This window comes from Aulonocara stuartgranti, assembly GCF_965226115.1.
Source record: "Aulonocara stuartgranti genome assembly, chromosome: 15".
Taxonomy (NCBI): domain Eukaryota; kingdom Metazoa; phylum Chordata; class Actinopteri; order Cichliformes; family Cichlidae; genus Aulonocara; species Aulonocara stuartgranti.
This window is the reverse complement of record NC_138951.1, coordinates 38,365,921-38,510,099: the sequence shown is the minus strand read 5'-3', so window position 1 is coordinate 38,510,099 and position 144,179 is coordinate 38,365,921. Positions and strand designations below refer to the sequence as shown.

The 144,179-nt window shown below is 40.5% G+C and overlaps 2 protein-coding genes and 2 long non-coding RNA genes across 7 annotated transcripts; 3 read left to right on the top strand and 1 right to left on the bottom strand.

Moving 5' to 3' along the window:
- Nucleotides 1-16,582: 16,582 nt before the first annotated feature.
- Nucleotides 16,583-26,293, bottom strand: nmur1a (neuromedin U receptor 1a). Of its 2 annotated transcripts, XM_082505088.1 has the most exons (4): nucleotides 26,085-26,293; nucleotides 24,177-25,012; nucleotides 18,986-19,924; nucleotides 16,583-17,231 (listed from the first exon to the last, which is right to left on the bottom strand). In XM_082505088.1, the coding sequence occupies exons 3-4, from the start codon at nucleotides 19,896-19,898 to the stop codon at nucleotides 16,852-16,854; spliced, it is 1,293 nt and encodes a 430-aa protein (XP_082361214.1). In that variant the 5' UTR covers nucleotides 19,899-19,924; nucleotides 24,177-25,012; nucleotides 26,085-26,293; the 3' UTR covers nucleotides 16,583-16,851. The 2 variants fall into 2 exon arrangements, with proteins under 2 accessions (XP_082361214.1, XP_082361215.1); XM_082505089.1 differs by lacking the exon at nucleotides 26,085-26,293 and having other exon boundaries at nucleotides 24,875-24,890.
- Nucleotides 26,294-34,352: 8,059 nt separating this feature from the next.
- On the top strand, nucleotides 34,353-61,928 carry hykk.2 (hydroxylysine kinase, tandem duplicate 2). 2 transcript variants are annotated; one of them, XM_082506878.1, is made up of 6 exons: nucleotides 34,353-34,428; nucleotides 56,499-56,898; nucleotides 58,238-58,546; nucleotides 59,406-59,548; nucleotides 59,711-59,891; nucleotides 60,130-61,928. In XM_082506878.1, exons 3-6 carry the CDS (start codon nucleotides 58,243-58,245, stop codon nucleotides 60,594-60,596), a joined length of 1,095 nt encoding a protein of 364 aa, XP_082363004.1. In that variant the 5' UTR covers nucleotides 34,353-34,428; nucleotides 56,499-56,898; nucleotides 58,238-58,242; the 3' UTR covers nucleotides 60,597-61,928. The 2 variants fall into 2 exon arrangements, with proteins under 2 accessions (XP_082363004.1, XP_082363003.1); XM_082506877.1 differs by lacking the exon at nucleotides 56,499-56,898 and having other exon boundaries at nucleotides 34,356-34,428.
- An 8,662-nt stretch (nucleotides 61,929-70,590) lies between these two features.
- Nucleotides 70,591-73,535, top strand: LOC309688647. Its single transcript, XR_014271138.1, has 4 exons — nucleotides 70,591-70,905; nucleotides 72,235-72,905; nucleotides 73,054-73,128; nucleotides 73,349-73,535. It is a non-coding gene; the product is annotated as an uncharacterized lncRNA (long non-coding RNA).
- A 13,121-nt stretch (nucleotides 73,536-86,656) lies between these two features.
- Nucleotides 86,657-137,546, top strand: LOC309689630. 2 transcript variants are annotated; one of them, XR_014271474.1, is made up of 4 exons: nucleotides 86,657-86,749; nucleotides 135,824-135,895; nucleotides 135,992-136,279; nucleotides 136,476-137,546. It is a non-coding gene; the product is annotated as an uncharacterized lncRNA (long non-coding RNA). The 2 variants fall into 2 exon arrangements; XR_014271473.1 differs by lacking the exon at nucleotides 135,992-136,279.
- Nucleotides 137,547-144,179: the final 6,633 nt, after the last annotated feature.

The following is a 144,179-nucleotide window of genomic DNA, read 5'->3' as shown; positions in this document are numbered from 1 at the left end:
CATTTTTCCAATTTTCGATACATACAGGACATCAGTGATGGCCTTTGAATTGAAAGATTAGATGCCAATTTACAAAACATTACATTCCCAGAGGGCAACGTAAGGAGGAAGCATTACCACAGAGAGCAATTTACTCTTTTTTGTTATAGATGGCTGTTTGTAGGGCACAGGGAACAGGTGCATTTTTCCTTCACCTTAGAGTTTATTGAAATATTGTCTGGTTTCTACAGCAACCATGATCTCTACCATTATCTGTTAGCCAGAGACAAGGCTGTGTAAATTGGTAATCTTTGAGTGTGTTAAAGAGAGGTAAATATTGTCTGGTTTCTACAGCAACCATGATCTCTACCATTATCTGTTAGCCAGAGACAAGGCTGTGTAAATTGGTAATCTTTGAGTGTGTTAAAGAGAGGTATCTAGGGAAACACTTATGAGGATTAGGAGCTTCTTTACAGAGATGCTTTTGGCACGACTCATAATCATATCAGTCAAGACAAATCCATACACAGTATGAGTATTGTGTAAGTCTTGAGCCATCCCGTCAGCTCTTTAATACTTTAATACACATCCTGAACTTTCTCAGACAAGTTTCCTTTAGGTAGTGTTCAGGAATAGTTCTCCAGTGTTATTGAAGGACATTCAAAGCTCTTCTTGTTTTTCTTTTTTGCGCCTCTCTGCATTCAGTTATTTACATTCTCTTCCACACCATGTTTTTTGTCCTGTCTTCATCCCCTAACCCCAACCGGTCGCAGTAGATGGCCGCCCCTCCCTTAGCATGGATCTGCTGGAGGTTTCTTCCTGTTAAACGGGAGTTTTTCTTTCCCACTGTCGCCACAGCTTTGCTCATATGGGGCCATGTTTTCTTTGCAATATTGTAGAATCTTTACCTTACAATGTAAAGCACCTCAAGGCAACTGTTGTTGTGATTTGGCACTGTATAAATAAAACTGAATTGAATTAAAATATAATTCTTTGGATGTCGACTGCTTTTTGTTCTGTTCTCTCAAGATGATCCCACACTGCTTCAATAATGTTGTAGGCTCTGGGGGAGGATAGTGTTCCAGGTATGATTTTACTGCATTGGCAGTGTGTTTGGGATCATTTTCATACTAAAAAAATAAAGCTGTTGTCAAACAGATGTTGTACTAAAGGTTGGATGAAAATCTGACATTAGTTTTCTGCTTTCATAAATCCATCAATTTTGACAAGATCCCAACACAAAGTGTAACGAAGTGTCTAAAAGTTCAATTTAAAACTTCTTTGCCAAGTTGTCTGTTGTGAACAACACACCAGATGTAACAGCGGTTCATGCCTTGTGTTAGATGTCTTGTGTGGCTTAACAAAGAAACAAAGAAATGAACAAAACTTTATGGTGAAAAGCCGACAAGAAAACTCACCACTGCACTAGTGCCTTGTTTTACTGGTAACCTTGGTAACGAGACATTTAACCTCTTAAGCCCCAAGCCTACCTGATCTCCTGCTTTTAGCCCCCATATTTGTACCATGGTTTGATTTTTATAGCAGCAAGAGTGTTTTTTATGCAATCCTGTTTTGTAGTCTATCTTTATGCGCGTCTGCAGAGTCAGTAAAGTGCATCATTGTAATTATGTATAATGTAACTTAATTTTACATGACCAAAATGCAAAATAGTCACTCAAAAACACAGTTGTTAAAAGATAGCAAAGAAGAAACCATGCTTTCTCTTGCTTCGCTGGTTTTAGCAAGACTAATTAGTCTATAGTTTAGCATAAAGGTATTGTAAATGTTTATGTTTCTATTTATTTATTTTTAGCCAGTGTCTGGGTCTGTGTCTGAGCAGGGCTGGTTTCCCTGTCCCTCATGTGGACATTTTGACATCAGTCACAGCCTATAACGAAGGACCCAGCTTGTCTCTTTGATGCCGAAATGTTGAAAGTAGGACAGGAAAATAAGCCCCTTTCATGATTAACCAAATAATCTCCTTTTTTGGTCCAAGATGCACCAGATGTTATTACGGCTTCTTAGTTCTCAGTGTGTTCTTCTCATATCTCTGCCTTTTGTTCCTAACTCTTGTCTTAGATCATAATGACATCTTTAGAGTACACAAGGGGGATGAAATGAGCCCATAATGCACTCTGTGCACCTTGTTTTCTTTTTTGAAATCAAACAAGATCTAAGCTTATGTCAGCTGTGTGAGATTAATGTTGTTCCTATTTGACAGGGCAATTTCAGCCGAGGGTTCATCTTTTGTTTCCACGCTCCCAGATGGGTTTAAGTGGTTGCGTTTAAGGTCGTGCGTTTGCATTTTACATTGTACTGACAGACTCTGTGTTGAGAGTTGTGGCGATGAATTCATCAGGCTTTGTTTTCCTTGTCTTCCCCTCTCCCCCTGGGGATGGCTGTCTATAGCCGTTTTCACACATGCACGGGAGCCATGAGCCTTTCTAGGCATTAGCTGGCAGAGCTGCGTGTGTCGATGAATATCTTTGAGCAGTCTTTGCAGCACTTGCTCCCCTGAACAAAGTCTGTTTAATGTCTGACTGAGCCAATATGGGAGAATAGCAGATAATATATTCAGAAAATTCAAAGCTAGCGGGTGTGATGTCCTGCCTCCTGCATGCTCTATCCAGGTGTCACACCTTGGCTAAATCAAACAGAGGATTTCAAGTGGTGAGAACGTGCCCTATGTCAGTCTACTCCTGTGTGTGATAAGTACTAGAGCCCCCATCTGCCCCAGCATCAAGTCTTCAGCCATTTTTATATGTCAAATGACACGATTTCTGAGTTTTACACCAAGTAAAAAGGCCTAATTAAGCAATCATGACATAAGATATTATTTGAGTTTGTGCACATTTCAGTTACTATGTTGTTAGATATACATTACATTTGCTACACAAATTCACAGATTACTTCATAAGAACATCTGTTTAGCTGCTTTATAATATGTCATTTAGCCAATCACATGGCAGCAGTTCAGCGCACTCAAGCATGTAGACATGGTGAAGGCAAACTGCTGATAGACTCAGCAGGTTAAAATGAGAATCAGGATGGGGAAGAAAATGTTATTAGAGCCAGACAAACTGTTCTGAGTGTTTCTGAAACTAGTGATCCACTGCGACCTCCACACACAACAATCACTATGGTTTGTTGTGTGTGGTGTATGGTTTATATAGACTGCAAAGAAGAAAATGTCCAGTAAATTGCATTTCTGTGATTGAAAATGACTCGTTGGTGTCAGAGGTCAGAGGGGAGTGGACTAATTGCTTTGAGCTGATTGAAAGGCAACGACAACTCAACTAGCCACTTGTTACCGGAGAACATGCCGAAGCTTGGAGCGGATAAGCTACAGCTCATACTCCTTCAGGAGGCGGCACAGTGGTTAGAAATGTCACCTCACAGCAGGAAAGTTCTGGGTTCAAACCCTTAGCTGGAGCCTGACTAGGTGCAGTTTCCATTTTTCCCTGTGCAGGACCTTTCTGGGTACTTAGACGCCCTCCCAAAGACATCTGTATGTGTTAGGTTAACCAGTAGTTCTAGTTTGGTCGTAGGTGTGTAAATATGAGCATGAATGGGGCATTAATCCTCGTATCCACTGGCACTCTGTACACGGTTCGTCCTGCCTCTCAGCCTTTATGCCATATGGCATCTTAAAGTAGGCTCCAGCCTAGTTTAAAGACATTTTCAATCCCCAGTATGCAAATTTAGAGTCAATGAAAAATGAGCATTAAAGAAAAATGAGCAGCAGGCTTCTTTGGCAGACAGGTAGTGCTTTAATATTGCAAGGGCAATAGAATAATAGAATACAAGTGTTTCCTTTGATCTTCAAGTGGCTCATTCAAGTTGACCTCGTGTCCTGCTGAGATTTCATTTTCAGTGATTTTCAGACATTTTTATTGAGGGGGAAGGTGAAATTCTGACATTGCTAAAATGCACAGTTGGAGGCCTTTACAAGCTTTAAGGGATTTAAGCTACATCCTTCAGAGAAGTGCCATCATTACTCACCTCGCCGGGGGGCAAAAAGATAAAACAGGCAGCATCCAAGATGGAAATTTGTGTCATGGAAATGTCCTGCGTCTATCCAACATTTCTTTTCAGGAGGCACGTGCAATAGTATCAGAATTAAGTATTTAGTAGAAAAATACATGTGCACTACTTAAGACTGAGGGTTTAGCCATGCACTGGGTCTCATGAGCTTCTTGCAAAGACAGATAAATCTTCAGATGTTCATTAGTCAGTAAGTTTATTAGCATCATTGCTCATTCTGCAAATGAGAGAATTTAAACTGATGATATGATTTACGTTTTAATTTCCATTGTAAATCGCGACAGCTTTAATAGTAAACATAAAACTGATAGTATTTTGGTGAATGGCATTGCTTGTTTTTCTATCAACCCTCCAAAGACGTGTAAACACATTCAAGTGAGCAACAAAAAGTGATTACTTCGGTGTGAAGGAGGTCATAGCTGCATGTCCATTATGAAATAATTTCAGGTTCTTCGCTTTGTCATACAATTTAAATGTAAAACCATTACAAAGTGTTTTACAGGTGAGGCAGAATGAAACAAAATGACTAAAAAAAGTCAAAATCATGGAAAGCTTTTTTATAAAAGAATCCTTTCAAACATGACCTAAATAAAGCAACTGACTCTGCCATCCTAATTTCTTAATTTGTAGGTTGATACAGCGCTTCTGAGGTCTGATTGCAAACTCTGTCCCCTTCTTTTCCCCCGGGCCATGGAAAAAGACAAACCATTGCTCGAGGATCTCCAGGTATGACCTGGTGCGGTCAGTAGATCTTCTTATGCTTCTGCAGAACCAGAAAGTGTATTTAGTTAGAAATAAAGGATGTGACTGTGAGACATGAATCATTTTAGCTCTGTTGCTATGAAACAGATGTAACAGATGTAACAGATGTAAGAGCAAAGCCTCCCTCGTGTAGTTATCTTGTCATCCACTGCACCAGCCTCCTAATAATTTTTGCATGACTGCGTGGACATAACCATTTCTCTCTGCAATTGTTCGTAACTTAAAGTAACTTTATAAAGAAATTACAGTTAGAGGAAGGTAGCACATTCAGAATACTGACGGGGAACAGAAAGACAGAACATGCTCTCATATCTCATATTTCCAAGGATGTAAGACCTCATAATATCTTACAGACTTGTATAATGTCCAGTTATCTCAGTAGGGCAGGATTACATGTGTTTTGGACACTCAACTCCCTGTCTGGCTTCTGGAGACAGGCACTCCCTGTACTTTTAAGATTAGGCTTGAAGGTGTACTTTTGATAAAGTTTATAGTCAGGGCTGGATCTTTTTTCCAAATCAATTCAATTTTATTTATATAATGCCAAACTGCTTGACTGCAAATTATGCTGTGGCTATGCTGCTACAGTCTCGTGGCGGTTTTCACAAAGCCATACTTAAGGAAAGGAGAACAGGGGGAAAGGCTGAAGAATGTCAAATTACACAAGAACTGCACTGAAAATCCATGGCAACAGGTCTTACTGGTGCATCTAGAGGCTAGCGCTGAACATTATTGAAGCATTGTGGGATCGTCTTGACCGAAAATAGAACAAAAGGCAGAAACATCCAAAGAAGAGCTTCGAAGAAAGCTTGCCAAAGAAGGTTCAAGCAATATAAAAGACTGAAGGGAGGTCACACTAAATACTGACTTTCTCTCTATATGGTATTTTCATATATATTTGACGAGTAAAATGTAAAGAGAAAAGATGTGGATCAAGACTTTTGCATATATTACAACATAGAGAGCGAGAGAAAGAGTGTATATTAAGAGCTCCAGTGAAAGGCAAGTTTTCCTTTGATATGAAGGGTCCTTATGGTCACATGTCCAGGCTTCCTGAATAATTACCTTTCGGCAGGCTCATTTCTGGGATTAAAATCCACTGCAATGTTAAGAAATATTCAACAGTTAGGAGTTCTGTGTATTTTGCCTTTGTGGTGCCATTAAACATGGCAGGACTGCAGCTTTACCGCTGCTGTGGTTAAATTATTACCACTTCAAGTGGGTGGTACAACGATTTGCCCACATCACCCCATCAAGGTAAAATTCATCTTATCTGTGAAATTTAATAGTCTTGCTGCTAAGCCTTGGGATGATGCAGTTAGGCTAAGAACTTCAAACGTTTTGCACCTTTATGTTATCGTATTGCAATTTTATTACTATGTTAGCGCAATGACCACTATTAGACAGAATACTTTAGCTCCTTTATTTTGATCTTGGCAGAAGGTTTGTTCTAAGGCATTTGTTAAGTGTAAAAGATCATATTGAAGCTATAGCTTTTTTATGTATATGTTAGTACTGAAGATTTACCTTTAGAGGTAACCATTCCCTCAATCTCCCACAAGCTACATTAGTTACAATAGTAACTAACGTTACATTAGTTACAATAGTAACTAATGTAGCTGAACCCCTCCAGGAAGAAGGTGCACTTGAAAATTGAAATTGTTCCAGGGTATTTTGCAGCCAACACAGGTAATGATGATGGTGATAATACCTGTGGTCAAACAGAGCATTAGGAAGAGAGGTAATGTGGCTGACTGCTGGTCAGTAGAAATGAAAAGCCAATAAGCTGCAGGAGACAAAACAGCAGAAACATCACATTAACACCAACAGAATCAACTGGACATTGTCCACTTCTCTCATTTATGTTTTTTTCTAAATCATCATGCTGCACTTCCAGTTCCTTTTCATGTGGTATTTGCAAGTCCTATCGCAAAAGATGAAAATGGACACAAATAAAAATGTCTTATTCAAAAAACAGGCTGCAGTTATTAAAAATATATACTTTTAATTTCTGAGCTGGCTTTCTCTCCCATGATGCTCATCAAGTAAAGTGACCAAGTGAATGCACCAACTAACCACAAAGAGTGACACACTTATCAACCAAGTGCAGTTTGTGCTCATACAAACCAGCACATCAATCATGAAACATGTTTGTTTTTCTGTTACATTCTGCCTGAAGACCAGACCAACTCTTTACAGAATTAAATATGACTGTTTTTTTAACAATGTTCAGATAGATAAAATGAAGAAATGTGAGGACAGAGCCAAACCGCCCATCTATCCATTTTCTGAAGCCTATCTTAGCTGTCAAAGGACAAGAGGTGAGGTACAACCAGGACCAACAATCACACACTCACATTCACATCCATAGTCTGTTTAGACCAGTTAAATTCATAAGCACCTCTTTGGACCGTGGGAGGAATGACAGGGAGGGAGAACATGCAAATGAAAGCACCTAGGTGCTGAAACTCCTAAATGGGAAATTCCTTTTCCCATAGTGTCAGTATTAATGTTTAATAAATGCTTCCTCATTGCATGCCTCACAGCTGATCCACACAGTTTTATTCATTTAGCCATCCATCTGTTTTCTTCTGCTTCTACAAGCCAGGGTTGCAGTGGGGCTGGAGTCTATCCCAGCTGTCACAGAGCAAGAGGAAGCATACATGCTGGACAGGCCAGCGTACACACAGCGAGAGCCAGACAGTTATTCACAGGCACAGGAAGAGCACAAAATCTCCACTTAGCAAAGTGCCAGCCAGCCAGTGGATTTGAACCCAGGACCTTTGAACTGAATTGAATTGACTAACACAGCTGATTATTTTTAGCATCATCTGAGTTGCTGATGTAGGACCTCACTCAGTTTCCCAAAACTCTCCCTTTTCACACCTCCAACTGATGTTCACCCTGGGGTCCCATATACAGCAAGGACAGGTTACAAGGCTACATGATGTCACTTGATCAGACTCCTGATTACTCTTTGCTTTGCTTCACACTGGCCCAAAGAGAAACCCCAACCAGCAAGTGAGAACAAAGGGACCAAGTTTTTCTTGCCTCATCATAGTCTTTGGTTAGAGCAGGATAAGTTCGTTCAAGTATGTAGATATTTCACTACAGCTGTTAAATTACTGCAGGTCCCAAAGCTAATTAAGAGGAATAAAAGGCAATCAAGTCCCTTTTATTTAACCGTGTCGAGGACTCACTGTCCTGCAGCACACATGGATCTGGACAGAGACCGGCGTGATAAGTCAGAACAAATGGGCTCCATTCACCACTACGTTGTTGGATTACTCTTACATGGCTGGATAAGCACAGTGGGAGCATTGTTTCATGCTGCTGTCTGGATGGGGCAGTCAATTAGACTTAGTCATCAGCTTAAATTAGATCAGAAGACCTCCTCAGGTCCTGCACTGATTTAAATATAAACTAATTTTATATATAGTTATTACAATTCAAATATGAAAGGATTGAAAAACCTTGAATTATGAATTGCCATCACTAGTAAATATTTGTTTTGTATGCACTGTATAACTTCTGGCGGGGCATCACGTTGCTGTCGGTACCCGGGAAAGTGTTTTGCCTCGCTCTTTTGAATCGGCTACGACACGCTGTGAACGAACGATTGCGAGAAGAGCAGGCTGGGTTTCGGAGTGGCCGGTCATGCGTCGAGCAAATCTTCACCCTCCGCATGATCATTGAACAAACATTGGAATACCAAAAGAAGATTTCTATTAATTTCATTGACTTCGAGAAGGCTTTTGACAGCGTCCACCGGCCGACTCTATGGGCTATCCTACGCCACTATGGAGTCCCTCAGCAGTTTGTAGATGCCTTTCGTTGTCTCTACTCCAACTCCCGTTGCTGCGTCCGGACGGATGACGGCTGCACAGCCTTCTTCAAGATCAATACTGGCGTCCGACAAGGATGCGTGCTATCCCCTTTCCTCTTCCTGTTGGTAATTGACTTCATCATGCGACGATCAGTTGACCAAGCTGACATCGGTGTGCCCTGGCACGAAGCGCGTAATCTCACTGACTTGGACTTCGCAGATGACATCGCCCTGCTGGGCTCGACTCAGGAAGACCTCCAAAAGTTGACCGCAGCCTGCAGAGGAAGGCAACGAAAGTTGGATTAAGAATCAGCGCCAAAAAAACCAAGGTACTCCGAGTTGGCTATGCACGTGCCCGCATTCCTGTCATGATCAACCAACAACGTGCTGAAGAGGTGGAGAATTTTACATATCTTGGCAGCATCATCTCGAATGACGGGGTCTCTGATCGGGATGTCGACGCCAGAGTAGGGAAGGCAGTTGGTGTCCTGCGACGTCTCCAACCTATTTGGAACTCGACCTCCCTGAATGTAAGGGTCAAGATCAGACTACTGAACTCTATAGTCTTCCCTACTGCACTTTACGCTAGTGAAACCTGGCGCTCAACAAGTGCAATTATTCAACACCTGAACGTGCTTCAACAACGTGGTTTGCGGCGAATCCTGAGAATTTCCTACCGGGACCGAATAACAAATGAGGAGGTCCTACAAAGAGCAGGCACCCGCCCATTAGCCGATGTTGTTGCAGAAAGGCGCTTTCGCTTTGCGGGACATATTTTACGCCTACCCCCTCATCGCCCAGCTAAGATTGCCACGACATGGCGTCCACGCACTGGCAAGCGAAAGCAAGGCCGACCAAAGACCACATGGCGTCGAACATTTATGGACGATCTGAGAACTGTCGACATTGCCTGGGACGAAGCTGAAGCAGTCGCTGCTGACCGACATCGATGGAGATCACTAGCTGCCCGATGCGCCGCTCGGCGTAGGAGGAACTGAGTCTAAGTAAGTAAGTATAACTTCTATGTCTCATGATATGATTTATCCATGAATGTGGAAACGTTCATAAATGTTCTCATATTAAATTTGATCAAACATTATATGTAGGGAAACTGTGCATACTGTATATCTACAATACTTACACGTCTCAGTAATGAATATGCTGCTGTAACATAACATGTTTATCTATGGAGCGAGTTACAGAGTTGTGGGTTAGATATAATATGAAATCTAGTAAGTGGATGAAAGTCTGAGGATAAAACAGTCTGCATTTCTGACATTTGTAAATTTTCCCCTCAAAAAGTCAGATTCAAGTAGCATTATGAGAAGTATCTCACAAAACTACAAGGAAAAAATGCTTCCCACTCTCACCCGTTCTCTCTTTTGCTCTCACTCCTATCGCACAACTTTACTCCAAAAAGTAGCCTGACCTCGCACACAGTGTTACATTTGCAAAAAAGCCGCCTCCACAAATTACATGTGTATTATAAAAGAATTTACCTTTTTCAATTTGTTCAGATATGTCAAGTAGGTACATATGAAAACTGCAGATGTTCCAGAGAATCATGTGGCTGATGGTACCTGTTGGTAATGATTACGCTGATCCAGCAGATTCCTCAGGAGAAACGTTCTGCCTGAAAACCAGATATTGTTTTAACAACAGCTAAAACTACGCTGCCTCCAGCCCTGAGAGATTTGATTATCTTGAAAGGCCTTGAAAATCTATTAGCAATGCCTTTTCAATTTTAAGGAAGAGGCACACATGGTTAATACCTGTAAATACACATGACTTGTGTGAATTTCCTTCAGTGGACTTCTGGCCCTGAGCACAAATAGCTTGCTAAACAAAGCCAGATAGAGATGTTTAAAATTGTTTTGTGGTGTCATACAGTTATTTTAGCGAAATAACAGGCCGGCAGGAATTAAAATGCCAATGTTTTGAGATGTCACAAAAAATCCAGGTTTAAACAGAAGACCATTTGAGAGGTGATGACACATAGTGTGAACAAATCTGCATCCCTTGAGTTTTTAGTGAACAGATTTGAAGTTATTAGATGCTCTCGTTCTGATACACAGTCCTCATTCAATTAAATTCAATTGTATTTACACAGCGCCAAATCACAACAACAGTTGCCTCAAGGCGCTTTATATTGTAAGGTAGACCCTGCAATAATAAATACAGAGAAAAACCCAACAATCATATGACCCCTATGAGCAAGCACTTTGGCTACAGTGTGAAGGAAAAACTCCCTTTTAACAGGAAGAAACCTCCGGCAGAACCAGGCTCAGGGAGGGGCGGGGCAATCAGCTGCGAGAGAGAAGTAAGACAGGAGGACACTCATGTGCAGTGTGTGGTAAAAAGTTTAACTGAAACTTGTATTTTCCATTTTTCTAAATGGTCCTTTTTGAGATAAGAAAGCGCACCCCTTTTTATTTCAGGAGACGGACTGTGAAATTTGTTTCCTGCTGTTGTTCGCCCCCACTGGTTTAGTGTTGTCATGAAAAATGTCGAATCCGTTTATTGTAATTTTACCCTTTTGATTTAAAAAACAAAACAACTTTCATTACTTTCCCTGTTGTGCCACAGCAGGTTGTAAACTGGTAAGAAAGACAAACCGCTGTATTGCTCACACCATCTGTGACCATCAGCTGCATTTCTCACTCCTGCTGAGCTTTTGACTTGTCCGAGGTTTCATTCTAAAAATTTGCCTCAATTTAAACTTGTAAAAGCAAAAGCACACGCTGCCAAAATGCCAAAGCACTTACCCTATTATTTTCTACTTGCTACCCCACACTGCCTTCAGCTAGACATGTGGTGTTTTGCAAAGCAGCGCAACACTCAGCATCCCAGGAGCCTGCAGCACTTGCTAAAAGGGTCCTCTGTGGAAAAACAGTGACGTTAACATGCTGAAATCTGCAGCTTTTCTGAGTTATCTTCTAATGTAGACCTTTAGGTGCTTTGTTATGTGATATGTTGTTCTGGCACAGAAATAAAGTACTCAAAACTGTTTTTGGGGGGAGAATAAAATGGTAAGTGGCTGATTAATCGACATGAGGCCAATTTTCACTGAGAGTACCATGAGTACCATGTGACACGTGCCAGGACACGCTGACTTGAAAATCATTCAGAATGTTGACCCCATCATCTGCATGTCTGCAGATAAGATTGTTTTAGCTGTTGTCTTCGTAATGATGAGAATATGGATCCTATAACTTGTTATGTGTTTCTTGACCACAACACATAGTCTCTTCTTTTCCTTGTTTCTGTTACACACAGGTGGCTGTTAAAGTTAAAGTGAGGCGATTTGTTTTTTGTTTTTTTTGTCTTTTTCAGGTGTGGTGAGGCTGAAATAAGGACAATAACGTGAACTGTTGTGACGCATCATCACTCACCTAGTCGCTATTGTTATGAAGTCCCTTTGCTAATAACAGGAACGACAGGAGTGTGTGGAAGTGGGACCTTAGCCGGCTGGTGAGAAAGTTTAGGTGAATTTTCACTACATGCTTGACCAATTAAAATATAAAGTCAAGCTTTGCCATTCCTACATTTCACAGTGGGGCTAATCACTGTGAAAGTAACATTTTATTCCTGATACAAAACTAAACAAACAAATTCTAGACTCAATTTAAAAATGGGTTTGAATGTGTATTTTTAACACATTTACAGCCAAGATTGAATATGTTTTGTTTTCAACACAATACTCCGAAAAAATCCACTCAAAAGGTTTGAGTGTATATGTTACATCTTTGAGACTTTGAACGGCAACAGTGAGTAAAGAACATTTATATTACAACTCTAAGAAGTACACAAAGCATTAAAACACCAGTATAAGCAGTACACATACACATTTTTCAAATGCACATCAAGGTAGTTTGTGATGATAGAAATAACCAATATTTTGATATACATATTGTGTAGTTTACCTCTTACATCAAAAGACATTAATATTTTACATTCAAAATTATATTCATAGTATTTTAACAAATAACAAATAAGTTCAACACAACTGGTCATTTTATTATTTTGTCTGCAACCTGTATGTCTAGATTACTCCTCAATGATATCATCATTTAAAGCATTTTCTACTGTACACACAAATATGGCTTCTTTCTGACTTTCACATTTATTGGTTCACATAGAAACAAGTCTGACCACTTGGCAGCCATCTTGGTCATGTCTATTGGCAGAAATTTTGGAGTTATGTTTAAGGCCCTGCTTAAATAAACTGTTTTTTCAGTGGCCTCCTGCCGTTATTATATAAAGAAACCTGTAGATTTCAGGACTAGTTGAGTTCCACGCTTCTCTTTTGTAGTGCAAGTTGAGAATGCAGGTTCTCAGAATACACCGATGTCATCATTTAAAAGTATGCTATAACCAGCTATCCTTCATTCTAAAATGCTGCTGTGAGAGTACTAGACAGGGACTAGAATGAGCACATATATATACTTTTTATTTGCTCCCTGTTAAATCCAGAATCTAATTTACAATCCTCCCCCTGACATGCAAGATCTTAAATAGTCAGGCTGATCTTAAAGACCTCACAGGATCATATCATCCAAATCGAGCACTTCACTGACAGACTGCAGGCTTACTTGTGGTTCCTGGGATAAATAGATTGGGAGGTTTATATTGTTAACTGGTAATTATGTAACAATGTGCTTTTTGGAGTAACAACAAAGTAATGTAACCACATGTACTGCAGTGCTTTTTTTTTGCAATGTATAGTAGTGACCTGTATTGAGAACTTTATAAACCGATGGGTGTGTACATTCATGGAACATATTTTATAGCTTGATCAGCATAAATCAAATCAAATCACTTTTTATTGTCACATCACATGTGCAGGCACACTGGCACAGCACATGCGAGAGGAATTCTAGTGTGCGAGCCCCACAAGCAACAGAGATGTGCAAACACAACAACACAAACGAGCAAAATACAAGAATGGCCAACCTGAAACTAATAAATATATGTACAATATATAATAGTGTATGCATTTCTGGATGTGTATACTAAATATTTTCCTACGTGTGTGTGTGTGTGTGTGTGTGTGTGTGTGTGTATACACATTTTTACAAATTAAATAGTAAAAAAAATAAAATAAATAATAATAATAATAATAATAATAATAATAATAATAATAATAATAATAATAATAATAATAAAATATATAAAATATACAGAGTTGAATATGTGCAAAACAAGTGGCATTTATATACAGTGTGGAGTGCATAATGTTGAAGTTCCAGTAGTGAAGCTGAGGTGTCTATGACGTGTTCAGCAGTCTGATGGCCTGATGGAAAAAGCTGTCTCTCAGTCTGCTGGTACGGGACCGGATGCTGCAGAACCTCCTTCCTGATGGAAGCAGTCTGAACAGTTTATGGCTGGGGTGACTGGAGTCCTTGATGATCCTCCCCGCTTTCCTCAGGCACCGCTTCCTGTAGATGTCTTGGAGGGAGGGAAGCTCACCTCCAATTATCCGTTCAGAGCGCCGCACTACTCGCTGGAGAGCTTTGCAGTTGTAGGCGGTGCTGTTGCCATACCAGGTGGTGATGCATCCAGTGAGGATGCTCTCAATGGCACAGTGATAGAAGGTCCTGAGGATGCGGGGGCTCATGCCGAATCTTTTCAGTCTCCTGAGAAAGAAGAGGCGCTGCTGCGCCTTCTTCACTGTTTTGTTTGTGTGTACTGACCACGTAAGATCCTCAGCCAGGTGTACGCCAAGGAACCGGAAGCTGCTCACTCTCTCCACAGCAGCGCCGCTGATGGTGATGGGGGTGTGTACTTCTCTGCACCTCCGGAAGTCCACTATCAACTCCTTTGTCTTTGCGACGTTGAGGGTGAGATGGTTGTCTTGACACCAGTGGGTCAGGGCGCTGACCTCCTTCCTGTAAGCCGTCTCATCACCGTTGGTGATAAGACCCACCACTGTAGTGTCGTCCGCAAACTTCACAATGATGTTGGAGTTGTTAGTGGCTGTGCAGTCGTAGGTGTAGAGTGAGTACAGGAGAGGGCTCAGTACACACCCCTGTGGAGCACCAGTGTTCAGTGTGATGGGGGATGAGGTGATGCTGCCCAGTCTGACCACCTGGCGTCTGTCAGACAGGAAGCTAAGGATCCAGCTGCAGAGGGAGCTGCTCAGTCCTAGATCCTGCAGTTTCCTGTCCAGCTTCGAGGGAACGATGGTATTGAATGCTGAGCTGTAATCTACAAACAGCATCCTCACATACGTGTCTCTCTTCTCCAGGTGTGACAGGGCAGTGTGTAGTGTCAGGGCTATGGCATCATCAGTGGACCTGTTGTGGCGGTATGCAAACTGTAGAGGGTCCAGTGAGTCGGGTAGTGCAGAGCAGATGAAGTCCCTGACCAGCTTCTCGAAGCATTTGCTCACGATGGGGGTCAGGGCTACAGGTCGCCAGTCGTTCAATGAGGAGATGGTGGAGGATTTGGGTACAGGGACGATGGTGGCCATTTTGAAGCAGGCTGGGACTACAGACAGAGAGAGGGAAAGGTTGAAGATGTGCGTGAACACTCCAGCCAGCTGAGCCGCGCATGACCTGAGGACGCGGCCGGGAATCCCGTCCGGACCAGTAGCTTTGCGTGCGTTCACCTTCCTGAAGCACTTCCGCACATCCTCCTCAGACACAGTGTGCGCACTGACGTCATCCGCGGTGCGCACACTGTCCGGTCTCATGGTGTTCGCTGTGTCGAATCTAGCGTAGAATACGTTTAGATCCTCACACAGAGAGGCCGTGGTCTGCGGTGTGCTGGTTTTCCCTCTAAAGTCTGAGATCGTGTTTAGTCCCTGCCACATACTCCGAGGGTTGTCAAACTGTTGTTCCACCCTGTCCCTGTACTCACATTTGGCTGCTTTGATCGTCTTCCGGAGTTGGTAATGTGCGTGTTTGTAGTCCGATGTGTTCGCGGAGGCAAAGGCGGTGTTCCGTGCCGCCAGTGCCGCGCGAACATCTCCGTTAATCCAGGGTTTTTGATTTGGGAAGGATTTGACTGTTCTGGATGGGACGACATCTTCCACGCATTTCCTGATAAATCCACAGACTGAGTCTGTGTATTCATCAATGTCTCTGGCGGCCACGTGAAACATTTCCCAGTCCGCGTGATCAAAACAGTCCCGCAGCGCAGACTCCGATTGGTCCGTCCAACAGTGCACCGCCCTCCGGGTTGGAGCTTCCTGTTTCAGCTTCTGCCTGTAGGCGGGCAGGAGCAGGATGGAGCAGTGATCTGATTGGCCGAATGGGGCGCGGGGGAGGGCTTTGTACGCATCCCGGAAAGAGGTGTAACAGTGGTCGAGTTGCCGGTTTCCACGTGTGTTGAAAAGGATGTGTTGGTGGAGTTTGGGTGAGACTTTCTTCAGGTTTCCCTTATTAAAGTCTCCGGCTGTGATAAACGCTGCCTCTGGGTGTGCGGTTTCCTCGCTGCTGATCGCGCTGTACAGTTCCCTGAGTGCACGGTCAGTGTCGGCTTGTGGGGGAATGTAAACAGCCGTAATAATCACTGCTGTAAATTCCCTCGGTAGCCAGAATGGCCGGCACTTAATCATCAGGTACTCCAGGTCCAGTGAGCAGAAGGATTTGACCGGGTGCACGTTCGCATAATCACACCAGCTGTTGTTGATCATGAAACACACACCACCGCCTCTGCTTTTCCCAGTAAGATCCTGTGACCTGTCCGCGCGGTGCACAGAGAACCCCGGCAGTTGTATTGCGGAGTCCGGTACTTTGTCCGATAGCCAGGTTTCTGTGAGGCAGATCACGCAGCAGTCCCGCATCTCTCGCTGGAATGAGATCCGTGCCCGAAGCTCGCACAGCTTGTTCTCCAGAGACTGCATATTAGCCAGTAATAAACTGGGTAACGGTGGTCTGTAAGTGCGCCGTCTCAGTCGAACCAGAACGCCAGATCTTCTCCCTCTGCGTCGGCGTTTGCGGCCTCCAGGGCCAGAGAACAAAGCCTCCCCTCTTAAAAAAGTTTAGTGTTCATGTGGGGTGTGTGGTTTGCTGAGTTATGGGTTAAGTTTTCAAAACAGACAGCGGTCTGACAGCTTCAGCAGAGGAGTGCACTTTTTTTCTGCAACTCTTCCACTTAAGACTATTTTAGATATTTTGCTGATGCATCTGTGCAGACTGGATGTTGATGACAGCTGATGGATGCACTGGCTCAGAACAAGCAAGTCTCTCTTAATGTGTCCCCCATAACATGACATAAAATGTGTTTGTTTGTTTTTAACAAGAAAAACTGGTCTCATATTTCATTCTCACTTCTTCGTCTTCTGCCTCAACAACAGCAGCTCCGTTGCTGAGCGCCGCGTCACTCAGGGTACTGCGGAGCGTCACCCGGGTGACACTGAGCGAATGTTTTCTGGGAGTGATGGGATGTGGCCGATGGCACATGACCTCCTTGAACATTTCTCTAAAGCGTGTTGACATGAGGTTGTACAAGATCGGGTTGACTGCTGAGCTGAGATAGAAAAACACTCCGGAGGTGATGTGCACATACTGGAAGATTTCCAAGTGGGTGTCAGTCCAGTCACTGATGAAACTCCACATTAGCCGGTCAGTGTGAAATGGAGCCCAGCAGATTCCAAAAACCACAACCAAGACAACTGAAAAACAGCACGAGAGAGACAAGAACACAATGAGAGGGGATGTTTCAACATTAGTGTTTTCCTCATGCTTAACCGATGCAATATATGAGTATTTAAACCTTGATTTAGGTACCTGTGTTCATTTTTAGCCCTTTCCCAGCCAAATAACAGTCATCACTTCAAAGAACATCTCATACAAAAGACAACAAGACAACAAGAATTTTTCAAAATGCCAGACCACATTTTCCTCATCTCTAATTGTTGTTTGAACTTTAATTGTGCATTCTAATTAGTTGAGACATTATTCTGTCTGGCAGACTTGTCGACTGGATTATTGTGGCTGAAAATTACAACTAATAAAAAATGAAATGAAAAAAAAGATTTTTTTGTGTTACTTTGAAGCTAATTTCAGTTTTCTTGTGTCTTAATAGACTAACCGGCAGAGTACACGTTTTTTGAGGCATTTACATTTCCAAGGAAATTTATTCACCAAACTTGAGGATTGATTTTTATTTTAACAGAACCTGTCACATCGTTGAATAAAAAGATGTTTAAAAAAAGTGGCAATATTATAGATGCTGAAGAAAAATATGAGACACACTAATGAAAGAGGACGTAAGTTGAAAAGAGAACAGTTACCAGAAAAAAAATCTTCTGCTTTGTTTTGGCCCAACTTTTCAAAGGTCGGTTAAACTGTATCCAGAACATTCCCAGGGATTTATATCATCTCCTCAAGTGAATTCAGTGAAAATACTTCTTTTAGTGCTGCCATGTTCAGAAAAACACTCTGTTATTCCAAAGGTGTCTTGTACAGTGTGCACATCTCACCTTTGCACAGACAATGAATGAACATGAACACTTCCTGAATTTGGTTCAGTCTGTGTGACTGTACTCTAAGAGGTAAAACGGTAACTTCACATAGTTATGATCTGTTCTGAATTTTACAAAGCATATAAGATGTACATTGAGAAGAAGCTGTTAATTACAAATAAACTGACAGAACTAGCTTGTTGTATTTGGCTTGAACTATCTAGAATATTGTTTGCTTGAAAAAACAAGAAGCACACTGATGTTCATAATCACACAGTTCGACAGGTTTTTTTGCAGGCTCTGACTGCAAGTCCCCTGCTGGGTATCAAAAGCTGGAGCTGTTTCTGTTGCTTTCATCAAAAGCATTCAGTGACTTTTCTTGACAGTTGGGCACGAACTGCCTACCTTTCTTTGAGCTCCTTTGATCTCTTCCTTTCAGGCATATTGATGAAAATCTTCCAAGAATACTATGACCTGTTCAAAGTCACAACGCTTCGATATTTTGCACTTTGTTGAAGGAATATGACCTGAGAGGAGGATGACAATGACCCTAGAGGTCTTACTATCATGCAACCAAACGCTGCTTTGAAATAGAGGTCAATAAATTATGTCACATCTGAGAAAGATTGGCAATTTAACTTCACCTTCACCACTGAGTGATGCAAAAGCACACGTGAGCCATGACAAACCCTTTCGAAGCTATGTTTCTGATAGAATATAACAAAGTGACACTTGAGTTAACCCTTTCTTCTTGTTTTCCTTATTAAAAATTTTTTTTAATTGATTTATATCAGACTACAGACTTACTATCCATATGGGATGGGATTATGTGATCACACCAGCAGTGTCCCTAAAGGTAAAGTTAACTAACTCTAACTAAGCACTCAATTCTGCACAAACTACATAACAAGACTGTGAACTAGAAGGTAAAAGTTGGCACATTAGCAGATCCATATACTTACACAACATTTTAGTGACTTGCCGGCGACGTGCCTTCTGCTGCTGTGTGCGGATGTTACAGCAGCTATCTTGTCCGAAACCAGATTTTGGCTCCAGTTCCTGGTGCATCTTTTCACGCTTTAGCTGCAGCCCAATGAGCATGTAAAGAACACTGATTGTGAGCATGGGCAGAATAAAAAACAGCAAGGTGGTCATCTGGATTGTCAGGTTGTACATCCAGCGTGGTTTCACTAATGTGCACATGGCTGAGTCGGGAATCTCCACATTTATGGTTCCAGCAGGGTCTGTGGAACAACTGTGCAAGAAGACAATCCCATGCAGGCTTGTATTGGGCACAGCACACAAAACTGATACACCCCACACAGTGAGAATGACTCTCTTAGCATGAGTACGTGTCACATAATACTTTGCTCGCAGAGGGTGGACCACGGCGATGTAACGCTCTATGCTCAGTGCCGTCACGTTTAGGATGGATGCCAAGCAGACCGTCTCAAATAAGAAGGTCTTAAAGTAGCAACCTGCCGTTCCCAGAAGAAAGGGGTAGTTCTGCCACAGCTCATACAGCTCTAATGGCATGCCAAGTAGTAGCACTAACAGGTCTGACACGGCCAAGCTGAACAAGTAGTAGTTTGTTGGTGTCCACATGACTTTGTTGCGTGCAATGACGGTGCACGTCAGCACATTCCCCACAACGCCTACCAGGAAGATGATCAGATACATCAGGCAGATGGGGAGGAACACAGGTGATCGACGAGGACCCAGATATTTTTCCAGGTACCCCTCCTCTGTCAGATGTGTGAGATTATGAAAGGTCCCATTCACGGCATGAGTAATATTGGTGCACGCTTCTCCTTTAGGACAAAGCCACTCTTCGTTTTCAGTTATTAAATCAAATGAACAGTTGAAAGCTGACATCCTGCCAACTTAGCCGAGCTCACTGGCTGGAAAAAAGTAGAGGAAACCGTTATTAGCATCAATCCAGTTGAACACACAGTAGACAACACTGAATAGTGAGGATAAATAATGAGTTTCAAAATAAGTAAGGAAAGAATGAAGAACTGCGTGATAATTATTAAACTAAGAGTATTTCCTACCTCAACCCTGAACGCAGGACTATATAGCAGATAAAGAAAGTGTTACTTCTGGCACTTACCATATCACTTAATTGTCAGGTAATGTTCATCTATATGTATATGAGAATCATTACAGCACTGTGCAAAAGCTTTGAGCCACCTCCATTTCTTTATATCTAACCACCAAGGAGTTTTCCTTTTCATGTTTGCACCTGTTTCAGGAAGTAACCTCATGTTGCAAAAAAGAAAGAAAGAAAAGAAAATAAGAAAATATAAAGAAATCAGAGGTTGTGCAACAGATTATGAATTGATTACTGGATTCCTCATGTATTTGTATAGCAAGTATTATTTTTGCAAACGATTCCCTTATCAATTCCAGTCGCCCCGAATGATCTCACCACGCTCAAAAGTTTGGTTATACTTTACGAGAACGGATGACAACAGGGCAACTTGCAATACTTGAAAAGTAGATATTTCATTTAAGGGAGGAAACACTACGAATATGCAAAAGCATTTGCTCACAAAACACGTGATAACCTTAAATGAATGTCGTGTTTTTAATTCCGCTCCTTATTACAAAACCTGCCATTACTGTGCATTTAGGTGACCATGATGAGAGAGACAGAGTCTGGCTGGCTCAGATGCTGGCAGTTCTCACTGCAGTCTACCATTAGCGTCTCCTTTCAGACGAATGTCACCGAGCAGTGACTGAGTTTGTGGTCAAAGGCTTGCACCCATTTGCCACAGCAGATGCTCCGATTTTCGGTAAGTGAATGTGTTTAATTGTAGGCAGGGACATTACTGAATATTCTTGTGTAATTGCTACAGAATAATTTATGTTATACTTTGTTATTGCTACTGAAGAATATTTATTTTATTATTTTACATTTACAATTTTTTTCCTGGGGACCCCGTGACACCCCATTGAAGAGCCGTAAGCTGTGGATCTCTTAATATCTCACTGCTGGGTTTGTAAGGCCATGTTACTCCTAAATTTCTATCTTGTTCAAAGAGAAGATATAAAACAAAGTTCTAAGCTAATCGACCTTAGTGTTCTCCTTTTTTAAAAATAAGAATCAATAAGAGAATCGATAAAGAATCGAATCGTTAAACAGAATCGAAAATGGAATCGGAATCATGAAAATCTTATCCCATCTCCAACAACGATGAGGCGGCCTACATGGATGAAGTGAAGAATCTGGCATCGTGGTGCCAGGACAACCACCTCCAGCTGAACGTCAGCAAGACCAAGGAGCTGGTGGTGGACTTCAGAAGGGGTCAGCACAGAGACTACAAGCCCATTATCATCAATGGAGCTCCAGTGGAGAGGGTGCAGTCCTTCAAGTATCTTGGTGTCCACATCTCCTCAGACCTGACATGGGCTGCCCACATTCAGGTCCAGACCAAAAAGGCTAGGCAGCGCCTGTATCACCTACGACAACTGAGGAAGTTCAGGGTCTCTCCAAAGATCCTCAGGATTTTCTATACAGGCGCTGTGGAGAGCATCCTCACACAGAACATGACATCGTGGTTCGGGAACAGCTGTGTGAAGGACCAAAAAGCTCTCCAGAGAGTGATCCGTACAGCAGAACGCTGCTGCAGGATTGCTCTCCCCCCGCTTCAGGACACCTACACCAGGAGATGCCGGACTAGAGCAGCGCAGATACTGAAGGACCCGTCCCATCCTGGCAACAAACTGTTCCAACTTCTGCAATCTGGTAGAAGGTTCCGCATAACTATGGCTACCACAAGATGCTCTGCACCACGTAAAATCGTCCATTATTAAAATATAGCCATTTTAAACTTGCACTAATTTTAAAATTATTCATTATTAAACTCTGGCTGTCTTCCACAGTCTGCCCCACCTGGGCACGGCCAATGGCCTGAGCCTGGTTCTCTTACTCTTACTTGCTTATAGGGGTCATTTGATTATTTGGGTTTTCTCTGTATTACCGTAGGGTCTTTACCTTACATCATAAAGCACCTTGAGGCAACAATTGAGCCAATCAATAAAAAAATATTTATAATTTCAGACACATTTGTTTTGTCTCTAAGTCTCTATAGACAATTTCTTTTTATTACATTTTTTTTTACACCTTAAAGGTCTACATTTAAAACAACCTACCACTTCAGATAAAAAGGAAATATTTTTACCTTTACTACTCGTCAATAGGTACAGTAGCTTTGCTGGATATAAGAACAGTGATTGTGAGTTTACTGACATCTAAAAGTAAGAATTCATAGACAAGGATGAAAAGGAACAACGTTTGTGGTTTGACTGCAGATGTAGGACCTTGGAGTAACATTAGTTTCTGTCTCTTTGACTGAATATCTGCCTGGCAGCTGCAAAACATGAACCCACTTGACATTGCTATGTATAAAACTTGCAAATGGACTGATTTATTTAGTTTGGTGCCAGAACAGAATACCATATCGTTCTGGCTGACATAACACCTGCGTGTACACTGCCGTGAACAGTAGTTTTTTTTTTTTAACCTGTCCTGTCGGGCAGCTTTAGCAGGCACAATCATGATCTGAATGCCCCGTTGTGCCAGACACATTTGTTTTGTCTCTAAGTCTCTATAGACAATTTCTTTTTATTACATTTTTTAAAATTATTCAGACAAATGTATCTACTGCGTGACAATGCCAGACCTCAAGGCGGGTAGAAGAAACTTTTTAATTCAGTTTAATGGAATTAAGTTTCAATTCAATCTATCACAGCCCTGAAATGTATCAAATTAAACTGATGTGCATTAAACTGAATTAAACAATAGATAATACAATATAGTTAATACAAGCCTGAACTGTTTTAAACAGAGTTGCATTAAAGGAATTCAACTTTACAGAAGATGCTAAATAGGTGTAGAAAGCAATGATGAACTATGGAAGTAACATGTATTGCCCTAAAATGAGTAAGAATCGCTTTCTGAAAGATTGTATATTTGATCACATGTTGGCCACTTATAGAAATCACTGAGGAAAATGGAAAAGCATCCTTTTTTTGAATGTTAATTGATCATTGTTTGAGGCCAGTGAGCAATGCAATCAATTATCTAGTCTGCAGCTGTTAACACAACACCACAATCCATATGTTACCCAGAAGCTTTTTCCAGTTGTCAGAGCTTTTGTCCCTGAAGTAGAGACCATACTTTTCACTTTTCTGCTATGATTTAATAAATAATCAAAATCGTGAGTCCGAATCATGTCAGTGGACAAAAATAACCTGTTTCAGCAAAGTCTCCATGACACCGTCTCTTATGAAAGTCAAAAATGTCATATCTTGATGGGTTGGAGTGTTTTTTCACAAGCTTTAAAACTGCATGAAGTCAGTACAGGATTGCAGGAATTATACAAATGCCAAACAGGGAACTTTAATGTCTGACTGTAAGTCAGACTTTAATAACAGTGCACACTTTTCAATTTATTTGGGGGCACGGAGAACACAGACAAAAAAAGAGAACACAGAACATATCTCCTTTTTCTGTATTTTTTTCTGTATCTTGCAATATTCATGATTTATTTTTATACCTCACTGCTTTTATCATTTTTGACACATCACATTTTCATTCATTCAACACGTTCTTTGTTCTAAACAAGTCAAATCATGTAATAGTCTGTAATGGAGTTAATGCCACAAGAAAAAGACCTGCGAGTGTTTGAACCTCATTCATCTACTTTACAATATGTAAAGACGTAATAACTGATTGATTGGTAAATTAACAGCTGATGCACCAAGATATAAAAAAGCCAGAAATGCATTGTTTTGGATTCAATAAAAACTTGTATGTGACACTTGTAAAAGAACCTATGAGCTGAAAGAAATCGAATCTCTTCCTTTTCAAGTAAATATTGACTTGATCACATGTAGCGTATAATAATTTGGGAGAATTAAGAGAGAGATCTGCAATCCTCAGTAAAGCGCTGTTACTGTGTAAACAAAGGTAATTAAAAAGTAGTAGTTTAATGAACTGGTTGATTACACAATGACACCCGAGATTTATTTTAGTCTGAACGATGAAGTGCCTCCTATATCAGATAGTGAATAAAAATTACAGTGATTTACTGCAGCTCTGCACTGGAGCATCTCTAGCTTTTTACTGGATATAAATGCTCTTACCTCCAGTGTGTCCCTGTGTTGTTATTCCTTTGCGTAAACTCAGGTTGAAGCCTTAAGTCTGAACAATGTGCGGCTCTTTCACTCCACTCTCCTCCTGGTCTGTCGCACTCTCCTCCAGCCTCACTTGCAGTTACACACATACATACATATTGCGCGCACACACACGCTCTCCCCTTTTCTGTCATCCTTCCTGCACGTCAGACTCTCAGACATGAATGTTCAAACACAGGCAGATATTTAAAACAACATTTATAGTTCTTTCCATTGCAAACACTTAAATTCGAATGACTATGATGATATTAAAGTAGGAATACGAGCTGCGCTCCCTTCACTCAGAACCCCCTTAAGGTTGAGGATAAAAACCCTTGCAGATACTCAGCTTTCAGTTTTAATTCAGTAGACTGTAAAACATACTTTCACACAATTCCATGTGTAGCTGGTAATTTTCCTTAAACCTCGTTGTTAGAGTGGCGTAGCAGTGGTTTTCAAAGAGAAAGTATCAGTCGGAAATTAGTTAGCTTTTGTTCATCTCCTCCACAGCTTGGTGGACATATTAATATGTGACTAAACAGGTTGCCTACACTAAGCTGTTTTTGTATGTTTGAAGTGTATTCCTCATCTTCAGTTTTTGCAAACACAGTTTTATGGATAAATATTTAAGCAAAATTAATGTACAAGGCCCAAACGGACTGTATTACCTGAATTTGGCTTCTAGTCACTTTGTCTTCTAATGCTGCTTAGAACCACGTCTAACGAGCCAAACATAGCTCTCTCAAAGTCCTGTGTTGCCTGGTTACACATTGTATATATTGCAATTTCACTATGGACCTGCAGACCTGCACAGAAAACAAATAACAACTTTTGTTTTAAACAGACACATTTTTCATGTCTCCCAACAACTCAGGCACCAATCAGCGGTCTTCAGATAAAGAGCCCGCAGTATCCCCAAAGACGACACAACAGGAGATGAGCGTGATCAGAAGCATGCTTCTTGTTTTCTTTGACGTTCCCAATGGTGCTGAGTGAAACTGTCTCCCAGGGTCAGACTGTCAATGTAGAGTTATAACATAATCTTGTTGAGGTGTCTGAGGGAGAACATTCCCTCACTGACAACTTGAACTGTGGTTCACCCCAATACATTCTATTTGTTTATTGTTGTTTTTATCTTGAGAAAAAGTCAAACTGAATTTCATTCAATCCATTGAAATCTTTTTGTTTTTTCTTCACACTAAAACAAGCGTAGTTACCATCTGGCATAATTGCCATGTTTCTGCTGCAAAGTGAATATTAATTTAAAAGCTCTCCCTTTGTGTGTGTTCTGCCCTGGTGTATAATCAATACTTAAATGTGCCAATATCTGGGACTGTTTCAGGGCACTGTGCAGCTGGGGGAATTGTTGAAGGTCCAGTACTGTGGGTGGAGGTGAAGTGTATGCACACCTAACCTTTCATATGCACCAAGCATATAATCAAAACCATAGTTAGCTCCCACCGTGATCACCCTCTAATTTTGCTGGTTGACTGGTTTTTCTGAATGGGAGATAAAGAGGATGCACATTCACAACAGGTGGTTAACGCTACGTGTGCTGTGCTGGATTCTGGTAGCTGACTGATCCTGGTGAAAACGATTTATCTATATATTCCTAATTTACCATTGTGTGGACAAATTTGCATCCCACTTTTTAAAATATATATATTTTAAACAGGAAATATAGGGAGACATAAATATATGGAGAAAGTTGACACCCTGACCAACAATAGTCCTTCATGTTTGGCATTCATGCCTTATTGAATTAACATAAGTTGAAGAGGTTTGCGTAAAGCTCTTATTTGTGACTATCTAAAGTGACCACACTCACTGGAAATTAAATGCTGGGCCAAGTACGATAAGCACTATGTTCGGACTTACTCAAGCTTGTTTGTGCTTGTTTCTTTAAACAGTCCAAAGATATTTAAAGGTTTCAGATTTTGCACCAAAACTTCTGTAAACTACAAAATACAGGACCTAACATTCCAACAAAGCACCCTAAATCTCCTCTGCAGCCTCAGTAAAGCAACATTTAAGCGACGCATGACGCCGCTCTCAGTCCGCTGCTGGTGGGAGAGTCCCCAGCTGACCGTCCCAAGAGTCCCGTATGTTGGAAAATAGGACACAGGAAGGGAGGGCGCTAACTGGTGAGCGCCAGCTGAACTTTCAAAATAAGAGCGTGTTCTCTCTCTCTCTCTCTCTCTACACACACACACGCACACATATACATATGTGCTTATAGCAATTTTCATATTGCTTTCAAATAATGTGCTGATGGCCCATATAGGCACATAAGTGTATTCATACCGTAATCTGTCATATTTTTCAAAATGCATTTCAGCACGTTTCTGTATGGTTGTTCATTGCTCAGCCCTGTGATTATTGAGTCTGGCACTGGCCAAATTAAAAAAAAATTGACTTATTTAAATCTGAAATTGACATCATGCACATACTAACTACACATAGTAACTTCCTGGAGTTGTCTTACATCAGCTTGAATTTTTACATATATTTTATATACATTATATTCTTGTTATTTCATATTTTAAAAAACAAGCACTTTTTAGATTTTGTTGTATAGCAAAGTTTGTGTGTGTGTGTGTGTGTTTTCTTCTTTTTTTTATGTAACCAAATTATTAAATATGACCTTTTCCAGAACTACTCATGCTGCAGTTACAGTTTATTTTCTTACTTTTGATGCATCCGAGTAAGAACTGGCTACAGTGGCGACATAAAGTCTAACACTTCACTGTTTATTGCAATAATCTGAGACATGACACTTTCAAGTCTAATTAACGATATGTTTGGATTTTTACTCTTACTGTTTGCTTCTTCCAATTTGAAGGTTGTTTTGACCTAAACCAGGATGCACCTGTGGTTTCTTGTAAATGGTGGTGAAATACTGATAGCACTTTCATTATTATTTACCCATGTTAATAGGTTTTGGGTTGTTTTTTTTGTTTTTTTGTTTTTTGTATATTTTGCACTGATTCAAACGATACCTAAATAAGTGTCAAAGACAAGAGTAGACACTGCTGGAGCAGCTGAAAGAAGGATTGGAGTTTTTTTTTCTTTGTTGAATAGTCATGCATGCGGTCATTTGAGTCATGAGTCATTGGTGACAATGAATAAGGTATTTCCCATGTATGATGATAAAGTGTACCAAGTCTCAGAGGAAGGACACAGGACACATATATAATCTTCAGATAGTGTGAGAAATGTGAAACACAGATATATGACATGTGTGTTGTAAATATACACATGCCATATATCTGTATTTCACATTCCCATGAGACCAATCACATTTCCTTATCTGTCCAATAGTACTTTTTCAATTAGAAATGTTAAATGTTGCACTAAGATCAAACAGTACTATGGTAGTCAGTTTGCCTGAGTCTGGATTCAGGCAAATATCATTTAATATCTTTACAAGAGCAGTTTGTGTGTGGTGATACTGATGAAAACTGAATAGCTAAAAAGCTGAATGACCAGGTTTAAAACAGCAGGTAACTGCATCATGATTGTTAAATTGTTCCATTTTATAAAAGTAAAATAGCAGGAACTTAGCAAACATGGAAAATAAGCTTTTCTCTCTTCTAATAATATCATGTGACTTTACTCGTGTCAGTTTTATTTCATGAGCATCTGAAACCACTAAAACTTGTATGACTTACAGGCTTGAAAACGCTCTTTTGTTTTCATCAGGGGAGCAGCTTTGTCACCTGCTTCACCTTAGAAAACGCTTCAAAGAACGGAGCCAGATTCAAAGTGACAATGAAAAGATGTCACTGAATCCCATGACATACCTCAATTACTTCTGCTCAGTGCATTCATAGAACCTCTGCAGCATCCTGCATGTTTTTAATGCGGTTTTCCACTTTATCCATTTATCTCCTGCTGCTTTGTCTCACACTGTGTATTATAGCTGTGAAGCCCTTAATGTGAATCTCGAACTGCATGCTGATTCTCACCATAATCTTTTGCAGTATAGTATCACGTTTACTAAGCTTTTTTATGCAACATTTTTTCAATTGAATTTGATTATTAGCTCTCATAGGCACTGTTCTAGAGATGGCATGTAAAGGAAAGTTGGGAAAACACACAGTATGCGGGGTTGCATTTAGATGATATCCAGCTGTTTGAAAAAGAGTATGTTCTTTACTTTTTGGAGTTAAGTGGTTAGTTCCTGAAAAGTGTAAGTGTAAGATTAATCTAAAGTGGGGAGTAACTGGGCAGATGAAAACATCTGGATCAGTAAAATGACACAATAATATCGTCACTCAACTCAAGATGCTAATGCCAATAAAAACAGCTGTGTGGCAGGCACATTGTAGACCCAAACACAGAACTTGGAAAGCAAGCATAAAAAAACTGTTTTAATGCAGATTGCTCACCAAAGCACAAAGCACACAGCTACAGTAAGTGGGACAACGCAACAAAGGACAGGGGAAGACACAGGTAATAGTGAACAGGTGGGGAACACAGCTGCAGACACAACTGAGTCAACACATAAAGAGACACTATCTTAAACAGGAAGAGGGAAACATGATTAACATGACACAAAAAGGCTATTTTCTAGGCACACTTTAGGCCCTCTAAGACCCCGCTGAGCATTGTTTAGTCACCTCAGACTACTTGAGTAGTGTAGTTAACCATCTCCACCCCTTTATGTATTCTTCTTCTGACACCTGCTTCCAGCAGGATAACCATCATGCCATTAAGCTGCATGATGCTATCATGTCAGTATGAACCAAACTCTTCCAAGTCCCTCTGTATTTATTTGAGAAATGCAGAAATGATTATCTGGAAGGCAGTTTTAACTCGTGACCATATAATTAAAGAACTTTTTAGAAGTATTTGTTCAATCATTTGCAAAAACAGTTGGGACCAAAAATATTTAATTTCCAATCCACTGGAAATTAAATATGCTAATTTAGACTGATGAAACATTTCAGCCTCTGATTAATTAAAACACAAGGCTGAGGCAACATAATTTCATGTGAAAGATTCCATTTCACTGAGCGATAAATCAGATAGGGCTCTTTGAATCTATTCCAGCAATCACGGCGAATCACACAGCTTGACAGAGCCTGATTCAGTGAACATTTGGACTTTGGAAAGTAATTTCATTACCGGCATTTTAATGAACTCATATTCCTCATTTCAGGAGAATAATTGAATGATTTAGTAGCAAGCAGGCATCTCATGGCATTTTAGTTTTTCATGAATGACAAAACCTTATTGAGCAGCTGTTTGCCTGCACCTGACAGGACAGATCCATATTAAATGATCACCCTGACCTTTTGCTTGTTCTTACTATGATCTGGGGGGCAAAAAACACAATGATGAACAAGAAGGAAAGATGAAGAATATCTTTGTCTGTCTTTTTTGATAATGGTTAAAAAACAATTACCAGATGATAGAAAGAATAGCAGTGTGTGATGTGGATATTACACATGTCCACAGATGTTCCTTAAACATTACAATCAGGGGTGTTTTATGTATGCCTGCAGCTGTGCTCAGTAGGGCAAAAACATTTAAATAAAAACGAGTTCTTGTTTTCAGCTCTTGGAGCCAATGTTTTATCCTGTTAATTCTGCGTGCTTTCTGTGCAAGTCCCTCCAGTGACACTGAAAAGAAAGACACGCTGAGCTGGATTGTCAGAGTTTGTTTTAGGCACTGTGGTGTCAGTATGGATTGTGTTATAGCTATGACAGTATGATAGCTTGTCCTTTCAGTGAAATCCAGCAGTTGTTGACATTGTTAGACATGTAGCTGGCTGAGATGCCTAGAGGTTATACACCAGCCTAAACAGCTGATGACAAGTGGCTTTTCATTACAAAACACAAACTGCAAATTTATTAGAAAATCTAGATGTCCAATTTTAGAAATGAACAAAAAAGGCTGAGGAAAAATTTGATTTCTCTTAACTTCTGGTTGTTGTTAGAAAAAGAGAATATTCTGCCTTTCGCATGATTTTAGTCAGAGGATATGCTGCAAGTTGTTGATGTAGTGTGAGCATATTATTGCTAATTTATGGAGCCAGACTTCTTTGTCAGTGTGCTAGGCATATCTAAAGAACTGGACTTCAGTTTAGCCTTTTAGTTCCCATTCAGAACAGCTTTACATCTTGGACTTAAACTAACCAGCTCCTTGAGGATGTTATATCCATGGATGTTGTCACAAGAAAGTTTGATGCTCTGATATCAGCTTATAGGCCATTACGTGAAATGAGCTGGAAAGGGATCAACATATTGTCAGGCTATTTGTGTCAGGAGGAAGGAGGGGGAATAATGTCAGAGCCATAAAAATTGTCCACCAGCAGCTTACTTACGAGAATCTGAAATGTTACAATATGCCTAGCAAAGTCGAACCTTTAATAACAAGGGTTCATGAGCTAGCATCAGTGTGAGAGTGAGAACACTCTGAAAAAATACAAAGTAGACATTTTTACAAAAAGGATGGCACAGTTGGGGGATTAGGACAGCACATTTTGTCCCACAGGCATCAGCTTGTCAGCTTTCTTCAGGCACACAGGTTGAGTTTATTCACGATGAGTCAGTCTTTACCGCCTAATGCATTTAGCCACAGGATTGATCACTAAATAAGCCAGAAAGGCGTCATGTGCACATGCACATCCACAGATTTAGCAGATCTAAGCGGGACTTTTTTACTTGCACATTTCCTTCCCTTTTTTTCTGCTTAAATACAAAGTCAAATGGGTTCATTTAGGTGTTTTTCCCTCTGTATTCAGTGACCCTTCTATATACTAAATTGAACCTAAATTCATATGCAGGTAACCACTGCTGTGTATCAAAGGTGCCAATTTCATGTGTTATTCAGGACAAGCCAAAGGCCAAATCATGAATATACACAGAATGACAGCCGGAGTCATGATGCATTTTAATTTGTACTTCTTTCTTTTTTCACTGTTAGTGAGAAAGACAGAGAGAATATGAAGCAGTTTATGTGAGAACAGACAGCTGCTTTGTTATGCACGGCTCAAAAAAATCAAAAGGACATTTTTTTATAAGAGTAAAGCATCAAACCATTTTAACTTCTGGGATATTCATCTGGTCAGTTAAGCAGCCGAGGGGGTTGTTAATCAGTTTCAGCAGGTTGGTGTTAATGAAATTAGTAACAGGTGCACTGGAGGAAGCAACAGTGAGACAGTAGTCTGACTGATTTGGCAAGGCTAAGTGTCACTGCTGGGAGCATGAGGTAATACATGGACCATACATAGGTTGCACAGGTAGCCCAGGTCCTCCAGGATGGCACATTATACGTGCCATTGCCAGGTCTGCAGTCTTTCCCAGCACAGTGTCAAGATCATGGAAGTGATTCCAGGAGATAGACAGTTACTCTGGGAGAGCTGGACAAGGTCTTAGAAGGTCCTTAATCAATCAGAAGGACTGCAGCATCTGCTCTTTTGTGCAAGGAGGAACAGGATGAGCACTGCCAGAGCTCTACAAAAGGACCTCCAGCAGGCCACTGGTGTAAATATCTTTGACCAAGCAATCAGTAAAAGACTTCACGAGGGTGACCTAAAGAACTGGCGTGCTCTTGTAGGCACTGTGCTAACTGCCGGACTCTGTGGAGTCTCACTGGCACTTCCCATAGAATATCAGGCTTAGCAGGTTCACCACTGCTGCCCTGTACTTCACACTGAGCACATGTGACATTTGTGAATGGATCTGGAGAAGCTATAACATCGTTCAGCATAACTGCTTTGGTGGTGTATCAATGATGGTCTGGAGAGGCATATCCATCTAAGTTCTATAGGCAAGGTAATGGTATGCTGACTGCCATTAGTTCTCAGGATGAAATCCTGATCCTATGCAGGTGTAATGGGTTCTGGGGTCCTCCTGGTGCACAACATTGCCTGGCCTCATGTGGTAAAAATATGGAAGTAGGGACTTGAGGATCAAGGAGGTGATACCATTGACTGGCCCCCACACTAGCCAGGAGCTCAGTGACGCCCTGGATCAGATCTGGGAGGAAAACACATGCATGATTATGTTCTGATTTGTTGTCAAGGTGATCCTTTACGTTTTTTTTGAGCATCATATGTTTGAAACTCTGTATTGCTCATAGTATAAAAAAATAGCAGGTGGCTTGACAATACATTGTTAATCATCAGGAAAATGGCACAGGTGTGCTCCAAATCATAAATTGGGAAGTAAATGTCCAAGATCAGTGTGTTAGTGGATGCTTTGCTACTGCCAGAGGGAGGCGATCAACAGAATGTGAAGACCACAACATTAACATCACAAATAAACGAACCTCGTCTAACACAATTTACAGACTGCCCACATCACAGCTACTCCAGAAACGTGTGGAAAACCACACGGGCTTATATAACAGGTGAGGTCTGGTATTGGCCCAATGACAAACCAAACATTATTTTACTCATTATCCCTGCATGTGTCAAAAGTCATGGTGGTACAACAGCAACACTAGTTTACAAAGAGTTTCCAAATTTATTCTCAAAATTTTTTGCAATTCTTGTTTTATGCAACTAACAATCCTGGGACAGGTATTCAGACTAGAGGCACACCAGGATAGGCCTTTTGATCAACTACAAATAATAATAATAATAATAATAATAATAATAATAATAATAATAATGACTATTTATTTAATAAAACAGGGTTAGAAAGTGCTTCACAGTTCAAATAAAAACCACATATTGAGGATAAGTGTGCATGTTAAATCAAACACACATAATCAGCCATAACGACAGACATTCACACAAACATGCACGTGTGCTTTCAAACTATGGCAGCAAATGAAGGGGGATGGATTAAGGAAATGATAACTTATAAAAATGAGTTTTCAGCATTCACTTAAAACAAATAACAGAGTCAGCCAACCTGACTGGCTGAGCAAGGCTGTTTCACAGTTTGAGTGTCACACCCTCAAAGGCACTATCACCTCTGGTTTTAAATGGGCTTCAGTGAGCTTGTACAATGTGAAGGTATAAGATATTATTGTATTTTATAATATTGCATGGTGTTTGTTGATATGATCTCAAAATGGGTGGAGGTTTTTCTTTTAGAAATCAGGATGCAGGTGGAGTGGCCAGTGCCTTCTTGAGAGAAATTTCTGGAGAAACAGCAATGGCTAGCATGAATCCAAGTCGTTCATGCCAGCCATTGCAAGGGGATGCAGATGTTACATATCTATAAAAGACTACTACATGCGAACAGGGCTGTCTCTTTCTAAAAAGAAAAAAAAAAGCTCCCTGGGCTCTTTAAAGCCCCTTTCTTGAATTAAAACTGGAAGATAGCGCTATCAAATATAAAGAATATGAAGACTCAGGTGCGTAATGATGAGGGATGCAGGGTAAACTAACAAACTCTGACAGACTGATGCCAGACATGCAGCAACAAAATAGCTCCAAGACTGGTCGACCAGCTGATGTTTTTCCTTTGTTGTCTACCCACTGGCTTTTGGGGAGGCAGTTGTACGCAGGTGTAATTAAATGTGTAAGAATAAAAAGGAAGAGTGAAATAAAAATTCCTAAATGAATACATTTACTTTAATACATCTATCTAGCTATATTATATGGGGCAGGGATAGCTCAGTAGGTAAAGTGGTCGCCCCATGATCGGAAGGTCGGCGGTTCGAATCCACTTAACGGCTACCCTGAGGTACCCCTGAGCAAGGTACCGTCCCTACACACTGCTCCCTGGGCACCTGCTTAGTGGGCTGCCCACTGCTTCACTGAGTGAATGGGTCAAATGCAGAGAAAAACAAGTAATTTCCCCATGGGGATCAATAAAGTATCCATTATCATTATTATTATTACAAATTTAGTATTGAAAACCTAGGTCTGCTGCTATATCCTTACTGTATGTATTTCATATATGCATATTATTTAGATTTAGCAAATTTAACAATTTTATAAAAGTCAATAGAATTTTAATGTCAAAGGATGGTTTTGCTGGCCCTAAATATCCCTTTGACAGCTTTAACCAATCATTATTTATTTAAAAACAGAAACACGGTTATTTTACAACTGTTAAAATAACAGGAAATACTATATCTATAAAAAACAAAACAAAACTTGAAATAAATTGCTTCACTATAAAGCTGCTTTGGAACTTGTTTTCTTTGAGCTTTTACTTTGAAAGAACAGGAAGCAGACGCTTTTCCGTTACACGTAGTGGCATAATATCACAGTCCCTCTCGATTTCACAAAGTTGGCATACAGAAAGCAGAGGTAGGTCTACCAGAATTTTTCCCTTTTGTTTTGCATTTGTTATTAATTACTTGGCACACGAGCAAGTTATGAACTTTTCCTAAAGCGTGCACAAGGCTGTGTGTAAGTGTGCAAAACAGACGGAGAGTGAGCTAAACATTAGGAAATGAGGATGATGAAGACTTAAAATTTATTTAAGTTAGATTCCTGAACAAATGCATGAAAAACACAATGTAGGGAGTTCATAAACACAAAGACTGCTAACATGAAACAAGCATGCAGCATGAACATATTTTTTTACTGTTAGAAGAAGTCAAAGAAGTGGAATCAGTGAGTGAAATCCTGAATATTTCTGGTAGACTCTGATGACTTTATTAGTACTAGCTAAGGTTTCTAGCTTATGCTAAATTGGTTTATTTCAGCTATTTCAAAGGCTTATCTTAGGAATTTTCTTTTATAAAGACTGAGTCAATTTAGCAAATATAAAACATATTCTAATTGCTATTTGAGTGTGTTTTAATGGCTTAAAATTAAACACAGTCTGAATACAGCTACTAGCCTGTATTCAGCCTGTATGTAGCATATATAGCATCTATGGCTTTTTTTTGTCAAAGATGTTTTGCTGATGTTGTTTTAAGGGGACTGACAAAATATACTTGAGTAAAATATATTTTATTAAGCTAATTTAAGTTAGTGCAATTTCAAGATAAAACAGAGAAACCCCCAGCAATCAGATGACTCCCTATGAGCAAGCATTTTGGTGACAGTGGGAAGGAAAAAACTTTTTAACAGAAAGAAACATCAAACAGAACCAGGCTCAGGCAGGGCTGTGACCGCTTGGGGGTGAGGGGAGGAAGACACAACATAGACATGTTGGCAGAAATTAACATTAACTACTGATTAAATGCAGAGTGGTGTATAAACACATATGAAGTAGGAAAAAAAAGGTGAGTGAAAAAGTAACACTGATGGGTAGCCTCCAGCAGCTTAGACCTATTGAAGTGTAACTGCATAGGGAGAATTTAGGATCACCTGCTCCATCCCTAACTATGTGCTTTATCAGAAAGGAAAGTTTTGAGCCTAATCTTAAAAGTACAGAGAGTGTCTGTCGGGCTGGACAGACAGACAGAGGGTGGAGATAAAGAGTCTAGATAAATATGAGTGGCATTAAAGTAGCTGTACATAATGTTATTTCTGTGAGATGGTTATGAGTACTTTTTTCTCTAATAGTTGAAATTCGTGAAGTCATTACTAGTTAAGGATTAATGGAACGCTTGCTTAACTCAGCAGAACTCTGATCTTGCAGCCTGTCTACAGTCGTGAGAGAAACCTAGGCTTGTTCTTATTGTCTTCTTGGCTGCTGTTGGTTCTGTGGTCTCTAAAGACGATCCTACGCTGCTTCAGTAATATGTAGGTCAATCTATGACTGATAATGTTTGATATCAAGGTATGCTTTTACTGTATTGGCAGTATGTTTGGGATCATTGTCGTGTTCAAAAATGAAGACATTGCCAATCAGACGCTTTCCAGACTGTATCGAAAAAAATCAGACTGATTTTCTACATTTGCACCACTGGCTGAAATGCAGCCACGAACCATGAGAAAGCCGCCACTGCATTTTACAAATAACGATAAACTTACTATACCTCTCTTCTGTACATACTAATGACAAGAACTCTAACTACTGATTATTTTAGTAATCAAGTATTCTTTATTATAATTATTCCAACAATTAAATGCATGATTGGACAAAAAATACTTTTTGAACAAAAGATTGCATACAATTGTTTGGAAGTAACACATTTCTTTTAGCACAATCCATTCATTTCAGGAGCTCAAAAGTAATTGGACGAATAAATAACTGAACATAAAACATTTATTTCTGATACTTGGTTGAAAACCCTTTGCTGCCAATCACGCTCTGAAGTCTTGGACTCATGGACGTCACCAGATGCTGGATTTCCTCCTTTTTAATGCTCTTTCAGGCCGTTACTGTAGCTGCTTTCAGTTCCTGTTTTTTGTTGGCCTTTCTGTCCAGAGTTTAGTCTTCAACAAGTGAAATGATTGCTCAACTGGGTTAAGTTAAGGTGGCTGACTTGGCCGTTCAAGAATATTCCACTTCTTTGCTTTTAATGAATTTTTGGGTTTCTTTGGCTGTATGTTCTTGAATCGTTGAACTTGGACTTTCGACTCCCTCCACAGATTCTCTATTGGATTGAGGTTTGGAGACTGGCTAGGCCACTCCAGAACCTTGAAATGCTTTTTACGTAGCCGCTCCTTCGTTGCCTGGGTGGTGTGTTTGGGATCATTGTCATGGTGGAAGATTCAGCCACGTTTCATCTTCAGTGCTTTCACTGATGGAAGGAGGTTTTGGCCCAAAATCTCACGATAAATGGCCCCATCCATCCTTTCCGTAATACGAATAAGTCGTCCTTTCCCCTTTGTAGAAAAGCAGCCCAAAGCATAATGTTTCCACTCACATGCTTCACAGTGGGTATGGTGTTCATGGGATGCAATTTAGCACAGGGCTGCTCAATTAATCGAATTTTAATCACGATTACGATCTGGGCTTTCAACGATCATTAAAAATGACTGAGCCGATTATTAGCCCCTCCCTCGTGCTTTACTCTCGCGCTGCTCCGTGTGGCAAATCGAGCGCACCTCTCTGCATTTCGAACACGCATCACAACAATTAAGAGGACCCGAGGGAAGCTCGGAAAGCTAAGCAGAAGTTATTTGGAGAGGAGAGTGACTGCCGTTGGTTGAAAAGAGAGGTAAAAAAAAACTTCAGTGGTGTGGAAACATTATGGGTTCGCGGAGTCAGACTTGGATCAAGTAGACATAGTGTGTAAACTTTTCTACGGTGTCATAGCTGCACCACAGAGCAACACTGCAAAGTTCACTAAACATAGATGTTTACATTTTTCATTTATTTTTTATATTGCAAACATTTGCACTGTTATCAGTATTTGCACGCTATTTTATATTATTTTTTAAAGTCATTATTCAACACATTGTTATTGTTAACCCTTTAAATCCCCGTAGAACCGGAACCGCGTAAGCTAGCGCAATAATTTGTTTTGCATATGAAACCGGAGGAGTTGTACTTACATCTTATGCCATCAGCTTGTCCTCGGTCACGGTTTCCTTCCACATTTAGCTTTGCAAAAATTGCATAAAAAGCGCTTGCAGGAACAAAAACATAATATTCCAGAAACACGCTTTGCCGATCCAATCAGCTGTTCGTAACACTTCCCACAGTGAAAAAGAGTCAACGCGAACTATCGCATGCCCGCCATTTCCTGTCCGAAACCGGAAGTGACGTCATTTTGGCGGAAAATGTAGTTTTTTACTTGTAGGCCTTAAAAGCCTATACTGGTGTTTTTATAAGTCATGTTTGACTCTATACTTTTCTGAATAGTTGCTGGGATGCTTAGAACTCGAATTGCACTGCTGGAATCAGTTTGTTTTGATGCACATGCTGTTTTCTTTGCAAATTTGCATCATAGGATTGTTTTTTGTTTTTCCTGCAGTATATAAAAATTGCTGTATCTCCAAAATAAAACTATGAAGACACTCAAAATAAATTTCCTGTGGTGGAAAACTATTTTTTGCAACTTTTTTGTATTTAAAGTTTTGAGGGATAAGCCTCTTAAATTTCCCCAAGTAGAAATATATGTAAAAAAACAAAACAAAAACGATTTTCAATTTTTTTGTTTATTGCACTTTTTTGCAATTAATGTAATTACTATGGACTTAATGCATACATATTATTAAAATATGGGCTATAACAGTTGCATTGATGTATAGCAACTTGAAATGCTCCCAAAAATGGCACTACAGCATGTAAAAAAAAAAAAAGAAAAAAAAAAAAGTTCTGGCGGACTTGGTTCTATGGTAGGTCTTAAAGGGTTAAATAAATATCGTCAAATATCTCAATCTCAATTTCAGTGAAAATAATCGTGATTTTTATTTTTGCCATAATCGAGCAGCCCTAATTTAGCATTCTTCCCCCTCCAAACACGGCGAGTGATATTTATATCAAAGACTTCTATTTGGGTCTCATTTGACCACATGGCATTTTAATCCATGACGACGTAGTGTGTTACTAATAGTGAACTTTGTTACTGTGGTCCCAGCTCTCTTCAGGTCATTGACCAGTTCCCCTCGTGTAGTTTTGGCCAGGACAGCTGCCTCCTGCAAAGTGGCAACTTTTTGTTCATTCAGGTACAGCACTGTACGGTCAGGAACACAGTTTTTGAATTCCTCCAACAATACCAGTTCACGCAATGCGTTAAACTCTGAAACTTTGCTTGCTTGACACCACCTATCAAATAGTATCCCTTTTTCCCTTGCAAACTCAAGGAATGTTTGAGCAGTGGGGCGATCGTGGCTCAAGAGTTGGGAGTTCGCCTTGTAATCGGAAGGTTGCCGGTTCGAGCCCCGGCTTGGATAGTCTCGGTCGTTGTGTCCTTGGGCAAGACACTTCACCCGTTGCCTACTGATGGTGGTCAGAGGGCCCGGTGGCGCCAGTGTCCGGCAGCCTCGCCTCTGTCAGTGCGCCCCAGGGTGGCTGTGGCTACAATGTAGCTTGCCATCACCAGTGTGTGAATGTGTGTGTGAATGGGTGGATGACTGGATATGTAAAGCGCTTTGGGGTCCTTAGGGACTAGTAAGGCGCTATATAAATACAGGCCATTTAACATTTACCATTCCTCAGGGTCCTGAAACGCTGCCTGTAGGCTTCAGGCACCAACTCATAGGCTCTGAGTATAGCGCTTTTGACATTGTCATACACAAGACTGTCCTCGATAGTGAGAGCTGTGCATACTTCCTGTGCCTTACCAATTAATTTGCACTGAAGCAAAAGGGACCAAACCTCCTTGGGCCAATGTAAAGCCATAGCAATGCGCTCAAACGCATTAAAATAGGCCTCCACCTCAGTCTCCCTGAATGGTGGAACTAGGGCAATGTTTTTGCCTACATCGAATGTCAGCGGTGCACGAGCAGGGGGAGAATTATCTGAAGGATTACTATTGTTATCTTCATCCTTCACTGAAGATGGAGCAGAAGGCTCAGGAGACAATTTGTTAGCTTGCAACTCCAGCTGACGCAACCTAATAGATGTCTCAGCTTCTAGCTGCCGACACTTTAGCTTGAACTCAAGCTCATCCTTACGTTCCCTTTCTTTGGCCTCAAGTTCAAGACGAGCTAAACGTACCTTTAAGCGTGCACTAACACTGGGATTACTGGATTCGACAGAGAAGGGCTCAAACCGTGGAAGAGAGGCTGGTGGCTTTCCCTCACCTGGTTTGACCACTGTAGGTGTCCCCGCCCCCTCCTCAGCACAAACCTCAGGCTGATCAGAGGTTTCGAGGTCTGACGCGTCATCCCCCGAGTCCACGTCTAAAGGGAACACACCTTTCCCAACCAACCCACTGACAACAAGAGACTTTAACTCGCTCTTCTTCATAGACTTAGCCACAGGGATTTCATAATGCGCGGCAACGGCAAATAAATCTTCCTTCCTACATGCATCAAGCTGGTCTAATGCAGGCTTAGCTATAAAATCACCCAGGCTAAACTGTGCCATATCCAAAATTAATCCCGGACGAGCCCCAACTTATGTTACGCCCCCCCTTGAAAACGAAGTGTTGACTGGAGTGAGGGGTAACACAAAGTGAAAGAGAACACATGAACTACTGGAGAATAGATGTCATTTAAACGTGATTTATTGCCCAAAACTACTACAGTAAAAATAAACACAGGGAAGCTCTTTTCTTCAGGGTCTCCAAGGCCAAAACAACAAACAAAACACCCCCTTTAGCTAAAAATCAAACCAAGTACTCACTAACCAAAACAAAATACAATGGCTGAGCTCCCTGTCTAACCAAAAACAGGAGAAAACAGTTGAAACCAAAATGGCAGAGAACCCCTACCTGCTTCCACAATGATGAACTAATTAACACAATAAGGGCACACCTTTGCTTACAATAAAAGAAAGAAAACCAAAGTTCCACAGAGTTTAAGTTCTCACACACATACACACTAAGGCCCGCTGCCCTAAACACTACAGCTCACAGCTCTGGCAAAAATGGGGAAAGTGGCAGGGGTGTGGCAGTTTAGGATGGCAGACTATATGCCGTGGCTGACGAGCTGGAACACACCTCAGCTGTGGCTCATGAGGCAGACCTGCAACACAAGAAAAGGAGAAAAAAAACCTCTTCTACAGAGGGAGAGCCACTAGAGGTCAGCGACCGTAACAACGATATAGATTTGAAAATTTGCGATAACGATATAACTGACGATATAATTGACGCAAAACAAAATACAACTCTACAACTTTATTAGTGGGGAAAAAACCCCATCAATTTCTTTTTGTTTAAACAAGCAGCTGTTTATTTTAACGTGCATTACAGCCTCACAAAATTCAACAGTGGTTATACTATGAATGAATGCGTATTCATAATGATACGTATGAAGCGCCTTGAGGCGACTTTTGTTGAGATTTGGCGCTATATAAATAAAATTGAATTGAATTGAATACTGTTATATACATGGTTATCCATAATCATGTATATCCACAAAACTTAAGAGGTGCTTTGCAACAAAAGTGCAGTGTGCAAAATCAATAAGTCAAATAATAATATTGCACAAACTCTTGAGTAAAAACAAAACAAACAAAAACATAGATAAATTATGCTACTGCTCCCGGAAGTTTTTCTACATTTCAACTTTTAAGATTATTTGCCAGAAACACTAACATGTTCACAGATGCGGGCTTAAGGGAGGACCTTTGACAAGTTACATTTCCACCTGTGCTGAACAACCTTTCAGATGCAGAGCTAGTTGCTGGAATGCAGAGGTATTTCCTAGCTAATCTGCTGATGTGGGGAAAATTTACTGTGTGAACTTTCCACCACGAAAGAGGATCACACTCACTGTCTGCTGGTGGACTATTCACATAACTGCTCAGTTCAGATGATAACCTCTCTGCAGTTACCTCTTTCTTGCCACTAACTGGTCCCTTCAAAAAACTCCCAGCATCATATGTTTGAAACTCTGTATTGCTCATAGTATAAAAAATAGCAGGTGGCTTGACAATACATTGTTAATCATCAGGAAAATGGCACAGGTGTGCTCCAAATCATAAATTGGGAAGTAAATGTCCAAGATCAGTGTGTTAGTGGATGCTTTTCTACTGCCAGAGGGAGGCGATCAACAGAATGTGAAGACCACAACATTAACATCACAAATAAACGAACCTCGTCTAACACAATTTACAGATTGCCCAAAGGAACAGCTTGACAATGGGAGAATGTGGTGGAGACTGGTTCTGTGTTCGTGCTAAATGCTAGCTAAACTCATCAAATATTCCCTATCATGATAAATCATTTGTCCAACAATAATCCAGAGTTTGATATTTAGTCTAGTGTAACATATTTCTAAACTCCTTACCCATTTAATTGCACACCCCCAGCTGAGCCAAACCAGCAGCAGTTACTGCGCCTGACAAGCTTTCCAGTTGACAGCTTTTATATAATTACTTTACTACATGAAGCATAGTATTTTTGCTCACAATTTCAGAAATGTTATCACAATTTTAGACATTTTTTTTATCCATTGCATTTAAATCTTGCATGTACAACACAGATTTGTACATGCACGTGTCTTCATTGTGGACAGTGCACTTTTTTTTATGTGTGTGAGAAGTGGATGGAAAGACAAGACCATGAAGGAGGTTTTTTTTGGGGGGGTGGTATAGTACTGGTGGAGGTGTGTGTGCGTGTGTGTGTGTCAATCATTCACGACAAGAGGGCTAGTGTGTGCATGTTTTTTGTCTGTGCAGTAACAATGAGAAAACCTTGAATGTATTTTAATGGGTGTGTGTGCGTGCCATGATAACTGACAATTGTGTGTGTATTTCTCTTTGATGTCCCTTTTTTTCCCTCCTCCATCCACCACCTACTTCAAAGCAGAGTGCTCCAATCTCTGTTGCCAGTGGATACCCTTATACATAACTTTATACTGCCACTTACACCAGACTATTTAATTGTACTTTCAACATGGGTCTCAAATTAAAACCAGTAAAGGGAAACTGAATGCATATAAACGCATCCTATCTGCAACTGGTGCTCCTTAATAATTTAACAGTATCTCACTAATAGTAAATACACCTTATTAATATAATGTTTAACAAATTCCTTCCCTCTACTGTAACAAAGAGATAGATGTAAGGATATAGCTTGAGTGTTTGTAATTCTATAATATATAATATTATATATATAAATGTCTTCGTTTCACATCACCGTGTCTTGAAATAATACTAGAAAGAGATTCTGAAAGAATAAAGGACTGGCAATAGGTTCAAGTGGCTCTGTCAGAATCTTGAGAAGACTAAGCCTGGCCCCGGGGACTTTTGGAATAAACATTTTATAACCACTTTTAGAAAAGGAAACACAATAGCAGCCAGAGGACAATCTGATTATTAGGATCACTATGCAAATGTGTACTTGAGCGAGGCATTCATATCCTCGCCATCTTTTTGTAGAAGAGGCTTGGAAAGTGAGAAGAACACTTCCTTTAGGGCATCTGTATCACTCAGCCAGCACGCTAATATTGGTGCCTTTACAGTAAATATCTCCCATTTCTCCCAAATACACACAAACACATGAAAATATACACTAAATATATATATCTCAGTCATGTGGAATGTTTGTTATGGCAACAAGACATATAGTGGAATGTGTTGTAATTGATGTAATTGGGGTGTTTGCTACTAATTTTGTATACATTACACACAAATCCCTGTGAGAAGATGAGATATACATCACTCTAAGTTATTTTTTTCCATAATGTGTGCTGGTACTTTCTTCATTTTCAGTCCATGTTCTTTTTTTCTGTCCTAAAAACACTGTCATCATTGCCCCAAGACTCTGCTAGGCTATTAGATATGGCCTAAAGGCGAACATGTAACAGGCTTTTATCAGTGTTGGAACTGTGAACACTTCAGTGTTATACAGCATAGTGCATGGCAATAATGAAATTTGAAATAATTGTCTTACAAAGGATTTTATTGCACTTTTCATGAAGAACTGGCTCAGTTTTGTGTCCTTGGCCCACGACAGACATGTCAATATAGAAATTAAGTTAGAGAATTTAAAGCCTCAAAGCCTGGTAACCTCAGTAGCACTCTGTGTGCATTTTTAGAGGACCCTACACATTAAACCACAGCAAATATAAAAATGTTAATTGTCAGTCATGGTGCTAAAATTACCACTCATTCGTAGTTTACACAGGAACCACTATAGAGGTGTTAAATTAACAATTTTAAGAGAGTTAATATTGTCATGCCATTAGTATTACCTAACAAATGCTTTGCTTGCAAAACATTAACACATATCTAACAAAATAGATTAAAAAAAACCCCCAAAAGAAACCAAACTTATAAAATAGAGTAATATAACTCTCTATAGAGTCAATTTCACAAAAATGAAATGTAAAGATGCTTTTAGTCTCTGTTATTTTAGGTTACACTGGGCAAAGCAGTTCCTGTTCTCAGCCACACTTTTCTCTCTTAAAGCACTAAAATTCTACCCCCCCCCCCCCCCCCCCCCCACAAAAAGAAATGTATTAATGGTAATTTTCATCTTCAAGGTCCCGTAGTTGTGAAGATATAAAGGGTATTTTTAGGAAATCAAACAAGCAAATTTACAACTGGCTTATGTGACTGTCTTTTGCCCTTATATGCTATCGATATGTCTGTGCACCATTGTCACCAGCACAAATTCTAAGTACATTCGTTACACTTAAACCCCAAGCCTTTTTCATATGCACTATGTATCGTCACATTTAATATGTGCTTAGCACTTTGATTTCATGCTGTCAGCTGTCAGAGCACCTTAGATGAACCTGACTGGCTCAGTCCTGATAATTCTTTGCTTATAGAGCATCTGTGTTCTTTGTCCTAATGTTTCTAGACAAAAATAAAATAATGATAGAAGATAATACAAGTGAATCTGCCTAATTACAGCTTTTTAGTTAATTTGTGTTAAATTATGATATTTTATGATGTGCTCATGTACGCACATGGACACACATGTCCATAGCAACTGGGAATATTGCTGCAACACAAGAGCACAATCCCTAAATAGCGCTGATGAGTGTGGTGATGTTTTTTCAGTGATTTACAAAAGTTTAACTGTTTTGTAAATACGTGAACCATCAGTTCATTTCAATATGACATGCTCAATCTGAATTTGTGTGGGTCCAACACTAGAAACAGCTCACAGCTCATTAGAGGATGGCGAAAACTGTCCATGGTCCTGAAATTATACCTGTTTGATTTATTTAATATTTCACTGTTCATTTGATTGTAATAAAGCTTTATTAAGTTAAATTATGTTTTTCTTTAAGTTTATTGACACAAATGCATTGGTTTAAACTATTCAAACTGAAAACACTGGAATGAATCAGTTATTACACACGATCTTTTTGCCGTGCTGTCTTTGCAAATAGTGATAGTAGTGATAATAATCTTTTGTTTTTTTTATTAAATGCCTAACAAGGGCCATAGAGAGCTGCTGAAGCAGAAAAAAACTAAAACGCTGATATGAAAAATGAATTACGATTTATACTAGACATTAGTTCATAAGTGTTACATTATCTGTAGCCGTTCTTGCGTTTGTGTCCATCTTCGGCCTTGAGTCTCCTTGTTTTCTGTCTACATGTCATACATTGTTGAAGGTTTATTTTAAAAAATGACAAAGGAGGGAAATACAATAAAATACTAAGGATAAAAAACAGATAGTGGACAGAACATAAATGATATATCCACTGACTTATCCAGAATAAAACCAATGGGGAAGATTATTTAAATAAACACTTCAAACATCTCACATGCGTGCATACATACATAGGACACATGCAGTAACACATTAACACTGGATTTGTCAGGATCCGAGAAATTAACTCCAATTACTTCTTCATCCTTTTGTTGTCCTGTTCCCATCTTTTTTTTTTTTTAAGATGTGTCTAATTCCATCAAATTCAAACTGAGATAACATCCTTCTTAAAATTTTTTCTCAGTTCAACATTCGATATGTTTCATGGGAGATTTGCACATGACTAGTCATTCTATTTTATTTACATTTTACACAATTTCCCAACTCATTGGACCTTTATGGGTTTGTAGAACGTATAATTTATTCCTGTGCTTCCTCTTCCTTGGTCTGAATTGCCATGTTATTTGTTGTGTCTATACTTAAAACATACACTTGAGAATTGTATTTGTCAGACTATAACAAGCTGTAGTAGATTACTGATTTGGTCGTCTTACTTGTGACCCATTAGTGATGCTCTTGACTGGGTTCTGAATTAGTAAAATTAACTGGCTTTTATAAAAATTGTGCACTGTTAATAGAATACCCACAAAACTTTCCACTCCCACTGGTGGTGCCTTATGGTATGCTGCCTTGCTCAAGAAATTTGTACCTTAAAGTGGAAGAAGAGCTCAACTAACACTACCACTATTAAAATAAAGTGCTAACTGCTTACTTAATCTAATAATCCAAGAAGGTCATGGCCTCATCCTCCGACTAGCAGGCTCAGTAAACAGTGAGTATGTAATTACTAGGGGTGCAACGATATTCGTATCGATATTGAACCGTTCGATACAGTGCTTTCGGTTCGGTACGCATATGTATCGAACAATACAACATTTGTAATTTATTTTATCAATTTTCCTTCTGACGATGCTGTCTGTGTTGAGCGCTCAGTGAATCTGTATTCGACTACTCCGCCTAGGCTGCACTGTCGAGCGCAGATCCACTGAGCGCTCAACACAGACAGCATAGTCAGGAGGAAGAGCGCAGGGCAAGCTAGCGAGACAGAAGTTAAGCTCTCCTTGCAACAGGCAAATTGAACCTCATTCAGATCTGGCGTTTGGAATTATTTTGGTTTTCATGTGACGTATGACCCTGAAGGTAAGCGAGTCATGGACTAAAGTAAAACAGTATGTTGGCTGTGCCACGCAATGCTCAATTACATTGGTGTGAACTAGTGTGTTAGCGCAGTTAGCTCGTTAACGTGTTGGCCGTCTAGCCCCATGCACGGAGCGATCGGCGGTAGCTCGTTAACGGAGATTTGCCGTGTTGTGGCGTTAAGGTCATTTCAACGAGATTAACCTGAAAGCACTAGTGGGAACACGACGAATATGACTGCACATTTACGCCGACATCATCCTAGTGCAAAGACAAGTGGAAGCAGACAAAAAAAAGCAAGCATGCTACTAACTTTAGCCGAGTCATTTAGACAGCTGTTAGCACATGATTCTCCTTATGCTGCTGAGAATATAGCCCAGAAGAAGCGGATAGTATAGCTTTTATTTTGGAAAGAGACATTTCTCTGTAATAAACTCTCTTTTCCAAAGATGAGTGATTCCTCAATCAGATACAGGGCTTGCAATATCGCTAGCCTGACGTCCTGGGGCTAGCGATTTTTTCAGTCGGGCTACCAAAATCTATCTCTTCCCTGCCCGTCGGGCTATTGTAAGAAGGAAAAATATATGTCAATGCTTTTGCATTCTTTCAGAAATGTAGCTGGGTAATTATGTCATTGGCATCGGTGAGCCACTGTCAATATGTGACATATTGAAGTCGCGTTTGAATTTGCGCTTGTTTTTTTGCTTTCACTTTGCAATCGTGCGAACTGTGTATAGAGAGTGACAGCACTGATCTGTGAGTGATGATAATTTGTGCACCAATTCCTCTGACATCGTCTTATTAATCGTTAGCTTACTATGCAAACATGACAAGTGAAATCTCCCGCAGCAAGCTTAAACATGTGAGAGGTTGATCGCGCAGAGAATCGCTGAGCTTATGTGAGTGCGTGTGTAAAAACATTTCAGTTCTGCTGAGCCAAATAAGACAGGTCAGGGTGAAGAAGTGACAGCCAAATAAAAGCTTACCACAAAACGGAGAAGTTATGACAAATCAGACTATAAGGCAAAAAGAAAGTGCAGCTTTATGGTTTCATGGACAAAATAATTTCTGTGGCTGCAATATGACGAGCTAAATAACCAGGGCTGCACATAAGTGGTCCGCAGGTGCGCATTCGCTGTCAAAATAAAAAACACGCACAAGGGTTAGGGTTAAATTTAAAAACTGTACTTTTGAGTTAAAATATATATTTATAATTTTAATAAATGACAAAAATGCATGAACATTTTTTTGTATCGAAAAAATATCGAACCGTGACACCAAAGTATCGAACCGAACCGAACCGTGAATTTTGTGTATCGTTGCACCCCTAATATATATATATATATATATATATATATATATATATATATATATATATATATATATATATATGTGTATATACATACATACATATATGCTTAATCTGACTTTATAATTAACTTACCTATTGCAAAAAAAAAAAAACGTACCTATTGCAATGTGCAGGCGATGTCCAAAGCATGAAAGTCTGGTCCAGTTGTTGAGTGCGACGGCTTTCACAATGTTGGCCCCGTTGCCTGTCGTCACACACACTTGTTTTTCCTCCTAAAGATTCCACGAGCTGAGGAACTCTTTTAACCCTTTAAGACCTACCATAGAACCAAGTCCGCCAGAGCTTATATTATATTTTTACATGCTGTGGAGCCATTTTTGGGAGCATTTCAAGTTGCTATACATCAATACAACCATTATAGCCCAGATTTTAATAATATGTATTCATTAAGTGCATAGTAATTACATAAATTGCAAAAAAGTGCAATAAACTACAAAAAAATTGAAAATCGTTTTTGCTTTTTTAACATATATTTCTAGTTAGAGAAATTTAAGAGGCTTATCCCTCAAAACTGTAAATACAAAAAAGTTGCACAAAATAGTTTCCCACCACAGGAAATTTATTTTGAGTGTCTTCATAGTTTTATTTTTGAAATACACCAATTTTTATACTCTGCAGGAAAAACGAAAATAAATATTATACTGCAAATTTGCAAAAAAGCAGCATATGCATCAAAATAAACTATTTCCAGCAGTGCAATATGAGTCCTAAGCATCCCAGAAACGACACAGAAAGTCATAAAGTCAAAGATAACTTTTAAAAAGATCAGTATAGGCCCTGAGGCCCTGATGGTAAAAAAGACTACATTTCCGCGAAAATGACGTCACTTCCGGTTTCGGGCAGGTAATGGCGGAAATGCAAAAGTTCGCGCTGACATCTATTCCAACGTAGGAAGTGTTATGAACAGCTGATCGGATCGGAAAAGCGTGTTTCTGGAATATTATGTTTTTGTTCCTGCAAGCGCTTTTTATGCAGTTTTTGCAAAGCTTTATGTGGAAGGAAACCGTGACCTAGGACAAGCTGATGGCATAACATGTAAGTACAACTCCTCCGGTTTCATATACAAAAAAATTTTTTGCGCTAGCTTACGTGGTTGCAGTGCTACCGGGATTTAAAAATAGTTACGCAAAATGGAGCGTGTCCGCTCCGATCGGCTCTAAAGGGTTAAGACTCTGGCTATATTTTCCCCAGTATGGTCCTCGGGGAAAAAACTTGTTTCGAGGCACGTGTTTTGTAGCTTCCAGTCTTTGTCCACGTAATGTATTGTGAGGCTCATGTAGGGGTCTGATGTTCGGCTTGACCACATGTCCGTGGTGGACGCAAAAAACTCCACCGAAGATAATGCATTTGACACCTCAGTACGGATCTCTTCATATTAGGGCTGCCACGATTAGTCGACTAATCACGATTACGTCGACTATCAAAATCGTCGACGACTGATTTAATAGTTGACACGTCGTTTGAAGCTTTGTAAGATCCCAAAAGACGCAGGAATAAGTGGTAGGATTTAAGAGTGTAATAATGGACTGAAACAGAAGATGGCATGTACAAGGATGCCAGCTGCCGTTAAACCCCGAAGAAGAAGAAGCTGTGTCCCAGAATTCATAGCGCAGCCCAGCTCAGTTTCCAACAATGGCGGCAGCTAGTTAGTTTTAATATTACTCTTATTATTCTTTCTGGGTCACAAAATAAACGTTTAGCATATTTTCAGGCGAGAATGTAACTGCGTAAACCTCAAATATCTGCTCAGTTTATCAAGACACCACATATTTTCAAAAGCTCTCCAACGTTTTCGGAGGCGTCTGTTACCCACTAGCTCGATAGCTAGCCGGGGCAAGGCTCACTAGAGCCGCTGAGAACACCGGACTCCCGGCAAATCGTTTTCAAACCCACCACCATCTTTCACTACTCAGGTTAAACATATATAGGTCACTTAGATAACTTAAAAATGTTATCGTTTGGCTTTTTTTTAGTATTTTATTTGTGCCTGAGTAAATCGGTTTGGCTGAGATTAAAGTTACAGTTTTTACACAGCTGAATAAACGTCAAGCAGACAACTGATTATCAGAAGTGTGAGATGCTCGAGAATATACTCCGGTGTCCTGTTATATTTTAGATAGCAAGGAGTTTATTAAACTTCACCGAAACGATCTGCAAATTTCATTAAAATGTAATAAACTATCATCTTGTCTTTATTTTTAGTTAGCACATACCTTAAACACTTAAAGCTGTAAGCTAATGATAGTTATATAAGAGCAGATGCATGCTGGTGCAATAAGCTATACGCTGTACGTCGAATGGATGCATGATCTGATTAGTCGACTAATCGCAAAAATAATTGGTGACTAGTCGACTATCAAAATAGTCGTTTGTGGCAGCCCTACTTCATATAAAGCAGGCAAGGCGACTTTAGAGAAGTATTTCTTTGTGGGTAGCTTGTAGCGTGGATGGAACGTTTTAAGCATCTTTTAGAAGCCTTCTCTTTCCACACTCTGAATAGGCATCATATCCCTGGCTAAACAATGTGTCACTGCATTAGTTAGTTCCCCCCAGCATTTGTTACTTTTGTCATAAGGCGTGCAGCTATTTAAAGCTACGTCGATTGTTTGTTGAGTCATCTTCTTTGGTCTCACCACCTAGTTGAAGCGGACAACTCTTCACGTGCTTTAACGGCTTTTTTGTACTCCAAGAAGTGCTTCTGCTTCAAATGATAAAATAGGTTTGTAGTGTTTCCTCCTTTTGCCACGGCCCGCTTGCACGTTCTACAAAAAATTGTGCTTTGATGGGTATCCAATGGACGAAAACCAAATCACTTCCACACCACCGAAGTTGCACTGTTTTTACTGACCAATTCTGGTTCACCCGCTTCATTCAAAGATGCGCTTTCGTCCGTGTCATCCTCCATTGCCGCCATACTTTTTCTGCCATGTGCGTATGAGCGTATGAAAACAAAGGCACTGCGCATGCGCATTTTGCCCACATTCTATCGCAATATTTCATTTTCCTATCGTTGCCGACCGTTATACTGGTATTACCGTGAACGGTATAATATGGCCCAGCCCTAGTTCTCAAGATGATTTTGACCCCATCAGGTGACATCTTGCATGGAGCCCCAGGTCGACTGAGATTCTCAGTGGTCTTGTTTTTATTCCATTTTCTAGTAAGGAAACTCTGGGTCGGGGATGAGTTCCTGCCCCAAGTGGAGGAGTTCAAGTATCTCAGGGTCTTGTTCGTGAGTGATGGGAGAAGGGAGCCAGAGATCGACAGACGGATTGGGGCTGCAGCTGCAGTAATGCGGACGCTGCACCGGTCCGTCGTGGTGAAGAGGGAGCTGAGTGTAAAAGCGAAGCTCTCAATTTACCAGTCGATCTACGTCCCTACCCTCACCTATGGCCACAAGCTGTGGGTAGCGACCGAAAGAACGAGATCGCGGATACAAGCAGCGGAAATGAGCTTCCTCCGAAGGGTGGCTGGCCTCTCCCTTAGAGATAGGGTGAGAAGTTCGGCCATCCGGGAGGAGCTCAGAGTAGAGCCGCTGCTGCTCCACATCGAAAGGAGCCAGCTGAGGTGGTTCGGGCATCTGACAAGGATGCCCCCTGGGTGCCTCCTGGGTGAGGTGTTCCAGGCATGTCCCACCGGGAGGAGGCCCCGGGGCAGACCCAGGACACGCTGGAGAGATTATATCTCTCGGCTGGCCTGCGAACGCCTTGGCGTTCCCCCGGATAAGCTGGAGGAGGTGGCTGGGGAGAGGGAGGTCTGGGCCTTTTTGCTTAGGCTGCTGCCACCGTGACCCGGCCTCGGATAAAGCGGATGAAGATGGATGGATGGATGGATGGATGCTTTTTTACATTCTGTCTCTCACAGTTGAAGTGAACCTATCCTGAAAATTACAGACCTGTCTCATCTTTTTAAGTGGGGCAACTTGCACAATCGGTGGCTGCTAAATACTTTTTTGCCCCACTGTAACTATAATTGGAACATGTTTCAGTAAACAGGTAAATAAATAAAACTTGTGTCAGTGTGAAATATACATGGACCTAACTGTATATGGTGTGTGTTCATGCATGTGTGTATTTTGTGTGTGCTGTGTGTCTACGTGTAAGTGTGCTAGTAAGTGTGTGTCTGTAAGTCGTAAAAGGAGCATGTGATGTCTGCTATGAAGAAAAGCGAGCAGATCAGCATTCTCAGAACTGAGGTTTGCCCTGTGATTTAATGCGACGTTTACTGTTGCAGAGAGCAGACTTTTGGATGGTGTAGGTGTTATTAATTAATAATTAATAATTAATTTGAACCATTCAGTATCTAACCTACCAGCCCCAGGCCAGTGCCTCAGAGTTTTACTGTGCCATGTACATTTTTATAGGTCAGCTTTGCTTGTTGCAGGTGACTCTGTCTAGTTGAAACATTGTAACAGACTAAGGTAGCAGTTCATCTGCAAATTTTAATGTAACTTCTGTATCTTTACTGTAGATTTTCACTGTGTAAAACAATCTGCTATAAAGTTAACTTTACATTATAGTAATAGGTGCTAGAAAAAAAAACTCACTTAACCTGAACTTACCAACTGAAGGACTCTGTGTGTGTAGAGGCAGACTCTGGCTACATGTTCAAATAGAACTGCATGATCTTCTCAGCTGCTGTTGTTTTAGCAGTATTTCTGTTAAAAAAAACCTGCTGCCTGCATGGGCTTAATGTTGTAATACTTTTTACTCACACACGTGCTCATAGATACTATTTTTAGTTGCAAATGTGAGAGAAACCCTCATGTTTGCATAGTGATATTAGAATTGTGGATTAAACTAAAATGATTTTATTCAATTAACCATTACTGCTGTAGTTATATTGATTTTTTTCTGTCATTCAGTCTGCGTAGAGATTTGTGTGTGCGTATCAAAATCTGTATGTTTGTGTGTATGTGTTTGCACTTTTATTTTTTTATTATTTTTTTACACATTTACAGATCTGTAAAATTGTGTCAAACTTATACATGTGTACAGGAATCTGTAGATGTTTATTCAGAATGCCTATAATGGCATTTGTAAACATGTAAATACATTTACAATAGCTAAAAGTTCTGCAAGAAGCACTGAATATACAGACAAATCGTCAGTTACAAGTCACCTTTCAGTAGGTTATCATGACAGATTTGGAAATGTGTTTGGAAAGTAGTCTGTTAGACTTGTGTTTGTCCATCTCTGGTATGTCAGTATGTGGTGTACCAGAGATAGACAGACCAGAGTAAATTTACTACTAGATCTAACCAGAAGCCAGATTAATGAACCTGATAACCTTAACACAGTATCTTAATTTGCAGTAAAACCCCCCCCACAAAAACAGCCTTACCCAGTAGCAGTAACTTCATAAGCAATTTTGCATTATCATTTCATTCATTGAAATGAAAATAAAAATTTAAATTCCGTTTCAGAGTACAACAATTTACATCTTTTGAAAAAAAAAAAAAAGAAATACACGTACCAGAACTTTAGTCCAGCAGAGTTTGTGCTGACAGCAGCTCTGGGATCTAGATTTGCACGACCTTAAAAGAACAGATTTGCTTAGATGTTTGAAGATTAAAAAAGCAGTACTGTGCAAAGTCAAATCTTGCTCTACAGGTAGTAATAGCACTGATTAAACTGGGCTAACTTAAGTTGTGTAATGGCAAAGCAGCTTGATAATTTCAAGAGTACGTATCTCTGGCAGGAAGAAATTGGAACAAATGATGTGTTTTGTAATAGGCTGCCAGCAGTAAAGTATCTAAAGATAGAAAAGAACCAATCTTAAATTGTGAGTTTGCTAAATTCTGAAAACAAGTGAAAAGCAGCCATTTTCCCAAATTGCAAGAGAGTGTGGCTACCTGGAAGTAAAATATTATGATATGAGGTGTAGCTAAAAAAATCAAACACAGCTGGATTCATCACAGCTGTGTTTGTCCTTCAGGGATCAAGCAAAACTGTCACATTATGTTTGCATTATGAAGTCTCCCTTCAGCTTAGCTTTACTTTGCAGTTCTTTTCATTTATGGTGTGAATACAATATTTCTTGATTTAACAAGTTTTTACAATAAAATATTTGTAGGGCTTGAGCAGGACCATTGACTCACACCCAGGTTCTGCAACACTGTTGGGTAATATAGATGGTCTCATGGATGCATTTAGGTCTCCTCCTCTTCACACTGAAAGTTTGACATGGTGCAGGCAGAACATAACCCATCTCAAATTGTATCTTTAGATACTTTACTGCTAGCAGCTTATTACAAAACACATCATTTGTTTCAATGTTTTGTGCCAGAGATACACACTCTTGAAATACTTTTAAATTATCAAGCTGCTTTGCCATTACACTCAAATCACAATCAAATGCCATTCCCACTAGATACTGCTGTGAATGCAGCTTCACAGTAATTAATTTGGGACAGATATTTATGACAGATGTGATTTTGCTAGCACTGAAACAAGTCAACTCACATTAATAATAGAGTTTTTAACAAGGATTACATAGACTTCTAAGAATTTGTTCCAAGTATTTATTTGCATTTGCACTTTGCTGCATTAATATGTCCTGAGAAAAAAGAAGCATTTGGGTCCATTCCATGGAAACTGACTAAATTTAAGACCATTACTGAGTTCCCAGTGATGATGAGCCAGCAATTCCAGTAATAACACATTTATTAATAAGAAATCTACATAGTAATTGAAAATGTTTTAGCTTTCTACTGTTATTAGTTTGCTCATACAAGTCAGGGGCATGATCAAGCATTTTCTGAACTGTTTTCTGTGGAGCCATTTTCAAAGAGGCATCTTCAGAGAAGAACTTAAGCTGTCTTTCAGTTTTTTAGGCCAAATATCTGCTACAGCACTGCTGCAATAAAATGTCTTACTCTTCTCATTTTATTTGCATATTTGCTAGATTTACATGTTTTACATCTTTATATCAATTTCACGTTAGCTAAAGAGTAAATACAAAATGCAGTTCTTAAATGATGATTTTATTTATTAATGAAAAGGCATTGCTGTATTTAGTTTTCTTGTTTCTTTGCGAGGTTCAGGTCTGTTAATCAGAATCAGAATGGGTTTTATTGCCAAATGTTGAGCGGGTTTACAACATTAGGAAATTGCTGCGGTGCTTCAGTGCAAACATACTGTTATAAATACTGTTATAAATTAAGCTTAAATAGACATGAAAATAAAAATAAGAATAAGAATTAAAAGTGCTAAGTAGATAGATAGATATATACATGATATATACATGAGTGCAGGTGGTGATCAGTGCCAAACATGGAATGATGCAGTGACCACAGCGTAGGGTCATGTGTTAGTGGTGGGTACAGTCATATGGTTATTGTTCATGTGTCCAACAGCAGAGGGGAAGAAACTGTTCTTATGGCGAGAGGTTCTGGTGCGAATGGACCGGAGCCTCCTGCCTGAGGGGAGCAGGTCAAACAGACTGTGTCCAGGGTGAGAAGGGTCAGCTGAGATCCGAGCTGCACGCCGCAATGTCCTGGAGGTGTACAGGTCCTGCAGAGATGGGAGTCTGCAGCCAATCACCTTCTCAGCAGAGCGCACAACACGCTGCAGTCTCTGTTTGTCCCTGATAGTGGCTCCAGCGTACCACACGGTGATGGAGGAGGTGAGGATGGACTCGATGATTGCAGTGTAGAATTGCATCATCGTCCGTGTTGGCAGGTTGAATTTCTTCAGCTGCCTCAGGAAGTACATCCTCTGCTGGGCTTTCTTAATGACGGAGGTGATGGTGGGCTCCCACTTCAGGTCCTGGGTGATGGTGGTACCCAGGAAGCGGAATGAGTCCACAGAGGTGATGGGGGTGTCAGTCAGGATGATGGGGGGGAGTGGAGCTGTGTGCTTCCTGAAGTCCACAATAATCTCCACTGTCTTCTGGGCATTCAGCACCAGGTTGTTGTGGCTGCACCAGGACACCAGACGTTCAACCTCCCTCCTGTAGGCAGACTCATCCCCGTCCGAGATGAGTCCAATAACGGTGGTGTCATCTGCAAACTTGATTAGCTTGACAGACTGGTGGGTGGAGGTGCAGCAGTTGGTGTACAGGGAGAAGAGCAGAGGAGAAAGAACACAGCCCTGAGGGGAGCCGGTGCTGATGGTCCGGGAGTCCGAGACATTCTTTCCCAGCCTCACATGCTGCTTCCTGTCCGTCAGGAAGTCTGTCTCTTAAAGCCAGTACTGTGTTGGTGTATGTGTCTAAAAAAGATGTAAAGGGTTTTGTGCTTTTTCCTCATGTTGTGTGGACTGATCTCTGTGTTGTGTATTGCAATTTTCTGCTCTTTTTTTTAACGCTCAAATAGAGCTGGGCGATAGAACGATAACGATATGTATCGCGATATAACTTTTACTCGATAGAGAAATTAAACTATCGCGATAGACTTCGCCGCTCTTGTCCTCTTAAAAAAAAAAAAAAAAAACAAACAAACAGAGGAGACAGCAAACAACAAAGAGCAACATAATAATAGAGAAAACAAAGCACCATCACAATAAACTAGCTAGTCATAGATATCAATATTTACTAAATAATAAACGATATTGTGCAGCACGCAAGATAGACAGCGCACAGTGTGCTTTGAGGCAGCAGCCAAGAAAGCTTTAGTCCGCGTCTGTGAATACCCATGTGTGCATACCTGTGTGGATCAGCATGCTTGCATTCCAAAGGTTTCTCCATGTAATGATCTGCTAGTAATGATCTGTTTTTTTTTTTTTCTCTCCATACAGGTGACCCAGGAGTTCTTTTTTTTTTTTTCTCTCTCTTCCCCCTCCTTCTCACCGTCTCTTCTCCCCTTTGGTTTTCTTTCTTTCTCTCCCCCTCTTTCTCTCATTCATTCCCCCTGTCCTATTTATTAAAAAAAAAAAAAAAAAAGGTCAGCCAATCCAAATTAAGTAGCGCAGAGCCGAACCAATCACAGCCGCAGCGTCACGTCCCGTGACTTGTTACGTACAGCACAAGTGCCAAGCCGCACGTGTGTTTGTTTGGGAAGCAGCCAGCGGGTAATGGAGGAAATGAGTGTGCCGACTAGAAAAATCAACCGAGCGTGACCGAAGAGAAAACAGATGATGGTTCCAACGCCGGAGATATTGTCGAACGGAAGAGCCATAGAAGTTCCGTAGTGTGAAGGTATTTCGGCTATTTCAAGTCTGACAAAAAACAGAGTAGCGTGCACTGTAAATGTGCCGAAAGCAAGTCTGGAAATACAATAAACTGGTGCATGCGTCACACTGCGCGCCACGTTATTGTTTCGGTGAAATGAATTTCTACAATACTGTTACTGTTAATTGTACTCTCTGCAGTGTTTAAATGCTTACATATACACACAGTTACTGTCCCTCCACACATACGACTCGGTTCTGCTTCTATGCCCCAGCTTTGTTTACTTTTTCCCACCGAGGCTTCTAGACTTCTGATTGGCCAACATTTCTGCACCAGAAATGCTGCTTTGGCATGTTCATAGCAGCGTTTTCCTTCATTTCTGCCTTTATGTGTGGACGGGATTATTTTTTAAAACGAAAACGGAAAATCTCAGTTTTCAAAAATACCCGTGTACGCGTGGACGTAGCCTCAGTCTCTGACTGGAAGCGCTAATTCGTCATTCGGCTTTTGTCAGACTAAAGTAACTGTTAAAACTGTTTGAAAAGCTCAGCTATACAACAAGGAGAGATTGAGAATTTCCTTTTAGTTCTCAGTTTATTTGATATTGACAAAAGTTAGTCAGTTTTGTCTGTTCTTCTGTAAAACAAACTAAGATTTATTTTTAGAATTAATATTTTGTTTCTAAGTGGAATTGACAATTTAGTCTGTTTCGTTTGTTCTATTTTGAAACTTAAACGCTTTAGCGGCTGCCTTTTGTGTAGTTTGCAATATTTGCCTTTATTTATCTGAAAAAGTCTCATGTTCCTTAAGTACATCTACCCTGTTGAACTTATTATGGGAAATAAATATTTAAATAAAAACAAGCTGCTGATTATTTCACATTTTACTTGTGAGCAACGGCACATTTAAATCTTACAAATATAGTTATTTGGCTTATATCGTGATATATATCGTTATCGCCTGAAATGAAAAAAACATCGTGATATGAAAAAATCTCATAACGCCCAGCTCTACGCTCAAACAAGTTTCACTTCTGCTGTTAACACCTTTATTATTATTGAGGACTAGAAATGTGTGCGGCTCAACTGTAAACATTAATAATGAAGACTGAAGTTCACATCATTGTTACAAAACACATAAAAGATCTGATTCACCAGTTCTAGCATGGCAATGATTGAATTGTGCCTGATTAATACTGTAACACTGTAAAAGGCAGATGAAAACAGGTAGTCAGGTAGAGGAAATGTTTCTCCCACTCTAACTTTTTTTGCAGTTGCATTTGTTGTAATTTATGAAGATGTTATAATATTTGTTGATTTTATAAATTAGTGCAACTCTTCTCTAATGGCTTGTTGTTTTCCTTCAGCAATAATGCCACCAAAAAATGCCAAGCCCAACTTAAGCCATTCCCAGGTATCTGAGATTGTGAAGAGGCTCTACCGGCTGACTGCATCAGTGATTCAGTCTCTGCCCAGTTATGATGACCAGAACTTCTATGTGGCGCCCAGTGAGGGTGGCGAGTATATCCTAAAGATAATGAACTCAGAGGACAGCAAGAATACCTTGCTGATTGAGGTGCAGACATACACCATGTCCTTCCTACAACAGAATGGAATTCCTGCTCAAACCGCGCTGCCCAACACCTCAGGAGAGCGAATGAGTCTGGAGGAAATTGGTATGTGACCAGCCACGTTGTTCAGATCTGAAAAAATATCGTTACCTGACATGACATAAAATTTCATCCATGCACGATGAAGCTTGTGTGACCGCAGCCTGGCACTCGGTGTTCAGTCAGTCAGGCTCAAATTGATCCTGACTGATGTCAAAATGCTTCGTAGCAATTTCCCTGTAAACATTCACTGTTGAATCACAAGTGATTATAATTAGAAATTGTTTGTTTTTCAGTAACATCTAAAGATAACATGTCAGAGTGTTATTTAAACCTAGGACTACGAAGCCCCCAAAAGACTTTGTGTGCTTACTGGAGACTTCTTTATGTCACAGTGCTGTGAACATCTTTGTCTCCTTCCAGATTTCTTATCATTTTTTTATATTTAAATGTTCCAGATCACCAAATACATTTTTTATTGGATAAAGATAACCAAAGAAACACAAAATGCAGCCAATAACAGCTGATCAGATATTGTGGGTCCTAGACCCTAAACAAAATCCTGAAATTGACAGAAAATGAGTGAACCAGTGTCCAAAGACTTTCCATCATTACTTAAGTATGTTGGCACACTGCACATGCTTATAAGTACTGTGTTTCTGTGACATAGTATAAATGTGCTGCGTAGTTGAACTCGACCTTTGGACGGTTGCTTTCGCAGATAATCTGTAAAGATAAGGCACAGGCAAACTTGGCATCTGCAGGAGTAGAATAACACATCCTGGCTTAGGGCTAAAGGGCAATCTTACACAAGGAAGTTTGCATAATTAGCAATATTGTTACGCCTGTGCCCTTGAACAGGGCTCTGCCATATATGTTCAAGTTTATTGAAGCCTATAATTATTCATATCCTTACTTTTGGCAGATTGTGGTTTTGGCAGTCAGAAGTACCTGGTGAGACTGTTGACCTATTTGCCTGGGACAACCATCTCCAAGGTTCCTTTAACTCCACAGCTGCTGTATGAAATGGGGAAAACTGCAGCTAAAATGGACACAGTCATTAAAAAGGTATCATAGTAACAGTCCTGTGAAATCTCTTCTAAAGGCGTCCACTCTGTGTTAGAATTTCAGTGAATCTTCGGGAGAGAATTTCGTGAAACTGCCCAGAATACATGTGTCTATCAGCTATTTTTCATTTACACATGTCTTGCATTTTTGGTGTAATTTAAGATGAAACACCCTCATCTTCACGTGCTGGAGAGAGAGGGGTTCAAATGGAGTCTGTCAAATGTTGCTCTCCTGGAAGATTACCTCTACGTGTTAGACGGAGAGCCTCTGCTGGAGGTTGTGAAGTCTGTAATCCAAGGGTACAAGAGCTCTGTGGATCCCAAACGCTCTAGTTTTCGCAAATGTGAGTATACAATATTATCTTGTTACATGTATCAGTTACATGCTTATGACTTAACATAAAATATATTTATTGTCATAAAAGCATAGCTGTGAAGGTTAAAGACCAGTAACTGTTTATCAGAGAGCTGCTCATACAGTTTGCACTGTACTTCTTGATTACCTTGTCTTGGCTTCTCATTGGCTGATTGTATGTAGTAGTTTGATTTTACAAATACACTTTTCAAATGTCTTTTTTAAAGGCGTTAACCATGGCGACTTCAATGACCTCAATGTCCTGGTACAGCCTAATGATAAAGAAGGCTATAGGATCACCGGTATTCTGGACTTTGGCGACATGAATAGTGGCTACTACATCCATGAGCTTGCAATCACTGTCATGTACATGATGATTGAGCACCCTAAACCCATCGAGGTGGGTGGACCCGTCCTTGCTGGCTGGGAAAGCGTCCTTCCTCTCAATGAGGTGGAGAAAGATTGTCTATATTTGCTGGTGCTGTCCCGCTTTTGCCAGTCCTTAGTTTTAGGTCGTTACTCTCTGACCTTGCAGCCAGAAAATGAAGAGTATCTGATGATTTCATCCAGAAAGGGTGTTAACATTCTCCAGCAGCTCTGGGAGTTAGGAAAGGAGCAGGTGGAGAAGCTGTGGTTTGAGACTGCTGCTCAGCTCAGTGACAAAAGTGAAAGACAGGAACAAACTCGTTCATGAAGGCAGTGACTCCACCGAGCGACAATTTGTCCACAAAAACGAAGATTGTGTTTCCACAGTTAAAACTGTTTATATCTTTTAAACTTGTTTTATTTCAGACAGAACAACAAGGAACGTCAAAGTGTTTCAATAAAGCTAGAGGAGTATATAATGTGTCTGAGAAGAAATTTAGATACTGTTGTGGAATAAGGGAAATATTTTACCGCTACTCATACTCATCATTATTACCATTGCATTAATCAAATCAATCATCATTTCAGTAAAACATTTATTGAAGCTGTTGCCATTACATTAACCTTTTTACTACAGGTACAGCTAAGACCATTTTATACACATTGCATCTTGTGCTTATTAAGAAGTGTATTCTGCTCAGTCAATCGAAGGTCTCAAGCTTTGTTTGGTGCAATGTCCAGACAATCTATTGTAAAAGTGACTTGGAGCAACAGAAGGTTAAAACTGCGTACACGCTCACAAAACACATATAATACATATAATCTAGAAACAGGCTTGAGTGAAGGCCTGAATGTATCCGGCTTCTTGTTGCATCTGAGTTTGCTTAGTAACAGGTGACAAAAGATGGGCCAAAAAGGAGGACATCAACATCAGAGCCTGAATCCATCGCCATATTTGGAGAAGATGCTAGAGAGGGGAACTTCAGTGTCTGCATTTATCTCTTAAGATTGCTCATTGTCTATAAAACATGCAAATGATGTTCTTAAAATACAAAGTATGTTCTTGTACAACGCGAGAAGGGGCGTTAACCAACCCTGACATTATAAAAGCAATCTGAAGTGTATTTTTGGGCGGAGATCTACATCTGATGTTTTGCAGTGTTCATCTTCCCACGCGTGTGTTCAATAATCATCTGTTTGATTGCATCCTCCTGGGCCTCTATTTTGTTTTGGTTCTCAATTGGGACACTGTATAAAAACTATTAATGAAGTACTGTAAAAGAAGAGGTAGTTATTAGCAAATTCATGGATGAGAAACTGAAAAAGCGATTACTAACTCCCACAGTTAAGTGCCTCAGATCTACTTAAAAAGGAAAAAGTAACTGAATTGTCATCTTATTTTACAGATTACGGTAAATGACAGAGTGATTTAATCAGATTGTTTAGAGATGCTTAAATACGTCTGAATTAAACACATCCACGTTCCTCTACACTTTTAAGAAATTGATGTTAACAGATTTGTTAACACATTTCCAAATCTCATCACAGACACACAGATCCAAGTGCAGACACATGGATGTGAAGACATGGATTTGAAATCACGCAGATTACACAGTTCATTTAAAAGACAAAACATTTAAAAATAAATTAAAGAATTTCATGTTGTGTTTTTATTTCTGTTATTGAAGGGGCTTTGGAGCCAAAATGGTTTTTGGCACAGACTTTCTACCACATTCAAATTGCAAAAGTGAAAGGATGATATTTGCTGTACATCACACAAGTTTAATTCAGATAGATCAGCAGCAGAAACATCACGTATTAGGAACATAATTTTTAAAAAAAAGACTCGATGACTTTGTGTTCTTTTCAAGTTAGGGCTCTTTACATGAGTTACACTCATTTCTCTTGCAGCAGTTTTAACTCATAATTCATAGCATCGGATCTAACAGATGCTATCATGCGTCATGTATCATTTTATTATGAAAGTTATACCTTTAGTAGCTTTAAAAATGTCCATCATGTATTTTGGTGTTGTGATTTTCTCCTGGCAGTATTTTTGATTAAATCTACTGCCCCCATGTGGTTGTCATTAGTGAAGCAAGGACTTTATGGTAAATACTAAAACACTGACTGTTAATCACTGACATCACCGACAGTCTGATATGATAATATATCATATCATCAATTTTTTATTTTATTTTATTGTAATTTTTGTTTCAAAAAGTATGTTTTTCCTTTGTAGAGTAATGTTACACTGACATACACATACCGGCCACTTTATTAGGTACACTGTAACAAGTAGGACTTCTTTTGCCTTCAGTGCTGCTGTAATTCATCGCTCCAATCCATCAAAGTGCTTGAAGAGTTGGGTAAATATTGACATGCTAGCTGCAGATTTGATGGCAGCACACCCATGATAAAAGTCTCCTGTTCCACCTGCTTTCAAAGGTACTCTGTTGGACTGAGATCTGGTGACTGTGGAGGCCCTTTGAGTACAATGAACTCATTGTCATGTTGAAGAAATCAGATGTGAAGTGATGCTCAGAGAGTTCTAAGGGGCTCAGAGTGTGGCAAGAAAATACGCCACATAGTTACACCACCACAGCCTGTCTGAACTATTGATACAAGGCAGGATGGATCTGTGCTTTCATGTTGTTTATGCTCAGTTGTGACTCTACTATCTGATTATTGAACCTGAAATTTCTGTTCAGAAATCTTCCTGTCCATTTTTTTCATCTTTTTCAATTTCCGTTCTACAACCATTTGTGAGAGAACGGGTCTCTCTCAGGACCTCTGTGATAGGATGCCACCTGTGCCTAGTTGTGAAATTTCCACAGTCAACTGTTAGTGGCATTATAACAAACTGGAAGCGATTGGGAACAACAGCATTGTAACGACGATGTGGTAGGCCATCTGCTGACCCTCACAGAGCAGGATGATTGCAGAGATTGCCAGGAGAACAGTGCTTGTCTGACTTCATTGTGCCAAGTTGAAGTGTGGTAGAGGGGTGAATTCGTTGTGGAGTTGTTTCTTAGGAGCTGGACTCGGGCATTCATTTCCAGTGGATGAAACTCTTAGTTCTTCAGCATACCAAGACATTTTGAACAATTTCAGCTCCCAACTTTGTGGAGACGGTTTTTGGTATGGCCCTTTCCTGTTCCAACATGACTGCACACCAGTGCACAAAGCAAGGTCCATAGAGAGATGAGGGAGTTTGTGTGGGCCGGTCTTCAACAACAGTGCTGACCTCATCCCGACAGCACACCTTCGGGATAAATTAGAGGGGAGACTGCAAGCCAAGCCTTTTCATCCAACATCAATGTCTGATCTCACAAATGTACTTTTGGAAGAATGGTCAGAAATTCCCATAAACACTCCCAAACCTTGTGGAAAGCCTTCCCAGAAGAGCTGAAGCGGTTATAGCTTCAAAAGGTGGGCTGATGTTTTATTGCACCCCATAGATTACGAATAGGATATCGCTCAAGTTCATAAGTGTAAAGACAGACAAGGGAATACTTTTGGCAACATAGTGAACATTTTTTACTTGGATCCCATTGAGGATGCCCATTTTTGTTGAATTAATTAAAGAAAGAGTAATTCATAACTCTGCACTTTTTAAAGCACAAATGGATTATGCAGTGAGCACAGAGAACATCTTGTGTAGATAAAGATGACTCAAAGACTTTAGATTTAGATATTTTTAACACCACTCCCTCCATAAACAAAGCTGTGTTGATACATTACACGTTTCAAGCAATCTGACCCCTGATCTGAACAGTGATTGCATTTATAGCCACATGTCATCCCTCAACTGCTTAAAACAGTGCAAACTTTATACTTCTCCAGTCTTTCTGGAGATGGTATTCATCCAATTTTAGGTGGTCAAGCAAATCTAATTCAATAGAGAGAAATCATTAGAAGGAATTGAAAATGATTTATTGATCTACAGAATTAAATGATGCTATTTGCCGATTAGACTCTGATGGCCCACAGCAGAATGAAATCTCAACGGTGACAAAAATTAGGGCAGGACTCTCCAGAGTCTAGATGCTGGAGGCTTCGATGAAGTGACTTGCGGGCAGGAAGAAGCAATGATGTCACCATTGAGTTTTACAGCATGGGAATGTGTTAGTCGTGTAATGAATAGACTAGCAGCTAAACACCTGGGAAAGCAGACAGATTAGTGAATATAGAATCAGAATCAGAATCAGAATCGTGTTTATTGGCCAAGTATATGTGCAGACACATACAAGGAATTTGGTTCTGGTAGATGGTGGCTCTCAAGCACAGCAATGTAAAACACACACACACACACACACACACACACACACACACACACACACACGTGTCTATATATGCATACACATACATACACAAAGCTGTGTAAACCAACTATAAATAACTAATCTAAACTTATATACATAAAATACAGAAATGAATAAGGTGGCTGCAGGCTTCTGTACTGTCTGCCAGAGGGCAGCAGATCAAAAAGTCTGTGTCCAGTGTGTGAGGGGTCTGTGATGATTTTCCCTCCCCGTTTCCTGGTTCTTGAGAGGTACAGATCGTGGATGGAGGGCAGGGGGGCGCCGATGATCCTTTCTGCTGCCCGTACAGTCCGCTGCAGTCTACCATACCAGACTGTGATGGAGGAGCACAGGACAGACTCAATGACTGCAGTGTAGAACTGGATTAGCAGCTCCTGTGGAAGACTGTACTTCCTCAGTTGTCTCAGGAAGCACATCCTCTGCTGGGTCTTTTTGAGGATGGAGGAGATGTTGGTCTCCCACTTCAGGTCCTGGGAGATGGTGATACCCAGGAACTTGAAGATCTTCACAGTCGACACAGGGCTGTCTGATATGGTGAGGGGGGGACTTCTCCTGAAGTCCACTGTCATCTCTACAGTTTTAAGAGTGTTCCTTATTGAACTTGTGCCAGTGTTTCATAAATATGGCTTGATTAAACCTCTATAAACATGACTATCTGGCACTGAGATGCAGTCTTACACGTCTCTCTGCAGTTTTCTCCTCCTCTTGTCACACCAAAACCTTTACCCCATAAAACCTGTGTCTGCTTCCAGGCCACCTTACATAAAGATCTAAACAAAAGGAGTAAACCATAAAAAATTCACGAAGAAAAGCTGTAACACCTTTTCAGAACAATTAACTTACTAAACTACATGACAAAACTTTAGTTAATGAGTGATTAAATAGCTGATCAACATGTTGGTTTATTTTGTCTTACAGAAACTTAGTTGCAGATGGAAGAATATATTCATGTAAATAAATCAGCACCCATGTGCTGTACTGACTGCCAGAACCCTCAAAGCACAGACTGAGGCATGATTTCATCTGTGCAATACTGCTAAAAGTAAAAACATCCTGTATCAGAGTGATGCTGGAAAACAGTGTCAGGCTGTTCTCAAAGATCCAAAATGCTGCAGTGAAAATACTGACAGGGACTAGAAAGCAACACCATATTTCGCAGATATTACCTTCTCTTTACTTTTTCCCTGTTAAATCCAGATCTGATTTGAAAATCTTACCCCTCACAAAGTTTTGAATGATCAAGGGCTGTGTTAAAACGTGTATTACACTACCCTAAGAGGCTTATTCGCAGTTCTTAGAATCCAAAAGAAGAATGGGAGGCAGAGCCTTCACCTCTCAGAGCCCTTTTTCTGTGGACCCAGATCCCAGTTTGATTGCTAGAGACACGCATTTCTATTTTCAAAGATTAGACTTAAAACTTTCCTTTTTGATAAAACTGGATTCGATGACTCTGACTCATTCTTCAGATTTGCCGCTATAGACTCACACTGTAGGGGGCTTTCACAGTTAGAATCATAATTAATGGACAAAGACACAACAGTGGACTTTAACTCTATGAATACGCGATTGAAGTGCAGACTTTCTGTTTTAATTGAAATGATTTTTGTTTTTGTTTTTGTTTTGTTTTTGTTTTTTTGGGGTGGGGGTGGGGGGTGGGGGGGGTTGCCAAAGCACAGACTGACTTTCATAGACTGAATAAGGGGCCACAAAGGATAGTTGGAGCCTATGCCAGATGTCATAGCTTAAGAGGTGGGGTTCCCTGGACAGGTTGCCAGACAGGCAACTATTCATACACCTAATTTAGAATCACCAGTTAACCTAAGTGCGTGACTTTTGGACTGTAAGACGAAGGTGGAGCGCACGTAGAGAATGTGCAAACTCCATGCAGAAAGGCCCTGGCCAGAGGGTGAATTCAAACACAGGACCTTTTTGCTGTAAGGAAACCACTCAACCACCCCACTGACAACCTTATATTTAAAATTACACAGAAAAGCGATAAAAGACAAATTCAATACTTTGCCCAACTTCAGATATTTTACCTGTTTTGCTTGTCATGATATCCCGAGGAGACAGACCTCATCTGGTTATGAAACTGGTGATCAGTCAATGTATTAATTTTGAGCCTCTGAAAGTTGGTAACTATGTATAAAATGCTGTAACTCCTAAATGGTTCATGCAGGTTTTTTTGTACATCTTCAATTAAAGCTGAAAGTCGGCACTTTGATCGTACCATTTAAAATACACTGCTAACGCATCATGTCATGAACTTTCTCCCACAGTTTTTCGCTTCACGTTTTCTCTCCATGCTCTCCTTTATTGCTCATCTCCTTCTCCTCATTTGCCAAACTGGTTGCAGCACATGGCTGCCCTGGTTCTGTCAGAACTCACGTCCTGTTAAAAGGGAGTTCTTCTTTCCCCTAGTTGCTATGTGCTGGTCATAGGTGTTTTGGGGGCTTTTCTCTCTAACATTGTAGGATCTCTACCTTACAATATAAAGTGCCTTGAGATTACTGTTGTTCTGAAATGGTGCAAATTTTAAAGTTTAATTGAATATAAACCTTTTTACCACTAGATGGAACCATCATCCCACTCACCCACCGTGCTACATAATCCGTCCTTTATGAATCAGTTCTTCAGACCTGTGGGCTTGAAAACTTTAGTTTTGTTTTGACAGCCCGGTGGCGGCAGAGGGAGTTTATGTCTTGTGTTGTAACCGTGTAAAATTTGTGTTTATTCAAAAGCTTATGAACTTAGGCTGATCTCTTCAAAAGCTTGAAACATCTAAATCACGGCATGCAAATCAGAGCTACGGCACATTAGACGCAGATGCAATGAGGAAACCATGGTTTGCATAGCAAGATGTGGCCGTGAGTTTACTACCAGTCACCTCATCTTTAATAAGTCAGATTACAGCTTTGAAAAATTTCACAATAAAAGCACAACCATATGAAATTGTGTGAAGCTGATTTTGTGTTTTTTTGTGCAGAATTTCACCTTCATGTGCTGCTGTGCTGCCCACACCTCAGCCAGAATCTGGCTTCGCACTCCCTCTCTCACACATGCGCATGCACACACATAGACACCTCCTCTACCTTCCTACATTTCAACCTCCTACCTCAAAGGCACCATCTGCCCTCTGCCCCCGCTGCAGCTAGTGATATGTACCTCCAGTCATGCAGAAAAAGTCACAGTGTGCGTCTGTGAATATCTGCCCGTGTTCACGTTTGTACTCCGTCTGTTTCGCTGTAGTTCACTGTTGTTCGAGTACAATGAGCCCAAAGAGACATCTAGCTGAACCCTATACTGCTGTATCCTTTATACTGTAACCCAGAGTCCCTTATTATGCTTTCTCATCTCCCATTCCTCTTTTTTTGTCTTTGTAATACTTTAATTCCACATCCCACAAATTATAGTTGAAACAGAAATGGCAACACTCAAAGGACTTAGCTTAATACGCCGACCCCACTTATCAGCGCCATTAAATCCTCTTGGCATTTCAAACTCGAGCACTGTGGGTATGCTGAACATCTTTATAAAAGACAGCATAGAAAATTTAATTTACACTCCAAAGATCACCAATATGGTGACTTTTTTACCGTTTCAAAAAACATGCTACCCCTGTTGTCAGGTTTCTTGAATGATTTTTACGAGTTACGTACATATTCTCTTTACGAAGGCCAAACGATGAGAAAAGATGCAGAAACATGAAAAGCAAAGTCAGCAGGTGGAACAGAAGATCACTTACAACTAAAAAGTAGAATCTCAGTATCGTCCAGCCTCATATCTTCAGCATGAATTGCTCAGATGTTTTTGAGTTTTTAGACCATGTAAATAGAACTGGACACCAAAGAAACTACTGGATCCACAATTATAGTCTTCACCAAATAGAAATACTGCTCCTCAGTTGTTTTAGCTGTGATCAATGGGACTGTTTTAATTATTTACACTGTCTTCTGTTTCTGTAATCACACAACATTAAATGTGTGATAACAGGTTTTAAATAAAACCAGGCAGGCTGAAACTCTAGAGCAGCAATTTTAACCTAGTTTTACATTGTGGGCCACATACAGCTTTCTACATGATAAAGTAATGCTGTTGTAGTAAATCAGAGAAATCTGTCAGCACGATTCTTCGCATGTATACATTTTTATTATTGTGGCCCTGTTGTTAAAAACTGACATTTCTTTGGTGTAGTATGAAAGGCATGGTGGAGGTCTTTATTAGGAGGGAAATATGCGAAACAGTATTTAAATACATTTAAAGTCCATAAAATCCTTCATATTTTCCAAAAGCATCGAATGAGTCTTTACCAGACCGGTTCTTGCCCCTACTTCTTATGTTGGACACCCCTGCTCTAGAATGTTTGAGTGAAAAGCATTAGTTGGCACACATGGTCCTTTTCATTCATTGCAATGAAAGGAAATGAAAGCGCTTGGCTTTGTCTTTGGTTGTATGTCTTTGTTTCACTGGAAACAACAGTTAGTTTCCGTCTTTAATAAAGATTAATCGGACACAAAGCACTTGGCTGCCTTTCCAAACTGTCTTTGCTACCAAGCTGACCTGTTAGCACTAATCCACTTCATGGACCCCTGACAAACTGTTGTGTAATGTATATTAGATCTGTGGCTGGATGATACGTAGTGACCACAATCGTCAGGGTTGACAAATAGCTAATGGGTCTTTTTCTTTACACCATGGGAACTTGGAAGTTCGGTTATCGGTTATGTGGACAATTTGGAAAGGTCCCTAACTAGCAGATTTTGCACCAAAATCTATATTCATTACTTAATGTATCACTTTTTAATGTGATTAACAGTTTTTGACTGATCTCCATTTACTTCAATGCCACTATCACATACAGATAAATCAATTATGCTAATTATCAATTGTAATCAAAAGAAAGAACGCTTCAAAGATAGCCATGAAAAAACTTGGACAGCTTTTTAACAGAGGCATATTTATAGTGGTGCTCATCCTGTGAAAGGGGATGCACCTCACAAATGGGAGTAAAGCTCAAGAGGAGACAGTGGCCTCAATTAGTAAGCTACTATTTTAGCTCGGTGGCTTCTTCAGCCTCATGAATCAACTTCTGGTCTTCTGTCACGAACTGTTCTCCATCAGACGTACAAAACTCACCAATGAGGCAGTGAAAGAAGGCCTTAGGCACAAAGTCATTACAACTTTCACACATTATCACGTTGCCTTTTAGTCGATGTATTCCACAGCAAATGTGACGTTTCCTGTAGAAGTGTCATGGTGGCCTATCTGCACCAAACAGGTTGAAGGCACAGCGGCCTCTCTGAGATCCAAAATTATGGGTGGTGCGTGGAAAGGGATGGCTAATCGATTAGAAAGGGTTTACTGAGCTGACTGAGTCACAGGGTGACTGTGGAATTAAAGACGGAAATCTCTGTGTGTGTGGGTCTCTGTGGGTGAGGAGGAAGAGGAGAAAGTTGTGTGGTTCCACCGAGAAACTTGCTACCTATATTAGATAGATCTAGAGAGCAGTATATGCACTAATAATATGCACTTTTAAGAAAACAGTGAGAGAAAAATGAGTTGCCCTCTGTCCATGTAATTTATGTCTGCAATGAATCGAGTTCACTTGTTCCTGTGGCTCAGTGATACTATTGTCTTTCACAGAGGACTGCTATAGTGATAGACAGTTGTTTTCTTTGTACAGTAGTTTATATTTGCAGCATAGTTGTGTGCTGAAAGCCGTCCTTTAGTGGTTATATGTGCATGCATAAAGTGCTGAGATCACATCACCCACATGCACACATGAAAAGCTGGAGGTGGGGACAGCAGCAGGACATTAACAACAGAAAAAAAGCAGGATTACCCATTTTAAATGATTGGACAAATTATTACAGAATACAACAATTATGGATAAAGTATTTGCAATTAAATCATTTTACGAAAGAGCAACAGCTCAACTGATGTAGTAAACTTCATGTTCTAGCCACAGGAAGCCAAAATCCATATCCTGCTTACCAGGGGCGGAGCGTGGGGGTGGCTTACTGGGCTTAAGCCCGGGTTGTTTTGTCAGAAGCCCGGGGTCTTTTGGAGTGTAATTTTTTCATAGTTAGATGCCTGGCTGACAACTGTATAAAACAAAAAGTACACATAATATTCGAAGCACATAGTGCACACTGTGGGAATTTACGACTGTGCGTGAATCCCCCCTGATATTGGTATGATCCGAGCTCAGGCACTAAGCGACTGAGCGAGGGGGCGGGGCAGCTGCTACCTGTCAGTGCGCTGTTGGAGAAACAGAGCCAGCCATACTAAGGAGAGCTTAAGTTTGACCAGGTACCAAAGAAAATCATTCGTACCGTACAAATAATGTAAATATGACGGTGCATCACGAAAGATTGATATCAAACTGATCACTTGACCAATATTACGTTACTTGCTCTTCAAGTGAATCAACAAATGGCGAAATGAAAAGCCGAACAAATGCTATTTTTTTTTAGAGAGTCTTAGCTTACGTGTGTTTATTTCATATTTTCAGTTCTTACCCTCCCCGACTAAATCGGTTTCAGTTATGTACTGAAATATAAGAATGGATGTCAGAAGTAAACAGTTATCAAACACTCAGGTGAAGAAATGACACTCAGACACTTAGAGCAGTTTTAACGTGCACGGGTGAGAGCTCAAGAGAGACTCACACCCCCTGCAGCAGTTCTCTGCTTTGTGTTCCCATACAAGGTCGTTTCTTGGGTGGCGATTTCCTGTAGCTTGACAGATAATATGAAGGCAAACAGTTTCCGTTGTAGAGCAGAGAGCCAGCAATTAAAAAGTGCAGCTGGTTGAGTACAAGTTGAGTACAAACAGAAATATAAACACTCTTAGCTGATTATTATATAAAAGTAAAAGTAAAAATCCTCTGACAATGGACATTAGAGTGTTCTTTCAAAGAGAAAACTCAGGTAAATGTTATTTTATATATTATGCTTTGTATGTTGTTCAGTATATTTCTATGCAAAACAAGAGGGATTTCAGTACACAGCAGGATATTCACATTTGTAACCAGATATTTACACTTTAGGGAGAAAACATAAAACATTTTTACTGTACAACAACAATTTAGAGTAAACTGTTTGTTTTAGATAAATATTGAAATATATTTTGAATTAGTTAAATGTCAGAATAAAGAGAGACAGAGCTGTCTATTTTTTATCACTTTCATCAAATTTAGGAGTACATGTACACTAAGTTTGTTAATTAATAAGAAAACTCCAGACGATTCCATTCTGAGCTGCAGAAGCTTCTGATAGGTTAGTAGAGTCCATGTGAGTAAATTGGTGGCACAGCTATGGATGCATATAAGGCAAAACACAGAGCCTGTTTCTGTGACATGGGAACATCAAGAGATGTCAACCAAAACACCAGGAAAAGAACTGTGGAGCTCCATAAGTGTGGCTCAGTTTTGAATACAATTTGGTGCCATTTGCAATTAAGAAATACAGATAGTTTCTCTCTTTACTCTTAAAGTTAACAAATATGTTTTTTATATTTATCAATCTAAAAAAAATAAACATTTAGTCTGATTTGATGTTACAATTAAAAAAGTGTTTGTGTTTTGATCTGAAGAGTTTGTAAATATCTGGTTTCAACTGTCTATTTGATGATTGTCAGCACAAAGAGAGAGAGAGAGGAACAGAGAGGGAGATGGAGAATGAGGACAGAACAGAGGTGGAACAAGAGCAGGTGAGACACACATGTTAGTCAAATGGTTGTTTAGCAAAAGTATCACCGTATCATAGGTCCTCATGTATCTCGTACCTAGTGTTTCTTTTTAGGTTTGTTATTTTTCAAATTCTATATTTATTAAGTTATGCAGGCTTGTTTGCACAACAAGGCTAAATAATTATATAAACTTTTCTCAATCTAAATAGTGGACTTTGGTAGATTTAAAAAAATAAGTGTAGTGCAGGTCTATGATGATTTTTAGTGCTACTATCATCTAGTTCTGATTCTGGTTCTGTCTTGGTTAAATCCTAAGTAGTGCTGATTTTGAACTGTTGCAGTCCTGTTTTAATTCTGGATCAGTTCTGCGTCTGGTTGAATTGGGGTTAGTCCTCGTGTCTTGATACAGCCCCGACTTCGTTCTGCCTCGCTGCTTAATTAAAAAACTAGTTTAAGGTGTCCTGCATGTGTGATATATATTTTTCCCTATATGTGTAAATGCCGGCAAAGCCACTTTACTTTGCGCTTTTATTTTGAAGAGTACCTTAGCACTTCCTCTTTTATTGTGTCAGACTTCCTGTTCTGTTCTCGGTGAGGCGACGCAAACACGTTGCTTCAGAGTGAGTAAAAGCGTTTGTTTTTGAGGGTACTCATGCAAAACTATGTGTTTTATTTATCTGTCACATGCTATAACTTTGAAAGTTTACTCAATGTGGTTGAATTCGTTTTTTATTGTGTATGCATGTCATTTGTTTGTGGTGTGGAAAGACTGGCTAAGAGATGCGCATGGAGGAGGTTGGCTAGCTGATTCAGCATGATTAGCACCCTTGGAAGCAGAAAGAGGTTGGTTAATGATTGCAAACGATTGTTTATGTATTTAAGACACAGAAAGGTTGTTGTTAATTCATTTTATTAAATGCTGTAACATAAATAGTTTAAAAACTATTGATTTATGTCAATATCACTATTTGGGTTAATCAAAATAATTTTCTATAGTAAAATGCGAACATTTCTGCACTTTCTACTTGAATGTTTAATGGTATTTGTTTGTGCATCTTTATAGTTTTCACGGTGCCATATTGTCGGTGGTTTAAAGAGGAGAGAATAAAGTTGCATCAGTCGAAGCTCTCTGCGTCACGAGTGGTAATTCCAAGTGGGCAGCTACAATATGAAGTCATTCTTTTTTTAACAAAACTCAAAACAGAGCCAATTAATCTTTCAGTCATTTCTAAGCCCCCCCCCAAAAAAAAAAAAAATCCCACATGCATACTACCCTTTAGGGCTAAGCCCCGGGTGTTTCAAATGTCTGGCTCCGCCTCTGCTGCTTACTTTCCAGTCATATAGATAATCTTTTTTTGTCCTTTTGCAACTTTTTCTGTCCTGTGAATCACATTCTTGACACTGTCTGACTTGACAGTATTGTAATCTTGATCCACCCACGCAGCAAATGTACAGCTGAACTCAGGATATAAAAATGTACACAATGTCTGACACTTAAACATAGTTTCAAACACCCCCACATGCCCCACGGCAGTGTAGTGCACAGACAAAGGCAACTCCTGTCAGTTACATTTGTCGTGAAAACCCAACTCTTCCTGCAGCACAGCAAGTTTTGCTTATACACCGGCAAACATTCAGACACTGTTGATGACATTATTGACCTACAGAACATTCGATTAGACCAAACTCAAACTTTCTCGTACTTGCAGTGTCGCATGAGGACTAAAGTCTAAACTTTGTGACCGCTTAGTACTTAGCTGCTGATGGTGAAAAGGATGTATAAGGATTGTTCTTCATGTCTTTTATGGTAAATGTACTGGGGGGGGGGATGATGAGAAGTATAAAGGCTGAAATGGAGAATCAGCTGACCAGTTGGTCCCGCAACACCCCCGGCTGATCGAGTCAAGTTTATATCCCAGAACCTCTAGGAGGGGTGATAGGTGCAGCAAGCTGCCCAGTGCCCGGCTCTCTTTTCTTTGGCTATCTCAAAATACTTATTGTAGCATAGCTAACATAAGATATATTTAGATATTTTTAGGTAACAAAGTAACCATTTAAATTCCACTGATGTGTTCTAACAGTATCCTTAAAAAGATAAAAAATATTTTTATCTTTTCAAGTCCTTTGAAAAGGCCTTAGGGTGCTGCCAGCTCTGATGTTTGTAGTGGTTTGACATAAAATATAATTGCCAAATTTGAAAGTTCAGATGTTTTACTTGCTGCTGGTCTCTCTCAGCAGACTTCCAGTAATTCAGTTTCCCAACATGTTGCTGTGGTGCACAAATAAACGGGTGTGGTCAAAGGAGCCATGAGCTAGATTAGATGAGCAGAGGCCTGTTTAATTGTTAAAAAATAAGATCTACAGTGTAGCTTAATGGTAGAATGCCGTTTAGCATGTGCGTTCGTACTGATGGATAAATTTGGTTCACTCCTTTCCTTATTTAATCTCTCCTTTCTCCTGTTTGGTTGCAGCAGAGCGGGGTGTTAAGGGACAAGAGCAATTGAGGTGTACTAGGGCGAAACCCCCCTGTAAGCGGCTGCGAACATTTCCCTTGGAGCACAGCTGAATCTTCTTTACTGTCTGACACTGACATCGTGCCAGGCAGCTCGAGTTGAGGACCATGTTCAACAGAGAGTGCCAAGAGCAGTGACCCAAAACACACTGTGTCCAAAATCAAAGTAAACTGTGACAATCCAGGAAATGCATATCTGAAAAACAAACAAGAGCAAAATAAAAAATAAAGGAATTATAATTTTTTATATATAATATCTCACAGGAAACCTTCGTAATGATAAAAGCTATTCACAAAGCATCTCACACTGACGGTTAAAGGTCAGCTGATGTAGAAACATTGCAGCTGATTATCATTGTGTACTTAGCTTTACTAGCTTTACTTTGGGCTAGTAACTCGACCTTTCCACTGCAGCTGTCAGATAAATGCAGCATATTAGTGTATTTCCAATGGGAAATCTGGTAAAGTATCCACAGAAAAGAAATTAATAGTTAAGTAAAACTAACTCAAAATTTTCTTGATGCTTTTAGTTACTACCAGCACTCCTCTAATACCTCAGGTTTACACAGCTGTGAGGTACAAGTCTGCTGTTAATAATACAATCCATTTCACAGGAAAATTGAAGAGTTTTGCTGTTTGTTGCTCGGGTTGTTTTACAGAGACGTGTGCTTTGTTGTAACAGCTGGTTTGCTGTCACCACGGAAAGCAAGGTTTCCTTTTCCTTCACCTCCAGCCATTCCGCTTTTTTATTAAACACAATGTCGAGCGTCTGCTTTATGTCATGAGTTAAGTTGCATGTGTGCTGAAATCACGGCAACAAACCCAGCGCACGTTGCTCTCACAATCGAGGGCGTTTACCTGAACGCTATTTGCAGTATCACCTTACTTGAAGTTTTAGATGCATCACTGGAGTGAATGTAAACACACTTTGCGATTCAGTGGACTCTGAATTAACTGAAACATGAGTTGTGGGCTGCACAAATCAAGCACCACCATCTAGTTCAGGTTAATGTGAGTATGTATCTGCGTGGCTTAAAGTCAGTGCCTCTGTGTGATCAGCAGTCTGGATGGCCACTCATGACCTTAATTGGGAGAATTTCTACAGACAAACTAAACTAAAAGTCGTGTGAAAGTAAAAGAGTTAAAAAGTCCAAAAAGTTGTTGGACCTAAAAAAAAAGAAAGAAAAGAAAAATAAGCCTAATGGTCTTGCTGGAAAGCGTGTTTATCTCTTTCACTTTTGCCATCCATTTAAAAAGGAGTTGAGAGATTAAGAGAAAAGCTTAGGGAGAAAAGCTATTTTACTGAAACAATAAAGTAATGCAAGATTATGCAGGGTGGCAAGAGCAGTTAAGCAAACAGAGAGCGTTTGCCGGCACTCCATAATACACTGTCTCTGTCACAGGCCCTCTGTTTTTTAGATAATATGGGCTTTTAATTCAACATGTAATTTCCAGTAATTCTGCAAAGTCTGCTCACTCTTTGAGGGGAGAAATTGAGGTGATGCGGGGTTGAGTTTTTTCCCCCCACATCTGCTGGCAAGATTGAGGAAACAGAATTAAGACTTTTTCATTTTTGTTGTTCATTAGTTTTTCAGCACTTGGTATTAGTTTGGGGGATCTAAGGAGTCTCCACCCAGGACACATGTTTCTGATGAGAGCCTTGATGTGATGGTGTGATGTTTGGCTGTGCGCGCTTGTAAATATGGACACATATGCGTGCATTTGTTTACAGATGGATAGTCTGAGAGTAAATGACAGTGGAGACAGAGATGGAAAGAACTCACCACCAAAGGGAAAGTGATGGCAAGAGATCAGGAGAAAGAGAAATGAATGAGTGGGAGGTGTAGACATCCAAACTGTGAGGTCGGCATAACCTCTGATGACCCTCTCATGCCCCATCTACATGCAGAATCTCTGAGGTCCACTCTTGGCTTCCCTTACTCTGCTGTTTGGCCAGCATTGGGTAGCACCCATGTGGTTCTCCTGTGAAATATACCCAAATTAATTAGCCTCGACCCTGCAGGACATTCTGATTTACAAAAATATGCCGATCATTGCAAAGGATTTTATACCGCTTTGGTGTTTTGAGGGTTTTCACTTAAAATAACCGAATACACATGGACATGGGGTCCCTGGTCAAGATTTTATTTAAACTAAATTTGAAATAGAAGAAAACAGTTCTGTTTAAAAATTCTGTTTGTCACGGTTTGTCTGGCCGAACTCAGATGCAGGACTCAGGAATGAAAGTTCAGTGAGTTTATATATAGTGTTGGTGCAGCGCAATATATAAAGTCTTTTTTGAAGTGCTCAGTTGAAAAGTCCAAGATGTACAAAATCCAATGTGAGGAAGGGTCCAAGTGCCCAATCCTCTCAGTGTCCCGAACAGAAACAGGTCTCAGGTTAAACACCAAACAGCTGATTGAAAGATGATCCACAGGTTCTTGAATGATTCAGGTGCATCCAGGAGGATCCCGCCCCTGTACGGCAGGTAAACACACCAACACTCAGTGCAGCAAACACACAAACACAGAGAGAGAGAACAAAGGGGAGAGAAATGGTTGGGATGCACAGTGAAGACTGGAGGACCATGACACTGTTTTATAGCTGCTCTCATCACAAGACATTTTTATCTGATACATGAAAAAAACAACCTTCACAAGTGCAGATAAAATTAATACTGAAAGCTGACTTTGAAGGTGAACATATTGAATTGATGAGTACACCATGTTTATTATTCTTTTCATCACAACATGGATAATGAGGTTGAAGACATAAGAGCCAAAGTACCAAAAGCAGGTCTCAATACCACATTGGGAACGCTCTACCCACTCTTCCCAGAGATTTGGGAACAAGAAGAAATACCAGTAGACTCGAAAGAAGTGCTATTATCAGTCTTTTCCAAGAACTGCTAAGGAATTAAATTAAATTGAATTGAATTAAATTTTTTATATAGGCCAAAATCAGAACAATAGTCAAAGGTGCTTTATATTAAAGGTAAAGATCCTACAATAATTCGATGAAAAGCCCAACAATCAGTTGACCACAATGATAAAGCACTTGGCAACAGTGGGAAGGAAAAACTCCCTTTTAACAGGAAGAAACCTCCAGCAGAAACAGGCTCAGGGAGGGGCGGGGCCATCTGTAATTACATTACCCTCAATTCCAGGGAAAATCCCAAACAGAATAATTTTGGACAGACTAGTGGGAACTGCTAAGAAACTATGGAGTTCCAGTGAAGCTGGTTAACCTGATCAAGAGGTGAGACAACGGTGCCCACGTTCACCATTCCTGTTCCTATTAGTGTTTGACTGGGTAATGAAGAAAACCATAAAAGGAAGAAGAAACCGAATTCAGTGGACACAACTGATAAACCTGAATTTCACTGATTTGGCCTTACTGTCAGTCTTGGAGGACAACAGTGGCTACCATCAATAAGATACAGACTATCACCAGAAGCCACCCAGTGAAAGTTTTTTATGATCTATCAATCATTCTTATTCGAAAATGCGAAGCAAGCAAATGTAAAAGAAGGGACAGACAAGAAGCTGTAGATGGACAGGATATAAACTGAGGAAACCAGGCAACAACATCACCAGACAAGCACAGACGTCAACCCGAAGGGGAGGAGAAGAAGAGCAAGGCCAAAGAATACATGGCAGAGAACTCCAATAGGATCCTGAGAAGTTGGGAAACAATTGGCATCAGATTAAGACAATGCTTAAGAGTGAGCACTTTGGAGGACTCAGGAGGGGTGTTGAGCATAAGTAAGCGAGTGTTTGCTGGTGGGAAATCTTCTTTCTCCACTCTCAAATCACAGCCAAATGCTCATTTACTCATGTAATCACCAGATGATTTTTCCATAAGATATAATTTCTATAAATCAAGCTTTGAAGATTAGAAATTTTATGATGCATCCCCTGTATAAATGGTCAAATGCATGTAATCCCAGTATGTATGGGTGTTTTTTCTGTCTTGCCAATTGGTCCATGTTGCTTTTTAGCTTTACTGCTTCAGACCTCTCCCATTGTGCTTTCTTGTTTAAGCATGAAAATTCTCTTTTGCTGATATTTTTGACTGATTGCTCATTTTAGGGTTTGCTTGACCTGTGTTTTTGCCCACTGTAACCCTTTTTATATGGCTTACTGAACACATCTGACATCCTTTTACAAGGCCGGTTGGGTCTTGGAGCATTTAACCTGTTAGATCTGATATGCCTGTTCCCAATTACGTGCATTCTTTTCACAGTAGTAATGCTTCTCTATTCCTGCGGGAGCTTGTGTTTGCTTCTCATTCAAAACCTGTTTCTGTTTTTTCATCATTGCCTATTACTGTTTGTGAGGCTCCCTTCTGCGGATATTCTTTCTGTTCCCATACTCATTTACTTTTCCTGATTCATACTCGGGTCCAAAAATTGAGCCGATTTTATGATCATTTGTGAGCTTTTCCTTAAAACAAAATCATCTTCAGTTTGCCTCATAGTTAGCTTCAAGGAAACTGCTGCACTGATATTACTGCATCAGTGCAATTTAGATCAGCTCTGGTAACTCACCAGTATACATAATAAATGGTGTTAAAGTCATCAAAGCTTTCAGGCTGTGTTTGTGTGGTGGTATGTATAAAATCCTGTCACTCTAGCACCAAAACATGCCAAAATATCCTCCAAAATGTGTTTTTTAAACACAGTGTGACACACGTAGGTCTGTTGCTATTGCACCAACTGTAAAAAAAAAAAAGAAAAAAAAAAGAGATCGCTATTCAACGTCTGTTGACAGACAGAGGAGAGAACTGTGGGAAAAGAGGTCAGAGACGTTGTTTTGGCTGCATGCAGCAGCGCCATAAATCAGAAGCTGTATAAACTGACTTTTTAGAGAGGACACAGAGGCGTCTCTTGGCCTGCTGGATCAGAAGCAGGCAAACAGAAATAAGAACTATGTTTATGCGTGTGTGTGTGTGTGTGTGTGTGTGTGTGTGTGTGTGGGTGTTTATGTATTTGCTTTTAAGTTTAAACATACTTGTATGGTTAATTTCCCCAAAGGGATCATTAAATCTCAGCATGTCTTATCCTGTGTGCATAAGTGTGATAATACAGCATGAAAACAGCTAATATTCATGGATTTTGTCATTCTCATTACTTTTAACTGTCTTCCTTTGATTTAAGAAATTTGAAAGTTGTTAGAGCTGTATTTACCATAATCATGTGGTTTTATAAACAAGATTAAAATTTGCAATTCAGTTAGTCACAACGAAAAGTTGACGTTTTGACTTACAATTGTCCATCCATCAGGCCGTTTTCTTTCTGCTTAAGTCAATCCCAGTGAGAGGCACTTTGCCAGTCAGCCTCGCCAGAGAGGCAAACAAATATTCACGCTCACAAACGCACAGCCCATTTAGAATCATCAATTAATGGCTCAGACACACTGGAGCAAAAATAGGAGCTCAATCTCTGACTGCCTACAGACTGCCTTGAACTTTTTGGCATTCAGCAATTGATTGTGAGTACCTGTGGTGAGCAACTTGCATAGCGACTGCACAGAAAGCGTGGTTGCAGGCAACATGTCTTCAAACAAAGTGGAGTTCAAATTGGAATAACTTTAATCCCTGTTAGAGTTGAATCTATTTGTTCTGATGAGCACAACTCGTCTGTGATGCTTCTTTTTGCAGTAGAGGACTCGACTAAAGTTGCCTACTTTTTTGTATTTTGATTATATTGTATTAGTGAGCACCCTTGTCACTTAAATGGCCATCCTGCGGAAACTACATCATCATTTGTGGAGGAATGTTTGGATTTCTTTCTAGATCTATGATGTTCTGGCTGTGACTTGACTGTAAATAGTTAATGTGAATTTCTCTATATGTAGACAGAAAGAATTTGCAATGTTTTGCCAATTATCAAAAGCAGATTGTGTGTAATTACCAACTTGACCCAATTCAAACTGAAAGCAGACTGATGTTTTATCACCATCTTGACATACCAAAGTTGCTTTGAAGATGGCAGCTGACTGTAAGTGGTCTCAGACCTGGTCCTCATCTTCAGAGCAACCATTTCAAAGGCAATGAGATCACAAGTTTATTGCACATGGTCAGAGCACGGTCTCTAACCACTGTTTTCCCTAGTGTGACTGTAGCATTACATAACAGGCATGTATTTTGCACTGTGGGAGGTAGCTGGAGTACCTGGAGAGAACCCACACAGGCACATGGAGAACGCACAAACTGCTGGCCTGGGTCCTTCTTGCTGCGAGGTGATAGTGGTAACCACTGCACCATTGTACCCCTTGCCTACAGTTGTTTACGTTGTAAAAAGGTTGCCTAACATCTCCATATGGAACACATCTGCTGGAGTCCAATCAGGGTGCAGGTGACAGGAAATCGATTTCTTTGTGTACATGTGAATGATCTGATGCTTTGGAGTTCTATTGTGAGACATGTTTTTTTAATCGTTGCAACAAAAAAAAAAGAGATAAAGCTTGTTTCTTGTCCAGTGAGCTGCCTTCAGCATAGTTTTCAGTGGTTCTTTGTTTCTTTGCTGACAGTAATGTTGTTCTTTGCTGTGTTGACAACCCTTCCTACTGACAAGCTTTGTTGCTTTGTTGGTTTAATGCTTTAGTTTTTCACCAGCAACATCACCTGAGACACACTGTTACATAATTGCCAATTAACAGGGTAATGTGAAACCTAACATGTTTCACATTAACACTAATAAGGACAATATAAACGATCTTTCCTTTATACTATTTAATAGCCCATAACCACAAAGCAGGATTTAGTGAAAATCATCCCAAAGACCACTTCAGAGAAAATAAAGTGGTGAAAATGCTCAGTTACGTGTTTAATAGATTCAAGACAAGCTCATGATTATAGTAATGGAGTTCTTTGTAATATGCTACCCTAACGCTGTATGAATTACTGACAAAGCAGCATTTTAAGTAGTGTCTCAGGCAGCAACGATGCCAGTGTGTTTTTTTGTCATGTCCTGGAAGAGCATAGCTGAAGATGTGACCACACAACAAGTGCTCTTCTATCCTATGGGAGCTTTAAATTAGCAATAGTGGTACATCAGAGCCTTTGCAGTAGTCATGCAAACTGACAGCTTGCACGACTCCAGTGACTGCTACAGAGCAGCTCACCACAAGAGAGATAGAGCTCAGTTTTTTTTATTTATGACAAAAGCCTAGGAGGAGACAGGAGACTGACTTAATCTTGACACGCAGCATCTGAAACCTGTCCCTGGCAACCTGATGTATCATTTGATCATTTCTTATTCCTTTCAATATGCAAAATAAGAACATAGTGAACAACAAAGACATAAGACTTTGACAAAGGCAGAAGGAAGACTACACTGTGCAGACTACATGCATGAGCAGTAAGACCAGTCCAAGCAGTCTTTTTCAGTGCGCCATTATAAAATTTGATGGCCATAACCTTTAATTAATTTGCAAGAAGCACTACCACTTTTTTGGTAGCACAGTAGGTTATTGCATTACCAGCATGTATGTAATTTCAGCATGCAGATTTTCTATAGAAAAGTGCATTTGAATTTGTGTGTGGCCACAAGGAACTTAAGTTATAAACAAACTTATTTAGTCTAATACTAAATAAATCATTAGTGGCAGCATCAGTAAAGTAACATTTCACCTGCTTTATAGCTGATAGTGGATTACTTCCATAACAATGTTTATTATTTTTGGCCCAGGCTGCTTTTATCCATCTCTTCATCTTCTGTCAGTAACAGGAAGTGTTTGAAAGTCTTTGAAAACAGTGCTTGCATCCCACTTATACAAAAGGATAATGCTACTCTTACCAATGCCAATCATTCTGAGAAAACAATAGAACTATCTGCTGTAAACATTATCAGAAAAGCTCCCAAGGATAAGACATTAGAAGCACGAGGAGTTGAGCACCAGTATAATGAAACTTGGTTATCGTTTCACTTCAAGTCATAGACTAGCGAATTGGTACTGAAGCTAAGTGATTGTTTTACATTTTCCATATAACCTGAGTAGAAATGCACAAAAATACTATGTAGGGTTTTAATCTGCAATCCTAGGACTGAACCTGTGGACCAGTTGGCTCCTAGGCGAGCATTGACCCATTTCTTGCTACATCTAAAGACTCAGTCACTCCAAGCTACTGTAGTATTTGACAAGCCTGAATCACTTTCCAGGACATGCTTGGATATTCCAAGGTGAAGTACCAGGATGAATCTTATGACTGCCCGGTTGATTAAAAGGATTCATAATGGTATCTCCAGAAAAAAAAAAGTCACAGTCAAAATCCATTTATATGGATCAAACCCTCTCTTATTGTGTTGGAGGGGTTTGTGTGTCCCTGTGATGCTGGGAGCTGTGTGGACAGATCTGGAGAAATCAAATAAGTAGTGAGGATGAACTGGGAACACTTGTTGGAGGAACCTATCCATGGAATCTTTAACTTCCATGTCCAGCATGCAAGAGATACATGTCAGGGATTGCGAACATAGATAGCAACTTGAGGACTTTCTGGGCTTGGTGGGCCGAGGGGTCTTCTGAAGCACCAGATGGATATTAGAGTACCAATAGGGCTGTGGCTTCAGCAGTTGTGGAAGCACAGGGTTATACTTCCACAGTGGTATGCTTCCGCTACTGCCTTCATGGTGTTTTCAAATCTCTCCTACACTTGAGTGTGGGAGGAGTTTGGAGAAGCCATGGAAAACGGCTTTTGGCAGGTGTCAAAGAAGTTCCCTCTTGGCTTGGCCAGAGAGACTGCCTCAAGCGAAGGAGTTAAAGTATCTTGGGATGTTATTCACGAGTGATGGGAAGGTTTGAGCATGTGGTTATGATGCTTCCTGGGTACCTCCCTTTGGAGGTTTTCCAGGCATACCCAACTGGAAAGAGACCCTGAGACAGACACACAACCGACTGGAGAGATTGCATGTCATCTGGCCTGAGAATGCCTCAGGATTCCCTAAGAAGAACCAGAAAGTGCGGCTGGAGAGCTGGATAGCTGGACTAGTCTCCTTAGCCTGCTGCCACTGTAATCTGACTTTAATCAAGTGAAGGATAATTAACAGAGCTTTTAAAAGAGGGAGGACAAAATATGAAAACAGTAAAAATATATTATATATCAAAGATCAGCGTTTTTATTTTCATTCTCTACATGCTTTAATAGGGGCACATACAGGGCAAGTGAAAAAAGAAAGGGCAATCTGTGTGAAGTGGCCTGTTTAGTGTGGGGCACTTACATCAATATAATATGGTTCCTTTTTTCATGATGAAAATGCATAAAACTGCAACTACTAACTGCACTAGCTAACGTCCTCTTAGCTTGTTGTAGCATCCCTGAATAACAGTTATGCTAACATGGATTTAGACTGCAGCTAGGATGGGACTACATCAGCTTTCAGTGGCCCAAAGGGTTGGTGAACTGTGTTCACCTGGGACTGATTCACAGTAACAGCAACAAAGGGCAACAAGACATGGAGGATGTCCAAGTGTGTCAAAGGTCATTCAAAGCTGAAGTTTTACTTTTTCAGAAGTTTCAAAGCAACAGCAATCCAGTAAGAACATCTGATCTACATAATTGGTTGAAAGACTGCCTGACACCTGATCAATCTGTACTGAACATTTGCACTTAGTGGTGATATCTAGAAAAAGAGTTGCTGGAAAGATGCTCTGAGAACTATTGGGTAACAAAATGTTTGAATTCAACATTACACTCTTTAACTTGAATTGAAATGAGAACAAGAAGAGCCAATACTGCAGGAATTGTTACTTCATATAATGCACAACACTTTTACCCAATAGCACAATCTCAGCTGTAGTGCACTGGCCTTGGCGGAGGATGTGCTTTCCCTGTCCCTGTAAAAAAATGCCAACAATAAAGTCAGGTATGTTTAGGAGCTATAGTGCAAAGAATAATAGCAAGTAATACAATTCCAGTTTTCCAAAACTTTGGCCTATGAGCGATAACCACAACAGCCATACAATTCACTAACTTTGTAGGGACAATGCCAGGGGTTTTCAGTTCCTACTATTCATAACTCTATAGAGATAGAACGAATGAATATGGTCTGTGTCTGCAAACATGTAAAGTGAAAGAAGCTTCAAGAAGCTGTGATGCAGTCTAATACGTGCCTGTAAGGGCAATCATATCGTATTAATGACCCAGTTTTACCTTACAGTGAACAATGTAACTTTGCTCACATTGTTCACTGTAAGCAAAATTAACACTACATAGCTTTTCCTCCTTCATTCATAATTGAGTCCGGCGCCTTGTTCCCATTTGTGATTGGGGAGGTTTATGTTAAGCTTCTGATGTTCAAAATCAGAGTCGGGAAGAGACACTGATGAGACAGTCGGATGAGGAACAGAAAGGCTCTGTGGCTCATTCTGACAACCGATCTGGTGCCATCAACAATAAAGTCCGGTAGTGGTTGCATGATATTTAACCAGACCACGAACACAAACCTCCCATAGCTTTAAACATTAAACATCATGTTCCCTGCTTCATCACGTTTTCTCTTAGTCAGAGTCTGATGGATAGAGTGTTACAAGAAACCACACACCATCCCTGCTTGTTCTTGCTTGCATGACTGTATCAAAAGTTTGTGGCTTGTTGAATGTAATGTATTTTATACTGGTGGAACTCACTGTCCTGTGTATATTTTAACAAGATTTTGTTTTTTAAAGCAAATGCATTCTGATTTACTTTTTGGCACATTATGAGTCACATGTTACAGAGTTCATTGCCTGCTTTGACTCTTGTCTCCATTCCCTCACAGAGTGCACTAAGCCAATCTAAGCACGTAAGTTAGTGTGCCCATGAAGATGACTCTGAGGGAGAAAATTCTGTTGGTAAACCACATGTTTTTTTTTTTTAAAGCTTGGAGACATTATTAAGAGACAGTGTCGTCCTCTGCTGTCCTCCTCTTGTGGGCGTCAGGGGCCAATCAGACTATCATTACTCTGCTGACAACATGTGTTTATTGTTCTGAAAGCAGCTGCAGGGGATTCTCCCCGAATCCTCAACTCTTCATGTGTTTTAGATAAACAAGTAAAATACAATGCTCTCTTTCTTTAGGTTATTTAAGAGATTATTGGGTGGATTTATTGATTGTAGCACGCTGGTATCTTCTTCAGAGCAATAAAAAAGTACAAAATTTTGCTGGAAATGCTATTAGTTACAAATGACTAGATACCCAGTCAAAGTGTGATGGATGATTGTGACTGTTTTTTTACTTAATGGTAACTGGAAAATAAAGCTGAAAAATCCATAACCGTTTATCTTTTAATGCTGGTTTGACACCGGGCATTTTACTGCTCACACTAGTAAACGGGGCCATGTTAAAGCCTTTTGCAAGCATTAGAAGGAAAATATAGTTAAGTTTACAAGATCGAACGGTATGCGATATTTGTTTCATTTGTGTAGTGCCAACTCACAACAACAGTGGTCTCCAGGCACTTTATACTGTAAGGTAAAGACCCTATAGTATTAAAGAGAAAACCCAATGATCTCCTACAAGAAAGTATTTGGTGACCACAGGAAAGAAAAACTAATTTTCAATAGGAAGAGACCTCCTGCAGAACCTGGCTCGGGAAGTGGCAGCTTGGGGGTGAGGTGAAAAAAATAGAGAGACTAGAAGAAACTGAAGAAAGTTACTGACATGCAGTAGTGTTAGAAAATGCATCAGGGGTGAAAAGAGAGGAGAGTTGCTCGTTTATGTCAATCTGAACTAGCAGCAAAATTGATAGTTCATTGTCACCAACAGTGTTGGTCAAGTTACTTGAAAAAAGTAATCAGTAACTAATTACTGATTACTAATTGCGATTTGCCCTGGTGCAGGTGTGCCACAGCGGTCATATCAGTGGAAGGATCTGCGAGTTTCTCTGTGAATTTCACAAAGAAGTTTTCTTCTCACGCAGTGAACAGCGGACGCTAATGTTTTTGTCACTTTTTACGGAATCAAACTCGAAGGTCAGTACTTCCAAGCTGTAAACGCTGCACGCTCACACTCTCTCCCGCACTCGATATATGATCCATTGTTGATCTGCACACAGCTGTTGCCACGAACGTCGCACTCGCGTACTTCATTGTCATGAGACACTCTCACAAACAAAATCACGGTTTAGTAACTCAGTAACGCAGCGTGCTCTAATTACCTTTTTTGCAATAGTAATCCCTTACTTTACTCGTTACTTGAAAAAAGTAATCGGAGTGATGCGTTACTGCCCATCTGTGGTCACCAACTATGAATTTACCAGAAGGAAAGTTTAATGCTTAATGGGTAAATTTGAGAGAGGGTCTCCCTCCCAAAGTCAGACCAAGAGCTGAGAGGGGACTGACAGCTGAAGGCTCTGCCTCTCACTCTACTTCTGTGGTGAAAATATGCTGTTTGCAGGTATGGCAGACTCACTTAGCACAGTGTGCTTTGCCTACTACACGATTCAAGTGGATGCCAAATGAATGAAGGCTCTGCATATATAGAAATACCTCTGTGTAGGCCATCGCAGTACACTAACCTGTACACTGCTGACCCACATTCACTGGAAATATGTTATGAAAGTTTTCTTTAGGTTTCGTGCAAAAATGATATCTTATGTAACTCCTTTGTTATCGCAACCATTTTGAACAGTAAATGTAATTACAATTTAAAATAATATTTTCCCTCAACTGTAACTGATTTTACTTCAGAATTATGTTTATTTTGTTATTAGGTTACATAACTTTCTTAAATGCAACTGGTCACTCCATAAAACTGCGTTTCAGTAATACCTTTACCATCTGCAAGACTTAAACTCTTCCAACTGGCACGATTACATGGTCATTCATCAAAAGTTTGCTAACGATTAAATAATTTTGATACTGTATCCATCTTCCCCGGCAGGCCTAAAAATTTGGCCATCAAATCCTACTGCATCAACGCTCACAGAAACCTGTGAGTAACAAGAGAAAAGACTTTGTTTGTCTTATGAAGTTTCTTAGGGACATGGGTGATGAAACCATTAAACAGCTATGGGAGAAGCAACCCCACTGACACTGATGGCTTTAGAGATAGGTGGGCGGAGAACACACCAGGGACAGATCATGAGAAACCCAACCCACCTCCTGAAAGCCCTGCTCCAACCTCGCCGTCCGTGAACAGGGGAAATGGACTCCTTGAAATTCCACTCTGGCCCTCCGCCTGACTCCACTCCCACCTCTCTTCTTGGTCTTGGATTTTCCCTCTGTCAATCAGGATAGGGTCCAAGTCTCCCCACAATGGCCGCCACCAGCACTGCTCACTGTTCAAGCTACCATTTCTCCTGCTGACTAATTAGTGTTATGGTTAGTTAGCATTTTTGGCAGGCTGGGGGTTCCCTGTGACATTATGTCTAAAGCACTTGTCAAAACAGCGGTTGGAGGAGGCGTGCTGGCCTGTTGGCTAAGGAGGCTGAGGCAGCGGCAGGGGTAGTGGTGGTGGAGGTGGAGAGGACAGAGGAAGGGAGCCAGGGAAAATGCGGGTGGGCGAGTGCAGGGGAGAGAGAGCCTGGCGTCTCATGCGAGACCCTGACAGCTTCAGTCTCCAGGCTCCCTGCCCACAAACAGCACTGGGAATCAGAGAGACAGGCAGAATTAGCTGAGCTTGGAGCAGCAGTATGCAAACCTGTCCTTGTTGCCCAGAAGCAATCCCCTACCTTCTTTACAAATCGGGGTATAGATGTTTGTGTACCGCAGCACATAATCTCAGCCGCTGTCTTCATATGACCGTAACCTCACTGACTGTCAGAAGCAAAACAATGATGCCACTGAGCCTCAAGTCCTCTTAGTTAAATTCCTTTAATCCTGTTTATGCTCACACCAGCTACTCGCTCTGAGAGTAAACTCTTGTATTCCTTGTCATTCTGTAATCCTAGTGATTTCAGCTGTTTTTTAAATATGTTTTCTACTTATCTGGAGTTATAGCCACTCCTTGTTCCCCATTTACTTCTAATCTTAAACCGATCCCCTGCTGATAAGCTATCTCTCATTTGAAGAGGAAAATCTCTATGTAATATGGCTTGTTAAGAGATTCTGAGAGCATGGTGGGCTCAGGAGGGAATAGAGCAGCTGAATAGTTTGGCTACAAGTTTAAATTGAGCATAAAGGTAATGGAGTATTCATGCTTTTTTTCTTCCCAAAAGCCATAACCACCCTGAACTCACACATGCACTGACAGCACAGTTTCACCCCCGAATCCAAGGACTTCCCTCTATATGCAGACTACACAACTACCATCACCATTGTGCAATACTTAACTTACGTGCAATAACCCACACCTTAAATATATAACACTATTTATTTATCTATTTTATTTATTTTTTCCTGATATTTTTATGTTTGTACATCTGAATACTGTTCATTTGTATATAGTGCTGCAGAACTGTGCACCTCACCCCCCAAATATACAGCTATGCAGATGATTTTCAAACTCATGACGTCACAGCAATAATCCATTGCCAGGACTTGACTGCCCAAAATCTGACCCCTCCTGCACCCCACCCCCCCACCACCGCACTCCCCCCACCCTCTTCTCCTGAGTCCGGTGTTTATTTGAAAAGTACAGTCTACTCAAATTGATTTATAGCTTTTTAAAAGGAGGGTTTATGGTATTCCTGCCAGTTAAAGGCTCCTAAGGTTGCAGTGTTTTTGGCTGGAAGCTAACTTATTCTCAGACAAGAACATTACGTGTCATCTTTCCACACAGTACAATGCATTCACAAGTTTGCGTTCTCAGACAAATGTACAATACCTTTACATAGCAAAATTCAGGTTTTCTTTGTTTTTATTCATCGCAGGATTCAGTCCCAAGTACAAAGTCCGGTTTCCTTTGCAAATCCCGCAGGAAGCCTTCCACCTTCCCTCTGTGCTGATATGGAACTGGGATTTTCTCCAGGTCCTCAAAAGAGTGGCTTCAGAAACAGGAGCAGGGTGCAACATTTTACATCCCTGACCCACAGTGTGATTTCACACCACACACTGTTTTACTAAACAGGCTCACTGAGCAGAGTGCAGAAGCCAAAAGCCATTCATGCATTCATTCAGACATATATTTCTATCTGCCCATGCATCTACAGTATACATTCCTTCAGTCTGCACATACATGCGCCCAATGCTATAATCTCCAAACTCTAATTCAGTCTAGCTGCACACTGTTACAGTAGAATCACTCTGTACTGCAGAAGATGTCAAAGAGCTCTGCGGGGCAAGGGAGCTCATCAATAATTCAGCAGAGAGTAGGTGATGGCTGGGTATAGTGGAGAGGAGCATGTGCCCTTGACGCGCGGAGGTCCAGCCAGGCCCTGCAGGCAGAGTGATAGGCTGATGCCCTCGGGGCACTGGGCCACAGACACCAACATCGCCTGTGGAAGCCTAGTCAGAAGCCCTGCTGCTTAGATTAGCTCTGCCAGTCCCTGTGTGTGTATGTGTTCCCTTGGCATGCTCAAGCCTCTCTTTGTGTTTGTTTTTGTGTAGGGGCAGTGCAGCTAACCGTGTACTGTTTATAACTGGGTATTATCAGTAACCATTAACACCTCTGATAATGATTGCTGTGGATCAACGCTCAGCGGCAGGCTGAGTGGTAGATAAATAAACATAAAAACACACTGAACGCTGGCAGCAGATGCATTTATGCACACGCAGAAATGAAGCCCTCTTCCTAAACCTGGCATCTCGCCAGGCTGACTTTTTTTTTCATTGCACTACCAGCCGATTTCAAACACTCGCTGTGCAGTGTCACGCAGCATACTGTAGACTTGGAAAAAGCCTGCCAAAGTAACACTTTTGATCTCAAAAAGCACTTCTGTTGATAAGGCATCCTAAATTCTCTCCATATTTTCCAGTGTGTTCACAGTTTGGACACATGCATCTTTGCTAACTCCTTTCATCATGCCAGAAAATCTTAAGGTGGCCATATATCAAATAAAAAGATTGGTTTCGATTTCCCCTTACCCACAGCGTCACTCAACGTCGAGACATCTCCACAAACAGAAACATGAGCTACCCTCAAAGTTTCCAAAATGAAATTTCCCATTTTTCCAAAGCCAGAATTATGCCAGATGCCAGGTTATCTTACTGAACTCTCCTGCTCAGTTTGATTCATGCTAGCTGTAATTATGAACAACACTAACCAGGATCAGGCTGTCCACAATGCAGGCTGTGCAACACCAGCGTGGTTTGGAACCGTACTCCCACTGAGAAGCCCTGCCTGTGAAGCAACCCATCCACTCCTACCTTCCACTTTCATATATTCCCAAATTCTATGAATGCTCCTGTAATTCTGCAGACAGAAGGCACGTTGGGTTTGAACCAGTCTTTCACAGTTCAAACACTGCTTTAGACAGTTGGAATGAGAGATGGTGGGATTTGATTTGAACCTGCAGGTGGTTACAGTGCACTGCCTGTGGAAAATGTTATCGCCAGGGTGATTCTACTTTTGCCTCCCTATCCTCGTCCCCTCCTCCCACCAGGCGGAATGACATTTATAGGGTCCCATGCAGTGGTCTGTGACCATGAAAACCATTGTTGCTCTTGAACGCTCATCCCACCATTCCTGCTACACTGCAGGTCTGTCAGACAGCTAAGAATGTAGGGATGGAACGTCTGCAGGGGCAGAATGGTTGACTGACTTGTGTGTATGGTCTCTGCTCTAACTGAAAATATGGAAATCAGCTGCAAGGTGATTTCACACCAATGACCTAAGGAAACATATATGAACATTTTTCAGTTAGAATGGTGTTTTTCTAAGCAATGGTGTGATTTTTGTTTTCTTCTTTTAAAAATGCATGAACTTGAAAACGTTATAATTTTACAGTTTATAGTTCTCACCCCCACACTGGCTGCCCCTCCCTGAGCCTGGTTCTGCTGGAGATTTCTTCTGTCATGGTACCTGGGTCTGTGACCCAGAGTTTTGAGTTTTTCTTGTTTGTAATCTTTATATTTTAATTACGTATTTTGCATTTTTTGAGATAATCAGATCATGCATCCATTGGAGGTAAAACGTCCAGCTTATTGCACCAGCATCCATCTGCTCTTATAAGTTATCTAAGTGACTTATATATCATGTTTAACCTGAGTAGCGAAACACGGCGGTGGGTTTGAAAACGATGTGCCGGGAGTCCGGTGTTCTCACGGCTCTAGTGAGCCTTGCCCCCGGCTCGCTATGGAGCTGGTGGGTAACAGACGTCTCCGAAAACGTCGGAGCGCTTTTGAAAATATGCGGTGTCTTGGTAAACTGAACAGATGTTTGAAGTTTACACAGCTACATTCTTGCCTGAAAATCTGTTAAACGTTTATTTTGTGACCCAGAAAGAATAATACGAGTAATATTAAAACTAACTAGCTGCCGCCATTGTTGGAAACTGAGCTGGGCCGCGCTATGAATTCTGGGATAGGTTGGGCCACGAAGTATACACCCGACCCATCCTTCAAATATGGGGAAACGATGGCCGCATTTGTTGGAGTCTTTGAATTTGGACAGTCTTCATCATGTCGCTGTAACGTAATCGGCCTACAAATACGGGCACAGGAGGATGTGGTTCCTGAATTTAGACACAGCTACGATACCGGACACAGCTTCTTCTTCTTCGGGGTTTAACGGCAGCTGGCATCCTTGTACATGCAGTGCTGCCATCTTCTGTTTCAGCCCGTTATTACATTCTTAAATCCTACTACTTATTCCTGCGTCTTTTGGGATCTTACAAAGCTTCAGCTTTGACTATTAAATTAGTCGTCGACGATTTTGATAGTCGACGTAATCGTGACTAGTCGACTAATCGTGGCAGCCCTAATTATGTGGTTAAGTTAGTGTTTCCTGTGCCAGTTATTATGTATTATTTTCCCCTTTGCTCTGTGTCCTCCAAGTCTTGTGTCTGTCTCTTCTCTCTGTTCCCTGTATTTAGTCAGTCTGAGTCTGTGTGTTTCCCATGTTTTCCTGTGGCTGGTCTTTGTCTGTTTCCTGTTTTATTCTGATAGTCATTTTTCCTGTGTGCGTCCTGTCAGTTAGATTATCCAGCCTGGTACCCCTGGTGTTACCTCTCTGCCCTGATTCCCTGGGTGTATAAATTGTCTGCATTTCTCTCTGTTTCCTTGTGTGATTGTCCTCATCCTCTGGCTATGTGTTCTGTCCGTTTAGTATATCTCAGTTTAGGTTTGTTGTAATTTCCTTGGTTAATGTATTTGTTAATTCAGCAATAAAGCAGCATTTAAGTTTAATTTTGTGTGAGTCCTGCATATTTAGGCGCATTTCTGTGTGCCTCACACAGCACATGACATCTTCCTGTTAAAAGGGGTATAGCCGTCTATAGTTTGTGCTAAGATATTAAACTGAGTTTATGAATGGATGAATAGCTTCTAGCTTCAACTCAAGTTTAAAAGTAGTTCTCCCAACACTGAAATATGCAATGTTTTAGTGTCATAAAGGTAAAACAAATTGTCTAGGTGATATTTTTCTCTTCTAAGTATTACCATGTACCAGTTATTTGAAAGATTTTGATTTATTTATCATTTGTCTATTGCTGGATTGATGGCAAAAATGCCACATAATGTTTCATAGATTTGTCATCAATGTTTCTGAGATGCATATATCTGCAATGAAAGGAACTGGTTACATTTTTTTCTATCTTGCTTTGAATAAACAGCTGATTTTTTGACTCTTAAACGCTTTAAGGAGAAGGATATTTTTTGGGGAGAAAACATGCACTTCAAAGAGCATAAGTAATGTCGAGCCAGGAAAGAGTGCTTGTAATATTTCCCATTTGCTTGTAAAAGTGGGCAGATAACAAGCTGATATGGAATCAAAGAGAGCTGCTGTTAGTTGTAAGGCGGAAATATGGGGGGGGGATGAGGTTTGTGGCTGTTTGTTACTGCATGCTTCTGGTTGGATGCCTGGTGAACTGATTGGCTGCTTACACCAGCCTTTTAACATGCATTTATGCTAAAAAGGACATGTAAGGAACTGCTGTTGCTTCACGTTCCTCCTCGCTCCCAGTACCACACCTCTCCTTAGATGCACGGCTGAATACCACACAAACATAGTAGTATACCCTATGCTCCACAGTTTTACCTTAAATTCTCAATACAGCATAACCACACACAAATCACATGAACAGTCAGTGACTACTCTCTTCACTCAGCTTATCATACTCACTTACAGGACTGATGAACCCCAAAGTGCTCCTTTATTGTTTGCAGATATTTGTTTTACACTGTTTAAAGCACTGAATGTCAAAATCATTGAGGAAAGTGTGCTCGGCCATGTTGATTTAGAGGAACATTTACATCGACCGGGCGCTCCGTCCTCTCGCTTCCTTTTCTCCGTGTTTCCCTTCCTAACCAGAAACACATTGACCCTGCCTTTGAATACAACCCACTGAAAGCAGATCAGCATGTAGAAATGAGGTGAGTGGGTTCGTGCAAAGCTGGGCTGAAGCCAAACTAATAACTGCACCATATTAGCAGTAGGTCACAGGAAAGCCATGTTTTTACATGTAGTGGGCTGAAGTCAAATAAACTGCTGGCTTGCATGGGTTTGCCTGGTGTTCTCTATGATTACCTTGTCAAATTCTCTGAGATTTTGTACTTATTAGTCTGCTGATGGAGCTGTTAGAGGGTAAATCGAATTCTGTGCTCGTATACTTTACATATTATAAGTTTACTTTAATTACACAAATATCAGCGTGTCTAAAAAACAGCTTAATTCTAATGGAAGTAAATAATCACAACATTTCCCACACCAACCGCTCACCTGCTTTTTGTGCAAATAAATGAACAAAGTGGTGAAACAAAAGTGAGATGTTTGATTTAGGATTGTGCAACAAATATAGCTTAAAGGACTAATAAAAAAGATTTATCGTTCCTCCCAAGGATCCAATAACGAGAAGATTTCTGAGGGTTTGACTGTAACACTGATTTAACCATTAACTCCCTAAAGGATGAGACTTTACAGCTGTCAAAACCTATTTTAAATCTTTTATGTTCTCTTTATGAAAAAGAAAAAAACCTTTGAAATTGAGCTTGTCCTCTTTAACTGTTTGTAACCTTTGTAATACAAGTATAAGGACTAAAATGGTGATTTTTACTGACCTTTATTGATCTTAAGGTAAAAGTAACATAAGCTAGAACAACATATTTGGTCAGGGTGCCCTTTGTGGGACAGTAATATTTACAAGGCATTTGCACACTGATGCTCTGGCTGTGACAATATTGGATGCCCATAGATGATGATCCTGTTTTAAAGAGAGTCTGTATCAGGACGCTGGGAGGAAGTTGGTGTGTGGTGGGTAAGCCACAACTTCAGCTTGTGTCCCCTTTTGCAAATTTTACGTTTTGCTTGACTTCACGTTTTTTTCATGCCCTCCTTTTATTCGCTTTTTACTTTGCTTTTGTACTACAAGATTAAACCTGTGTGCTGAAAGTGGTGCTTACCCAGCGTGACGGCAAAGGTCCTTTAAAAGAATGTGGCAAACCTAAGGGAGAGAGTTTTGGGTACAGTATTTAAGATGTGATTATTGGTTTTTAAAGCATGGGTGGAGGGGTTGGCACCTTTTCACCTCTCGGATCTTTCTCCCATTAGATCACAGAGGTCTCCTGAGTAAACGCTCCTGGCTGTCCTGAGCTCCAGATTAAAGTACAGAGGAGACCGCACCTTTGCAGTCGCTGCTCTGAAACTGTGGAACAAACTGTCTCTTCAAAATGAGTTCAGAGTACTTTTGTTTTTGCTGCTTTTACTGAGGTTGTTTATGTTTTTTAATGTTACTTGATTATTTTAGATGTTCAGTACTTTGGTTGACTGCTATAGAAATAAACTTGACTTGGGTCTTTGTGAAGATATGTTGATATTTGCATTTGTGGTAGTGTTGTGCTGAATTACAGCAGATTTAAAGCCAGAGCATTTGACTCTCTTTCCTATTGTTGCCAAATTACAAGAAATGAAAAGACTCTTGCCAGTGATGCCCATGGCTAGATTAGCAGGTCAGACTTGTGACCTCTTTTAACAAAGAGGTTGCACTTGTGCAAAACGTTATCCTTATGGGATTTTGATTTTATTGTGTAGCTAAGTAAAGCGCCGCTTCCTTTTCCGTGGAGGTCAGAAAGAGGATTGAAAACAATCAACGTGATGCTTTAATAGTTTTGTGTAATATTTCTATGTGGATAAGAAGGTTAGATGTTTCCCATACATCAGTATTTAGGCAGATGTCAGTGCTCGAATGCTGGAGCTGCGTCTGCACTTGACACTTGGCTACTAACGAGACGATTTTTTTGTGTGTAAAGTCCAGTGTGTATGTTAGCAGTACATTGGTAGCCCAGGGGAAAGCACAGACACATGCATAAACACGCACATGACAATTACTTTGAATGTCTGGATGTTTATTTCGGTGCTTTTCCACTCTGTTGTTTAATGCGTGTTGTCAAGAAACAGTAAAAGTTTAAATCGAAACAGCCTGCGCTTGGAGGGAGGTAATGGAAATCATTAGAGGACATCATTGTTCAATATTTATGTGTGTGTGTGTGTGTATGCACTTAATACACACACACATAAATATTGTTTCTCTGTGTGTGCGTATGAGCGCGTCAGTGTGTGTGTGTAACTGTCAGATGGTGGTAAATGCATGTTTGAGCCCCGGTCACGTTGAGAGACGTTCACACGTGTCCGCAGTTTACTCGCATCTTCACGTTCACTCTGTTTACAGGCTTTACGGGAGAACAGTGTCCCTTTGGTTCAAGCCATTACTCATAGTGTTAGAACTTTTTAATAGGAAACCAAGTGAGATTTGGCTCAGCGGAGACTCATGCACAGACAATAGCTCATTGATGCTAGCACTGTGTCACTCCTAACTTCTCACTCCCTCTGCGCCTCTAGGTGCTGACAGACTGATGGGCAGCTATTGTTCCACATCTGAATCGGAGGAAGGCAAGCTGTGGCCTCTCCCCTGTTTCCTTGCTTCCCTCTTCCACTACTTCTGAGCTCCCTCTCCTAAATCCTTACTCGTTTTCACTATCTGCCCTCTTTTTATTTCCACGTACTCTTTTATTTCGATTTCGCAGATATCCCCCATTTGCTTGCGCGCTCATCTCCTGCTCATTTCTCCCTTTGTGTAAGTCTGACTTCCTCTCTCTCTCTTTTTCTCTCTCTCTCACGTCTTGCTGTCTCGTCCTTCCCCCTCCCTGGCTTTCCCCCCACCATGCATCTGTCATTCCCACTCTCCCTCCCTTTTTATCTCCTGACTGTATGTATCCGTCGATCCGGGTCTGGAGTGCCACGAGCGACTTGGCAGGTCACATTCTTTGCGCCTCCATCTGCTGGCTTGATCTCCAATTTCACTTTATCAACATTGTCATCCTTTTCACTATAGTGTTCCCTTTATGTCTCCGTCTCTTTCTCTCTCGCCCGTCCTCCTTTGTCATCACCTCGGTGTGCCCGTGAATCCTTCTTCTCTCATAACCTTCCCCACCAGCAACCCACGGGCTCACTGTGCGGATGACTTGTGGTGGAAAGCATGTTCGAGGTTCAAAGCAAAGTTTCCTCAGCAGTCGTAGTTTAAATTAGCACACTTATTATCATCTAAAGTTTTCCTCAGTGGTGTTACACTCTGATAATTGCTCAAGCTCTTTGAGATAATTGGAGTGTTATCAAAATTCCGCCGTGGAAATGAAACCAGATATCCAGCGTGTTAAAAGGGCCCTGTTAATGCATGCAGCAAGAAGTTGTATAATAGTGACAGATAATGTGGTGTAAAGGTGTTAGAGCTTGAAAAGGAATAGATTCACTATATCCACTTTGTTTCTTCCTTGCCCAAAGTTTGATGAGAAGATCAATAATAATCCCAAATGGATAACGAAGGAAATAACTAAGACATGAAGGGTTAAATAATGACCTCCAGAAATCTTTTAGGAAACTGTGCTGCATGTGCTGGTTTTTGCTTTATATTAGCCGTGCCAGTGTAAAAGAGAACCAAAGCATCTTCTCATCCAGAATCAATGTGTTTGCCTTTACAGGATTAGTGATTTGTATATTTATACTGCCTCCATCGACCGCTTAAAATTGAACACAGAAAGGTTAAATGTCCATTTCTGAGCAAAAAACGATGTTAAAAGGAATCTTTCCCATAGTGGATTTGGCTCTTCATCTGTGTTTAAATCTGTTTTATTTTCTGATTTATCCACAGAAATGACTTAATACACTTCTTGTTTTGTTATTTTGTGTTTTTTTGGTAACAGCTGCTCCAAACTATGCAGCGGAGCCTCGGTGAAGAAGGCCTCGCTCTTCCATCCATTCATGCTGCATTCTGGTGACAATCCACTGAGTGGCAGTAGTATGTCATAGCTAGCTCTCACACAGATGCCCTCTGCGACCACACAAACGCACTCCTGCACATAGAGACACACACAACTAATCACAAACCAGTTTGAAAGATATATGGACACAATGTGGGACCCACACACACACAAAGCAGGCATGCACATACCCTCGTGCGCAGTAACGGACTGAACTCTCCTGTCTCTGACAGCACCAAGTGACACTTTACAATAACACGGGTCTGAGGAGGGAAAGGAAGTTGACTTAACGAAGTGTCTGGGAATGAAAGGTGGCGTGTTTCCCTCACTCACAAAAAAGGTCAAAGTGGAGCAGCCAGATCAGACCGCTCTCTGAGCCAGTGTGTCATACTCATACTGCGTCATGTGAACTTTTAAAAGAGGCTGAATTTTTAAACAAAAGATACATGTGCGTTATGGAGACCGGTTTGGCATGACCCCGGGAGTCATCATAAATAGTGAATTCCTTAAACTGCCCTCTTCAATTTTATTCACACACCATTGCAGCTCTTTGTTGTAATGAAATCCTCAAATTGCTGTGAATTTTACTTGCAATTTTCAACACACTTGAAAATACTTAACTAGAAAATATCTGGTTTGCAACTTGTACTGTGGTAAAATGGGCTGGAATTTTTATAGCACTTTTCTAGTTGTATTGACCACTCAGTTACATTTCCCAATTTTTCACGGTGCTTTATCTATCACGCGTGCCCCACTCGCACAACAATGGATGCATTAGGGGCAGTTTGGTTCTTTATTTTGCCCCCAAAACACTTCCACGTGCAGATTGGAGGAGCCACGCCTGTAGACATACAAACTGCATTTCCTAAGAGCTCATTCGACATTTGAACCAAGGACTTCATGCACAAGAAGAGAACTGTACCGCTAGGTTCTCAAATTGTGGGGCGGGGGAACGCTTTTCATATGGGTCACAAAACCAGATGATAAACATGGAGTGAAAGTACTCTAAAGAAAATAACCAAACAAGAGTTTGCTGATGTTTTTGTGCTGACCTTTAATTAAAATTCAACTCTGATCCATTTGAAATTGTTGATGGTTGATAAATCTGTGTGTGGCCATGCCAGAAAACGTTTGAGAACCACCGCCCAAAATCAGCGATTAATCAAACTGACTCGTTTTAAGGTGCTTTAAAAGCCAGAGCTATGACATGTGTTACTTTATTTCTGCTCCAGTTTCATTCAGAACACACATTCATCCCCTAAAGCGTAACCGAGGTCACTCTGCTTTCATGTATGAAGAATGGAGCAGTAAGCCTGTTCCTGGCACACCAGCACATCACATGCTGTATACATACAGTACAGACAGAATCTTGTTAACTCCTTAAAGACCCAATTCATAAATACAGTGCGGTGTTGAAACACTGCTACGATACTACTGGCTGTGTTTACATACTGATTTATTGCACTAAGGACAATGCTTTCACTGAAAGTTATTGTCTGAGCTTTGGATACAAGGACTCACAGGGTCTGGCAGCCTATGAGTTTTGCATTTGTTTATAGTCTGTACAAGACATAATGCATCAATAAAGCATGGCTGTATTGGGGATTGCACTGTTACAGTAGCAATGGATAGCGGTTGATGCATGCATGTCGATGCTAACTGCATGCCAGGGCATCTTTGTGCCTTGTGTCTACATGCTAAATACTCACCTTGTAACTAATTAACTGTTGAGGTGCACAGCAATGCAGCAATCTAAACACAGCATACACACACACAGGGGACAGGGATGAATGTTGTCGGCTTGCTGTTGGAATAAACTGTGAAATCTATATTTAGTCCTTATTTAGACATGAGATGCTTTTGGGAAAGATGGAAGCTTCAGAGGTGTGTGTACTAAATGCAACAAGCTGTTAGAAATGACTGGAGATCTGTGCATACTCACAGCTGCCTGAGCATATTTTAGGACACACAGAAAACAACAATTTTTAACTTTTCTTGTTAATTTAACAACATGTTGCTTGTTAAGTAGCACTTGAAGCTTGTTTTTCCTTTTTGAGTTTTCGCCTCCTTTCTTTTTTTAAGGAAGCTGAATTTTCTTAAATGTTTTTTTTTTCCCAAAATTTAATCATCCTTTACTTTTTTGCTGATATCAGATCAGCTCTCAAATTAAAGCTAACTATAAAAAATAAGCAAACACCACCAAGAGTTTAATTTTCAGTTTATGTTATTTATGTACTTTTTTTGATCTTTTAATAATTTATTGGCTTATTTTTTATTTACTTAAGAGATCTGATAAGTCATGCTTGGAGAAAAGCCAATCCCTGCATCTATCACTGCATTTAAGCAGCAAAACCAAAAACTCCCTTTAATAAACCACTTGATGTGCTAAAGAAAATATTGTGATTTTCCAGAGGAAGAAATGATGGGTTCATTTCACTGTAATTTTTTTTTAAAAATAAAATCAGTGGATAACAGTTCATATGTCTCCTTTGCTGGATATAACAACACTATGCAACATCACAGTGATACATGAGAAGAAGCTGCCTCTTTGACTCTGATGGATTGACTGCGATTGGCCAGATGGGCGTTCAGCCAGTCTAACTTGAACTGGCTGTCAGTCTGTGTTTTCAGATACAGAACTCTAACTTGATTATTTATTTATTGTTTTCAAATTCTGGTGTCATTTAATTAAGTGAAAAACTGGGGAAGGAAGCAAAAGTGAGGGTGTTATATCAATAATTTAGCTACGTACCACAGTGCTCGTGAATAACATCTAATCTTGCCGCTGAATGTAACGCAGTGGTCTTCTGAAGTTTTGCTTGCGTCTTCCTGAAACTTAGTTGTATTAAAGAAAACTGGGTACATGATGATACCTCGTGTTGTTGAAGGAAAGTCGTGCCGTGATCTAAATACTGAAGAAGATTTCCCTTCCTTCATCACGAAATAACAGATATTCCAAATGCTTTAGCAAACTTGGGCCCCTGGAGCAAGTGCATTGGCATCCGCTGCAGACAAATCCACGAGAGACACTGATTTCTGCCAGTTCCATATACACAAATGAGCTTAAACTATGGCTCTCCTAGATATTTTAAATATTATTGGACTGAATAAGTCTCCGGATTTTGCAGGAGCTGTAATGTTAAAAAAAAATCTTCATTTTCCAGGCTCTCCTTTTCCAGTGATGTGTGGAAAAAATGCTTTTGGGGGCCAGTGTGCCTCACGCTATGAATACAGAAGTTGTAATAATATGGTAGGGCCATTGCACCAAAATCAACATTGCACTGCTTCTGCAGGCTTCGTCAACATCCACTGGTGTTTCATACATTACCCTGGAACATCTCCTGGTGGTGGGGCAAGGATGCCTCCCTGTTCTCATAGTCTGTCAGCAAAGCCACAAGTTTGCTGTTTGAGTTCCCTTTTCGATAACTTTATGCAGGATTTCAGACTTCAGTCACAAGTCCAGGACAGAAGGTGTTGTTCATTACCAATAAAATATTTAGCTTGAACCTATTTTAGATTCAAGTGTTGGGTTGTTTTACTTTTCTCTGCCCTCTGCAAAAAGTTCTGTGTACTTGGTGATTTTTTTCAGTCGTGGCCTGCCTTCACATTCCTTCTTCAAATGGTCAGTACACTGGAGCCCACACCACCATGGTCACAGAGCTGCCATGCAAATCTCCCCTGGAAAATGAGACTGTTTGCCCAACTGCCTGTCTCTTACCATATCATTATTACATCATTATCGCTGCTTTTATGTCTTAGGAACACGATCGTGTACGACAGCATACGTCTTTTTCACCATAAATGACCCAGAAAGCCCTGTGATGTATAAATATTTACACTATGTCAGGTTTAAAGCTTTTTCATTAACAGCTGAGACAAAACCTTATCCTAAGAAAGATGTTGTGACTGTCATTCTTTTTAAATACAACTTAAAGAGACATTTAAAGACAAACTTGAATTGCAGAAATAATTGATTATAGAAGAAACAGAGGTAGAAATTATAAGGAAGAAATTGGAAAAGAGAGCTTTTGATTGATTTATATGTGCGCAGCAGCATTTTTGTGTACTTGTACGTGTGTGAGTGGGGAGATGGCAGGGCTAGAGCTTCCAGATGTGGAGTGGGCAACCTGCCTGTTGGGTCCAAACACAGGAACTATCCTCTGGCGCTGGAGATTAATCAAAGCCAGGGGAATCTCCACAGTAAGATGAGGCAGCGAATTGATGTGTGTGTCTCTTAGTGTGTGTGTGTGCATGTCATTATTTTTTGGAGGATAAGTGTACATTTTTTTACATATGTTTTTATGCGTGCACCACTCACAAACTCCCATAAAGGAAGAACTCTAGACTTTTCCAAGTCTCTTGATTTGCTCTCCACTACATAGAAAAAGGAGCTCAACCCTCATTTTTGCTGATGGTGCCCTTTGGGAAGACTCTAGCAACGTCGTTATGGGAAACATGCAGTCATGCTGGCATATGCACAGTATTTACAAAACAACCCACCAAGAGAGGATACTTTTTTCCCCCAGAAATTTCAATCTGATCTCAAATCAGCGCGTGTGTATATGCAATAATCACTCGTTCAAAACGCACATCCCTAATGATGGTTTTCAGATTCAAAGTCTTGCTGATGGAATGTCATGAGTCTGTGTCAGAAGCAATCAAAATTGGTTTGCAGCCTTTCATGAAAGACTTACAGACTTCGCCATAATCTCATGGGCTTGGTGCAATTTAAAACTCACTCTGTAGCCCATCACTATCAGTTGAGGGCTTTGGTAGGTTAATGGCATTTCACTAACTTTCCGTTAATGCATTTTCAGTCTTTGATTCACGCACCAGTGAGCTCTTTTGCAGCCTTTCCATACTATCAGAGGGGACATCACGTCCTGGCGTTTATCAATTAATTGCACGCTGCTCCTGGGTGCCATTGTGAGCCATTGAGATTTTTTTTCCCCCATCCTCAGTGAATGACTGATGCATGTGTTCTCTGAGCTTCCCTTGATAGAGAAGAGTAATTACTCACAGGCAAAACTCTGACCAGCTCTATGGGTCCTGTGGTAACCTACTGTGACTTTAGTGCACATCATCACTGTGCTTCAGAGCTAGCCTGGAATACAAGTAGACTGGACAATTTATCCCTTTCCCATTTCCTGTTTTTAGGCAGTCTTCTGTGGAAATGTATCTGGTAAATACAGCAGTATAGTGGCTTTTGGTAGATGGGTGTGCCGTGAACCTCACTAAAATTGAAAGTGAAATATTTAAACATCTCAACTATGAAAGTGTGCAATAAACTGTTTTGACTTGTCATGCAGGAATACCGCAAGTGAGTCTAATGACACTAAGGATGGCTCAGTAAACCTTTTTCATGGCAGACATTTGGGCTTCTCATGGCACAAAAGGCAGCTGACAAATTTGGTTGGCTCGGTCCCATTAATTGTCCCAGAAAGCCCTGACAGCATGACAGAAAGCACAATAACTGAGCACCAGGATTAGCTTACCTAAATGGAATGCAGTTATCAATCACACCTGTGCATTTCCTGCGTATGGCGTGCCAAAACGTCTGCTATGGAAAAAATGTTCCATTGAGGTGACAGTGAGCCGGCGCGTACAGTAACAGGGCCCTGGCAGTGCCACGTCTAATGAAAATGCAGGCCTTTCTCCTGTTATTATGTCTGTGTAGCAAATGTCAAAATGATGTGACAGAGGTTACTTTAATCTGACGTCTCAGGAAATACTGGATAAGTCAGGAGAAGCTTATTGATTCAGTCCAGTCGACATAATGCATCTACAGATCTGGTGATGATGTGATGCTTGATGAGCTCATGTGTAGCGTATTTTATGTTGTATTTATAAGTTCACTTGCTGACATGCTATAAACCATGGATATTTAATGTCTCACTGGGTACACAGAAAAGACCTCCACAATCTTTCATCGGGCTTCTTATTTAAGCTTTCTTTTCGGATCCATTGAACATGCACATAGCGGGGCCATTTGAGAGCATGTGCATTTACAATTTCCTATGACTGTATTGGGTCAGACTTCCTGCTGGTGGAAATGTGACTATTTTATCAGAATTGTTTTGTAGACCAGTTTAGCTGAAGCAGTTTCCCATCAGTCCAGCTGCTCTGACAGACTGAACTTAATGGAATTAAGACAAAAATGAGAGGATGATAGAAGGTGTCATTAGAAGGGAATATATGTCCACCGAAGCCTCAGAACAAAAACTTGACACGTATTGCAGCTTTTGTTTTGAAAATCAAATAACTTTTCAGAAAAAAAGTATTTGTCTCATTAAAAATAAAGATTTACTGAACAGTTTGGATTATCCATCCATCCATCCATCCATTCGCTTCCGCTTATCCTTTTCAGGGTCGCGGGGGGCGCTGGAGCCTATCCCAGCTGTCATAGGGCGAGAGGCGGGGTACACCCTGGACAGGTCGCCAGTCTGTCGCAGGGCTAACACACAGGGACAGACAACCATTCACACTCACATTCACTCGCACATTCACACCTAGTGACAATTTAGATTAATCAATTAACCTATCCCCACAAGCTGCATGTCTTTGGACGGTGGGAGGAAGCCGGAGTACCCGGAGGGAACCCACGCAAACACGGGGAGAACATGCAAACTCCACACAGAAAGACCCTGGCCTGATGGAGGAATTGAACTCAGGACCTTCTTGCTGTGCGGCAACAGTGCTAACCACCGTGCCCAGTTTGGATTAGCTTCAGAATATTGCCTTCAATAATATTTTGTCAGATTCACTAAACGGTGAAAACAGTGTGAGAGCGCAATCCCTGAATAGAGGGATAGGTATGGTTAGTTTTACAGGTGATTTACAAAAGTTGTGCTGTTTCCTAAACACAGGTGTGCTCAGTCCATTTCAGTATCAAATGCAACAAAGTTCAACATGTTTTTTCTACATTAAATATCATTATATTAAATATAGCTGTATATTCTGTGACTCAAACATTAATAAATCACTTTGCATGCTTGATTTAAATATTCTCTTTCCTATTTTTACACATGTGCAACAGGCTCAGTCACAAAAAGTCCCTACCTCTTACAGGTAATCTTCTCACTGCAATACCTCTCTGGGTTTTTGTTTGTTTGTTTGTTTTTAGCAGTGTCTTGAAAATCTGGCCCATAATCACAAATCTCCTTGGGACTTGGATCAGAATGCATCTGGAGTAAAAACCTACCAAATCAAACATGCAGAGCTGCCCGTTGTGGTGACCCTCGTGAATATGGGAGCAGCTCAAAGTGTGGTATCTAAATAAAACTATGAATATTTAAGATAGTGTACAAGTGTCTCAGTGAATTAAAAACTGCTTTTTTGCCCCTAGTAAAGACACATGGATCCAGTTACCAGCTAATCAGAAGAACTAGTTTTATTTATTTTTTCATATTAGATATTTCTAAGACTTTTAGATTGGCACTAAATGTCATTACTGATTTAAAGTTTGATTTAAATAATTGTGCAATAATTATCGAAAGCTTTTTACAGGGGCGTCCTTTAACTCGCTGGCTGCAAAAGGCTCAAGGTGAGCAAATTAACACTTGATTTCTTTTCATGCTGCCTTAATTTAAATTGGCTTAGTTGAAGGAAGATTTCTGATGAAGCAGCCAGATGAAGCTGACACTGAAAACAGCACCGACAACGTAGTTAACACAGAGAAAAATCCTCTCGTGGTTCTCATTTGACCTGCACTTGTGAAAGGAAGACAGAAATAATTGCTCTACTAAGTTGCAGTTTAAGTGTCACTATTTTTAAAATCCCTTCTGGCCACATCATTTTCAGCTCGCAGTTTTATTCGGGCTTGTGATCCCAACAGTTGACAAAAACATCTTAAAGAAATACTGTGCAGTAAAACTCTCACACTGGCGTTTGGTCAAAGTTGTCAGAAACTTGGCAAGAAGCCTTAACGTGACTTTAAAACTGAATCAGCGTTAAGCTGAGCTTGCATGAATATGCACATTATCCCCCTGAACCCCACAAACTTGCTTCCCTGCTTCAGGATCGGAGAGCTCTGTGATTCCGCTCTCTTCCACGTGGTCTTGTCTTTGTGGACGAACACGTACGTTAATGTTCCACTTCTTGTTAACCCAGCACGACATTTGCATTTTAAGACTGTGCTGATGTTACAAAATTCCAGAAGGCCGCGCTGCATTTGGAAGCATCCTGTGAACCCCTGCGTGCCCTCTTACTGCTATCTGCTCTGGATAAAGGCATCAGTTGATGCTTAAAATGCAAATGATATTCGCCCTGGCCCATGGTAGAGTGCAGCTGAGCTGTTATTGTATTTGGTTTGGAAGTGTGAAAATATGTCAGGGATGTGTATTTTTGCAGAAAATATGTGAGGAAGATAAGTTGCTCTCTGTAGGTCTGTGGAATGTATTGTCTGGCAATGTGCTTGATGAGGCCTGCAGTGCATTTGCTAGTGTTTTTTTGCCATATAGTAAATCGCTGGCGTTGAAAGGTTGAAATGATTCACATATGCAGTTATATACAGCTGATAACAATTACAGTCCTTAGCTGGGAATTAATTGCAAACACACAGCAACAATACACGTGTAACACCATTACTTGGGCAGCTAGCCTATCAGCTTGATTTTTTTTACTCGCTTGAATGTGCCCACAGCAGCCTTCTCCTCCCTACCAACATTATTCTCCTCCTGCTTTTCTGGACGACACGCTCACCAAGCAACATCTCCACACAACTCAGGGATGTGGAAGATTATAGTAATTACATGGATGCAATCTCCCACCCAAATTAGGAGCATTACATTTGTGACCCTTAAAATGAGAGAGCAATCTATCTCGTAGCAACCTATAATAACAATAAAAATGTCCTCGTCAGAGGGGCTCGCGCTGGCACGCTGCTTCAGGAATGTGCTTTTACTTTAATCTGCCAGCACGATTTCCATTTCCATAGGCTGTTGGGAAATAAGCAAAGGTGCCAGGCAGATGCTTCAAATTGATTCTTTTGTTCATATACAGAAAGTTAATCTGGAATGACAATGCCAAAGCCTGTCTACCTCTGGCACTGCAGCAAAGGCTCGATGTAAAGATGAAGACGTGTTTAATGTAGCAAATCCAAGTTGTTACATTAAAACATAAAGGACCATGTGCTTAAAATATAGCAGCATGTGCAAAAACCGGTGCCAGTGTAGTTTTGGATGAAGGTTTTGGGGATTTGCAGCTCGAATTTTCTTTAGGGGGAAAAATACTAAGATTTGGGGGTTTTATGAATGGAAATGTAGTACATCATGTACACCTTCCCTCACCTCCCACGTCTATGAATACCCTCAGGGAATAAGCCTTTATGTTTATATGTTAACATTTTGGACAGCTCAAACAGCTAGGGGCCAGGGAGTTTAAACAGGCCCCAGACCCCGAGCTAGCTCCCTGCAGGAAACCCCGGGACTCTGTGCTTCTGCATTTGCTCAGCCTTTCTGCCAATGTTGTACCCCATCAAAACCACGTCACATCAATGACTCTGAGTCACAGGCGAGGAGAAGCAGGGCTGTGGTGTTGTCACAAGGCAACACCGGTCTCTGGTGTAAAGTTGGGGAGTCTGGGATTAGTTTTGTTGCCCGGGTTTGAGGTGTTTACATGTTTATGATGCCACAAGAAGGAAAATGGAGCTATGGAAGTAATTTATCAAGCTGACATTTATATTTCAGGCATTTAGCTGCTGCATAATAACCCATAGTGATTTGGTGCCTTGGTGTCTTGCACAAGGATAATGGGGCAAGATGTGTGGATGTTAATGACCATACTGACTGCTACAAAAATGGCCCCATCGGTAAGGAAGTGTGTCATAAACAAATGCATTGTTAGAGTATTTTTACACTCCATTTTCCAACTTCGAGTGTAATTTGGTGTCCTTGGGTGTCTGCATTATGCCTTCCTCGTTAGCTAACTTTTACCCAACCTTTTCAAATGTTATGCGAAGGTTAACAGGATTCACTTCATTAGGAAGATAAAAATGCCCCAGGTTCATGGACAACGTGCTCCATTTTGCTGTGTTGTTTGTGCAATGCAGGAACAGTCAATCACAATTACCCAGTGCTGGCCCGATGTGCTCTTTGCCGCTCCCTCTGGTGTTTATCCTCCGTCCTTCTTGACCACCTATTAACAAACAGTGAGATAATGTAACTAAATACTAAGTTGCCATAATAAAAGGGATTTATTCAGCCCTGGGGAGAATAGGGAAGATGTTTTCTCTTACGCTTGCTGATTAAAGGGTGAAGGTGATTCTATCTACTTTTTATGAACTTTTTTCCATCCTCGGTGCCTTTGCTCCCTCTCCATCTTCCTCTCACACATTCCCAGAGTCTTACTTCACCTAATGAAGATGTGCCTTAAATCTTTATTTTAACCCTGGCCACTTCAAGTGGCTCCCCTGGTGTTGTAATGTTTCTTAATCAAAGATCCTATAAAAGCATTGAATGTAATTTTTCCTCACAGAGTTCTGTTGAATTTCTTTTTCCTGGCAGACTTTGAACATTATCAAGAAAGAAGAGGTTTTTCTGCTGTAAGCTACCAAAGATAAAAAAAGAGAAATGTTTTCACGCAAGCCAGTAAACTGCCAGTCAGGCAGTCCAGGCAGTACCATAAAAGTCAAATGTTGCTAAACTTGGTAAACAAAGATCTTTATTCTTTCTACACGGCATTTAGTAGTCATGGTGAAGTAAGCACCAGTCAATGGTAGATGGGAAAGAATATGCTTTAGAAGTATTTAACAAACTAAACTCAATCCCAACAACAAACAACCCCTCAGAAGATGAGTACCATGTGGTCATAAAAGGATTGACACAGTCAGTCATACTCAGGTAGTTTGTGGTGTTTAAACAATGTTCAGTTGGTTCTAAAGAGCCAATAAAAAAATAAAAAAATAAAAAAATAAATTGAGGAGCCTATCCAAACTGTAGCCTCAGTTTTCTATTCTTGGCTGGCAGGAATGGCAACCAGTGTGCTCTTCTGCTAGTGTACATTTAGAGATGCTCTTCTGCATACTTGGTTGCAATGAGTGGTTATTTGGGTTACTGTTACCTTCCTATCAGTTCAAAGCAGTCTGGCCATTTTCCTCTGCTCTCTAGCATCAACCTTGCTCACTGGATATATTCTCTACAAACCCAGTAGATGGCTGTGTGGGAAAATCCCAGTAGATCAGCAATTTCTAAAATGCTCAGGCCATGCAACATTCAAATTAACTTAGGTTTTCCTTTCTTCCCTATTCGCATACTCGCTTTGAACTTCAACAGGTCCTCTTGACCATGTGTACATGTCTAAATGCACTGAGTAAATACAAAGCTGAATTTCATCAGATAGATAGATAGATAGATAGATAGATAGATAGATAGATAGATAGATAGATAGATAGATAGATAGATAGATAGTACTTAGGCTCACTAGATAAAAGTAGTGTGTGACTATGTGCAGTTTTCCCCTTTGTTTGTCTGTGCTTCTGCTGTACCCCACAGTTATATTAATCAGCTGTTTAGAATAACAGCAGGTTGTCCTCTCTATCTACTCCTACACCAAGCACAAGCACCCACAGTTGCTTGAATGCTTGTTCTACTGTTCTTAAGTAAAGTATGTTGCTAGTTTGAGGTAATAATGTGGTGAGAGTATTAATCAGTAATGCTGATTTAATTCTCACTCATCCTGTAGGTGTGAACAATGCTGATAAATTGCTTAAAAACCCATATGACTGTATTTCATACACTTTTCTGCTTTCACATGGCGCTGGTAGATTAAATCTGCCCATCTGGTACGATGAGTCAGTTCTATTAAATGTTGACAGTAATATATTTGATCCACCTCTGGACACAGTCTGTTGCTCGCTCTCTGTCTCTGTCTTCCTGGCTCTGCGCATTTCTCCGTCTCCCCAGTATTTTTGTCTTGGGTTACAGGGTAACAGGAGCCGTGCTGGTGTGTGGTGTTCCTCAATCCCCCAGAGGACCTCAACTCCATGTTATGGTTTCCATCAGTCTTGTGCATAGCTGGAAAGAAAGTGTGTGCATGTGTGTCCGTCTGTGTGTGTTTGGGTGTGTCTTGTGTCGGGTGGAAGTTCACATTGGGCAAGCGCTGGCAGTTATTTCTTAGCCTCTATGATTCAGTATTTTACTGTAATAGCTGCAGGATGTGCTCGCAAATGCTGCACGTCAACAGCCTGATTTAAACACCGCTACAGTTTATATCTGTGATACTTCACATCAACATATGACCTCATTTGGTTTTATTCTACTGTACTTATTTCTGACCTATAACATTTTCCCGTGACCTTTTTTTAGATTGCAAATGCAGCAGTAAGGGCTCTGGATTCTGTTGTATGGAATTGTGTGTGAAGCATTCAGTCTGCCGCCTAATATTTCATAGTGTTGCTGGTAATTTATGAAAGAGATGTCATTCAGCTGCTAATCTCAACCTCTCGCTGTTAATGTTATGTTACAGTGTATGTCAGAGCTTTTAAGTCACCACTAATAAAACACGAGTCGCTGATGGAGCAACAAACAAACCTGCACTCTGGCCTGTGCTTTCAACATTCAGCAGGAGGAAAGGTGTGGGCCTCACACACATGTGGGAATGACTGCTACACTCAGAGGTTTTAAAAGTGCAAGGGGAACAGAAAGAGCGCTTCCAGTTTCACTTTGTTATCAACCCTTAAAACCACATATATAGATAAAGAATTATGATATTTTTGTCATGCTAATTTACGAATCCAACCATTTTTATGAGATCTTATGCCACATATATATTTTCAAATAAATTATCTGAGAAAAACCTACTTTCCATCTCACCCTGAGTAACCACCCCAACACCTGTCACTCAACTTGATGAACCAACCAGCTTGAAACAACATCTAGGCATAGCCAAAAAGTAATAGACCTCCATAAAGCCACCACAAGCACTGAAGGGCTAGACAGTAAAGACAGGAAATCAGCAATAAAATGCCAATTATCCCAGAGGTTTTCAGCTTTACTGTACTTTTGTTCTGCTATTGCTTTTGTTGCACTGACTTCCTGGAGCTTACTGAACTCTTCACTAATGGTTTATTCTTTGAAATGCAAAGCATTTGTTAAAAATAAATAATAAAGATAAATAAAAAAAGCAAAATTCAAGGATCAGGAGATTTAAGTGAGATTTAAAGTACACAGTGTTAGAGATAGATGATGACATTTTCAGGCCCATCATTGTATCAGAACATTGTGCTGTTATCTTTATTCAGGTTAAAGTAAGCAGTCACATTGAGCTTTATCACAATAATTAAGAAGGATTTTGTTTAGATTCAGTTGGTATTCTGTCACTTCTCAAAAATGAGTTACTTCATATACTCACACAAGGTGCTGGAAACACTCCTCAGAGATTTTGATCCATGTTGACATGACAGCATCACACACTTGAAACAGATTTGTTGGCTGAACATGAATGAGGTGACTATATTTATATATTTTATACTATTTTTATATATTTTATTTATTGTTTACTCTATTTAATTTGTAAAATATGTGCGCACACACACACACACACACACACACACACACACACGCGTAGAAAAATATTTAGTATACACATCCAGAAATGCATACACTATTATATATTGTACATATATTTATTAGTTTCAGATGTAGCCATTCTTGTATTTTGCTTGTTTACATTATTGTATTTTGCACAACTCTGTTGCTTGTGAAGCTCGCACACAAGAATTTCACTCACATGTGCTGTACCAATGTACCTGCACATGTGATGTGACAATAAAAGTGATTTGATTTGATAAAAAAGTGATTTGATATAGAGAGCATCCGAGTGCAGTGAACCCATTGTGACATCCAGGAAACTAGGCTGAGATGATCGGAGCTTTGTTATATGGCACATTGTCCTGCTGGAAGCGGTCATCACACTGTGGTCATAGAGGGACGGCCATGGACGACCATTCTCTGTAAACCTTAGAGATGGCCGTGTGAATCCCATTAGACTAATAGTTTCTCTGAAATACACAGATCAGCCCATCTGTCAGCAACAAACATACAAAGTCACTTTTCTTCCCCATTCTGATGCTCGGGTTTTGAACCTCAGCAGGTTGTCTTTCACATACTTACATAAAGCATGTGAATGCATGTGAGTGGCTGATTAAATATTTGCATTGACATACAATTAAGCAATATATATCAGCAGTTCGGGTGCTGTTAATTCAGGGCAGACATACTCACTGTTCTCTTGGGAAAGAGTTTTTTCTGTCTCTTTGCTGATACTTCGTTGGGCAGGGTGATGTGATTTTGTTTTAGGAAGTTTTTGTTTTTGCAGAGATTAACTTGTTCTTGGCAGCATCTACTACTGTTGATTTAATTATAATGTTCATTTATGTTTTCATAAAGAGGAATTATAATGGAGATTAGCTCACTCAGCAGAATCCTTGCATCTGCACAGATTAACTGAAAGCTTCCTTAAACATCAGAGCTTCCTCCCCCAAAAAAGCTTTGCCTTAATTGTCAGTTCCTTGGTGTGTCAAACAGAATTTAATTGCTGTATTTTCAACAGAAAAGTCACATTTTTATATATCCTTCATCAGGATCATTATGTTGTTATTATTTCTGAAAGTGGAGCTAAAGTAGCAGGTTAATGGGTTGCTGTTATTACAATGACACATGTAGCACATGAAAACATCTTAAACCCACGATGACCTCAGTGTCACATGAGCCACATGAAATGCGTCTAGCAGCATCCTTGACCCTGGCAATCAGTGTGGTCAGCTTTGTTGCGGTCACCGTTGACAAATCAAAGTCCTCTGTTAAGTCTGCGGTTTGTAAGGTCAAGGCCTTAAGTGGGGATATTCTCTCATAGGATTAAGACAGGAGAACACGCCCTCCTCCTCCTCTTAATATATATTTTTTCCAAAACGGGTGGCGTGCTAATCTGAGAGCTCCCACTGTGATCTTGTGACCACAGCTTTGAGGGTGAAGTAGCGGGCCAATGAATAGCTTCTGATTGAAATAAGTTTGACCTCACGACCTCTTGTGCAAACCACTGCTTCCCTTGATGGTTATTTGTCATTTGTATCCACAGCACCTGGTTTTGCAAAAGCGTCTGGAAAAAAACATGCATTCAATACTGATGTTGGGCATAGTTAAAGTATTTTTTTTTTTAAAAAGAGAAAATATTAGAAAAAAAACCCAAAATATGTTATGTGGTTACAATTTCTGGGGTCTTCACTGTGCAATACAATAACGTACTCATCTGAGAGCTCCCTCAGTTGTGGGATAAATACATTAATTTCACACACTAGTTCTTTGATTTCATTTTCTTCAGATTTACCTCTGATTTCCTTTTTTTGTTATACTGCTGATTTATTCAAGCTTTATTTTCTTTTAACCTATAGCAGTTACAAAATTATTAGTGCTGGTAGACATTATAAATTAGAAGTAAAGAGAACTAATAAGTAGAAGTGTGATAGAAGTAATAGAAGCTGTCAACATGAGCCAACTTTCAACAATAAAGACACAGAAAATATTTTTGACTTGTTACAAAAAGCCAAAGTGGAGCCGATAACTTCAACACAGGCTCCCTTTCTATGCATTTGTTCTTGTGAGTGTTATCCTAATTTGAAATGACTACCCCCTCGCACTGCGGTTCATGTCACTGCTAACGCTACAGTTGGCCTGTGGCGAGTGTAGACAGATTTGTGTTACCACAGTGACACATGGCGTTCCCAGCAGCTTCTTTCTCCTTACAAGCAAGGCATTTCACTATGAAGGTAGAGGGGTGTAACGCTGGAAGTTCACTCTTTCTCACCCAAAACTCAACCCTGCAAATACCTCTATAAATCAGTGGGAGCCAGAGGTGCAGCGGTACCTTGGAACCACATGTGAGCAGGCAGGACCAAGCAAAATGTACACAAAAGGAACTGAACCCAGGGCCTTTGTAATCCTGAGTGAACACTCAACCTGCCAGCCACCTGGGCACCCGCTGTGATGGCTCTGCTTCAGTGAGATGTGCCACTGAGCCATGCCAGTAAATGAGCATTTTAAAGGTCCTATGACTGACTGGAGTGTCTACTCAAAGTGAAATACAGCCAGTATGAAAGTTTTACACCGCCGACGTGGAAAATAGTCTGTTGTGAAGCAAGTAGTCTAATACATAAATTAACACTCCATTAAAATACACTCAGTCCTCCGTGTGAAGCATGCACTCTTTTTATGCTGGACTATCACAGTGGTAGCACTTTAAAGGTACAGTGTATGAAATCCCAACACTAGATGTCAGTAGATTGCAGTCAACTGAATTCTGTTTTCTAAACTTTACCATATTAAGTACAAAATCCAGAATTTTAGGACTCATGTCTCTAAGGTATAAACTATAACTTTGCTAATTGGAATATTAGGAGGTGAAATCCTTTTTTCATTTTCACAAAAAATGAACCTTTTTTATGCCCATGACTGCTTTGGTGCACCAAGAAAGATGCAAAAAACCAAAAACCCACCAAACGTTAAATTTAGACCGTAAGGTTGAATTGTCATTTATACAGAAAGCAGGCATCTTCGATCCCCTTTTAAAATCCTTCTCACTCTGCAACTCCTCTGCAATCTTCTTTTTTATTAAATAGCCTTTAAGCTAAGCACATTTGTGTTTTGCTGCCCATTTAGCTTCAAAAGTGATGAAGCTCATGCCCATACAAGTGTTTTACAGCCATGCCGTTTGCTCAACCTACTCACATGTACAGACAAAAGGATGTGGGTTTGGCGGCTGAATATCCAGAGAGCATCAGTGCAGCTCTGTGCGGTACCATCACCTATTGCTCTATTGCTATAATTTATGAGTGACAGGAGAGATATGATAGGAGATGTGGCAGAGTAAACCGGATTCCCAAAGGTCACTGGCAAGGTCTAGGGGAGGGGTTCATTATAGCAGATTTTATCGATGTCCTTCAGTTTGTGTCTGTGTGAGTCTGTGTGCGTGAGTATGTAAGTGAGAGCAGGGACACTGGATGAGGACAATGGATGTCTTTATTCCTAAGAGGGACATCGGACTAAAGACAAAGACAATAGCAAATGGATAGTGATCCTTCTGATCCTCTTGTTTACTCCAAATGCTGGGATGTTTCATCGGTGGCTCAAAATATGCGTGTATGTACGTGCCTTCGCGTGTTTGGTTGAAGGTGCATGTGTTCATCTGCTTTGTTGCTCCGTGCGCAAGGCAGACAGCCACAAGTTTGTGGTTAGCAACATATGTTTGCACATATCTGTGTGTGCGTCTGCACTGTGTTTTTTCTGGGATGGAAAGAGAAAAGGATTTGGGCGGCCGGTGGAGCGCAGCCTAAATCCTCCTCCCCCTCCTGGCCTTGGTTCTCTTCTCTTGAAAGTGTGACTGCAATTTGCGCACTGTCTTCAGGTTCAGATTTACGACCTCTTCTGGCTTTCCTGAACAAAAGAGGGGATTGAAGACGAGAGTATCCATTGGGCCCCATCAAGCAGTGTTCTTCTGAGAGCCACTTAATTGATGCCAGAACCTTTCAGGGGCCAGTCCTAAATGTTTTTGGGGGAAGAAGGAGGAGGAGGAGGGGATCACTGATAAGTAGTGTACTCTGTATGTTCATGACGTGGAATTAAACGTTGACATAAGGATCCCACAAACTCCCATCCTCTACCCTGGTCTGGGCCTGCTGCATAGAGACAACCACACTTGCAATGTCTGCGTGTTTGCATTCGTGTGTGCGTGTGTGCAAGCGCTCGAGTCTGCGCACTGAGTTTTCTCACAAGTGTCAGTGCCTCACTGTGGTGTGAGTAAGTAGGGTGCTGACCCCATCTATCCTTGGAGAGCATATGGATGCAATCACCCAGAGTGAGTGAGAGAGAGACAATTATAGGAGCCTGAATAGGAAGAAAGAGGGAGGCAAACAGAAACAAAGAAAGAATAGGAGAGCAATAAATTGGCATCTGGCTCTTGCGTTGGAAAGACAGAAAATCTCCCTAATTCCTTGTTCTTCCTTCTCTTTATGGATTTGCCAGTGAAGGGTTTTGGTTAAGTCAAGCTGTGATGGTTTCCTCACCAAGTCTCGTTAAGGAGGCGATGCATGTTTGTGGTCACTTTAATTCTACTCCGGACATGGCCAGTAGCTAATTAGAATGAAAATGGTACACTTCTACCCTTTTCTGTCTTTTTTTAAATTATAGGAAACAATAACTTATTGTTGTAGCGTGCTGTATATTGAGTGTTTATGAGGATCTGCTTTGTCAGTGAGAGCAGTGGGAAGGAATGAGAGAAGAATGCCATGACTGACATGCATTTGTGAAAATGAAAATCATTGCTCCAAATGATCAGCCATAGCTCTGCTCAAAATTTTAATACATCAATTTATGGCAGCCATCATTTCTGATCGGGTCTCTTTCTGGCATGTTGTCACAGAGCCCCACATTCCTCTGGTGAGATTCTGTTCATTTAGTCTGATAAACATCTCAGCACTCTCAGAGTCCATTACTTGCAATTTATGTCTCCCTGCGGCATGTGGACACTGGCAATTCTTATTGAAGTTACCTCACACACTCGCTTGTCTTGGGCTGCAGGCTGCACAGTTTACCAGAAAGAGAAGTTGTTGAACTGACTGCCTAAGTAATCACCAGAGAGATACCTTAATTAGTGTATCAGTGTAAACATACTTTAAGCCAGTTATGCTTTGAGATTATTTTTGCTACATTAGCCAATGCACTCCCTCCTCGCCGACACACACACACACACACACACACACACACACACACACACACACACACACACACACACACACACAGCCTAACAAAGATCTTTGAAAGTGCCACATGTTTAATGCCCGAGTTTCTTTTCCAAATTTGTGATCAATCGACAGCATATGCGCAAAATCTAATCACGTCCCTTTGCAGTTAAAATATGCTTCCTCTCTATTTTTAACCCACATTTCAAATCTGTTTCCGTGTGAACTTGTGTGGTTAGAACAATGAACTACATTAAGTGCTAGGGCCTCTTAAAAAAGTGACTTGTTTTCGGGCTATTTGCATGTCAGAGTCTGAGGAGAGAATCAATGATGCTAATTAGTGTTCCAAAGGCAGACTTTGCTCTGCGCTGATTACTCTGAACTGAGTGCGAAGGGATTAGGGTGGACTTGCCTCACAGACTCAGGAGGCAGAGGAGCTATTAATTAGGGAGCTGTATGCGCACGTGTACGTGTGTGTCTGTTTAAGCGTGCACGCCTGCTTGCACATGTGGTTGTGTGAGACATTACCATTACTTCGCCTGAGCTTTTTCCTTTTGTTTGAAAGAGCAGGCCCGATAAACACTCCGCTGTTCGCAGCTCTGCTCGTGCGTCTCTTCTTCTTCCTGGATGTTGATGCATTGCAAACATTTACCTGCAGAGTCAAGCAGGAGGGTCTCCGAAGCGCCACTCAGGACGGGAGGTGTGTTTATACATGTGATTATCGCTTTGACCTCTCAACCCGGGCCGAGCCATTTGTAACACAAACAAAAGGAGGCACCCTGCAGGTTTTTGCGGCGCTTCATGGTCGCACCTCTCACGAGTAAAGAGGGTAGGTCTAGACTCTCCTCAATGCACCTTCCCACTTTGGAGGTCACATGTTTCCCATTGAGAACAGTTTACTTCCATCGAGACATATTTCCGTAAGCCTTTGATTCAAACCAGAGACGAGCGAGGGTTTCTCTCTTTTCCCCCTCGCGTTCCCTATTCCAAACTATCCATACTGAAGTGATTTCCAATAGCTGGATTTTTTTGAGCTCTTTTTTTCAGTCAGATACCTCTGCAGGCTTCTAAAAAGGTGTACTGGGGGTTATTTTTACTCTTCATTATAACTAATAGTCTCCGAAAGCATAACATGTGGGATGCTGCTGCGGCAACGAGAGGAGGCATGTTCGTATTACAGAGTAGGTTGGGTTTACATATTTATTCCCACTTGCTCAAAACCAGCCCGCTTTTAAAGAGGGGTTGGATTTCATTGGCTGCTCCATCCAGCCATCTGTTTGTCCAATTGAATTTGACAACCCCTAATCATCCCAGAGTCGGACAAATTTGATAATGTTCCTGTGCTCGGATGTGTTGTGATCAGCATTGCACTTCAGAACTATCCCTTTCAGTCTCTCTGGTCATTTCATTTTACTCTCCATTGTTTGATCACGCCGCCGGCGGTGAGCTGTAAAGCTCTGTATTAAAAAGGTTCGGCGTCGGGCAAGGCAGCTATGTCAAAACCTGCATGTGCACCAGGGATTCCTGTTACACCGTTTTCATAACATTTCACACTGATATCATTTTTGTCATCCAAGATTTTCAGTTTTTTAGATGAGATGAGCTGAACTTGATTTAAAAGTAAATAAAGAAACAGCTCTGAGCTTTTAATCTAAAAAATATATCTAATTTGATTTTCATGTCATTTCCCACAGTAATTTGGGTAATAACTGCAATGTTTTGGAGGTTGTAAGTACCTTGCTGTCAGTAGTGGTATTGTGGTAAGGGTACTATTGTCAATGGAGATTTTTTTTACACCTCTCTCTTTCTCCTATTATTCCGACTTATTCTTCATGCATTTAAAAACCCCACATTTGTCTTCGGAGCAAATAGTAGGCGTTTTTCGTATGTCAATAGTTATTCAAATTGCACAGAGCCTGGAAAAACATTCCAGTGTGATGAAAACTGAAGATGGAATTGAGTTTGTGAAATGTATGAGCTTGCAGAATGCAAATGAATCAGTTGATAGAAAAATCTTTGCCTTAGCCAAAATTCTATTTGTTTTTTTCTTCTTTCCTCTTTATTTCTGCTTAGCTTTGCTGGATTTGGCAGAAAGGCAGAGTGGTAAATAAATTGCATGTTGCAACAAATTATCATTTTATCTCCATACCTACAACATGGGATTTTTTATTTTAAAGAAATGGTACCAGATATGTTTTTCTTCAGCTTAATGGCATTACATCGATCCTAAAATATTCCCAGGACTTTAAATTCCCTTTGCAGCAAAACACACAGAATATTTGATCAATCTTACAAACTTCTGTTTTAAAGTCTGTGGAGGAGTAAAACAACCTATTGCACTGCATCACTATGAAGAATCTGCTTTACGTAAAAGTGACTGAACGTCTCGTTGGCCTTGGGTCTGTGGTCCTTGGATTTTCATGAGCAGATAGAGAGTTTTTGATGTGTTGTCGCAGTTGCAGACTGTGATGCACAGACTAGGCTACAGAGAATCAGCCCCCAAAACTCATCAGCAAATTGGAGGTGAATGGAAAACCATAAACTCAGCTTAATTGTTTTTTTTGTTGAAATGAGCAACATATCACCAGTAATCAGTGAGAAAACAGTCACAGCGATTTTATTGCTCAGGCGGTTGTTCAGCTGCACTCATCCAGTTGAAATTTGCAAGTTTTGAGGAGCAAGTGTAAAAAAAAAACAAACACTCTTAAAATTTCCAATCGAAACTATTTCCTTTTTCATAGCAACTTTTTTTGAACAGTCTATTTCCTTTTGCTAAGAAAAACACACAATACGTGAACCACAGATTAGGACTGACGTTATTAACTTTTACTTTTTCAAAGAGAATCCAGCTCTTTTTTTTTTTTTAGTTTTCTCACAGTCTCCTAACAAATTCATGTGCAAAAAAATGAAGCCATTTTTTTATACTACACATTAGACGATCTCCCCACATGCTAATCCCTTTACTAATCATTAAAATATTTTGCTGCTGTAGATTCAGTTGCAAAGTTTCAGAGGAGACCTCAGGTCCCTTTGCTATTCTTCCTTTCAGTAAAAAAGGCTTTAGACAGCAATTTTGGGGGAGGCTTGGTGCATATTACCTCTAATTGAATTACTCCCCCAGTCCCTTCAGGCATCCCCCCTCCATTTAAACACTAGGCAATACCACTTGTGTCACTTCTGAGGCCCTCCCTCAGTGGACGAAGGATGGTTATTCAATAAAGCCTGTATTAAAGACACAGAACTCACACACCCCTAATTGTTTTCACCCTGCTTTAATAAAAGATATTATTAAAGAGGGGAAAAACTTCTGAGTTGGCGACTCCTCTAGCGGCTTTGTTTGCATTTCGCCAAGATGGTGGCGATTATCTCGGAGGGCTCTTTTTAACTGAAAGCCTAGAGACGACATTCCAATTATGGCAAACACACGGGGGGGCAAATGAGCGGGAATAAAATGGGAGTACACTGTGACCATTTACAAAGACCCACATTTATAAAGGCAACAGTGCGTACTCCAGTAGATCACGTGTGAGCACTGTAGGTGTTGCAGACAGTGTATCTTTACAGTCCTGCAGTAGAAAGGCAGATTTTGTGTTGGTGTTCTTGACACAGTGGGGTGCGGCCCTGAGACTTAAGTCACGCTGAGGTGTTACTATAGATCTCCGTGTGTATAGGAATTCAACAGACACAGTTCCTGCTCTTTGAATGGTTATTCTCTATTCTATGTGAACAAGGAATAAATCTAGGATTCATACTTTTTGGGAGTATGAACAAAACCCCCACTCTTCAAGGGCTTTGATGAGTGTGTGCATCAAAGGAAATCATGAATATACAGCAGCAAAGTGACATCCCAACAGACATAAAGTCCACACAGCTCCTTAACCCCGCTGCCAAACCCATCCAGGGTTTCTGTGTGTGTGCGTGTGATGGGGATGGCTCGAGCTTCCAAAGGTTGCGCCATGGCTCACCATCAGGTCGGGATACATCACCCATCAGAGGAGGAAAGTAAGGAAAACAAATAGAGAGAAAGATGAGGAGGGAATCCAAAAAATGTTAGTGGACAAAGTTTTTTTTTCCTGAATGTTTATTTAAACACAGCAGAGAAGAGAAGGGGGTCATTGTAGGATTTAAGGGTGGGAGCAATAAAGTCAAGATGTAGTCAAAGGCCCCCCGCTGATTCAGCTCACTCTACCTCCGTCAGGCCCCCGGAACTGAAACAGGAGGACACTATTTGCCTACATTGGGTAAAAAAAGCTGAGCTGCCACAAGAATAATTTTTGTGTGTAGTTTCTAACAATTACACACTTTAAATATCCCTTCATTACCACCTTTCTGTGGTAATGAAGGGATATTAAAGGGCCTACTTTTGCAGAAAAATCCCGAACTAATCAAGAAGTCTTAGCTATGCTAGCAGCATGACCTTTTTCTCAAAAATCCATGGCATGCATATTGTTGTAGAGTGCATTTTTCTATAATTTTTTTCTTGCTCATGACTCCTTAAGATGTTTGTTAATGCTTCTATGCAGTATTATATTTCACCCTCACTACCCCGTGCCTCAGATTGATAGGTGGAAGCAACTGCATCCATAATCACTCCTATTAATCAAATGCTAGACTGCTGAGATTTTTTTTTTCGCTTCATTTGTGTACTACCATGTTTCCTATTCCATTCAGCATACATTTAGCTCCCTCTGCGCCAGCCATGTGTTCACTCCTTTCGCCTTGTGCTCGTCTCATGTTTTGATCTGGGCTGAATGCATTATTTATTAGATGTTAAGGGCTCCATTGCGAACTTTAAGTGGCAGTGTGTTGTATTTGCTTAATTTACGGGGTTAGGGGAGATCAAAGCTGGAAATATGACAGATGAAAGGGAGGGGCAGACGCAAAGATTTGGCTTGTCTGATTTAATTGCTTGCTCGCAAGAAGAAATCTCATCAACTGAGATTTTGAAGAGTTCATGCTTGGTGTCAAACTCTGGTTGAATATTTAAAATTGTCTTCAAACCTGTTTTTTTTTTCAGGCACATTTAGCATAATTTACTGAATATTGTTGTCTTATGCGAGGTTATTTATTCTTCATGTACCACTGCTATTGCTTCTTTAACCTCCTAAGACCCGAGCTCTTTCATGGCATGCATTTTTAATTTTTCTTTGCTATTTGGGTTGATTGGGACCTAAAGAATGTAAAAACAAAGAATTACAAGATTTTTTTTTTTTTTTACCTAATTTTTGTTTTTGAGAAAAATGAGATCCACATATGAGGACATTTGTATCAAATTTTGATAGAACAGTGGCAGTATAATGTCCTCGTATGTGGATATCAGGCCCTTGTAGAGAAAAATTAAGTATTTTGGTCTAGACGTCCCAAAATGTGATGTCCACATATGTGGACACCAGGTCCTAGGAGGTTAAGGAGTTAAAAGGTTATAAAGTGAAAAATGTTTCCACTCTTATCAGAGTGATACTTGGCAAATTTTTTTTAAAAAATCATCAAGTCATGTACGGCAACTCCTGAGTTTCTTTCCTCACTTCATCAGTTTCATCTTCAAATCAAGCTGCTTGCAAGTGTTGCATGCATGTAGCTTTCAGTATCAAATGACCACTCGACAGTGGCAGGAACCATGACCTCATTACAGGGAAAGAAAAACTCAGTAGCAGGAGAAAAGTTTTCCGTAGACTTTCTTTAGATGTACTTGTCTGCATGGCGCCTGCAAAGCTAGCTGGCTAGCTAGCCACCCCTCTTCCTTCTCTCCACTGATCATTAGCAGTCATACTCCTTTTCTTTGAAGTCTGTGAGGTCTGCTGTGTCTGTCATAGCCATGCAAATCCAGGGGACAACCCCAGCCACCTGTTCTCAGAAACATCTGTCCACGGACCGAGGCTTTACTCAGGCACTGTTCAGCTGCCTCACTCTGATCCTCAAAGGCCTGGAGGATTGGAAAGAGGCTATTTTTAGTGGCCCGCTTAAAATTCTGCTGCAGACTTTATGCTCTCTAATGAACATACATTTCAGTGTGAATGTGAGCTTAAAACACAAATTTGCTACTTGTTGTGAATCTGTACCAAGTGGAAATCCAATTTAAACCCCCCAAACATGTTTGTCGATCCAAACGTATTCCGAAGACCTTACTGAAAATAATATATGATAATTTTACATCCACAGTTCTGCATTTTATATGCAGTATGGCTCTTAGTAATTTACTTCAAAGGCCGACTCCCTATCATTTGAGGGAAAAATGTACACAAAAAACAGTGGAGAATTCTTTGTTTAGAGAGAATAGTTGATGTTTCACTTCAGTCAGAGTAGCCACTCTGTTCAAATATGATGTATTGCTTTTAATGAAGTCCTTCATCGCCAAGCTCTAAGACTCCCCCAGCCCCATCCTTGCCCTCAGTAGTGTAAAAATCCTGGGGGTTTTCTTTAGTTAGTAGACAACCAAATCAGAGCACTTGTGTCTGCACAGGCAGCTACAGAATGGTGACCACATTCATTTAACTTGTGCTTTTAACCTGTAATCATTTTCTTTAACAATCAGTACGAAACTGAAAAATGTGCATTATCTAGCTTCCTCAGGAAAAGACTTTAATTTTCACTTGACTTCAACAAACCAAGACACCTGACATCTGTGATTAACACCTACCCAGTGTTCAGGAAACAGGGCAGGGTGATGTAATGCCCATCCATTCATAGTTACACAGTGGGTTTGCCTGTTTCTACCAAGGGACAGATTGATCTCCTCGTATCGTTCTTTTGTGACAGCTATACTGTGGCAGGTGACCCACAGCGTATATTCCAAGGTACAAAAAGCTTAGCGATTGCCTTTGTGGCCAACAGATTATATCACTCTCGTTCTGGGAAGAAACATGAGCCATGATCTGGATCACAATTCTCTTCACAGGTTTAATTAAACGTTTAACACAATCTAGTTGTTAAGTGCACTGATGTGATTTCAAAAGGCCCGACTCACATATCTCTGTGCTGAGTTCACCCTGATTTATTTTGAATCTTTGACAAGAAAAACATGATTCATGCCTCTGCAAACTTTGTACTTTTTAGCACTACTTTGTCCACAGTCCTGCCTACTGCTTTTTTTTTTTGCTGTTGTTCAACTGCGACACAAAAATTATGCCTTTGCTTAGGAAGAAATTTTGGAAGGAGCTCTCATTTATTTAAAACACGTTTTTAAATAAAACTGCTTCATGTGCCAATATGCCAGGCTTACTAAGGCTGCACATACGAATATTAGCTATATCATTAGCTAATATTAGCTAGGAGGATGAACGAGGTAGCTAAATGGCACAGAGTGGTCTGGCCAATCTGCAGGTACATCTGGCTAGCTAGAAGCAACTACAATATTAAATAAAAGTCAATGTAGGAATATTGTGGGATTGTGGGGCTGCTGGTGATTGTCCATCTTAACTACATGTTACCAATAAAACAAGCAAAACGATTAATGCTTATTTATGCATCACTCTTTAGTTGAACATGCACTTAAACTGAAAACACAATCCTCTCTCTTTTTTTTGTCTGCATTTGGAACAGACTATACATTGTGAAAGCAGGTACTGCAACGCCAACATCAGGAATACATTATTGAACAAAGGCTTGTGGGGGAGGATACACACATCTCGCAGATAATCCATTCATTTTCCGTGCAGTGAATTTTAATTGTGCCAGCCATTTGGCAGAATTAACAACGCACGCCCTACATTGCTAATGCCTCGGCAACAACAGGTCATCGGGAATCTATCGGCAGCCTGTGTGGAGAAATGCTGTTGGCAAGAACGACGTCTGCGCTGTCACTGTACATTATGAAACATCAAAAGTAAAGTGAAACAAGGCAAAATGGATGTAAAGCAACTCTAGATTCTGAAAAAGAGAATCAGTTGATTGTTTTATATTCTGAAACACTGCTGGTGCTCAGTTACAGTAGGAAGCTGTATGCATTGTCTTAGAAAAAGTAAGCAGCTGTGTAGCTTCCCCTTCTTCAGGGAGGTGGAGATCACTGGAGAGTGTAATAGTAGACGTGCACGAGGGGGAGACCTGCTGATCCAGGTGTTGATTGCTGCCTGGCACCGAGACAGCTGAAGGGAAAGAGAATATGTGCTTAAATGCACATAAAGATATTGTACAGATACATGCATGGCCTGCAGGAAAACACACACACACACACACACACACAAGGGGTGCTGTGCCATATTGTTTCCACCGGATGCACGCAGCATTATCCTGCCAACCATTCATTTGGAAATCCATGAGACAGAAATTCCTGTTGGGCTGCTGTGCCAGGGTTTATAGTTCAACACTACAACTGTCTTCTGTTTGAGCCATGACGATGGGCTGAATCAAAGCTCAGGCAACACCCATTTGAAGTTAGACTGACATCTTGGGAGCAGCAGATTGCTCCGTTGTGATCCAATTACAACAACGTGCCTCGGGCCCATTGTACTCTTTTTTTCATAGCTTAAATCTGTGAGGAGAAACTGTTTTACCCAGAGTTAGCTGTGCCTCCTGAACCATGTGCAAAAAATAAGACTATGACTCTAACTGCAACCAGCTTGTTACAGTTGTTATTTTTAAAAGGTCTAGTTATTTCACAGAGTACATTTCCTTCACAGTTTTTGGGAATATGGAATTTAATTTCTGGGAATTATTAAATTTTTGTTGCCGAATTATCAAATAATGTAATTTCCCTTATATTTATTTACTTTACCAAATAATCATGTTTTTGAAGCTGTGTTCCTCATTTTAAAAAACATATAATAAAAGTCACCATTCATTTAACAGCCTCATGCACAAACGCTATCGTAGTCCACATCGACAGAACAACAATAAAGGAAAAGTGAGAAAACAGGACTGCAACCAATCATTGTGTCCACAGTTATTTCTGATGTTTATTTTCTTCCATAAACAGCTGCTCGGTTTATAAAATGATTCTGTATAAGACTGTGACAGGCATTTAATTGATGACCACAATAATAATGTAATAACCGGTTACACCACATTTCATAATGAACTCGCAGTACACTTTTTGATGTGTATATTTCAAGCTCCACAAAAAAACTCTGGGCCAAAACTGAGTAAGTTTTCTCCTGACCTTCACAGTCCAAAAGCTTAAATTACTCAGTTATGTGATGTTCTGGTCCAGTTAGCAGGCTGTAATTTAATGCAGTGCAATCTCCTCATATGTATGCCCACAAATGCATTGTTCTCTTTACCTACCTTTTCACTTTCAATTAGAGCTGGGCTGCATAATGACTTTTTAAGGCCTATATTTTCAGAATGTAAATACAGAGATATGTTAAATATGATAATATTGCTTGCGTCACGTAGCCAGCTTCTTATGTAACGCCAAGCCAGTTTTTAATATTTTTCCCCTAAAACTTTCCTTGCAATCTAGGCTCAGCTCTCCATGTGTGACTACACACAAACCCAGCACCGCTGGCTCACACGTTCTTCTGCAACATGGAGGGAGACCCGCTGGATACAGTTTTTTTTGTAGATGCTTCACATTTTGAAAGATCAGATGAGCAAAAAAAAAAAAAAAAAAAGAAAGTAAAAACATCTGTAGAATAAAAGCCATAAACAGCTTCCATCCAAAAAGAGAAGTACTTTAGATCTTTTCAACTATTTACAACAGCACCATAAACTGCAGAGTATTAAACCCAACTGCAAAGCCTTCACAGTCTGAAGTTTTCTGCTGCAAAACAAAGCACAGCCTAACAAAAGCGTCATTCACACATGCTGTGACTTATAACAAGAAAAATTCCTCCACTACATCACTAAAGCTACAGATATTATAATCGAGTGACATAACCCACTCTTCAATCCAGTTAATGTACGGCGCCTTTCATGTTTGATCTCTAAACAAACGTTAAGCTCATCACAGTTTTCCTTACTGTGAATAAATTCAGTCGGATTTTACGTGGCCTCCATATCTCCTGCCAACCAGGTCTTCAGATCTCTGTGAGGTGACTGAAAAGTACAGGGGTGCTTTCCAATCGGGAGGCCCGTGGCAAGGTCTTTTGTTCACCCAGCAGTGTAATTGCAAAAAACCAAGTTTTTTGTTTGTTTTTTCTTGGGCTTTTTTTTCTTCTCAAATCCTTACACCATTCAGCTGGTATGCTTTTTGCAAAGCCATCGCTAGTGTGTATGGCTGCTGGTAACAGTTAAAGAAAAATCAGAATTCTCCCAATCAATCCCTCAAGAAAGGACAACAGTGATTTGTCTGCAGCCATTTTGCCTGTCAGAGATGTTTAACTTCCTCGTACGTAATGGCTCTTATGCTCTGGGTAAACAGCCATTACTAGCCTGTTTATTTGGAAGGAGGGGCTCACTGTGGATCTGACCCGGTTTTCAAATGACAACCCATACCGGAGAGATGAAGGGGTGGGTGAGAGAGAGAGGGGGGCGAAAAGAAAGTAGAGAGGAAGACCCAATTTATTTTGAGTAATTGGCTCCACTTGAGCAAACACCCTTTCCTCGCCCCGTGGCTGTCTCAATCCAAGGCTGTACCAGCAGCAAAAAAATCCCTTCCTATGTTCAGCTACACACAGTAGTTATAAAAAGAACAATGAATGTTGATGACTGATAGTGTTTTACAAAATGACAAATTTACAGTAGCAAAAATTCCAGATACGAATGTTAAAGGAGTAAATGTGGATTATTAGAAGTATTTTTTCACATAGATTTTTACAAATAATTTCCCCCTTATGTGCCTAATGACTTTACTCCGTATAACACACTGATAAGCTGATATCTGATATCCTTGGACTGTCAAGCATGATTGCTTATTTAAACATGCTGCTTCACGACTTGGACTTGGACACAATGTAGCTGCACGTTCACCTTTGTTTCCACTGCAGTTAAAGCAAGGAAACGCCAACTGTAACGGTACACCGCTTCTCTTTCACAAAAGCAAACAAATGAAGAAATCAATCAAAATCCGATAAGCACTTTCAGCACTGAAGTGGAAAAACACACTGTTGTTGAGGCGGTCAGCTTGTCAGATGACATGATAACTTGCAGGGAAGGTCCGGTTCTTTCACCGAGCCATGTACACCTTTCAACGTCAAAGCGTCCTGCGACTCCACCATCAGGACTGTCCTGTACAGGAAAGAGGAAGCCCCCTGAAACAATATACCTCGCCTATTGATAAGTGAGACAATTCTGGGCCTCTTGATAATTTGCACAGGGCCAAACTGGTGGAGGCCATTGCCTCGGGATATCTGTGGGCATGTGGAGTGACATGGGGGTGAGTAGAGGTTATGCTGGATGCCCTGAAGCGGTGTCACTGCAGGGTCACTCTGGTAATTTTGGAGATGTGAGTCTCCTCAAATGTGTTGGGATGTGAGGCTTTTTTAATGTTTGAATCTTTAATATTGGTAACCCATGCTGGCTCACATACCTCATGGCTCTGTCATTCCATTGCAGTTGCAATTAATGAAAAAGGAAGTATTTTTCTGTGGCTCCATAAAAGAGTTCATAGGGTCAAGTGGCCATCCCCAAGGCATATTTAACTGCCTAAACTCAAATGAAGACAAACACTCAGCCCTAATTGCTGCCTGGAAACACTCATAAGGTGTTAAAGCATGTCCTGTGGCTGATCACGAGCCAGTTACTCACTGGACTGTGTTCTTGTATTTATACATGTAAGACCAGTTAAAACTTGCACATCCTCTCGGGTTTTACTAGCAGTCAGTTTGACTGGACGCTACTGAGACAAGTGCAAAGCGCATGCACACACACTCACAAGGAGATGCTTAAATATACCACAAGGAGGTGCACATACAAGGAAAACTTCTGTAGTCTTTTCTGTAGAGGTCTTCTGTGTAACTCGGAAATCCTTATTATACAGCTTTAAAAACATTATTAGGGCAATTATAGGGTGAAGTCCATTGGACCTGCAAATGTTTTAGGTGGTGTGTGAATGATCTTTTTTCCTGTGGCATTGCAGGGAGATTCTTGTGGAATAACAAGAGAATTATGACATCCCACTCCCTGTCTTTTAATATCAAATGTAGCATCTTTTTTTTTTACTGCTGTTAACAGTCGAGACAGACATGATAATCCTACGATGTAACTCTTCTTTGTCCTTCTTGACTTTTATCCCCAGCCTCACAGAAAGTTATTCACTGCTCCACAAAGCCCCATAAAGATTGGTCAAACCAGATGTCTTCAACAGCTCAGAATCCCAGGCTGCTATAAATCATGACTGCCTCCACTTTGTCCTTATTGTCAATCAAAGCCACATCCTAAGTGGCGACTCATGACAGCATGAATGTTTCCACACTTTATACCACCCTGTACTTCAATTTTACAGGTTTTATTCTATTCCCTTTTTGTGTTACTATAAAGTTGATGGGCCCACTGCAACATTAGTAATAGCTCTTTGAAAAAAAAAAATGACGCTTCACTTGCACTGACAGCACATGAATGGGCAGAAACTATTATTCTTGGACACGAAGCTGACTGTCACATTTTTTTCCTCCCCCAGTTAAAAGTGGGCTTTGTAAACAGACGTAGAAAGGTTTGACAGTTTCTACAGGGACTACAGCCCATCAGAGGTCTTATTAAAACAGGTAAAAATATCAGCATAAGGATTTTGCCCCACTTTTCCACAGGCATAAGAAGAAAAGGAATGCAAGGTTGGAGATGGATTTGAAGCCCACGCACTAAATGGTGTGGTCTAGCCTGTTTATAGCTGTTGGATCCTTTCCACCACATCATTTCTTTATTTCCATGGTTCAGCTTTGTCTGCGCACTGTCACATTTGAGTGTTTACATGAACCGTTGTGGTCAACCATATTCACTTGTGCACACACACTGCACCTCCTCGGGTTTTTTTTATCCTAACAAGGACCTTGCAGTTTTTTTTTTAAGTGAAATGGAAAGTTAAGTTCCTAAGAAAGAAAAAAAAAAGAAATCACAGGCAGCAGAATTTTGAATTTTGCTGGTCTACCGGTCAGAAACCAAACATGTCTGAAGTTTGGGGCTGCTAGCTTGTAAAAATCTTTGTTCTGGTAATATCACTTCAGGGTGTTAAAGTTGACACGGGTTCACTGCCAAAACGTTGACACCCTTGTCTCTTTGTTCAGCAGCCTCTTTGGTGTAACCAGAGCCAGCACTGGTGATGTCACCCCGTAGACATAATGCAAAGAAAAGGGCTATCGCCAAAAGGAAAGTGGAAAGTGTCCCCCAAAATGTACTTTGAGTGCTGACTTTGAGCATGAGAGCGCTGTCAAAGCACCAGTGCATTTAATATCTCTCTCTGTATATAGTAACCATTGTCCTTAATGTAAATATGTAAGAAAAATTGTGTATGTTTCTGTTCTGTGTCCTGTGTCCTGTTTGTTTGTATATGTGTCTTTTTGGCTGCTGTTACAACCAAATTTCCCCTTGTGGGACAATTAAAGGATTATTCTATTCTATTCTAATATTTACCGCATTTGTTCTGTCTACAAATCTCTCTATTGATTCTGCAGATATTTGCGTTCTTTACAACAGCTGGAGAAAACTATCAACTCTCTTCATAAATTGCGGCATCTCTCTCTCTCACTCTCTCACTCTCTCAAATGTCGCACACCAACTTTGATAATGACATGTTTCAACAATGAACATTGTGTGCACTGTCTCACACACACAAACTCTCAGTTCAACCAAGTCCACAAACAAAAATATAATAATCTACAATAGCATTTTCTTTTACAATGCATGTTGTTTAGTGGGACTTCTGGCATTCCTTGCCTTGAACAATCCTCTTCAAATATGGCTTGTATTCCGTTGTTGCCACTCGAAGCAATTCTTTCACATGAGTGTCAGTCAGAACAGATCGATGCTTTGATTTCACATGTTTTAGGGTAGAAAACACAGACTCGCAGACGTATGTTGACCCAAACATTGACAGTATCTTAAGCGCAGCCCGTTTGACATTGGGGTATTTTTCCATTGGCACACTTTTCCAGAACTCAATGGTCCCTTGCCTTAAAGCAGGTTTCAATTGGTCCTCTTCACAAAGATCGATCATCTCCAACTCAGTCGCAGCTTCATCTGTGACTAGCGGGACTTTCAAACAGCTGGTCTCTGCTTTAAATAGGTCGACAAGGAACGTAATCTGTGGCCTTTTCAATTGTAGATCATGGAACCGGGTCACAAAGCTTTCGTGCAAATTTTCAATCAGCGCTGCATATCTGGCTCTTTGCTTACTCAGGGCAGCGCTGGCGACTTGCCCGCTGGCTTTTAGCAGAGTGGGAAAATGCGTTATATCTCCCTTTTGAATATGTGTCTTGAACAGCTTCAGTTTGTTGACAAACGCAAACACACTTTGCACCAGGTCAGGCAGCATTTTTAACTTACCCTGCAGGGTCAGGTTCAGTCTGTCCAAGTGACACAGCATGTCGACCAAAAAGACCAGATCCATAATCCACTTGAGGTCCGAGAGCCTGGGATAGTCCTTGTCCTTCTCTTCCATAAACAGTTTCACGGCATCCAAAAGCTCAAAGAAGCGAGAGAGTACCTGGCCTTTTGACAGCCACCTCACAGTGCAGTGCAGTGGCAGGTCACCTGGAAGCCCTTGGTCCAGCTAAGCGATGAGATTCTTGAATTGCCTGTGGTTAAGCGCATGTGTGCGGATATAGTTGCCGATTTCCATCACAGGATTCATGACGTTATCTAAATTCGATGATTTTGTCACGGTCTGGCTGGCAGACCGTGGGGATGTGGGGGAAGGAGGACCCAGAACGCAGACTCTGCGATGCAAACAGTGCTCTTTATTTACAGTGAAAAGCTGTAAACACAATAACTCCGTTGCTCCCTCGAACCCCGTGTACGTGCTTCCCTCCGACGTCTGTGCCCGTGCTCGTGCTCCCCGCTGTTGTGTTTCCGCACTCCCTGTGCGTGCTGCCTTTCTGGACCACTCTTCCTCCTGCAGGGAAACCATAGAAGCAGCCGTCAACACTAACCCTCAGCGGGCATATACGAACAGCACAGACATATGCTGACACACTGAATTGGTACAATAACTCAATGATCCCGCGCCGGTGGGAGCTCCAACACTCTCCTAAGTAGCTCCCCCGACGAGCCTGATCACCAACAGGTGTGGAAGGAACTTCAGGTGTGGCCAGTCCTCCCGCAGGGCCACACCCATCAGGCCTGCAGGTGGCTGTGCTCCATCCTCCAGCCACACCCGCAGACATACACACGTGCACAACCACACCCTGTCTATACATGCGAGTGGGACACAGACTAACACAGCATTGTGGAGAAAAACACACACATCACCAAATAATAATAATACTAATAACAACAACAACAACAGTCAAGACTGCTCACGGACCCCCGAGTCCTCCAGAGCCGGGTCCGTGACAGATTTAGACACGAGTTGCTCCATGTGGATGATGCAGTGGAAATTCCAAAAGTCTGGAATAGTTTGGTCAGCTTTGCACAGCCCCACAAGCCCGTTCACAGATCCCATCAGGGCTGGTGCTCCATCTGTGGCTATTGCAGTTAATTTCGTTATGGGCATCATGGTTTCTTTCACATCTATGCCACGGGTTCTGTCTTTTAATGGCACAATATCCAGGAGTTCTTCTTTGATCACACAATCGTTTGACGCAGATCCTAAAATATTGCCAACTGAGGCTTGTCTTGTATATCACAACTCTCATCCAATGCGACACTAAAATACTCACATGCTTGAAGGTCAGAGTGCAACTGTGATTCAATAGCCGTGTTAATGTCCGATATTCTGTGTTCAACAGTGTGGCGGGACAGTTAGACGTCTGATACCATGTGTTTTAATGTGTCGTTTTCAGGAGACAAGATTGCAACGAACTCCCCTTCATTGTATGGCTTTTTAGCCCGTGCAATGTTCCAAGCCAGCTGATAGGATGCGAGCGTTATGGTCTCTGACCGCTTCGTAAACTTTTGGAAAAACTGTGACTGCTTTCTGCCTGACTTTTCAAAGTGGCCAACTTGTGCTTGCGAAGTTCAGTCCCTTTTGGAAATTCCTGGTCGATGTTAGCATGGAGTGAGCTGAAGTGGTGCTGAAGATTTGAAGCTTTGAAATGCGCTAATGACGTCTGACATATAAGGCAGAATGGCTTTCCATTGCGTTCAACAAAAAAATATAAACTCTCCCACTCTGTTAAAAACGTCCTGTGTTCATCTTCATATTTTCTTTTTGCTGTGCATTTTTTTCCTGCCATTTTAAGGGCGAACTTGCTCCTACTGGGAAACTTTGCGGTATTTTCATCTCACACACATGCCCATTTGATGAAAATACCGTATTGAACTCAAGCGAAGCGAACGTGCACATTTTAAAACAACAACACAAAAAAAACCCAAAACACAAACACAAACTTTGATATGAACGTAAGAGCCGCATGAAACCAGGCAAAGAGCCGCATGCGGCTCGAGAGCCACGGGTTGGCCACCCCTGCTCTTGGCAAACATCAATATAACCATAGTATGTTAAAAATGTACTTTCTGATTTATCTGTGTAACTTTAAAAACTGTTATTACAAGTGAAAATTTGAAGAACTATACAGCACAAACTGTGACTGGATTAGGCTGAGACAAAAATAAAGCGACTTGGAAAGCAGATGCACTCTATTAATGGCTGTACTGATAATATCTCAGCAGCCATTTGGCCATTTGGATTAGAAGCAGCTACATAATGCCAGTGCTTATTACGTTCTCTGACAGTGGAAGTGGGAATCTCATACTCCTGTTAAGCCTTAGTCATTACTGCTCAGTATGGGAAGGTTTCTAATGTTATGTTTAGCAACCTTCATTTGTATTTACTTACTTGAATATCCACTAATCTCCCACCACATTTAACACTCTAATATAGTGTGGGTATCCTGCCAAGACAGCTATGACTCTTTGAGGCACAGACCCCTCGGAGGTGTTCTGTTCTGCTTGGTATTGGGATGTTAGCAGGACAACACTGGATTCTGTGGGTTGTGTGATAAGGTCTTTGTGGATCTGAATTTTTCTGGCACATCCTGAAGTTACTTGATTGAACTGAGATTTGGGGAGTTTAAAGACCAGATCAACACACAAGGCTCTGCTGTGTTCCTGTTAGTCAATCATGAGATGTTTTCTAAGTGTTTTTTTTTTTAAAAATATATATATAAGAACCCCATTAGCTTCCACGATAGTGGTCTTCCTGGGAACCAAGCCTGCAAGTATAATAATAAAATCTAATCTAATCTAATAAAACCTTACACAATCAAATAGATGCAAAAATGTCCACATAATCTGGCTCTTACAGCCACAGTAAGGTTTTACAATTGTAAAAATATAAGCATGTAAATATCAATAAGTTTGAGGCGCAATACACAAGAATCAAAAACAGGTCACAACATCACCCTCTTACAATATTTACAATAATTAAAAACTGTGTAAATGGGCTTTTAAATGCGTGTGTTTAAAAAAAAAAAAAACTAGGAATAGTAGCTAGTTCTCTAATTGCATAAGGCAGCTTATTCCACTTCGAAGATGATCTGAGTGTTGTGGAGCAACTTGAGCAGCCGAGCGAGGCCACTGCTTTGCGTGGTGTTTTTTTTCCCTGCAACAATGTTAAAGTTGGTTGTAGGCGTCAAAGTAACGTCACTATGAAGAGCCAAACCCAGCAGCACACATCTGCTTGCTAATATTTAAAAGAAATGAAAACATCAGTATACTTATATGATTATGTTTACTGTTTAATTTACACTGACATCATTCACACAAATGCCACAAAGGAAAAAAAGAGGACATTTTCCTTTTCTGGATCCCTGCCCAGGATTTAAATATCACAGTGCTTCTTCTTTAATCTTAAATTTACTCTGAAACCTGAAGACCTGTCTAATCCAAAGATCTGTATCACCAAACTTCCCCTTTCTTCACCGAGCCGACAGCTTCCTATTCATACTCAGTGCTAACTTTCCTTATGACAGCTTCACCAGTCATAGTTGCTTAGTCATGTATTTATGTGAGAGGATCTATGGGCACTAAGATTCCTGTGTGGCCTCCAGGGCCTGATCCTGGTCAGGTCGCCTTTCCTCTCATCACTCTTGGCTTGTCTTCAAGACTCTTTCAGAAGCTGCTTCTCAATAATTCCTGACAGTGGATCAAAGTGGGATACACCAAACCTTCTCCTGCCTCACAGGGTCTAGTACACTTCCTCTTTTAAAGGCCCACCACCAGCGTCACCCAGAAGTGATCTAATCAGGCTATGGCCTGATTAGATCACTTCTGGGTGACGCTGCGCCAGAGGTAGAAGTGTCAGCGCCTGCACGTTCATACGTCAGTTACGGTAGTTAGTTGAAACCTGTAACACAACACTGCTGGAACACACTTGAGGGACAATGTGATTCTCTCTTTAAAGAAGAAAACAGAAGTTTGTGCTTGTGGAGGCCACAGCAAGGGACGAGTGGTAAAAATATATACTGAACTTCTACAGGTATACAGAGAAATAAGCATTAAGATTCAAGTAGGGGAAGGGACCATCAAAGAACGCTTCCTGGATGTCAGATGGGGTGAAAGGAAAGAGTGAAGAGGAGGAAGATAGCTGTAAGGAGTTTCTGAAAAAAAAATCCCTCGTTCCAAACAGCAAACGCATGACCTGAAAAAAGGGAGTCTTACCTTTCAAGGATGAAAGGGTGGCAGCACTTAAAGTCAACTCAGTTGAGGTAGTCTTGCACTGCCTCGAGTCTAAGAAATGAGTCAGCATGATGTTTGCAGGAAAATTCAAAGAAGGATGGTGGCCTGCTTCCAGTCATATGTTTTAATTAAAAAAGCTAGGTGAGCATGCTGCAGGTCTTGCTACAGCCACGTGTTTCTGCACAGTTAGGCGCAGGGTGTTGCAGGAGCACGTCTTTGAGTGAGCCTGAGTTTTTCTCTCTGCTGTCTCGGCCTGCACTTTTCTGCCTCTCTCAACACATTGGTGCTTTACCCACCCCCAAATAAACTGCATCCGTCTGAAGCGCTCGCTGAGAACAAAGGGAGAAAAGTGTACAAACAATATCGGCTTTAATTTTTCATTTCAGACGCGGTAATCTGCGAGAGAGTGACGGCTTCCTGGAATGTGCCTTTCTGTTTTGATATCACCCAATGAAACGGTAATGATATGCTCCCTCCATCTGGATCCAGTTGTCAGTCTGCGCCAGAGGTAGAAGTGTCAGATGTTATTATTATTTTCTGTGTCTGATGTTTAGGTCTGGTCATAGATGAAGGAAGGTCACTTGGCATACCTCGCGTGCTCTTCTGTAATTATGGAGTCACTTGTTAAAGGTCATGTAACGTGGCATCACAGGGCAACTCATCCTCGTGCTGCACGAAAAAAAAAAAAAAAAGCTATTAGAGGACCACGGACCAAAAACTGACCACAAAAAAAGCACAAGTGTTGCATTTGAACACGTTTCCCCCAAATGCCAAGAATGGTAGTTTGTCGTTTGGATGTCTACAGTCTGTATATAGTCGTTTCAATACATTTAGTCCTTAAGGTAAGGATTTTTACTTTCAGAAAAGGCTGATTTTATTTTCCTATTTTAAAAATATTGTAAAAAATATGCATGCCTCCTGACAGAGCATCATGCAAACACGACTGATAAAACACTGATGACCTTGTTTTGCATTGGTGCTGATGAAGCTTGGAAAATTATATTTTGGTTGTCAATCTTTTTTTTCTTTTTTTTTCAGAGTTCATCTTCCCAGGAGAAGAAACACACAGCAGGGGAGGCATATAGTGACAAGGCTGTCTGCCAGCCTACTAACTCCATGATTGTTTCCAGACAAGTGTAGTTGCCCCCTGGACAGCACGTCTCTCAGTTCTAGAGTAATGGCCAATTACCAGGAGGCAGTTTGTTGAAAGGATGCAGCCAGGAATTACATATGGCTTCAAACAGCCCTCAGATCCAAACATGTGCTCTCAAACAAACTACCTTCGTAGATGAAATACATTTGAAGGAAGCCAAACTGCTTTTTGAGCATCAAGTGACAGTTGAGAAATGCCCGAGTTATGAGTGAAATGAGAACTGGGATACTTTGCGTTTTATTTTAACACTAACCAGATAGAGTTTTCTAGGTTGGAACGGAGAGATGCTTGATGACATGTGCCGTGTTATTATTTCCATGCATTCAGCTTTTGTCCTTGTGTAGTCTGGGGTGTTGGAATTTGCTAGTTAAATGTGGCATTTGAATGTGGAACAGTGTGGTTACACACATCAAGGAAAGGATGCATTACTATTCATTCATCCATTACCCAGAGATGGGTTTTTTGTGTGTGTGTGTGTGTGTGTTTTGACTTTTGTCATGTGGAAGTTGACGTGTAACTTGCACCTGAAGTCCTTTTAAAAAAGGCTCAAAATAAGCAAAAATAAATAAATAAATCATTTTGAGGACACCTACAGGGATTCAAAACAGCTTCGTCTGCTGATGTGTCAATACTGAAAGCCCAACATATCACCCAATACAGAACTGCTGCTTATACAACTGTCCATTGTCAGGGAGAAGAAAAAAGATATACGAAGCAGCAAAATTCTCCCTCATCCATTTACTCTGGTTAAGTGGTCGCAGCCAGCACACCAAGTGTTTGCCAGATGTTTTATGCAACCTTTCATTTTTTACCAATTTTTTGGAAACATTAAAAAAGTTCCCATGAAAACTATGGGTAAAAGGCACTCTGCCCAGGCAGTGCTTCTCACACACCTTAAACATGTAATGAAAGAGAATACAAACAATTGTTAAAAATACATTATGGTGTTATTTCAAGATGAAACTCAAACAGATTTGTTTTTATACTTTGTTGCACAGATTCAACAAGGTGCTGGAAACATTCCTCAGAGATTTTGGGTCATACTGACATGATAGCGTCACGCAGCTGCTGCACATTTATCCGCTGTACATCCATGATGTGAATCTCCTGTGACTGTGGAGGTGATGTAAGTAAAGTGAACGTATTATTGTGTTCAAGAAACAGATTTTGGCTTTGTGACATGGCGGACTGTGCCATGTCACAAAACGGTACTCATCATTTGAACAATGCTTAGTTGCTAAAACGTGCCAAGAAAACATCCCTCAATTAGACCACCGCGCTAAACCTTTGCTAAAAAAGACGATCTTTTACATTGTTTGGAAACAGAACCTGAGATTCCTGAGATGTTTTTTCTAGTCTTCTATTATTCAGTTTTGATGAGTAGTGTTACCTGTAGCCTTAGTTTCCTGTTTTTAGCTGATAGGCACTCAGTATGGTCTTCTGCTGCTATAGCACAATGCTCTTCTGTATTCTTTGGCAGTAATGAGAGCTGTATTTAAGCTACTATTGCCTACCTATCTGTTAGAAGCTGTCTGGCCATTTTCCTTTGATCTCTGGCATCATTGAGGCATTTTCGCCCAGAGAACTGCCGCTCACTGGATATTTTCTCTTTTTTGGACCATTCCCTGTAAACCCTGGAGATCAGCAGTTTCTGAAATGTTCAGATGAGCCCCTCTGGCACCAGCAGCCACGCCATGTATAAAGTTGCTTAATTTACCCTTCTTCTCAATTCTGATGCTGAGCTTTGAACTTCAGCAGGTGGTCTTGATGATGTTTACATGTCTAAATGCATTTTTTTGCTGCCATGTGATTGGCTGATTGCATATTTGCGCTAACAAGCAACTGAACAGGTGTACATGATAAATTAGTCAGTGAGTGTATAATTTAGTAATTATTTGTAACAGCTGTGAGATTAAATAAAAAAAATAAAATATGAAACTGCACACATTTATAGTAAAGTCATAGTAAAATCAGTAGAAATAATGTTAACAAATTAAAAAAGCGTCTACATCAAGAGTCACGTTCTGCAATACTTTGGTTTTTCTAATATAAATATATTGTAAATATATTGGAGCAATTCTAATGTTGCGAAAACTCACTCATTAAAATTCCCGAAAGGTTGTCAGTCTTTGAAACTCTTGGGTTGAAAACCAGTCATAGTGTCAGACTAAACATCAAACTCTTTGACCTTTGACCTGGTCATTATATCAAAGTGTGTGTTTAGAGTTTGAATTAAAATGCAGCGCTCATGTGTCAGCTTGCCATAGCCACAGCTGCTTTTTCTTAGGACTGATATAGAGCAGGTGGACACATGATCGGCTGGCTGCCAGATACGAACCCATCAATCAAGATTTTTTTGCAATTCTAAATAAAAACAAAACAAAACAAAACACTAATTTCAAAGGTATATAAAGGCATGTAACAAACCAGACTAAACAGATATTCTTACAAATAAATCCATATATATTATTAAATTGATTTCACAATTTTATGCCTTATAAAATCTGAACCTTTTAAATGACTCAAACCAAGGCGGCGGACTGCAAAGAAGACTTTCTCATAGATGCAATCACTGGAACAGTAAGCTAGCAATTTCAACATCTGTGTCACAAGTAATGGTTACATTCATATGGCCGCTGTGGCAAACCTCAAAATATTTTTCCATATTCTAGATGGAGCGTTTCCACATTTATATCATCTGCAATTTTCGTCTACAGCCCGACTTGTGTGATTTTTTTTTTTTTGACCACAAATTTGGACAAATTAATCTCTTGATTAGGTGCTGTTGTGATAGTGGATACCCGTGGAGGATGAAGATTGATTGACTCCTCTGATTCAGTTGTGAGAATCCAAACAGTCCCATTTCCTACGGTGATGTCACGATGTTGAAACCAGGTGCAGAGGCCACTGAGTGCATCAGAGAGGCCCACCGTAATTCAACGCACACTTTACAGCTAGTCAGTACGCCTCAATACGATCCTTTAGTGTTTCTTAATAGTGTTAAGCTAAATTCCTTGAGATCATATGTTTCAAATTCAGACTGCTCTTATTTCAATCATCTTAATTGTCGCTGCACCTTTCATTCAGGATTTTGGTTCCTCTGTTTATGAAAATAATATGCTGCCAAGTGTTGTTCAAAATGTTGAAATGAGCACTGGGGCCTAGGGGTGAACTTAAACCTTCATCTTCACATGCATGTGTTGCTGTGGTCTTTTGATGATTTTCCACAGCTATTGCCACATCCCTACAGGAACTGAGAAAATAAAAACATCAGCTAATACTGCCAGCATCCTGTTTTTCTAACTCAAATGTGCTTAAATCCTGTTTCTGAAACTGAGCTTGTTGTTTTTGTATCAAATAAAATGACACACAACCACATAAGCACTCTAAAAAGCATCTATCAATGGCTAATGAATTTCTGGCAAAAATGACTCGATTTCAACCAAAAAATAGTTGAAAAATAAAATCTATAACCCTCGATCAACATTACACCCCATTCATTAGGTGACCACTAATCTTCAAAAGCATTTTTCTGCATTTGTATGTGCAGAATTTGCAAGAAAGTTGCAAGATTTTCAGTTTCCATTTGTTGTCAGTTTGAATTATTGATTGCTCATCTTTGAGCAACCTGAGATTGCATGCAGTTGAACAGTCTCTCTGGGAAGAGCAAAAGAGGGAAAACGTCTGGCAAAACAGACTATCATCTGACAATGATTGGGCTTTCTTCATTAGCTTTTTAAAGTGTATCTACATCCATAAACGACGACCTGTGCACAGAACGGGAAGGCTTCGCTCAGATGTCTGTTGGCTTCACCAGAAGTCATAATATTGGCTGTTGTCCCCAGAGGCTAAGTCATCAGACTATAGCTGATGGTTTCCCAGATTGGGTGACAGTCTGGAAACCCATCTGGCAGTTGGAGCACTTTAAAGTCATAGTGGCACAGTACCCTGCTGGTTAAACGACTGTAAAAAGAATGACAGTCAAGCATGGGTACACATTGTTGTGAGGTGTGTCAATTGTTGTTACAAAGGGGCATTTTCAAAATTTTGTTGTGTTTTCTCCAACAATACATGAATTCAACTAACAAAAGTCACCTTTACATTGTAAGCTAAAGACTATAGAAAAACACAAATGATCAGACAAACCAAGTGAGCATGCACTTGGCAACTGTGGGCAGGAAAAACTCCTTTTTAACAGGAAGAATCCTCCAGGTGAAGCCACCTGCTGTGACTGGTTGAGGGTGCACAAGGAACACTGTGAAAGAGAGCCAGAGGGAAGGAAAAACTCTGAAAAAGTCATAATTGACCAATTTTGAAGGAATTCAGTATCTGCAGTATAGTTTATGACAATGATGTATTTAGAAAGATGAATCCGTCTCATTCATGCTGCTGTGGGTTATCTGAAATACACAGAATACCTAAAATCCAACATTCCCATATGATAGTGAAGTTTTAATAACTATAATTTATTAATAAAAAACTAAAGTGCTCATTGTATTGTCCACTATGCACCTGTTCTTTAATGCTGTGGAAAATTGCCGCTCCTCTTACTCCGCTCTATATTTATTTAGGGTTTCTCAGCTGGTTATGGTATAATCAGGATAATCCACTCTGACCACAGCATCAAAATCAGCTCCTACTTTAAAGCAAACGCATAGTGCCTCATATGTTATTCATTAATAAACATCTGCATACAAGTAAAGTTTATTGTGACATATGGTGGTGCAAGATGGGTAAGAAGAGTGGAATAATAGGAGGGCAGTTTATAACCAGACAGCTGCCCTGCTGTTTCATCAAAACTCCCCATTAAAATTTAGTCTCAGGTCTGGTCTTTTAACTGCTTGCAAAGAGATGGCTCCATACTCTGTCACTGCTGTCTGGGGGGTTGTTTATCTGTGCCACAGTGTTGCTATGTCTGGACTCTATAAGGTTTTTCAGCACTGAATTAAAGATGCAGGAGCTCTGGCCTGCAACACAGCAGTATGTAACCGTATCCTCCCCCCACTGCTCTTGCTCTATCAATCAAACCTCTGACTCGCCGACCCTCTGATGGGATAAATGATTCTAAATCTGACTAAAGCCATTGCTTTGGCACTGAAGGTATAAATCTTGGCCTTTAATTTAATAACGTGAGCCAGGAAGGGTGAGGCACCTGGACTGTGATTGGTCAGGGGGATGGGAGACAGAGAGGAAAGTCCTTGGGTACTATTTTCTCTTTAGCAGCCCCTGGTAGCCAGGAATCTGGATGTCTAATTCAGACCGATAACTCTTGTTGCGAGCTGTGATAAACTGCTCTGCATTTTCTTTAAGTCACTCACCTTCTACCTGAGCCCTTATTGCTTCTCCTTCTCCATTACTTCCTCTTAATCTGTCTTTTGCTGAAGGTTCAAAGGGCTGTTTCTCTCTACTGCAGATGCCTGATTCATCCCCTTTTTAATGTGCAATGTTGGTGGGGGAGGCACAGAGAAAACACAAGTGATGTGTTTAGCCAAGGCTTTTATTCGATTTAACTACCATAATACTTCTTTCAGGCTAAGATCTGGTTTCCCCTTGGCTGGTTTCAATTCAGTGGCCTGTAATCACCATTTCTGATGAGTTTCCACATTATGGCCTTCTGTCATAAGCAACTCTGTCTAAAATATGTTCTAACATTGTAAACTTTGTGAAAGGATCTGCGTCAGTCCAAAACACAATTGCCAACCAAGTATGTTTAACCAAACTCCTTGGTAAGGCTGAGAAAGGCTTTGGCAAACCTTACCATAGAGAGGTGGTTAGATGGTTCTCCGGGTGACTATTCCTACTACATCTAATATGTGCTTGGTTTCCAGAGGGGACAGAAGAAATCCTATTAAATGGAAATATATTTTTATTAAAAACATGCAGTGATGGTAAAAAGAACGTACAACCTTTGTCAATTTTAAGGTTTTATGTAGCAATTTATCCAGTCCTTCCCGGTGCCTAAAATTAGGCAAATGCAACCTGTAATGAAAAGCAGCACATCACGCCGGATCATTATTTATTTATTAAGCCAAAATGCATGAATCGGTAAACTATAGAACCGCCTCGAAGTCTTTGTTTTCTGTATGAGTTTATCAGGTCTCCCTTCACTGTGGGGGAATTTTAGCCCGCTCTTCTTTACAGGGTTGCTTCAGTTAGGGTTAGGTCGAGCATTTCAGCCTTTCAGGTCGAGGTCCGGACTTTGGTTTGCTTTATTGTGTGGCCCAGCTTGACCACAAACTGTACGGATGGTCTGTTATTTGACGTGAGGATACTTAGGTATACAGAGGATTTCACGTCATTACTTCATCCACCACCATATGTGACAGTTGGTATGAGGTGTTTGTGCTGATATACTTGTGTTTGGTTTCGGTCAGCTGTGGTGCCGTGTGTTACGGCCAGACATCTCCACTTTGGTCTCCTTTCCAAAGGAAATGGTTCCAGAAGTCTTGTGGTTTGTACAGATGCAACTTTGCAAACTTAAGCTGTGTTGCCATCTTCTTTTTACAGAGAAGAAGCTTTCTCCTGCAACTGTTCACAATAAGCCATATTTGCTCAGTCTTTTTCTAAATAAAAATGGTCTGTTTTCTAATTGAACTCTAATGAAATTTGACATGTTAACGGACGCTTGTAGAGTCTTTAGGCTACACAAGATGTAGCTCTTGTGTTGTTTGACGTTTCAATGAGGACTGCACACTCTGACCTTGGGGTGAATTTGCTGCGATGTTGTTTCCTCAGAAGGCTGGCAGCTGTCTTGAATGTTTTCTTCTTGTGAATAATGATGGACTTTAAATTGTTTGGAAATAGCCTTATAATCCTTACAGATTGACAGGCAGCAACAATTGGAGGAAGAACATAATAGCTGATGTCTTTCCTCCTTGGTGTGGTGTTAACATAAGCCTGAAAGTTCCAAACCAACAAACTGTCAGAACTTCTGCTTTTACAGAGCTGCTCAAACTTACTAATGATCAGTTAATCAAGTGGATTTGATTAATTCTCTTCCTGTTCCCATGGAAGCAGTAAGGGTGTATTTACTTTATCACACACTGTTCTGCAAACTTTCTGCTTAGTTTTTGTTAAATAATAATGATAGTGTAATATGCTATGCTTTATATTATATCTGAGGTTGCTTTTAACTAGTTTGAGATACTTTCAAAGGTGTGACATCTGACAGTGTAGCAAAGACAATGATCCTGCACCCCGAAGGTATTAGGGCCCCAATCAAAATACCTATCAGTAGGGGTGTTTCTTCTACATTACAACATTTTCACAATGATATTAATAAAGTAGACACATTAGAATTAGAGTTTGACTGTGTTTTATCTTATAAACCAAGCTTTTGTTTGTGCAGAATACATTTCTTTATGAAATTAATTACAGCTCTCTAAATATTTACTCTGTATTTGTTTTAGCTCACCACCTTTGCTACCTGTCATTTGTGCAAAATACCTGTGAACCTGTTGACGTCAACAATTCAACAATGCATTTTTTTTTCATCCAGTGTTTTATAGAGCATCCCTTTGGTGTGGGTGCATTTTAAATTATGTTAGGCAAAATAAAAAAGAGCATTGCTCAAAAGAAGAAGGGGAGAA

Coding starts and splice junctions, on each gene's coding strand:
- hykk.2 (XM_082506878.1), top strand. CDS start 58,243: ATGCCACCAAAAAATGCCAAGCCCAACTTAAGCCATTCCCAGGTATCT. Junction 58,547..59,405: donor AATGAGTCTGGAGGAAATTG/GTATGTGACCAG, acceptor TACTTTTGGCAG/ATTGTGGTTTTGGCAGTCAG. Junction 59,549..59,710: donor TGGACACAGTCATTAAAAAG/GTATCATAGTAA, acceptor GTGTAATTTAAG/ATGAAACACCCTCATCTTCA.
- nmur1a (XM_082505088.1), bottom strand. CDS start 19,898: ATGTCAGCTTTCAACTGTTCATTTGATTTAATAACTGAAAACGAAGAG. Junction 17,232..18,985: donor GCAAGTCACTAAAATGTTGT/GTAAGTATATGG, acceptor GCTGTTTTTCAG/TTGTCTTGGTTGTGGTTTTT.